General features: G+C 42.8%; 6 protein-coding genes, 2 long non-coding RNA genes and 3 other non-coding genes across 16 annotated transcripts in view; 7 read left to right on the plus strand and 4 right to left on the minus strand.

The window, feature by feature from the left end:
• ndufb10 (NADH:ubiquinone oxidoreductase subunit B10) overlaps positions 1-4,473 on the plus strand; it is an 11,980-nt gene extending 7,507 nt beyond the window's left edge. The window contains exon 4 of the mRNA XM_059979556.1: positions 4,211-4,473. Coding sequence (XP_059835539.1) covers positions 4,211-4,308 — 98 coding nt within the window. The 3' untranslated portion in view covers positions 4,309-4,473. The remainder of the gene's footprint in view (positions 1-4,210) is intronic.
• A 6,036-nt stretch (positions 4,474-10,509) lies between these two features.
• Positions 10,510-18,381, minus strand: LOC132399312 (small ribosomal subunit protein uS5). Its single transcript, XM_059979557.1, has 8 exons — positions 18,252-18,381; positions 17,242-17,379; positions 17,048-17,137; positions 16,845-16,952; positions 16,574-16,747; positions 11,305-11,464; positions 10,846-10,937; positions 10,510-10,634 (listed from the first exon to the last, which is right to left on the minus strand). Exons 2-8 carry the CDS (start codon positions 17,374-17,376, stop codon positions 10,554-10,556), a joined length of 840 nt encoding a protein of 279 aa, XP_059835540.1. The 5' UTR covers positions 17,377-17,379; positions 18,252-18,381; the 3' UTR covers positions 10,510-10,553.
• A 2,276-nt stretch (positions 18,382-20,657) lies between these two features.
• LOC132400153 (small nucleolar RNA ACA64) lies at positions 20,658-20,787 on the plus strand. Its single transcript, XR_009514187.1, has one exon. It is a non-coding gene; the product is annotated as a small nucleolar RNA ACA64 (small nucleolar RNA).
• Positions 20,788-25,714: 4,927 nt separating this feature from the next.
• Positions 25,715-45,097, minus strand: LOC132398989 (small ribosomal subunit protein uS5-like). The gene is made up of 8 exons (XM_059978826.1): positions 44,828-45,097; positions 40,474-40,545; positions 40,276-40,380; positions 40,005-40,178; positions 39,390-39,432; positions 37,814-37,817; positions 26,189-26,301; positions 25,715-25,803 (listed from the first exon to the last, which is right to left on the minus strand). The coding sequence occupies exons 1-8, from the start codon at positions 45,095-45,097 to the stop codon at positions 25,715-25,717; spliced, it is 870 nt and encodes a 289-aa protein (XP_059834809.1).
• Positions 45,098-48,416: 3,319 nt separating this feature from the next.
• Positions 48,417-51,889, plus strand: LOC132399313 (uncharacterized). 2 transcript variants are annotated; one of them, XR_009513956.1, is made up of 2 exons: positions 48,417-48,554; positions 50,872-51,889. It is a non-coding gene; the product is annotated as an uncharacterized LOC132399313 (long non-coding RNA). The 2 variants fall into 2 exon arrangements; XR_009513955.1 differs by having other exon boundaries at positions 50,915-51,889.
• LOC132400154 (small nucleolar RNA ACA64) lies at positions 49,085-49,214 on the plus strand. The gene has a single exon (XR_009514188.1). It is a non-coding gene; the product is annotated as a small nucleolar RNA ACA64 (small nucleolar RNA).
• Positions 51,890-59,610: 7,721 nt separating the features above from the next.
• LOC132398990 (palmitoyltransferase ZDHHC11-like) lies at positions 59,611-60,012 on the plus strand (the record flags this gene model as incomplete). The annotated part of the gene is made up of 1 exon (XM_059978828.1): positions 59,611-60,012. A coding segment is annotated over one exon (402 nt), but the record flags the coding sequence as incomplete, so codon positions are not given.
• Positions 60,013-61,535: 1,523 nt separating this feature from the next.
• LOC132399314 (small ribosomal subunit protein uS5-like) lies at positions 61,536-82,236 on the minus strand. Of its 5 annotated transcripts, none has more exons than XM_059979561.1 (8): positions 82,168-82,236; positions 72,869-72,956; positions 72,656-72,743; positions 72,453-72,560; positions 72,182-72,355; positions 67,907-67,996; positions 62,906-63,017; positions 61,536-61,672 (listed from the first exon to the last, which is right to left on the minus strand). In XM_059979561.1, exons 3-7 carry the CDS (start codon positions 72,704-72,706, stop codon positions 62,961-62,963), a joined length of 480 nt encoding a protein of 159 aa, XP_059835544.1. In that variant the 5' UTR covers positions 72,707-72,743; positions 72,869-72,956; positions 82,168-82,236; the 3' UTR covers positions 61,536-61,672; positions 62,906-62,960. The 5 variants fall into 5 exon arrangements, with proteins under 5 accessions (XP_059835544.1, XP_059835541.1, XP_059835543.1 ...); XM_059979558.1 differs by having other exon boundaries at positions 72,836-72,956; XM_059979560.1 differs by having other exon boundaries at positions 72,917-72,956; positions 82,168-82,219.
• A 38-nt stretch (positions 82,237-82,274) lies between these two features.
• On the plus strand, positions 82,275-88,417 carry LOC132399315 (uncharacterized). The gene is made up of 2 exons (XR_009513958.1): positions 82,275-82,423; positions 86,847-88,417. It is a non-coding gene; the product is annotated as an uncharacterized LOC132399315 (long non-coding RNA).
• LOC132400155 (small nucleolar RNA ACA64) lies at positions 83,255-83,384 on the plus strand. The gene has a single exon (XR_009514189.1). It is a non-coding gene; the product is annotated as a small nucleolar RNA ACA64 (small nucleolar RNA).
• Positions 88,418-118,239: 29,822 nt separating the features above from the next.
• Positions 118,240-121,425, minus strand: LOC132399316 (uncharacterized). The gene is made up of 2 exons (XM_059979563.1): positions 119,217-121,425; positions 118,240-118,938 (listed from the first exon to the last, which is right to left on the minus strand). Exon 1 carries the CDS (start codon positions 121,224-121,226, stop codon positions 119,541-119,543), a length of 1,686 nt encoding a protein of 561 aa, XP_059835546.1. The 5' UTR covers positions 121,227-121,425; the 3' UTR covers positions 118,240-118,938; positions 119,217-119,540.
• Positions 121,426-121,896: the final 471 nt, after the last annotated feature.

Consider the following 121,896-nt stretch of genomic DNA (forward strand, 5'->3'; position numbering starts at 1 on the left):
TTACCCAACATCAGGGTGTACAAAGGGCGCATGATACGGGCTGCTGAGGGGATAAAACGGTGGTAGAAGTTCACCATACCAACGAACTCCTATAGGCCTTTGACCGTGTTGGGCCGGGCAAAGTGGCGGATCGCATCTACCTTGCCGGGCAGAGGTGTTGGCCCGTCTTTGGTAATCCTGTGGCCCAGGAAGTTGATGGTATCGAGACCGAACTGGCATTTGGCCGGGTTGATCGTGAGGCCGAAATCACTTAGGCAGGAGTAGAGCTGGAGGAGGTGGGACAGATGCTCCTGACAACTACTGCTGGCTATAAGGATGTCGTCCAAGTAGATGAACGCAAAGTCCAGGTCACGTCCCACCGCGTCCATTAGCTGCTGGAACGTTTGTGCGGCATTCTTCAGGCCGAACGGCATTCGGAGGAACTCGAACAGGCCGAACGGGGTGATGAGTGCTGTTTTGGGGATGTCTTCAGGGTACACCGGAATTTGATGGTATCCCCGGACAAGGTCTACTTTGGAAAATATTCTTGCCCTGTGCAGGTTTGCTGCAAAGTCCTGTATGTGCGGCACGGGATAGCGTTCTGGAGTTGTAGCCTCGTTCAGTCTGCGGTAGTCATTGCATGGTCTCCACCCCCAGCTGCTTTGGGCACCATGTGCAGGGAGGAGGCCCATGGGCTGTCGGACCTCCGTACGATCCCCAATTCCTCCATCCTCTTGAACTCCTCCTTCGCCAGGCGGAGCTTTTCCGGGGGGAGATTTCATGCGCGGGCGTGGAGGGGTGGTCCCTCGGTCGGGGTGTGGTGCTGCACCCCGTGTCTGGGCATGGCTGCTGTGAACTGCGGTGCCAGAATCGATGGAAAGTCTGCCAGGATTCTGGTGAATTCATTGTCCAACAGCGTGATGGAGTCCAGGTGTGGGGCCGGCAACTTGGCTTCACCCAGGGAGAACGTCTGGAAAGTCTCGGCATGTACCAGTCTTTTCCCTTGCAAGTTGACCAGCAGGCTGTGAGCTCGCAAGAAGTCTGCCCCCAGGAGTGGTTGGGCCACCGTGGCCAGCGTCAAGTCCCACGTGAACTGGCTGGCGCCGAACTGCAGCTGCACTGTGCGGGTGCCATAGGTCAGTATTGTGCTGCCGTTTGTGGCCCTCAGGGTGGGTCCTGGCTTCTTGTTGTGGGTGTCGTACCCCATCAGGGGCAAGATGCTGATTTCCGCTCCGGTGTCGACCAGGAAGCAGCGTCCCAACTGTTTGTCCCAGATGTACATGAGGCTGTCCTGGTGGCCAGCCGCCATAGTCATTAGTGGCAGTTAGCCCTGGCCCTTGCAGGGCTTGTGACAACGGCGGGCTTCTGTGCCCCACCGCTGGTGGTAGAAACACTACTGTTTACTGTCCTCCTCACTCCTGCCTCTGTGTTGTGTGAGCCCCCCTGCCGGGCCTGGTCTGGTCTGCTGTTGGGCGCGTGGCCTGGTAATCTGACCGACGGATGCCACGCTCTCCCTCTTGGCTTGCCACTGCACGTCTGCCCGGGCCGCTACCTTCAGGGGGTCGGCCAGCAGCAGATGTATGTCCCAGGGCAGTTGCTCTAGGAACGCTTGCTCGAATATGAGGCAGGGCTTGTGTCTTTTGGCCAGGGCCAGCATCTCGTTCATCAATGCTGATGGCAGCCTGTCTCCCAAACCGAGAGGCCAAAGGTCTCAATGAGCAGCACCTTGAATGCTTCATATTTGCCTTCTTCCCGGGACGACTGTATGAAATCCGCAACCTGGGCAGCTGTCTCCTGGTCAACGGCACTCACTATGTGGTAGTAACGCGTGGAATTAGAAGATATCTGCCAAATCTGGAACTGGGTTTCTGCTTGGCTAAACCACACGCGTGGTCGCAGCGTCCAGAAAGTCGGCAGTTTTAGTGAAGCTGTGTGAACAGATGAAGAGTCAGTCATCTTTGGTCCAAATCCCGTCTGGACTGTCGGGGTCACCAATGTAGCGATGTGCTACACACAGCGCTGAAATAACAACACACAGTCAATAAGTCGTTTCGAGACTAGTTTATTCAAACTTCACGGCGCTGGCATTTAATCCCTAGCGCCACCCTCTCCGGGCGGAAATGACATCAGAGGTGCATTACCAAAGTCTCTCCCCGCATGCTGGCTAGTTGTGAGCCGGTTCGCCTGCACAGAAAGTGGGTCGCCACAGGGTCATGGTTTCAGACCAGTTTGAGCAGTGTAAATGGAGATGAGAAATACCTTCAACCAAAAGGTAATGAATCTGTGGAATTCCCTATGGTGGGGGTGGGGGGTGGTGTTGCAGAGACTTTATCATTGTGTTTATAGATTTCTGAAAATTATGGGAGTCGAGGTGTATAGCGATAGTGCAGGAGAGTGGTATTGAGGTAGAGGATTGGTCATTATGTCGATGGAGGTAAAGAAATTCGAAGGACCAAATTACTTATTTCTTCCCCTAACTCTGATATCCTTATTTGAAGTTTGATTTCTCACTTTCTTTCCATTGATGCTGCTCAACCTGCTTTGTAGTATTTTTATTTTTTTAACTGTTACTCTTGTCTGTACATGACTTCGCTTCACACTTTTCTAGCCTCCTTTGTCTGAATTAGTTTAGTCCTTGACACCTGATACATCGAACATCTCTGTAAAGTAATTGTTTGAGATTTGGCTTTGCTAATTCTGACCTCCTGCTTGCTCCTGATTTTCTTTAAAAATCCTTCCTTTGTTGATGACTATGACTTTAATTACATACTCCTGGTGTGTCACCATTGGCCTGTACAATTACAGTATGTTAATTCCCCTTCTCAAATTCTCTTAAAAGCTAGTGTACTATTTGCTATTCTAGCTGATGATCATTGCACCTGGATATTGGCTTGCAACACAAATTCTTTCCATTAGCTCTAGGTCATTTACCTTAATGCCCTTTTATAGATCTATATTAATATTTTTGAAAGCTCCATTTAAACATAATATCTTTTACTGGAACTGAGAGTGTTAGACCAGTTGTATAAAATAGTATTGAATCTTGTGTAGCAAAGTCTTTCTGAGCATCCAAATTGTATACCCTGCTGAAATATATACTTGAACTTGCTCACATGGAATAATTTCTTTCAATATATTATAACTAGGTTTGCAGTGGTATAGTGGACAGTACAGAAGGTTTCAATATTTCAAAAAGATTTAAGTGAACTAGAGAAATAGGATAAGGAATAACAGATGGAGTTTAACTTGGACAAATTGAAATGTTGCATTTTGGGAAGTCCCACTAGAGTGGGACTTGCACAGTAAATGCTAGTCCCCCAGAGAGTGTTGTAGAATAGGTAGACCTAGGGTATAGGTACATAGTTTCCTGACAGTGGTGCCACAAGAAGATTAGTGAAGAAGGCAAACACACAAAATGCTGGAGGAACTCAATAGGTCAGGGTCATCTATGAAAATGATTAAACAGTCAATGCTTCTGGCCAAGACCCATCATAAGGACTGGAAAGGAAGTGGAAAAAGGCCTTTATTGGTCATTATATTGAGCACAGGATTGCAATGGCTAGACATTTTTCCTTGGAGCAATAAAATCAGAGATAAATACCTTAGAGATAAGTAAAATTTTGAGAGGCACTGTAGGGGCATCTAAAACTAGAAGAGAGAAGGAAAACATTTAAAATGGATGTGAAGGACAACTTTTTGTGCACATTGGGTGATGGGTGTATGGAATGAGCTACCGGAGGAAGCTATAGACAATTATGATTAGTGCTATTTAGAGATTTGGACAGGTGCATGGATTTTAGAAATAAAGGTTTAGAGCAGGTGTTCCCAACCTGGGATCCATGGACCCCTCAGTCAATGGTAGGAATCCATGGCATAAAATTGGTTGGAGTGCCCTGGTCTAGAGGGATATACAGACTAAATTCAGGCAAATAGGACTAGCTTAGGTTGACATCCTGCATGGCATGGATGAGTTAGGCTGGAGGGTCTGTTTCCATGGTGTATGACACTATATAGCAGCCTTTTCTAGTTTGAAATCATACATACACTTTACTAAAAGATATCAAAGTTGAAAATGAAAAGTGTAATTTATTGGAAGAATTTCTTGCAGTAGATAACTAGATGTGCCATGTTTTTTTTCCACTTTTTCCCCTCAAGGTGCATATAAATAGTTGAGTAGATGGAATTTTTTAAGTTACATTTCTTTGCTGATGGCTTACCCTTCTTCTTTTAGATGGTGATCTTGGGGCTTATGCTAGTTCCAGAAAATGTCTAATGAAGCAGAAACATCGAATGATCGAGGAAAGCAAAAAGGCAAAAGCTGATGCATAAGAGCACTTGCCAAGCATGTCTGTAGTCATTTTTAAATGAAATTTGTGATAACCATCACTTATGTATAGTCTGAATGTGTTCAAATTGTGCAGAATGATTAAATTCCACATGAATGTGATTAAGATACATGGACCTTCTAGATAATAAATGACGTCTAATCTGTAACCTATGTTTGTCAATACTTTGGATGTTTTGGTCCTTATGACCCTCAGAAAATGCAGGTATTACAAGGGGTGATTCATAAGTTCATGGCCTAAGGTAGAAGGAGTCAATTTTAGAACACCAAGCACATTTATTTTTCAACATATTTTTCATCTTTTTTCATATTTTTCATACACACGGTCCAGCGGTCGTGGAGCATATGGATCTTGGACCTCCAGAAAGTGTCCACAGCAGGGGTGATTGATAAGTTTGTGGCCTAAGGTAGAAGGAGATGAGTTTTCCAGCTCTCGTTACATGCACATGCAGTTCAACTCTGAGCGATTATGCAGAAAGTTTGAAGTTAATAACTCATCAGGGGGTGAGTTCATGGCCTAAGGTGGATTGAGGTGTTATTAACTTCAATCTCTCTGATATCACTGTATATGTATATTGCACCTCAAGATTGGTTTAGAGTAACCTGATCAGCAAAGTAAATTATTACAATCTGTTAACTATTGGTAGAAAGCTGCTAAATTCTATATTTAGAGTTTGGGTGGCCATATGCTATTTTTCTTGAGGTTTTTATCTTTAATTATATAAAAACTCAAGTCAGTTGTTGAAACTTAAATTTACTGTCCACCTTGTATATTACTTTGTCCAGCTTCCTTCTAGATACCAATGAGCGTGATTTTAAATTTGGTTTTGGAGAGAAAGGTATGGCTCTGCAACTGGTATTTTCAACTTTAAATGAACAATTATTGGGCTGGAATCCATAATTAACTGAAGTAAACAAGAAGTTGGCATCCATCATAAAGGATCCACATGCCATCCTGAAAACAAACACATTGTTTTAGAAACTGTTTCTTCCCCTCTACCATTTCTGAAAAGTCCATGAATTGATGAACACTACCTCTCCTTTCTGCACTACTTTTTTAATATTTCTGTAATAGTATTTTAATGTATTGCACTGCTGCTGCAAAGCAACAGATTTTACAACGTATTCCAATGATAATAAATCTGATTCTGAGACGGATTAGCAAATTGTGAGAACGCAGCAAACAGCCAGCGAAGAAGTGTGAAGGAAAAGTGAGGTGATCGACATTGGTAGAAAAATTAAAAAGGAGCAAATTATTAAAACAAGGGAGATTATCCCTTGTTTATCCCTTTCTACAGCTTTCAGTTGTAGAAAGGGATGAAACAGCAAAGATTGGTATGAAGTTATTGAAGTAAATAGGATGTAAAGAGGGATGTTAGCATGTCTTGCAAAGGGAAGTTTTTATACAATTCTAAACAGTGCTGGTGAGACCACAGCTCAAGTCAGTTTTTATCTTTAAAGAAGGATAAATTTGCATTGGAGGTAATGGAGAGAAGGTTCATTTGACTAATTCCTGGGCTGAAGGGGTTGAGAATTGGGGGTTCAACATATTGGATTCACTAGAGTTCAGAAAAATTATGAGTGACTTTATTGAAACATACAAGATCTTGGTTATGGACAGAACAGAGGCCCTAGTCAAGCTATCTAGAATTTGTGGCCTAGCTTCAGAACGAGGCATCACACAATTCAGATGAAGGTGAGGCATTTCTCAAAAAATCATAACTATGGGTTTCTCTACCTCAGAGGCTGGTCTGCCATTCCATCATGGCTGCATCCAGATCCCACTGCAAGACTATAAAACATAGGAACAGAATTAGGCTAGGTAGACTAACATTCAAGGTAGACTGACGTTTATTCTGTGAGGAAATCAAGGGCCAAGGGGATAGAATAGAAAACTGATAGTAGTTGGATGCATCCTTTTCACATACCACCTTCCAAACGCTGCACTAACGTTTCCAGATGCCATTTTAAAAATTGTTAAAATCCTACCATTTCTTCTGGACTTGCATTCCAGTTGCCAGCATCCTACACATTCACAATATTCTTTGGCACCTGCCTCACAGCTACTTTCCAACCCTGCTCTGTACAGTTTCTCAGGTTTGATAAATTGCATCCCCCATACAAGTCACTATTTGACTGACCTGCCAGGCTTTACCTCAGTATACTAATATACTTATTGCCAACGCAAGATTCTGCAGATGCTAAAAATCCAGAGCAACGCTCCCACAAAATACTGGAGCAACTCAGCAGGTCAGGTAGCATCTATGGAAATGTTGACTGTTTATTCATTTCCATAGGTGCTGCCTGACCTAAGTTCCTCCAGCATTTTGTAGGTGATAGTTTTAATTATTTTGTAAATTAAAATTATCACATAAAGGGACCAATGGACTTATGAAAATCTGATTTTGTTAATGCATTTTATACCCAAATCGTGGTATCAAACATCATGCAGCAGAGATGAAAGAAGAAAATATTTTCTTTTAAAATTTCCCCAGTCTTAGAATAGATTTTCAAAGTTATGATACTCTCCTGGAGATGTCATCTCAACTTAAATGATCCAGATTTAATGTGGCCTGTATGGAGTGTGCAAATCATAAGCATTGGAGATTCTGCAGATGCTGAAAATTGTGTAGAATGTATTTCCACCTCTACAACTCAAATGTGAATGGATAGGGTAATTAGCCACCGTAAATCGCCTCAAATGTATAGTCCATTATGGAATTTGGGGAGAATTCCGAGCAATTAAAGAATGTAAGAGGAGGAAGTAATGTAGGACTAATGTAAACTAAATGGTCAACACAGTCTCAAAGAGCCCCTTTATATCCTGTATCCACTCCATGACATTTATGAAATCCATAAGAGCTGAGGATTAATAAGTCTACATCTCAAGTCATTTTTTTGGTAGTTGTAATTTTCCTCAGTCACACCCTCCCACTATCAATTCCAAATTTATGCAGCCATTCTTGGATTTTAATTGTATCCTCTATATTGAAAGGCTTAAATATCTGCTTAATTCATCTGCCTGCTCCTTTGTTTCCATCATTAATTCCCAGCCTCATTTTGTTTCGTATCAGTGCTTTATATAAACTTTTTCTGATACAACTGATTTATCTTTAGTTTTTCCTCCTTTATACCCTTATATCATTTGGTGCTTTTCTAAATTTCTGCCCAATCCTATGACCTGCTATCCATCATTGTATAATCACTTGAAATCATATTAGGTCACTCCCTCAGTCTTGTTCACTGCAAGGAAGAAGCCCAGCCTATCCGATTTCTTCTTTCTTAAAATTCTCTAATCCATACATCTAAATCAATATTCCCCTGCACCATCTCCAACACAATCACATCTGTCCCTAATTGATCCACTCATTAAATTTCTGCTACTCCATCACAACTGACTGTTTCTTTAACTGAATGCACTGGTTCACTTAATGATGTTTTCTGGCCTAATAATTGTTCATTTAGTTTAAAGTGCTGTTCGTAGACCCATACCTTTCTCCTCCGAACCAAATTTAAAATCATGCTCATTGGCTGTCTAGGAGGCTGGACAAATATGCAAGGTGGACAGTAGCTGGGGAAAGTTTCAACAACCAACTTCATGTTTATTCAATAAAGATAAACCCTCAAAAAATGGCATTTAGCCATCCAATCTACCTCTATACAATTTTCCAGCCTTCTACCATACCTATGCCATCTTCAACTTTAAGGGAGGTTAAATAAACAAAAGGAAACTTAAACAAAAGTAAATGTTGCAACAGAAATTAACACATAATGCACCATCTTCAATAAATGAGTAATGTAATAAGTGAGAGGCGACATGGTAGTTAGCACAACAGTTTATAGTGCAGGCAACCCAGGTTAAATTCCCCTTGACCATGTGGGTTTCTCCCATAGTCCAAAGAAGTTCTGGTTGGTGGGTTGATTGGTCATTGTAAGTTGTCCTGTGACTAGGTTATGATTGGGGGGGGGGGGGGGGGGGAGGAAGAAATAGTGAACAGTTTGGTTTGAAGGGCCTATTGCACATTGTATGTCAATAAATAAATGGAGCTTCAGTAGGTTTGTGGATCAATAGAATACATTGAATTCTACATTGCACAATAAAGATGAACATACATAAACCAAGGAACTTGTATGGATCATAAGGATGCTGATGCAGGGCACTTAGTCATAGATCTATTACAAAATACAATCTATAAAATAATTATTTTTTATTGAAGTGTTTGCAAATTCAATAACTGCCATTCAACTAAAATAATCAGATGAAAATTCAGAGCACAAAAACCATGGAGCAATGTAGATAGGCATTTTCTGGAGCAAACGAAGGCAGGCTCAAAGGGACAGCCAATAATTAGACTCAGGAAAGGGAGAACAGATTTGTGGACTGGAAATAGTTTATTTAGCAGGTCCTTAAAGCCATGCCACCCGATTAACCCTAGCCTATTAACAGGACAATTTACAATGACCAATTAACCTACCCAGTACATCTTTGGACTGAAGAAGGAAACTGGAGCACCCAGAATAAACCCATACATTCCACAAGGTGGACCCGAACTCCATACAGAGGATGCCAGGATTGAATGCTGAGCTGTAATAGTGCTGCCCAAAAAGGAGTAAAGAAACATAACGAGAGTAGACCCCTATGCTATGTATATATACATACATACACACACACACACACACACACTAGTATGTTCATAATTATTCTGCAGATGGGTTGTGATGAAAATCCAAGAAAATCCCCGTTTTACACTTCAATTAACTAGTTTTGATGAAACATTTTGAATATACTCAAAATTAATACAATTACATATGCAAATAAAACATGGTAGATGGTAGCACATCCCAGCTAGCAGAACCCCATCAAAAGACAGACACTCAAAGTACACCCTTTTGTTAGTGTTGAAGGAGGCTCCATGAATATATGACCAGGTTAAGTAACTAGGACTCTTTATGGGTCATTTCATATTGACTCAAGGCAGTATATAGTGATATATACATGGATAATAAATTTAACTATGCCTTGGGTAACAAACAGCTTTAACAATGTGCTAGTAGTGGAAACATTCATCTTAGCAACACATACATAATGCTGAAGGAACTCAGAAGGCCAGGTAGCATGTACGGAAAAGGCTTTTTGGGCTGAGACCCTTCATTAGGACTGGAGAGAAAAAAGATGACAAGTCAGAGTAAGGTGAGGGGAGGAGAGCAAGTAGTGAAAGGTACTGTAGTAGGTGATGGGTAAAACCGTAAGGGAAGGGATGAAGAGCTGGGAAGTCAGAGGAATCCGATGGAGTTCAGAAGACCATTGGAAAAAAGTGGAGGAGCATGGACTGTTAATCCATGGCTTCTTCTACTGCTGAGGCCACACTCAGATTGGAGGAGCAACACATTCCATCTAGGTAGACTCCAACCTGATGACATGAACATTAATTTCTCAAACTTGGTAATTCCACCCCCACCATTCCCCTCTCTCATCTGCCCATCACCTCCCAATGGTGCTCCCCCCTCCACTTCCCTTTCTTCCATGGCCTTCTGTTTATCAAGATTCACCCTTCTTCAGCCCTTTTATCTCCTTTGCCAATCGCCTTCACTCCTCCCCTTCCTCCAATCACCTATTTGGCTTTCCAACATCTGCAGATTTTCTCTTCTGATTGGAACGTCATCTGTCTTTCCCTATGAGCTTTCAATAGGACAGAGAATGTCCCACACCCAATTGATTTCACAAACCACAAAGTATCAGTTGGAAGTTAAATTGTGTACAAGTCTTATTTCCTGAAGATTGGTTATCATTTTTAATTCATTACTATTTTTTATTTTAGTGATACTGTGCAATGTAGGCCCTCGGAGCTACATCACCCCAGCAACCCTCAAGAAACCAAAATAACCCTAACTCAATCATGGGACAATTTACACAGACCAATTACCCCGTCCAGAGACATCTTTGGGCTGTGGGAGGAAACCAGAGAAAACCCATGCATTCCACAGAGACTCATTTCATAACTCCTGATTGATACCCAACAGGGCCAACGGGTATTTTATATCAAATTTGATATAAAATGCAACTACATTTGATATTACCTATACACCCATGCCATATAAAAATAATTTGACAAGTAATTTATAACTTCCCACATGACTTTATTCATAATCTATTTCTCATCATAACAGAACACACTAACACAAGATCATGAAAAAATGATTTGATTTTATTTCATTCTTTCATAAATGCTTATGTTGCTGGAGCAACAGCAGACTGGGACCTCTGAACAGACACACGGGTGTGAGTTTTGGCCAGGTGATCAGTGAATTCCTAAAAAGGAAAAACAAACAAATGAAAATTGGCAATGCTGACTAATGAAACAGATACAGCACTAAATACAAACTAAAGTCTATCACCTAAAAGTTAATTTATTATACATTTCAATTTAGTACTGGCATTGAAAAGATAAAATGACTGAAATTAAAATAATTTGCAAATCATTTTATTTTTACAATCATGATCCACTAAATTGACTAGTTACCTGGTAAGGAGCCTTGGTAAATACAGTCTCTTTCCAAAGATCTGGGGTCAGATAGCTGTAAGTCTTAGAGATGGCATCAAAGGTTGCTTTAGCTGTAAATAAGCAAAACAAATTATGACAGTTCAGTTAGTTTCAAAAATGAAACTTAATTCAGTGTACACCTTAAAAAAACACCCATTTTGTCCCATTTACCTATTACATACCAGCATGTTAAAATTATGCTGAACTGTGAGAACAAAAAATATTTTATACTGAACACAACCAAGATATGAAGTCACAACATTTATAATGGCCTCCAACTATTAATTAACATTGGTGTCAGTAAACAAACAATTTCATATTGTTCTACCTTCAAAGAATTACACAACTCCAACACCAAGTGATTCACAACTTTTCGCACAAAAGTTACATATAAAAATAAGGAGAAAGGCTTCTGCCAAGATCAGGACTCTGACTTACCAAAGTTGCCCAGTGTAGCTGTGCAGCCTCTGGCTGAAGTGTAGCAATCATCAATACCAGCCATCTGGAGTAGTTTCTTGGGTACCGGTGCTGAGACTATACCAGTTCCACGTGGGGCAGGGATCAGGCGGACTAAAACTGAACCACATCTGCCTGTCACCTGTATAGAATACATTTTCAAAATGTAAATGGAACACTTCTTTTAAAAAATTTAATACTTAATATTACAAGATACTCAATGAAAAATGGAGTTGAATTCTCAATAAAAAAAACATCATTATAATGCAAAATGCTTGTTCAAGTTAGTGGGCTCCAGAAAATTTATGCAACATTGTGTAGAACTAAGTTTAATATCACAAACAAAAATGGGTAATTTGGCTGAACTGCACTGAGCAAGATTGCTCCAACTGACCCTGCTCAGTACTAGCATCTTTGGCTTTGACATCAGTGACACTGAAGAAATTGAGTCCTGACACACCTTACAAATAAATGCAAGTTCAGAATAGGGTTCATCAAACAATCTGAAGAACTCAGCAGCATTGGTGGGCAAAAAGAAATGTCAATATTTCAGGTCAAACTTCTACATGAGCAGAGTCAAGTTTATAATGCAAAACATTAAAAATTCCTTCCCAATCCCCATAGATGCTGCTCAACCCACTAAGTTCTTCCAGCAGATACTTTATTGCCACAGATTCAGAATCTGCAATTCCATGTGTCCTTCAGAAATAGTTTCGTCTGATTAATGATCTAGAGCAGTGGTTCCCAAAACAGGTAATGACACACCTCTGGGGGATGTGGGAGCTTCTAAGGTGGCAATAAAAATAAAGGGGATGGTTTAGTGTGTGCTTGGTAGGCAAGGGCACAGTTAAAGGATTACAGACCTAATTTAAGTGAATGACTGTACCATATTTGATCTTCAGTGCCTCAATTGATTACAATGATCATGCAATTATCCAATCTCCTGCTAATCCACCATTCTCTTTAAGACCTTGGTCAAAGCACTTTACAGTTTGAAAAAAGATGTATATGATGAATAAACTCTTATTCAGGGATAAAGATAGCAGAGCTGGTCATCGAAACATTAGTTTCTCCAGCTGGAAGCCCAAGAAAAGTTTGTTCACATTATAGTTGATAAGCAATGTGACTCTTCCGTAATTGGCATATCATGAGAAATCTGGACTGAATATATCTTTTTTTCCAGGCCTGGCCCATGCTTTTTTTGCTGTTCACTGCTGTAGTACAGTACAATATTTGAGGTTCCTTAAGGCTGTCATAGCAGCAGGGGAGATAAAGTATTAAATGTTTCCAGTGGCGTCTTAAGTAGCCTCTGATAACCAGAAACAGTTCCCGGCCTTCATGTGAGGCTTAGCTACTAAACTTGGCAGAATCATTTCTACTGTAAGGGCAAAGGCAGGCTAGTAGTGCTTTAAAACAGTCGCTCCAGGCAGATAGAGCTCAACAGGCATGGCTGGTAGCTCATCTAGAAGGAAAACACTGATCTCAAAACACTGCGGCCTTGTATTCATATCCACTCAGTGAAGGTTTTAGGAATACATTCCAAAGAAAATCTGAGGCAGTCCTGCGTTGAGTTCAACGCCAACTGGCAACTCCTACATTGCTGCTGGTGCCAAACTCTATGGATCTCGGCACTGCATTGGATTTATCAGCTTTCTCTCCATATCGTGCTGCCCTGGCTTGGGTTATCCAATATAGATAGCTGGGATTTCCACGGTTGACCTTGACGAGCAGAGGTGCCAGAACAAATTGATTTGAATTAATGCAATTATTTGTCACTGCTTTGAATTTTCTTTCAGTGTATCATAAGTAAAAATATTTTGTAGTATTTATATAATGTCCAGTGCAAACACCGGGGATGTGGTCTGGGAGCAAGGAGCCGTCAACACAAAAAGATTTGGGAACCACTGATCCAGAAAATGAGGAAGAATCTTGGCTGAACTGTTTTAAATTGCTGGTTTATGAAATATATAGAGGCTCTCAAGAGTGAGGAAAAGGAAGCATGATATGGCAATTTGAGCTTTCATAATTACACTATCTTTTGTCAACAGAACTGCAAGTCCCGTTCATTATACTTTTTAATAAGTAGACCAAAGACAGAGGAGCAGAATGAAGCCATTCAGCCCATCAATTCTACTTCACCATTCCATAAATAAGTCTGATTTATTATCCCTTGCAACACCAATCTCTGCCTAATCCCATAACCTTTGATACCCTGACTAACCAAGAACCTATCAATCACTACTTTAAATAACTCAGTGACTTGGCCTCCACAGCTGTCCATGGCATAGCATTCCAGATTCACCACCCTCTGGCTATAGAAATCCTCTTCTGCATCCTTCTATTCTGATGCTCTGCCCACTAGTCCTAAACTCACCCACAATAGGAAGCATGCTGTCCACATCCACTATCTAGGCCTTTCAATATTCACCAGGGTTTAACAATATCCAGTCTTTCTAAACTCAAGTACAGGTCCAGAGCCAAACATTCCTCATTAACCCTTTCATTCGCAGAATCATTGTGAACCTCTTCTGCACCCTCTCCAATGCCAATACACCTACAGAGCACAAAACTGCCCACAGTACTCCAAGTGCTGTCTGATGAATGCCTTATAAAACCTCAGCATCACCTCCCTGCTCTTATATTCTAGTCCTCTGAAAAGTGGATGTTAACATTGCATTTGCCTTCCTTACCACTGACTCAACCTGCAAGTGAATCCTGTATGAGAACTCTCAAGTCCTTTTGAATCTGATTTTTGAATGCTCTCCCCACTTTATGCCTTTATTCCTTCTGCCAAAGTGCATGACTATACACTCCCCTGCACTATATTCCATCTGCCACTTCTTTGCCCAAACTCCCAATCTGTTCAAGTCTTCCTGCAGACTTCCCACTTCATCAACAATCTATGCAAACTTGGCCATAAAGCCATCAATTCCATCTAAATCATTGAAATACAATGTAAAGTGCTCCCAATATTGACCGCTGTGGAACACTAATCTCATGCAGCAAACCAGAATAGCCCCGTTGTTCTAACTCTTTGGCTCCTGCCAGCCAATCTTCTATCCATGCTCGTATCTTTCCTATAACACCATGTCAAAGGCCTTCTGAAGTAAGCAATGCCACCAACTTTGACCTTGCCTGTTATTTCCTCAAAGAATTCCAACAGATTTGTCACACAAGAATTACCCTCAAGGAAGACATGCTGACTTTGGCATGGCATGTCATCATGCCTCAGAATACCTAAAATCTCATCCTTAACAATGAACTCCCAACATTTTCCCAACCACTGAAGTCAGGCTAACTGGCCTCTAATTTCCTTTCTCCTGCCCATCTCCCTTCTTAGAGTGGAGTGACATTTACAACTTTCCAGTCCTTTGGAAGCATTCCAGAATCTAGTGCTTCTTGAAAGATCATTAATAATACCTCCAAAATCTCTTCAGTTACCTCTTTAAGAACCCTGAGGTGTAGTCCTGACAGACCTTTCAAGTTTCCAAATACCTTTTCAGTAATAGCAACTACGCTCTGTACTGCTCTGACTCAAAATTTCTCATGTACTGCTCGCATTCCATAGTGAAGACTGACACAAAATACTTAAGTTCATCTGCCGCTTCTTTGTCCCATTACTACCTCTCCAGCATCATTTTCCAGCAATCCAATATGCACTCTTGCCTCTATGCCCTTTATATTTCTGAAAAAACTTTTGGAATCCTCTTTTAATATTATTGACTAGTTTACCTTTTTCTCTCCTTGTTTGTATTTGGTTGCCTTCTGGTGGTTTTTTTTTAAAGCTTCCCAATATTCTAAATTCCCACTTATTTTTGCCATATTACATGCTCTCATTTACTTTTATGCTGTCTTTGACTTGTCAGCCATGTTGCTCATCCTCCTTTTAGGATATTTTTTCATCTTTGGGATGTATCCTCTGGCTTCCAAATTGCCTCCAGAAACTCCACCCATCATCCCTTAGTGTCCCCTTCCAAACAAATATAGCAAACTCCCCTTCTCATGCCTCTGCAATTCTCTGTACTCCATCGAAACATTAACTTTACGGTGAACTGCAAACTGCAAGGTGAATTCCATCAAATAATCACTGATTCCTAAAGGTTCCTTTACTTTCTAATCAAATCTAACTCATTATACAACACCCAATCTAAAATCACTTTTTCTCTAGTGGACTTGACCATAAACTGCTCTGGTGTTAGCAAATAGAATATTTTAATCCATATAAAAAGTACATTTGATTGGAAAGACGCAGTTATTACTCTGGACGTGAGGACCTACATTTTACAGCAGGCTTGAGATTTTGCCTGTTTTTTGTTTACCACTGCCACCTGGGATAAGCAGATGAATACATTGCTAAGAAACATTGTGACATTGGCATTTATCCTGGAACAGGCAGGAAGTGCACTACAAAAACAGGTTCCGCACAAATTGGACTCAATTTGATGCAATTTGCACCAGGGCCACAGCAAGACGGATACTGTATGAAAAGATGCAACTTCTACAGACTAAAAATCCTTATCAGAAGTCAGCGCTTTTTATGTTTAGGACCAATGCAGTGAACAACCAGAAAGTGACACACCAGAAATAAAACCACAAAATACTCCTGTCAGGCTGCATACACGGCAAGAGCAAAAAGGTTAATATTTTAGAGAAAAGTTCCTTCATCAGACAGACTGCAGAAGGCAACCACTAAGGAACTGAAAAGGGCAGAAAAAGTCCATTATAAAATGGACTTTTAAAATGCATACACATTAAAATATTGGCAGGGACTGAATCAAAAAAAAGCTAGACAACCTAAAGAACTAGCATTAAACAGTTATGTAAAGTTCTGTTCAGACTACAATGAAAATGGTGAGCAATATGCCTATTATGGTACAAGAAATCCAATGGCTTTGGGCACAGTGCTGCATAAAAATAACATGCACGGCTTATCGTTACATTAAGAGACGTGCAAAACCTATCAGCATCATCTTTTCATACTAGAATATCATTCCTTTTCTCTGTCATAGAGGGATAAAGTACATGCAACTCTCTTAATGGCAGACCAGTGACTTGGACCCATACACACCCCTTAATTTACCCCTATACATACACTTATTCATCTTAATAGAGCAAAAACACTAAAGAATTGTCTGAATTAATTATTTATGTTGTGCCAGGTATTTGCTAAATCACTGCCTTCACAGAACCACAAATATAACTGAAATCTTAATACGTTAAATGAAGAATGCTTATCAGTATGTGAACTTGCCTTGCAAGGTACAGTATGTGGTTTTCCAATTTTGTTACCCCAATAACCACGTCGTACAGGAATGATTGACAGTTTTGCCAGAATGATAGCCCCTCGAATGGCAGTGGCTACTTCTTTTGAACATTTGACACCCAATCCAACATGGCCATTATAGTCTCCAATAGCAACAAAAGCCTGAAAATTTCAAAAAGGAAATTTAAAATTTACTTTTCAAACAAGTAACATAATTCACTTTGTACAATAGTAGTGATCTTGAAACATAAACCCTTACCTTGAACCTTGTGCGCTGGCCAGCACGGGTTTGCTTCTGCACAGGCATGATCTTGAGAACTTCATCCTTCAAGGCTGAACCCAGGAAGAAGTCAATGATTTCAGACTCCTATACAAAAAAAAGCTTTAAACTCAGGACAATGTTTCACATGAGGAATTATAAAAACATGTCATAGTAAGAATATTAAATTGTCAGTACTTTACCTTAATAGGAAGGGAGAAAAGGTAAATTTCTTCCAGAGTCTTTATCTTCATATCTTTCACCAAGCGCCCAAGCTTTGTTACTGGCACCCACTGCGGAGATTGAACACATTTCAGAACTAACGCCACAACAAGAGTTTGTGCATACACACAAAAAAAGTCAAAAGCTATTTCATTTACTCATTTGTGAATCTTACTTCTTTATCTTCAGCTTTACCACCTCGTGCACCCCGGCCTCGACCACGACCCCTACCACGGCCTCGACCACGCCCACGGCCGCCAGAACCGAACCCACCACGAAATCCCCCTCTACCACCGGCGTCGTCCGCCATTTGCTGTAAAGCAAAAAAATAAATCACAGGATGTAGTAGAAACACATTCAGGTTTCAAAGTAGAGTAATATCTACATTCTAGACAGGTCTGCATCAACAATTGTTCACAGTAATGAACCATTTAATCTGCATCATTACAGAAATAAAACTGTTCTAGTATAGCATTCCTTGATCTTATCACACCCTGATATTCCACTATCAAATCATCATCCACTATTACAAAACTCTGGTTGCTATTTCTTCTTTTTTGTTTCGCACTAAAGAAAGAGATTCAAAACTCTGACTCTAAGGGAGTGTCTCTATGGTTGATGTGTACAGTTAAAAGAAAAGGTTAGAATTTTCAGCCACCAATGGATAAGTACTGGCCTATTAATGGACCTTAATGAAATCACTTTAAAATTATTTGCCTGTGTCACTATTCAATCATAGACAATAGCAAATTTATTTACAGAAAATTCCCACTGATTACGATTATGCAGCTGAATTTCCTTTGATGTATCTTTCTACTGAAGCCCAGCCACACGTGAATAGCTCAGACTCTCTTCATAAATCTTAAGTGAAATATAATTCCCTTTAAGGTTAGGGCTGGGAACTGTTTTTCACGAAAGAAAACAGATATAATCCACTACTGTACAGAAATAAAGGCAGCTGCTAATTCAGTCCGGCTCTTGGCCTAATTGGGGCATGGAAGCCTCAGTACTCGGCCAGTATTAAACTCCTTGCCTTCGATTAGATTCGCATCGGGCACAAAAAAGGCCGACAAAATAAGCTTTAATAATTAGAGAAGGGTGCTTCCGGGCCGTGGGTGGGAGGCCTGGAGGGCAGATGACCGGGATATACCACCGATTACCGATCGACCACAACCGACTACTTACGTGATAATTTTCCACAGAAGGCCGAACTCTGGCGCGCTCGTCTATTAAAGCTGCTGAGATCTCGCGGGATTAACCAACCCGAGATTATCTACGGAGACTTGAAGGCCCGGACCGAGCATGGCTCAATTCATCGGCCTTAATCAAGCTCGTATTTTTGTGTTATTCATTGTCGGGGCGGGTGAAGCGGTGTGGTAACGACGTTCAGGGGGGTATAAATAAGGGGGTCGGTAATGCTGCGGCCTTTTGTGTCCCAGAGTGAGGAAGGTGAGGTGATTGTAAATGTCTGACAATTCATTGTATAAAACTACAAATTGCGGTCGTTATTCAACACAGCACTTCGTTATCGAAAACGATTGCTTGCAGTATCAGGTGCTGACATACAAACATATTTAACACGTTATACTACAAAATGATATTCACGAGCGGTTCAAAATTTGATGGTGGGGAAGAATGCTTTCTAATTTTTTTTAAAGGTTACAATGTAAGTGTTTGCACCTGTTGAGCGTTAATTTGTTATGTCTCGCATGTCGTGAAAGGTTCATTTTACGGCAATAGCGTTGTTTAAAGGTACGGAGTATTGTTATCAATAGTGCTGCACAAAACGAAGTCACGTCCATGAACTTTGGAAATCTGATAGTGTGGGGGGGGGATTGTTTCTAATTGTTGAGTGTGGGCCTCTCCCCAATGAGAGAGAAGAGGTCAGATGATGAGGGTCCTTAATAATACATACCATCACTTTGAGCAACAATCTGTTGGGAGAGTGATAAAGGATCTTGACCTGAAAGGTTGTTGACTTTTTTTTCCTCCCAGACATTCTGCATGAACTACTGAGTTCTTCCAGCAAATTGCTGCTCCAGATTTCAGCATTTTGATTTAATATGGAGTTCTATCATCTGGTACCTCCTACCTGGTGTTGATATGTTTTCACAAGCTAGTGCAGGGGTCAGCAACCTTTACCACTGAAAGAGCCACTTGGACCCGTTTCCCACAGAAAAGAAAGCAAAACCCGTTTGACATTTAAAATGAAATAACACTGCATACAACGTTTTGTTTTGCCTTTATGCTATGTATAAACAAACTATAATGTGTTGCATTTATGAAATTGATGAACTCCTGCAGAGAAAACGAAATTACATTTCTGCATGCAACAAAAACATTTTGAACTCCAAAAAAAAGACGTTGGGTTGAAGGTTACTTTTAAGTAAAATACTCAACGTCTATTTGAGTCCTTCTTGTATTTATGAAAAACGCCAAACTTAAATTTGCCGCCGGCAGCAAACCAAAAATAACGTCAGCCAGCTGTCAACCTGGAAAATAAAACAATGAAAACATATGAATATACGTAAAATAATAGGCTATTAAAATATTTATCATACTTGTTCAGGTTGACTCCCACCTGACAATGCAGTCGTATTCAGTAGGGATGGATCGATGCTTAGGGGAGTGACCGGGAAGGATAATGTGTTTTTTTCCTCTCTGAACTCACAGAAGCGTTTCCCAAACGATGTTTGCATTGCGATGATTGCAGAATGTAAATACTCCGAATTTATCATGTAGTGACCTTGTTTGAACTCTCTCAAATTGGGGAAGTGAGACAATGTGCCTTTCTGTAAATCTCTGGCAAGCACTGTCAACTTGCGCTCGAATGCCAAAACATCCTCCAACATGTGCAGGGCTGTACGTCCTTACCCCATTGAAGAGCTGTGTTCAGCGTGTTCAGGTGCGCTGTCATGTCTACCATGAAGTGTAGCTTTTCCAGCCACTCTGGCTGTTCCAGCTCAGGAAAGGTGAGCCCTTTGCTGCCCAGGAAAGTTTTCACTTCTTCCAGACACGCGACAAAGCGTTTCAGCACCTCCCCTCTGGACAGCCAGCGATAAAAACACGTTGCAGCGGTGTGCTACACGCAGTCAGTAAACCGCAGTCAAAGATAGCTTTATTCGAACTAAACAGCCTTGCTTTTAAGCCTCCCTCAACCCACCCCCCATGGGCGCGGATACTGCAAAAGACACATACTCACAAATCCCCGTAGGCTATCTCCCTTAGCCTGAACGCTGGCTAATTGTGAGCCGGTTTGGATGTGTCAGGAAATGGGTCGCCACAACGTCTTATTTAGATTGTACAAGATCACCATAATCTTCAAATTTAGAATTACATTTCAAAAACTAACAAACTAACATAAAATACTTTTTAATTAAATACTGACCAATTATTTCCCAAAGCAACAGGGAGCCACAGCACAGACGTAAAAGAACCACATGTGGCTCCGGAGCCACGGGTTGCTGACCCCCGAGCTAGTGGATACTTCAAATTTTGGATTGATAGCAACAGTTACTAGAAGGACAACAAGCAGTGTTTCATGCTGCTGTCATTGTTTATAGTCGGGTGGCTTGCCAGTTTGAGTGTGGCATACTCTGAAAGTTAACAACAGCATTATCTATTGTTGTTGGTAAGATATGTGTGCCAAAATTAACTGGTATGCTAAGCTTATTGCCCACTGTTCTTATTTGTGGCTGATAAAACCCGCATACCAATAAATGGACATCAAGGAACGGATGTTGAAAACTCAAAAATTGTAAACCCAAGTGATGTACAGAGGATAATGGCTTTTGACAAAAAAAGTTTTGCATAATTGGCAGTACAGAAGCAGTCTTTTTGATCTATTGCTGATCAAATATCCTTCATTCCATTTAAATTTCTGAGCTTGCTGGACACTGGCCTGGTTGTGGGCCTAATTTTCTCTTGGACATTCAGCCCTATTCTTGCCCCACAGTACTGTTCTTTTGCGTTCAGCCACTTGGTTCTGAGCTTTTAACAGCTGACAACTGGCTGTAAGTCATACAATCTTAGTGTCACCTTCTGAACTGGAGTGTGATATCTAAACCCTATATGTTTGAATCCAGTTCTATATTTTAAAAAACCTGTATTTGAAAACTGCATTTAAAGCAATAATCCTGAGATCTTGTCATCGTTTATTAGAAACAATGTACTATTTAACCCGACACAAAATACTGGATGAACTCAGCAGGTCTGACAGCATCCATGGACTATAATTGACTATTTATTTCCATAGATGCTGCCTGACCGGAGCTTCTCCAGTGTTTTTGTGTGTTGCTTTGGATTTCCAGCAAATGCAGACTTTCTTGTGTTTCTTTATGCACCAAACCTCAAACTCAATATTAACCCCCCCCCCCCTTGTATTTCTCAACCATCCCACTTCTGGATATTATAAAGATATCTTCCGGTTCTCTCGATTCCTTTGTTTTATCCACACTTTATTTCACTTTTAATGATTTTCATTTCTACTTTACTGTAATTTAAATACAGTCAGCTCTCCTTATCTGTGGGGGATTCGTTCCGGGACCCCATGCGGTGGACTTTAGGACCCGGCGGAGCTCAGGACCCGCTGCATGCAGTTTTTCTGTTCCGGAAAATGATCACAATTGAAAATAAAGTGATCTGAAAGTGGCGAAATGCCTTCAGTCATTGAAAAAGCATTAGGCTACAGTCAGTCAACAATAGGAACGATTTTAAAGGATAAAGTGAGAATAATGAAGCATGTGAAGGCCCTGCCTCGATGAAAGCTACAATTATTACTAAGGAAAGCAGTGGTTTAGTTATTGAAATACATACGTTTCTTAAGTGTTTTACATGCATAGAAAGGTAAAATATATAGGATATACTAAGACAAACATTTGACTAACTGACACTAAGTAATACCGGATATACCTGTTCTGACTTGGAGAACTTCCAGTGTTTTTTTTCAATTCCCCATCTGCGGTAACCTATGCACATCTTCCCATATGCTTTAAATCATCTCTAGATTACTTATAGTACCTAATACAATGTAAATGGTTGTTATACTGTGGTGTTTAGGGACAAGAAGAAAAGTCTGTACATGCTCAAGCACCAAGGGCTGGAGAGAGAACTTCCGGGATTTCCAAATCCGCGGTTGGTTGAACCCGTGGATAAGGAGTGCTGACTGTATACACTTCTCATCTAGTACCACACTTGAAAAATAATTTACAATCTTGCAACTTGTGCTTTGTTCTTGCTGCCCTTGTTCATAGCTTCTGTGCTTTTTCTCACTGCACCCATTAATTTGACTGGGTGGTCTCTTGGAATTTCAAAGACCTGAACCTTGCATTGTTTGAAACAAGTGTCCTTTGTCCTTCCATCCTCTGTAACTTTATTTTCTCTTCCCAGAGTCATGTTACCTTTGTTCTGATTTTCCTTGAGCTGTTGAGCACTTATATTACACTTTTTATTCAGTAGTTTAAATTGGTTTATTGTCACGTTTGCTGTTGGATGCTATCTATACAAGTAAGTCCATGGCATAATTACATTAAATTAGTACAAGGGAAAAACAATAACGGTGCTGATTAGTGTTGTGATTACAAGTGCAGTGCAGGTAAATAAGGTGCAAAGTTATAAGGTCATTTGAACTCTGGATTCCATTGTACACAAGGTCTGATTAATTGTTAAATTGTAATTTGAAGAGAAGTACTTATTTTTTTCATTCTTGTTACAGGTCTGAAGTTTAGTGGATTGACGTGTGCTCATTGTTTTCACAGGAGCATCACCACAATCTGGCTAATTTGTTAGGTACATCTTCTAACGGTCAAGTGGTACAGTTCTGCCCAAACGGCAGCATGGAGAAGAAATGTGATCTAAGTGACTTTGAACGTGGAATGATTATTGGTGCCAGGCTGAGTGGTCTGAGCATCTCAAAAACTGCTGATCTCCTGGGCTTTTCACGCACAACAGTCTCTAAAGTTTATAAAGAATGGTGTGAAAAACAGAAAACCTCCTTTGAGCGGCAGTTCTGTGGGTGAAAATGCCTTGTTCATGAGGTCTGGAGATTGGCCAGACTAGTTCAAGCAGATGGAAAGGCAACAGTAACTCAAATAGCTGTTACCACAGTGATGTGCAGAAGGGCATCTCTGAACATGCAACATGAATCTTGAAGTGGATGGGTTACGGCAGCAGAAGACTGCACTGGGTTCCACACCTGAGTGGATAATGAAACAATATATTTACCATTCCTGAAATGTATAATGCTCTTAAAACTAAATTAGAGACTTGTACTGAGATTAGATGAAATATGTTAGCTGTTAGAAGTGAAATAAAACAGTAGTGGAAATGTTGAATAGCTTGATGTTTTCGTCATTATTCTTTCAATTGAGCTGTATCTTTTGACCACATTGGAAAACAACCTTGAATTAATACTTTCATTGCTGCTGATTTTCTGACTAATGTGGAAAGGAACGATTACACTTTGTCTTGATGATCCATTTGTCCCTCTGTTCTGAAAAACTTTAATATATAAAGAACTTCATAGTATGAGGAAAGGTGTTTCAGATCATTTTCTGCTTAATTTCAAATATTAGGCACTTGAAGGTTTTATTGCTATAGCTTGGGAATGAAATAAAACCTTGGTTCTTGACAGTTGAAAGCCAGGTGCCTAAATCTGTTATTAGATCACGTAGAGCTGGGGTGATGGAATAAATGGACATCAACCTCTGAAGTACCTGTTGGATCCCTTTCCAAGCATTCTAAACTTGCCAAGCCACATTTTATTGGCAATATCTTAAGTATCTGCGCTCAAGCAAAAATGTAGGGATACAGATGTTCAGAAGTAGTGCTAGAACACTAGAGTTTTTTTAGAGCTAATCATTATGGTACATGAAACCAGCTTTAAAATGGTAGTTGGCATCTACATGCTTTTCAGAAGTAATTCAATCACAATTGACATGAGAAAATCTGTAGATCCTGAAAATCCAAGCAACACACACAAAGCGGGAGCAACTCAGCAGGTCAGGCAGCATCTATGCAAAAGTGTACTGATGACATTTTGGGCTGAGACCCTTTAGTAGGACTGGAGGACAAAGCTGAGGAGTTGATAAAGGGTTGGGGGTGGTGAAGTAAAAAGCTGGGAAGTTGATTGGTGACCATGCCTGCCTGTTCATTGGCAGCAGGGCTGTCCCACAATTTTCCTTTGCTACATCGATGACTGCATTGGTGCTACTTTCAACATCTAAGTGGAACTCGTTGACTTCATCCACTTCGCTTCCAATTTCCACCCTGCCCTCAAATTTACCTGGTCCATTTCTAACACCTCCCTCCCCTTTCTCAATCTCACTAAATCTGGAGACAGCTTATCTAATGATGTCTATTGTAAACCCATGGACTCGCAGCTACCTGGACTATGTCGCCTCTTAGGCTTTTACTTGTTTAAAAACACAATCCCCTTCTCTCAATTCCTGTCCCCACAACTGCCCTCAGGATGAGGCTTTTCATTCCAGAATGAAGATGTCCTTCAAAGAAAGGGTTTTCCCTTCCTCCACTATCCATATGGCCCTCAACCATGTCTCTTCTATTTCAAGGACATCTGCTCTCTCCCTATTCTCCCACCACCCTACAAGGGATAGGGTTCTTATTGTCCTCCCCTACTGCCCCACCATCCTCCACGTCCAGCAGATAAAAGTCCACAACTGCCATCTCCATTGGGATTCCACCATCTTTCCCTCTCCCACCCCTACACTTTCTGATTTCCACAACTCTCTGGTCCATTCGCCCCTCCGCATTGATCTCTGCTCCTGTCTAGAACAAGAGTTACACCACCTCCCTCACTACCAATCAGGGCCCCAAACGGTCCTTCCTGGTGAGCTGACCTGTGAGTGCTGGGGTTATATACTGTGTCTGGTGCTAACAGTATGGCTGGTATGTCAGTGAAAGGCAATGCAGATTGGGAAACTGCTTCGCCAAGCAATAATGCTCCATTCGCCAGGAAGAGTGGGATCTCCAAGTGGTCACCCATTTTACTTCCACTTCCCATTTCTCCAGCCCTTTTATCACCTTCACCATCAACTTAATTCCTCCCCTTCTCCCATGAGAAGTTATCAAGCTAAACCATAGATGGTCTTCAGACAATCTTGCATTTCCAGCATCTGTATTATTTTGCTTTTGGGTTTTCCCCTTAACCATGTTGGCATTAGTTTGAACTGTTTATCCCAGATGATCACCCAAACTGCCAAACCTTTATATTCAATGAATTCTTCCCAACTTACTGTTATCCATTGGTGGTACTTTTGCCTTTTCCAAATCCGATACAGAATACCAAGAATACTGACTTTCATTTTCAGCAACAGCAGACTGGGACCAACATACTTATTCATAATCTATTTCTCATCACAACAGAACACACTAACACAAGATCATGAGAAAATGATTTTATTTTATTTCATTCTTTCATAAATGCTTATGTTGCTGGAGCAACAGCAGACTGGGACCTCTGAACAGGCACACGGATGTGAGTTTTGGCCAGGTGATCAGTGAACTCCTAAAAAGGAAAAACACATTTGAAAGCTGGCAATGCTGACCGACAAAACAGATACCACCACTAAATACAAACTAAAGTGTGTTACCTAGAAGTTAATTAAAAAATGTAATTTATTATGCATGGTTCATCCATACATGGTAAATACAGTCTCTTTCCAAAGGTCTGGGGTCAGATTGCTGTAAACCTTAGAGAAGGCATTAAAGGTAGCTTTATCTGTTAATAAGCAAAAGAAATCATGCCAGTTCAGTTAGTTTAAAAATGAATCTTGAAATTCAGTGTTCAGCTTAAAAAAAACACCCATATCTGTTTTTTTTTCCATTTCCCTCTCTCACTATTACAGACCAGCAGGTTAAATTATGCAGAACTGAAACACACAAAAAAAATATTTTCTACTAAGCACAACTAAGTTATAAAGTCACAAAATTTATAATGGTCTCCAACCATTAACTAACATTGGTGTCAGTAAACAAATAATTCTATATTGTTCTACCTTCAAACAATTACAACTCCAACACCAACTGATTCACAACTTTTTCCACAAAAGTTACACGTAAAAATAAATATAAGTGCTTCTGCCAAGATCAGGACTCTGACTTACCAAAGTTGCCCAGTGTAGCTGTGCAGCCTCTGGCTGAGGTGCAGCAAGCATCAATACCAGCCATCTGGAGTAGTTTCGTTGGCACCGGTGCTGAGACTACAGGCAGTCCCCGGGTTACGAACGCCCAACTTACGGACAACTCTTTCTTATGAACAGATTGCCATAAAGCCTTTTATATTGAAAATTTGAGTTAAATGCAATGGTTCATAATAACGAACGCACGCACTACTTTATGACACTCATGAAAACAATGCGTGGCTTCAGCGGTTTGTCGGCTCAAGGAAGGAGAATGCCGTCCGTCATTTTAAGTCGGATCACATTGACGTTAACACTGTGTTGAGTGTGTAACTTTGTATTTGGCTTAAATTTTTCTCTTATTTACCCTTGTAACCATGCCTCCAAAGCGTAAATCCGATGCAAGTGCTGGTGATGCATCAAAGAAAAGGAAAACGATCGCTACTAGCTGTCGATGGAGTAGCAGCGTTTTTATAGTTGCTGTTACTCTACTTAATTTACTGTTTCCAACTTGTTTTGAAAACTTACTTTTAAATGCAATATTATTCTACGATGAGGGGTTCCAAAGCTTACTAAAAAGGAAGAGGACCCTCCTATAACTTTGGAATCTATTTTGCAGACACTTTGGAAGCATAAGAATGAACTTTCGGAGGAGTTCCAGCAGAAATTCCGGCAACTCAGCGCTGAATTTAAATGAATGGATGTAAAATTGGGTTCTATTCAATAAACTTTAAGTGAATACGATAAACAGATAAAAGAGAATGAAGACACTTTGACGATGTTGTATGCAGATTGATGACCTGGAAAAGATCTGTGATAAACAGTCAAAGGTTAATGAAAAATTCAGACAGAAGATTATTGACTTAGAAAATAGAAGCAGAAGAAATAATTTACGAATTCTGGGTTTTAAAGAGTTAATGGAAGGCAATCAGCCTTCGGAAGTTTTTGCAAATCTTTCAGCTAACTTATTTCTGAATATTTTAAAATCTCCACCTAAAATAGACCAAGCTCATAGATTGCCAATGCCAAGGCCTCCTCCAGGAGAAAAACCGGTTCAGTGATAATTTATCTTCACGACTTTAAAACAAAGGAACTTTTAATTTGTGAATCTGATCAGAAAGGTATGATCGATTTTGGAGGGCAGGAGATCAGAATTGTAGAGTATTTTTCACCCGAGGTGTTGAATGAACGCTTCAAGTTTAAAAAGGTTATGTCGGAATTGTATAATAAAGGTTTTAAAACCTTTTATCGTTACCCCGCTTGTCTTAGAATCAGTTTGAAAAATGTCTCTCAGTTGCATCTGCCTGGTGGATCCTTTTTTTTTTAGAATCAGCAGTCTAACTGTTCATTACTTTCTTTTACGAAAATTGTTTTTTTTTCTTTTGGTTTACCTTCATATCTAATTTTTTTGTACGTTTATTTCTTTGGTTAGAAAATTAAGGATTTAACATCAGTACATTTTCATTGAGTTCATACTTTCCAAGTTAATACCTTCTGAATTTTCTTAGTTCTGTTTAATATTTTATACAATATTTTTCATGAGGTTTTTTTTAATGTTTAATTTTGCTCTGTTTTATGTTGGGTCTTGTTGGAATGCAGTTAGCCTTGACAATTGTTTGGCGCTCAGCTGGTAGATTGTTTTAGGAGGGTAATGTTGGTAGGTTTATCTGTTGACTGCCCTTTGCTTAACTTACTTTCTTTGGGTGGGTTTCTTCTTTTCTATCAGCTGTTTGGTACACTTAGCTTCATTTGTTGCTTGGTTACTTTATCTTAAAGCTCATTGTTTGGACTTAATATATACTCCAGTGGTTTTTATTCTAACTTCTCTTTTAAGTAATGTTTAAAATGGACCATACTATTAATTTACTTAGTTTTAATGTGAAAGGATTAAACCATCCTGTGAAACATAATAAGATATTTAATTATATTAAGAAATTGCATGTCTCAATTTTTTTTTACAAGAAACAAATGTTCGTAAATGTGATAATTTACGTCTTTTCAGCCATTGGAAGGGCTTATTGTTTCATTCCTCCTTTCAGGCTAAGGCCAGAGGAGTTTTGATTCTTATAGACAATTCAGTTTCTTTCGTTCAACATAATGTAGTGTCTGATACCAATGGGCGTTTTGTTATAGTCTCAGGGAAATAAGATAATAAATTAATGGTTTTTGTTAATTTGTATGCCCCAAATATTAATGATCCAAGTTTTTTTGAATGCTTTTTCTCGCTTTTACCAGATTTAAGTCTGTATTCTCTGGTTTTAGGAGGAGACTTCAACTGTTGTCTAGACCCTGTTTTAGATCGCTTATCTTTTAAATGATTAACTCTTAGTAGATCTGCCTCCTTTATCGAATCTTTTCTGATGAGATGTGATATTGTTGATATTTGGCACTTTTATCACCCAACAGATAAACATTTTTTTCTCATGTCCATCATACGTATTCCAGGATTGATATTTTTTTTGTTGATAGTCAATTGATTCCATTGGTATGATCCTGTGAATATAAAGAAATTGCTGTTTCAGATCATGCTCCTGTGTTTTTATCTTTAAATCTTCCAGTTGTCTCCCAAATAAACAGATCCTGGCATTTTAATCCAACTCTGTTATCTGATAAGGATTTTTAAAAATCTTTGGAGAGGCAAATTACTCTTTTTTTTAAAGAGAATACGCTAGAAAAGACTTCTAGTCTTACTTTATGGATTGCTTTTAAGGCTTACATTAGAGGACAAATTATTTCTTTTACCACAAGTGTTAAGAAAAAAGCTAATAAGGAGAGAATTGAATTAGCCAATCAGTTGAAACAATTAGACCAAAAATATGCTTTGGCTCCAGATCCTGTTTTATATAAAAGACATATTGAAATTAAAACTAAATATGATCTGCTTTTAATTTATCCAATTGAAACTCAACTTTTAAAAGATATAAGTCAGTTTTATGCTCATGGAGATAAAACGGGCAAACTATTGGCTAACCAATTAAAGACCTTTATAGATAAACAACAAATTAAAGAAATTTGTAAAACTAACGGTGATAAAACATCTGATCATTTACAAATAAACACTTTTAGAGAATTCTAAACTTTATAGTTCTGATCCTCCTAAAGATAATACTGTAATGAATAATTTCTTAGATTGACTAAACATTCCTACACTATCTGATGATAATCAAAAATTGCTGGATCAACCCATTACTTATGAGGAAATTGCCAAGGTTGTTCACTCTTTGCACTCAGGGAATGCTCCGGGTCCTGATGGATTTTCTGGAGAGTTTTATAAGGCATTTTCCTCTTTACTTATACCCCACTTATATTCAGTCCTTTCGGGCTCTTTTAAATTAGGTAGGTTGCCACAATCTTTTTATGAAGCCTCTATTTTGCTTATCCTTAAAAAGAATAAGGATCCAACTGAATGTTCTTCTTATAGATCAATTTCATTACTTAATGTTGATACTAAAATTTTATCTAAAATTTTGGCTCGTAAGACTGAAAATATTTTGCCATCTATTATTTCTGATGAAAGACCAGATTTACCAAAAATCGATACTCCCATTTTAATATTCATCGTTTATTGAATGCTATTAATTCTCCTTCTAAAGAGATATCGGAATGTGTGATATCCTTAGATGCTGAGAAAGCCTTTGATCGGGTTGAATGGAATTATTTATTTAAAACTTAAGGAAAAATTTAACTTTGGGCCCGATTTTATTCAATGGATTAAATTACTTTATCTATCTCCCTCACTCAGATACTTACTAACTCTCAGAATTCTAAACCATTTAAACTTCAATGTGGAACTAGATAGACAAGGTTGTCCTTTGCTTTTTGATGTGGTCTTAGACCTTTAGCTATTACTTTCCAGGAATCACTGGTATTTTAAGGAGGAGTATTACCCATAAAGTTTTGCTTTATGCTGATGACCTTTTGCTCTACATTTCTAGTATGGAGTCTTCTTTACGTTCCGTACTTTCTTTTACTTTTACTCTCCTGCTTTAGTCAGTTTTCAGGATATAAACTTAACTTTCATAAGAGTGAACTTTTTCCTTTGAATAATTTGGTATTTGTTAATACTAACCTTCCTTTTAAAATTGTAAGAAATTAATTTACTTATTGGGCATAACAATTATTAGGAGTTATAAATTCCTTTTTAAAGTAAATTTTCTTTTACACTTCCGAATTATGTTAAGAAGGCACTATCAAATTGGTCACCCCTCTCTGTCACAGGGTGGGGACAAGGGTGCTGGGAGAGGACCCACAAGCAGGACACAAACACGTCTTTCTTATGTACAATAAAATAGTGTTTATTACTCGCTACACAGAAGATCGGGAAATCAAGGACAAAGAGGAACACGAACCTCGGACTAGGGGACTAGGGACTTGGATTGCCGCAGACCTGGGACTTAGAACACAGGGAACTGGGATCACTGCAGCCATGACTTGGACAGCGGGAACATGGACAGCCACGGACCTTGGACTTGGACGGGGGAACATGGACAGCTGCAGACCTTGGACTCGGACGGGGGAACATGGACAGCTGCAGACCTTGGACTCAGACGGGGGAACATGGACAGCTGCAGACCTTGGACTCAGACGGGGGAACATGGACAGCTGCAGACCTTGGACTCAGACGGGGGAACATGGACAGCTGCAGACCTTGGACTAGGAAAATAGGACCTTGATTTACCGCAGCCAGAAACATGGACACCAAAGCACAGGACAAGGAATCTTGAACCAGGACTCCTCCTTCAGATCAGGCATCGAGCCGGGACTCTTCTTAGGGGGATAAACACAGACACTGGGCAATACATCAAGCCGGAACTCCGCCTTCAACTCAGGCACTGAGCCAGGACTCTTTGAGGGGTAAACATGGACAAGGGGCATGAACGTCGAGTCAGGACTCCGCCTTCAGCTCAGACACCGAGCCGGGACTCTTCTAGGGGTAGTGTTACGTATTCAGGCAACAATAAATATGAGTTAGGCAAGGGTTTATATAACAAACACGTTTATTAAACACTGGAAACAACCCCCCCCCCCAAAAGTAAACAAACACTAACGTAACCGGAAATCAGCTGCTGTGCGGCAGCTTAAACAGTTCTTAAAGCGATGCAGCTCAAACAGTTCTTTAAAGTAGTATTGCCAAAAGTTCAAAATGCTCACAGTCCACTTAAGGGAGAGACTTTTTAAGACGATTTAAATTCTCTTTCACATCGCTTTGCTTCAGTCCCCAAAGTCGAACTTTTTCCCACGAAGAATTTACAAAATGTAACGGCTTAAAAGCACTGACCTTTCCTTTATCACTGTCCTCAATCTTTTCTGCTATCCCACAGAGATTAACACAAGAACAGTCAACGAATTCCTTCCGAATAAGGATTAAACAAGGTTGAACCTGTTTCACCGTCGAAAATCGATTCTCCTTGATCTTTAACTCCCAAACTCCGATCCTCACTCTCCACTGATTCTCAACTAACAGTACTGTAAAGAAACTGCTGGCAATGACCTTTTAAACTTTAGGCATTAGATAAAACTTCATCTTTCAACTAAACTGTGTCATCACATTAAATCACACAGTGGCATGAAGTCAGCTTGGCAAATCCAGCCACGAACTGCCCCTCCTCACAGGGTGGGGTCTTCCTTTTATAACCTGTAAAAAAAAACCTGTCACATGATCTCTACTGGTGGGAAAATGACATCACTCCACCATCACAAGACCATTACCTCAAGTCCAGTATAGCTACAACCCCAGTCACGTGACAAGGGTACCACTGTCATGTGTCACGAGTACGTAACAGTAGACATGGACAAGGGGCAGGAACGTTGAGTCAGGACTCCTCCTGTTTTGTATGAAACCACACCTGATGTGGTAACCGCAGGAAGGTTAAATATCTCAGTCCCAGGTTGAGCATTTGCAATGTCAGACTCCCCGCCGCCAGAGGAGTTTTCCTGTTTCTTTGACTTCACCATTGGGGAAGTATTTTCCAGTTTAGTGAAGAACGCTGGTGAATAGCTTATGTTTCCTGGTGATCTCGAGTCACTCCTTGCAGCAGAATCTGGGGCACGACCTCTTATCGCAAGCAGCGGCATCGGAAGCCATTCATTACTTGGGGGCAGCCTCTGCTTCCCTTTCCCTTCGCTGAGGAACCTGGACTACACTCTGGCACAGGAAGGTGAATTGCTGGTACTCCGATGCGGGCTGGATGAGTCTGGCTTGTCGTAGCGGCAGCAAATTGCGAAGGCTTCTCAACACTCTCGCCCCGAATGGCTAAAGCCAGGGGCTTATAAACTGCCGGTTCGGGTCGAGGGTAGATTACCTTGATTGCCAAGCTCAAGGGATGCGTGAAACGGAATTAGAAGGGAACAAGGAATCAATGGTCCGGATCGCAACCTAACTAAATTTAAAGGGGAACTGATCCAGACCATGACACTCTCTTTATCGTTCATTGGCCAAATTAATTCTATTAAAATAAATATTTTGCCTAAATGTTTGTATTTATTTCAGGCTGTACCTATTTTTATTCCTAATTCCTTTTTTGATTCTCTGGAATCTATTATATCTTCTTATATATGGAAAAAATAAAATTTCTCGATTAAATAAATTTCAAAAAGCTAAAAAGAATAGAGGTTTAGCCTTACCCAATTTTAGGTTTTATTACTGGGCAGTCAATATACCGAATCTTATGTTTTGGTTATATATTAATCAAGAGGACTGTCCGGTCTGGGTTTCTTTAGAAGCTAATTCTGTTAATCAATTTTCTATCATTTCTCTTCTCGGATCCTCAATTCCTGTATCTTTAAGTAATTTAACTGATAATTTTGTAGTTAAACTCACTTTGAGGATTTGGGAACAATTTAGAAAATATTTTGGTTTATTGAGTTTTTCACATTCAAGTCCCGTTTTTTCTAACTTTTTTTAAAATCTTCTGTGATGTAGTTTTTAAAGAGCGGAATAGATTGTGTATTAAATGTTTTCAGGATTTATTTGTTGGAGATAGTCTCTCTTCATTTGAACAACTGTCAGTTAAATATAGCCTACCCAAAACCCACTTTTTTTTCCGATATTTACAAATTAGAGACTTTTTGTGTTCTCAAGTACATACATTCCCTGAAAGTCCAGATAAGAATTTACTTGATACAATTCTTAATTTGAAACCCTTCCATAATGGATCTATATCTTATATTTATGGTATGTTGTTGGGAATGAGAAATATTCCTTTAGACAAAACTAAAAATCTCTGGGAACAAGATTTACAAAAGAACATCTGCAGGCATCCTGGCCTCTGCAAGAGACTGGCAGCTGTTGGTGGACTTCGAATGGCAGCTGAAGTTCCCTGACCATATCACAGCCATCACCCTGCAAACCAGACATTGTCCTTGTTTCTGAGTCTACCAAGCAAGTGGTGCTGCTGGAGCTGACAGTCCCATGGGAAAATTGCTTGGAAGAGGCCCTTAAAAGGAAGCTCTCCAAGTATACAGGACTGGTCAGCGACTGCCAGCATGCTGGGTGGAGAGTGTGGTGTCTCCCAGAGGAGGCTGGATGTACGGGATTCACAGCCTGTACCTTAGACAGAGCCTTCAGCAATTTGGGCATCGAGGAAGAGAGGAAGAGGAGGCCACCGGCAGTACCACCGATGTAACAGAGAGGGCCTCAAGACGGCTGTGGCTCAAGAGACGGGAGCCATGGAGTCATGTGTAGCTAGCCATCTGGACACAAGCTGGGGTCTGATCAGCCCCGGCTGGGTCACCTGGAGGAGGGTGTATGATGTTGAAAGACCTGAAACACCCGATGATTCCAGGAACATCACTGAAGATGTGTCCAGAGGCATCAGTAGATGTATGTACACAGCAACAGATTCCAATTTCTGAGGATACTTGGAATGAAATTTTTAAATTGGTTAATACCTCATTGTTAAGTGCCTGTCATTCCCTTTTACAATTTAAAGTGGTTCACAGGGCCCACATAACTAAGGATAAGCTATCTTGTTTTTATTCTGATATATCTCCCTATTGTGATAGATGTAACAATGGAGAAGCTTCACTAATTCATATGTTTTGGACGTGTCAGAGTCTTGAAAAATATTGGAAGGAAGTACTTCAAACTTTCTTGGTGCTTTTTTAAGGTAAATTTTAAACCTAATACTTTAACTGCCTTATTTGGTATTGTTGGAGGAAATAATATTATTTTGGAGACACATGATTTGTACAGTTTGGCTTTTATTTCTCTTATAGCCAGGAGGGCATTGTTGCTTAAGTGGAAGGATGCCACTCTGCCTACTCATTGGTTACATGATGTTATGTCATGTTTAAATTAAGAGAAGATTCGCTGTTCAATTTCTGAACCTAGACAAGAATTTTTAACATTGTGGGGACTCTTTTTGAATTAATTCAAAATATTTGATTTGCTATTAAGCACAGGTGTTGGCTAATAATATGTTTTACTATATGATAAGGATTTTTTCCTTTTTTTTAACCAAACAGCTGTTTTTTTCTGGTAGTGGGTTTAGATGTTTTGTATAATTAAATTATCTCTTTTCAATATTATGTTTAAGTTTAATTTTTTTGGATATGGGGTAATGAGACTATAATTGTAATTCCAATATATTGTAATCAATATATATTATATATCCCACTGTACTCTATATTCTTTTATGTAAGAAATCAATAAAATATTGAAAAAGAAAAGCTCTGCATATAAAGGTAAAATATATACTATATACTAAGACAAACATTTGACTAACTGATGCTAACTAAGAACTGTATGTACCTGTTCCAACTTACCTACAAATTCGACTTAAAGACAGACTTAGAAAAAGATCTCATTCATAACCCAGGGACTGTCTGTATACCAGCACCACATTGGGACAGGGATCATGATGCACCATCAATAACTCTCGGAGACAGGAGGTGAATGACAGGCTTTTATTAGCAGCAAGAGACTACGACACAACATCCTGGAGACTGAGGGAGGAGCAGTGCCTCCAATCGCCTTTATACAGGGGTCTGTGGGAGGAGCCACAGGAGCAGTCAGCAGGGGGCGTGTCCAGACAGGTATATGTAGTTTACCACATTCACCCCCCCCCCCTTTGTTTTAACAGAGAGTCCCCATGGGGCAAAGTTTCTTACAAGTATATTTACAGGTTAAGTCTATCAGGCGGTCTAATCTGTCGCTGCGATCTACGTAGCACCGGTGGTGTTTGCACCAGTGCCAGTGGTGATTGCACTGGAGACGGTGGTTGTGCTGGCTCTGGCCTGACTTGAGGTGCCAGCCCATTAGGCGTCAGTAATCCCTCATGAGTGTGCGAGGCGCCTGGTATGGGAGTGTCGTGAGGAGTCTGTGTAGGGCTTGTGTGCGGTGTCTGGTGGGTATACACCTCGGTGGGTACGGGGTTCATAGTCACCGTGGAATGTTCAGGGTAGGGGTCTGGTACTCCTGCAGGTGCCAGGTCGCGGATGGAGACCATGTCCTCCCGCCCATCAGGTAAGACCACGTAGGCATACTGGGGGTTCGCATGAAGTAGGTGAACCCTCTCGACCAGCGAGGAGTATTTATTGCTCCTTGCATGTTTCCGGAGCAGCACTGGCCCTGGGGACGTCAGCCAAGCCAGTAGGGTGGTCCCAGTGGCAGACTTCCTGGGAAAAGAAAAGAGTTGCTCATGAGGGGTGGCATTGGTGGACGTGCATAACAGGGAGTGGATGGAGTGGAGTGCCTCGGGGAGGATCTCCTGCCAGCGAGAGACTGGAAGTCCCTTTGACCTAAGGGCTAAGAGTGTGGCCTTCCACACCGTGGCATTCTCCCTCTCCACCTGTCCATTCCCCCGGGGATTATAGCTCGTGGTCCTACTAGTAGCAATGCCCCTAGCCAGCAGGTACTGGTGCAGCTTGTCACTCATAAAGGAGGACCCTCTATCACTGTGGATATAGCAGGGATATCCGAACAGAGTGAAGAACTGGTGCAGGGCTTTTATGACGGACGTGGCAGTGGTGTCGAAGCAGGGGATGGCAAAGGGGAACCGCGAGTACTCGTCAATAATGTTGAGGAAATAGACATTGCGGTCGGTGGAGGGAAGGGGGCCCTTAAAGTCAACACTCAGTTGCTCAAAGGGGTGGGTGGCCTTGATAAGTTGTGCCTTTTCAGGGCAGTAGAAGTGTGGTTTGCACTCAGCGCAGACTTGGCAGTCCCTGGTCATCGTCCTGATGTCCTCAAGGGAGTAAGGCAGGTTCCGGGCTTTCATGAAATGGTAAAGTCGGGTGACCCCTGGGTGGCAAAGTTCTGCATGGAGGGCGTATAGCCGGTCGAGCTGCATGCTGGTACATGCTCCCCAGGATAGGGCATCAGGGGGCTCATTCAGCATTCCAGGCCGGTACAGGATATCATAGTTGTAGGTGGAGAGTTCCGTTCTCCACCGCAAAATTTTGTAATTTTTGATTTTGCCCCGCTGTTCGTTGCTAAACATGAACGCAACAGAGCGCTGGTCAGTCAGCAAGGTGAACCTTTTGCCGGCGAGATAGTGCCTCCAGTGCCTAATAACTTCCACTATGGCCTGGGCTTCTTTCTCCACCGCGGAGTGTCGAATTTAAGGGCCTTGAAGGGTACGAGAGAAGAAAGTTACTGGTCTTCCTGCCTGATTGAGGGTAGCAGCCAGCGCGAAGTTGGAGGTGTCACTCTCTACTGGGAAGGGAATGGTCTCGTCCACCGCATGCATCGTTGCTTTGGCAATGTCCCCTTTAATGCGGCTGAAGGCCGCGCGGGCCTCGGCTAAGAGGGGAAATGTGTTGGACTTGACCAGGGGGTGGGCCTTGTCTGCATAATGAGGGACCCATTGGGCGTAAAGGGAAAAGGAGCCCAGGCACCGTCTGAGGGCTCTGAGGGTGGTGGGAAGAGGGAGTTCCAACAGGGGGCGCATGTGGTCAGAGTCAGGGCCAATGACCCCGTTCTCCACGACATACCCAAGGATAGCAAGTCGGGTGGTTCCAAACACACACTTGTCCCTGTTATAGGTGAGGTTAAGGGCTTTGGCTGCTTGGAAAAATCGTTGGAGGTTGGTGTCGTGATCCTGCCAGTCGTGACCGCAGATGGTGATGTTATCCAGATATGAGAACGGGGCCTTCAGTTGGCACTGGTCCACCATCCAGTCCATTTCCCTCTGGAAGACAGAGAAACCATTCGTGACACCAAAGGGGATGCGCAGGAAGTGATAGAGCCTGCTGCCCGCCTCGAAGGCAGTGTAGGGGCGGTCCTCTGGGCTGATGGTAAGCGGATTCCAGGTCTATGGTTGAGTACACCTTGTACTGAGCTATCTGATTGACCATATCCGCGATGTGGGCTAGGGGGTACGTGTCAAGCTGCATGAACCTATTGATGATCTGGATATAGTCCACGATCATCCTATTTTTCTGCCCGGTCTGAACAATGACCACCTGGCCCTCCAAGGACTTGTGCTTGACTCAATGGTCCCCTCCCTGAGCAGCTGCTGCAACTCCGACTTAATGAAGACCCTGTCCCCTGCGCTGTACCTCCTGCTTTTAGTTACCAGTCGGGGGTCAGGTTGGCGAACAGCGGTGGGGGAGGGATCTTGAGGGTGGAGAGGCTGCAAGTGATGTCAGTAGCATGGCTGTTGGCATGGTGCTGGGTGGGATGTGCGGGCCGGTGTGTGTGTGTGTGGTCAGTAGCGAGGTATATGACGAAGCCCCACAAAACTGAGGATTTCTGACAGTGATTGGTGGGAGGGGCCCATCATACTCCACTGTCACACTTTCAAGGTGGCTCTGGAAGTCCAGCCCCAATAGCACAGGGGCGCACAGTTGAGGCATGACCAGTAGCGCAAAGTCCCAATATTCTGTGCCCTGCACCACCAATGTCGTTACACAACCCACCCAGATGTCTGTGGAATGCGACCCAGAAGCCATGGTGACCCTCTGGCTTCCCAGCCGTGTCACGAGTCGCAGCGTTGCACCGTGTCCGGGTTAATAAAACTCTCAGTGCTGCCCGTGTCAAACAGGCATCTAGTCTGTGCCCCTCCACCAGGATGTCCATCATTGACCTTGCAAGCTGGTGTGGACCGCTTTGGTCGAGGGTCACGGAGGCCACAGTTGAATCGCCGTCTTGTTGCCCGGTAAGCACCCGTGGGTCGGAGGTGGGGCGAGGTGGCACTGACAAAGATGGCAGTCCCCATGCCTCGCACGAGGCGGGCAGGCAAGATAGCGGCGACCAAGATGGCCACCCCCATGCCTCGCACACGGTACTGCTCGACCCCGCTTGTGGTTTAGACTTACAGGCCTTGGCGAAGTGGCCCTTCTTTCTGCAGCTGGAGTAGGTAGCTTCTCGGGCTGGACAGCATTTTCAGGGGTGCTTTTCGAGTCCACAGAAGTAACACTGTGCGGACTTGCAACTGGCAGCAGCCGAGGTCGATTCGCCGGCGGGTTGCGGGGTCCGGTGGGAGATCGCGCAGCTGGACAGCGTCAGCGTTGTGCAGAGCAGCCTCCAGTGTGTCGGCCAGCTCGATCGCCGACTGTAAGGTAAGATCGGCGTTTTCCAGCAGCAGCTGACGCACGTACACTGACCTGATCCCCGTAATGAAGGCGTCTCTCACTATGAGTTCCGCATGCTGTTCCGCCGTCAGTCCCCTGCAGTCGCAGGCCCGCACGAGTGTCTGTAGGGCCCGGACAAACTCAGCGCTCGACTCTCCGGCCCGCTGCCGCCGCGTCGCTAAGCGATGTCTTGCATAGATTGTGTTCACCGGCCGCAGGTACTGTCTTTTGAGAGTGTTCAGTGCCCCTTGGTAGGTCGGCAAGTTTCTGATCAGGAAGTATACCCACGGACCGACTCTGGAGAGGAGAACTCTGTGCATGATAGCAAGCTCAATCACACGAATCTCTCCCAGGTACAACTGGAAGCATGCAAGCCAGAGTTCAAAGGCAATGGCTGCTTCTGGAAATTGAGGGTCAATGTCCAATTTGTCTGGTCAGAAAATGCTCTCCATATTTTAAAATTGCTGCTAATAAAATTGATGCACCATCAATAACTCTCGGAGATGGGAGGCGAATGGTAGGCTTTTATTACAAGCAAGAGACCAGGACACAACATCCTGGAGACTGAGGGAGGAGCAGTGCCTCCAATCACCTTTATACAGGGGTCTATGGGAGGAGCCACAGGAGCAGTCAGCAGAGGGGCACGTCCAGACAGGTATACGTAGTTTACCACAGATCAGGCGAACCAAAACTGAACCACATTGGTCTGTCATCTGTAGAGAATATATTTAACAAGTAACATTTTAAAATGGACTTTTAAAATGCATACACATTAAAATATTGGCAGGGATTGAATAAAAAAAAACTAGAAATGGTGGCCTTTCTACCCAAAGAACTGGCATTAAACCAAGTTACGCAAAGTTTTGTTCAGACTACAATGAAAATGATGAGCAATATGCCTGTAATATAGCAAACACAAAATGCAATGGCTTTTGACAGAGGGCTGCATAAACATAATATGCAGGTAACGCTGCTTAACATCACACTATGAGACATGTCAGGTCGATTATTATCTTTCCATAATAGAGTATCATTCCTTGGCTCTGTTTTAAAGGGAGAAAGTATATGCAACTCTCTTAATGGTAGAACAGCCACTTGGATCCATACGTACCCCTTGATTTACCCCTATACATACATTCAATGCAGCCAAAATACCAAACAATTGTCTGAATTAATTATTTATGTTGTGCCAGATATTTGCTAAATCACTGTCTTCACAGAACCACAAATATAACTGAAATCTTACTACGTTAAATGAAGAATGCTTATCAGTACGTGAACTTGCCTTGCAAGGTACAGTATGTGGTTTTCCAATTTTGTTACCCCAATAACCACGTCGTACAGGAATGATTGACAGTTTTGCCAGAATGATAGCCCCTCGAATGGCAGTGGCTACTTCTTTTGAACACTTGACATCCAATCCAATATGGCCATTATAGTCTCCAATAGCAACAAAAGCCTGAAAATTTCAAAAAGGAAATTTAAAATTTACTTTTCAAAGAAGTAACATAATTCACTTTGTACATTAGTAGTGATCTTGAAACATAAACCCTTACCTTGAACCTTGTGTGCTGGCCAGCACAGGTTTGCTTCTGCACAGGCATGATCTTGAGAACTTCATCCTTCAAGGCTGAACCCAGGAAGAAGTCAATGATTTCAGACTCTTATACAAAAAAAAGCTTTAAACTCAGAACAATGTTTCACATGAGGAATTATAAAATCATGTCAAAGTAAGAATATTAAATCATCAGGACTTTAATAGGAAGGGAGCAAAGGTAAATTTCTTCCAGAGTCTTGATATTCATATCTTTTACCAAGCGTCCAAGTTGTTACTGGTACCCACTGCGGAGATTTAAGGAACACATTTCAAAACTAATGCCACAAGAGTTTGTGCATATACACACAAAAAAAAGCCAAGAACTATTTCATTTACTCAATTGTGAATCTTATTTATCTTCAGTTTTACCACCACGTGCACCCCGGCCCCGACCACGGTCGCCAAAACCAAACCCACCACGAAATCCTCCTCTACCAGCGGCATCGTCTGCCTTTTGCTGTAAAGCAAAAAATAAATCACAGGATGTAGTAGCAACACATTCAGATTTCAAAAGCAGAGTAAAATCTACATTCTAGACAGGTCTACATCAATAATTGCCAGCCAGGTAAGGTCTTGGTGTGTCATGGTCCGGTCCGTGAAATCCACATTCCAGTTCATGGTCCAGTCCACGTTCCTTATTCCAGGTTTTCTGGTTTTCCCCAGTTTCTGCTGAGGCAGCTGATTCTCGTTTGGGCTGGCCTCATAAATAGCTTCAGGAGTCAGCCTCTGGCTGTTGGATTGTTCCTGTCCAAACCCCTTGTCTGTATCCCTTCCCTTCACCCTCCTCCTCCTGCTGGAGCCTTGACTCGCCTTCACTGCTGTCAAGTTCTACCACCAGAGCAAGATAAGGAACTGTCTTTTCTTGTTTTGAACTGCCTCTGTGTCCATGCCTTTGCTAGGTAGGTCTGGCTGTCTGCTGCTACCTTGTGTTGGGAACTGTCTGGTCATATTCTGCATTATGAGTCCCAGCCCTACATCCTGTACCCAAGGAGGGGTCCTGGCTCTGTGTTCTGTGCATGAGTCCCAGCCCTACATCCTGTACCCAAGGAGGGGTCCTGGCTCTGTGTTCTGTGTATGAGTCCCAGCTCTATGTCCTGTTTCCAAGGAGGGGTCCTGGCTCTGTGTTCCATGTTCCTGTCTGTCCCTCGACCAAGGCTCTGCGTTCCTGTCTGTCCCTCGACCAAGGCTCTGCGTTCCTGTCTGTCCCTCGACCAAGGCTCTGCGTTCCTGTCTGTCCCTCGACCAAGGCTCTGCGTTCCTGTCTGTCCCTCGACCAAGGCTCTGCGTTCCTGTCTGTCCCTCGACCAAGGCTCTGCGTTCCTGTCTGTCCCTCGACCAAGGCTCTGCGTTCCTGTCTGTCCCTCGACCAAGGCTCTGCGTTCCTGTCTCTCCCTCGACCAAGGCTCTGCGTTCCTGTCTCTCCCTCGACCAAGGCTCTGCGTTCCTGTCTGTCCCTCGACCAAGGCTCTGCGTTCCTGTCTGTCCCTCGACCAAGGCTCTGCGTTCCTGTCTGTCCCTCGACCAAGGCTCTGCGTTCCTGTCTGTCCCTCGACCAAGGCTCTGCGTTCCTGTCTGTCCCTCGACCAAGGCTCTGCGTTCCTGTCTGTCCCTCGACCAAGGCTCTGCGTTCCTGTCTGTCCCTCGACCAAGGCTCTGCGTTCCTGTCTGTCCCTCGACCAAGGCTCTGCGTTCCTGTCTGTCCCTCGACCAAGGCTCTGCGTTCCTGTCTGTCCCTCGACCAAGGCTCTGCGTTCCTGTCTGTCCCTCGACCAAGGCTCTGCGTTCCTGTCTGTCCCTCGACCAAGGCTCTGCGTTCCTGTCTGTCCCTCGACCAAGGCTCTGCGTTCCTGTCTGTCCCTCGACCAAGGCTCTGCGTTCCTGTCTGTCCCTCGACCAAGGCTCTGCGTTCCTGTCTGTCCCTCGACCAAGGCTCTGCGTTCCTGTCTGTCCCTCGACCAAGGCTCTGCGTTCCTGTCTGTCCCTCGACCAAGGCTCTGCGTTCCTGTCTGTCCCTCGACCAAGGCTCTGCGTTCCTGTCTGTCCCTCGACCAAGGCTCTGCGTTCCTGTCTGTCCCTCGACCAAGGCTCTGCGTTCCTGTCTGTCCCTCGACCAAGGCTCTGCGTTCCTGTCTGTCCCTCGACCAAGGCTCTGCGTTCCTGTCTCTCCCTCGACCAAGGCTCTGCGTTCCTGTCTCTCCCTCGACCAAGTCAAGGCTTCAGGGTCTCATCCAGTCCTAGCCACGTCCAAGAACCTTGTCCTGTCCTAGCCTCGGCTTTGTGTTCTCATCTTGTCCGAGCCTGGTTCTGGAGTCCGAGCCCGAGTCAAGATCCAGGTTCTGGGTCCTTGTCCAGTCTCTGGCTCGGTCAGACTCCTAGGCCCAGGCTCCTAGTTCCCAGTTCCATGTCCCGGTTCTGCTATCCTCATCAATTCCTAGCCCAGGCCCGGAATCCTTGTCTCATCCAGGGCCTATGTCATGTCCAGTCTCCTTTCTTCCCCACTTTCCTTGCTTCCTTCTCACACCTAGTCCTGTTCCTGGTAGTTCAGTGTCTGTGTCTTGCATTTGGGTCTGCTCCCAACACCCCCCCTTGACACAGTGCCTGTTGGTGAGGTCTGGTGATGAGGCATTTTGCTAGATGAACTGGACAGTCTGCTCAGAGAACCACCCCACTGTGTCCATCACGTCCTTCTCCTGCAGTGTCTGCAGGACATTACGTGCCAACCACTGCCTGACGGTCCTGTAGTCAAAGACGTTTTTCTTGAAGAACTTCTCCATGAACGACAGGTAGTGCGGCAAGGACCAGCCGACTGGGGCGTTGCATGGGAAAGGAGCCAGACCCATCCTTTGTAGCCAGTGTGACATGTAGAATCTGGGCACATATTTGGGTTCCACACACAACCTAATGCAGCCACACACGAAGCTGGTAATCAGGATGTGGGCGACATTAGGAATGTTTTTGCCCCCAACATCCAGGGACTTGTGCACAGTGGCCCATCTGACCCACTCCATCTTGGATCCCCAGACGAATCTGAAGATGGCTCGGTGATTTCTGAGCTGGAAGAGTGGGGGACTGGCCACACCTGTGCCAAGTACAGCAGCCCTGAGAGCACTTCACACCTGATGACCAGGTTCTTGCCCGTTATCGATAGGGAGCGCCCTCCCCACAGTCCCAATTTCTGCTTTACTTTGCCACCCGCTCCAACCAAATCTTATTGCACGCTATGCTACCCCCCCTTCCCCGAACCAGATCCCCAACACCTTCACGTGTTCAAACCTGATGGTGAAAGGGACACTGGATCGGTAGGGCCAGTTGCCAAAGAGCAAGGCTTCACTCTTCGTGCGGTTGACCCTGACCCCCCCGATGCCTGCTCAAACTGTTCACAGATGCTGATCAGCCTGCGAACTGACCTCGGATCAGAGCAGAAGACGGTGACATCGTCCATGTACAGGGAGGTTTTGACTTGGGTCCCTCCACTACCTGGCAGCATCACCCCTCTTATGCCCCCATCCCTCCTGATGGCTTCAGCAAAGGGTTCTATGCAGCACACGAACAAGACGGGAGAGAGGGCAGCCCTGCCTGACTTCAGACCTGATGGGGAAGCTGTCTGTTTCCCACCCATTGACCCGGACTGCGCTACAGATGTCTGTGTAGAGCAGTTTGATCCAATTCCTGATTCCCTCCCCAAATCCCATTTTGGAGAGTACATCTGCCATGTACGTGTGCGATATCCCGTCGAAGGCTTTCTCCTGGTCCAAGCTGACCAGGCAGGCGTCCACCCCCCTGTCCTGCACGTAGGCGATGGTGTCCCTCAGCAGCGCGAGGCCGTCCGACATCTTCCTGCCCAGTACAGCACAGGTTTGGTCCAGGTGGATCACCTGTCCCAGAGAAGACTTAACCTGTTTGGCGATAGCCTTGGACAGGACCTTGTAGTCCACATTCAGGAGTGATATGGGCCTCCAATTCCTAAAGTCCTCCCTTTCCCCCTTCTGCTTGTAGATGAGGGTGATGATGCCCTTCCTCATGGATTCTGACATGCTGCCTGCCAGGAGCATAGTGTTGTACACTTCCAGCAGGTCGGGGCCCGTCCGGTTCCACAGAGCCGAATACAACTCGACCGGTAAGCCGTCGCTTCCGGGAGTCTTACCCGACTCAAAGGAACGGGTGGAGCCAGTCAGCTCGTCCAGGGTCAGTGGCTGCTCCAGACTCTTCCACTTGCCGTCGTCTAAGACCTGCGTGATGGACGACAGGAAGTTGCGGGAGGCTGTGGGGTCTGTGGCCTTTTCTCCGTACAGACCGGCACAGAAGGACCTGCAGATCCTCAGTATGTCTGTCTGTGAGGACGCGACTGAGCCGTCCTCTTCCTTAAGGTTGTGGATCACAGAGCTCCCCCCGTGTACCTTCTGGAGGAAGAAGCATGAGCACGTCTCGTCCTGTTCAATGGTTTGGACCCTCGATCGGAAGATGATCTTGGAGGATTCGACAGTGAAGTGCTAAGCTTGCCAGCTCTTTACCTCCTGTAGTTCCTCCCTGACATCCACCCCCCTCAACTGCAGAAGGAGGAGTTGCTGCAACTCTGTCTGGAGTTTACGCAGTTCCCCCTGCCCCTGTCTTGCTTTCTGGATACCCTTGCGGATGAAGAACCTCTTGATGTTCTCCTTGGTGGCTTCCCACCAGTGAACTGGGGAATCAAAGAAGGATTTCAAGTTTCTCCAACCTGTGTACTCCTTCTCTAGTTCCTCGATGTTCTCCGGGGTCAGCAGTTTGACATTCAGCTTCCACATCCCCCTGCCTGCCTTTTGGTCCTCTCGTAGGTGACAGGTGACTCACAGAAAGCAGTGGTCAGAGAAGAACATCGGCGTGATGTCGGTGGATCCGACCGTGAGGGACGCAGAGAGGAAGTCGATCGGGAAGCAGACTGAGCCGTCCAGTCATGTCCAGGTGGCTTGCGGCTGAGCTCCACCTGTGGGGGTGCCAAAGGCATCGCACAGCTTGGCTGTCTTCACCGTTTCCGTCAGGAGTCTGGAGGTACCGTCCAGCCTGCCGTCAGACCGTCCAGCCGGTGAATGGTGCAGTTGAAGTTTCCGGCCAGAACGACCGGCCGGGACGTCACCAGCAGCGGTGGGAGCTGCTCGAGGACGGCCAGCCGCTCGCTCCGCACAGGGGAGGCGTACATGTTGATCAGCCGGAGCGGAGTGCCCTGGTATTTGACGTCAGCTACCAGGAGGCACCCGGCAACCACCTCTTTGACTTTGGTGATTGAGAAGTTGCCTCCCCGCAGCAGAATCCCCAGGCCAGGAGCGTGACAGTCGTTGCCCCCCGACCACACCGACAAACCCTGGGTCCACCAACACGACCACCTCCGGTAGTTGCGGAGTTGTGGCAGTCCGCACTCCTGGAGGAAGGTCACGTCGGCCTTTACAGCGTCCAAGTACTGGAGCATGCTGACGCATCGCCCAGTGCTCTTCAAACTGCGCACAGTCAAGCATGCCAGTTCAAGGTCCACCATCATTTAAAGTTCTTTATTTCGGCTGCTCGCCATCCTTACCTTTGCAGTCCTGAGCCTTCATGCCCACCACCCTTGTGACGACTTTAACCTTCTGTGGGCTCAGGTACTGTGGGTAATCCTCCCCCAGATGTGGCAGTTCTGGTTCTGAGCCTGGGAGCTTGTTGTCTCCTGGGGCTGCTTCCCCTTCTGGCTGCGGGACGCCAGACAAGGCTCTGCTCCTGGATTCCCGGAGCTGGGGGTCTCTGCTGCTCTTCGCCTCCTGTGCTTGTACTTGGGGGGGATGGCCAGCAGACTTTCTCTGTTACCGGAGGCTGTGTGGTCCCCTGCCCTTTTCTTTGGGTTCTCCTGTTGCCCCCCCCCCTCTGTCGTTTGGCCAGAGCCTTTGGGGGCTTTTTGCATTTGCCCACGACGCTCCAGCCTTCTTACCCCTCCTCCTTGTCCTGTGGTGGGTTCTGGAGGGTCTGCGAGGGTGTGGGGGCTCTTGGGGTGGATGCGCCTTCTTCCCTGGTGGTGTCTTCCATTGTGTCAGGTGCCGCCTCTGCAGGGGTGGCGGGTACATCCGAACCTGCCGGAGCTCTTTCAGTGCCAGCACCTCCCCTGGTCGCCTGTGCGTAGGTGCCAACACGTCCCGGACAGGCCCTGTACAGGTGGCCAGCCTGTCTGGAGAGATTGAAGGACTTGGCCTGCGTACAGTCCTTAGTAAGGTGACCCTCTGTTTTACAACCCTGCACTGGGTTGCGATATGCCCCGTTGCAGCACACCCTGGGTTCCTCAGTTCCCTCCGATGGCGAAGACCGAGGGGGGTGGATGACGCAGCTGTGAGAGTTCACCCTCCGCTTCACCTTGACCTGCCACTTGCTGGTCCAGATCCTCAGACTGTCCATCACATCCAGACTACTTCCTACGCTCTCCACATATTGAGCGAGGGGTGTAAGGACGTCCACCACTAGCACGTATGGATTAAACACCTGAATCCGTTCCCGCTGGGTGGTGGCGGCAAAGAGGGACTGTGCTCTCAGCAGTGACAGCGGCGCTTTGCTCCTCTTCTCCCGAAAATGCCGGTACAACTCCTGCCACCCTGCGGCATGCCGGAAGGTGACATCCAAGAAGCCGGTGAAGTCCTGCACTCAGTCTATGTCCTCGGCCGAAAATCTGCAGCAGTCTATTAAGACCTCCTCTCTGGTGAAGCCAGTGCCCTTGTTGTGGTCCCACACTGTCAGCCTGACAGTGTTTCCGATTCCCAGACCTCGAACCGATGTGCTGATCTCTGCTGCCATCCTCTTCACCGCTGTCTTCGCTGGACGGGGGTGTTAGACTGGGAACCGCTCAGCATTAGGATCGACCCCTGCATCAGCACGAAATCTTCCCCTCCACCTTCCGATCGCCGTGAGTTCCCGAACAGATACTACACTTTTGATCTTGGCTAAAAGGTCAATTATCCCCCAACAACCTACTTACCTGATAATTTTCCACAGCAGCCAAACTTCTTCTTGTGCTGTTTTATGGCGGTTGGCAAACCAGCTTTAAGGTGCATTACCGCCACCTACTAGACTGGAGTGTGGACCATTTGCTAAGCAGGAGGAATGAAAAGGATTGCATTCCCTAAATTCTAAATAATAAACCAGTGTCTTTCAGATACTTCATGATATAGGTATGTATTTCTCTTGAAATCCCACTTAAAATGTCTTCTATACCCACAGCAGTTTTTTTTTTGTTCATCTTAAGCACTCCTATCATCTTCACTCTTTCTCTTTAGTACCTCTTACATTTTATCAATACATGTTCAACTGCTTCTGGTTGATTACAGTATTCACACAACCCAGTTGGATGTTACCCTATTTTGTGTAACCAATTCTTAAACTACTGATGATCGCTTCTATCTTTCTATGCCCGCCTGATACTCTTTGGTATCTGACTTGCCTTTGTATTTCGTACAGTTGTCTCCCTGTTTCACTCTCATCCTAGCGCTTCTGCCATGTCCCCTCAATGTGTCTTTTTATAATGATTTTGACCTCTGCTTTGATTAGAGGTTATCTGGACCTCTGTTATAGATGATTTGAGTGATTGTTTAGCTATGATATCCACTTTTTAATTACCCTCCACATCACAATGAGCAGGAACCCAAAGGAAGGTTACTTCTACCCCATTTTCGGTCAGTGTATACAACTTGCATAGAATCTCCAGTAAAGTATCCTGTCTACTTTCTGATTTTCTTGATTTGATAGAGGTTGATGCAGACAAACTGTCTGAACAGATCACAGCCTTTTTGACGTTATTTTCTTCTATCCAAGATAATGCACTCAATATTGACATTAATTCTGTTGCATACACTGATAAAATGGTTTGATGTTATTTTCCTGATACTAGTTTTGCAATGAGGAACGTAGACTGCAATACCGGTGTGGCCAGAACTAGGGCCTTTTGATCCATCCGTAAATATTACAAGTTCGTTTCTAAAATACAGGTCTATATATTCAGCTACCAGTTCAATTCCACAATCAAACCCAACAGCCTATGGAAATTTACGCGACCTCGCGAGATTAACAAACCGAGATTAACTGGCCCAGATGGTACTTGAAGGCCCGGACCGAGCATGGAGCAATTGATCGGCCTTAAACAAGCTGGCATTTGTGGGTTATTCAGTGTCAGGGGCGGGGGAAGAGACGCCATTGAGGCGGTATAAATCGGTAGCGCGGCGGTACTGCGGCCTTTTGTGTCCCAGAGTGAGGAAGGTGAGGTGATTGTGAATGTCTGATAGTGCACAGTATAAAGCTACACATTGTAGTGGTTATTTAGCAATGCACTCTGTTATCGAAAACGCTTGTTTGCAGTATCAGGTGCTGCGCAAAAAAACATTAAACAACAAAATAGATCATGCAGAATGATAATCATCGGCGGTTCAAAATTTGATCGTGGGGGAGATTTTTTTTAACTAAATCGTTTTTTAAGGCCACAATTTGCACCTGTTGAGCTTTAATTAAAGAAATCTATTCTGTTTGTTATCTATCATCTATGTCGTGAAAGGTTCATTTTATGGCAATAGCGTAGTTTAAAGGTACAGAGTATTGTTATCAATAGTGCAACACAAAACAAAGTAGTGACCATGAACTTTGGAAATCATAGTGTGGGGGGGGGGGATTGTTTCTAATTGTTGAGTGTGGGCCTCTCCCCAATGAGAGAGAAGAGGGCACATCCCTGATGATGAGGGTCAATGCTGCTGTCATTGTTTATAGTCGGGTGGCTTGCCAGTTTTGAGTGTGGCATACTCTGAAAGTTAACAACAGCATTATCTATTGTTGTTGGTAAGATAAGTGTGCCAAAATTAACTGGTATGCTAAGCTTATTGCCCACTGTTCTTATTTGTGGCTGATAAAACCCGCATACCAATAAATGGACATCAAGGAACGGATGTTGAAAAATCAAAATGTTAAAACCTAAGTGATGTCTTGATAGGGAAATGGCTTTAAAGTATCAGATTGACGATTTCTATTAGAACTGACAAAAAATGTTTTGCATAATTGTAGGCACAGAAGCAGTCCTTTTGATTTATTGCTGATCAAATATTTTTCATTCCATCTGAATTGCTGAACACTGTCCTGGTTGTGGGCCTAATTTTCTCTTGGACATCCAGCCCTGTTCATGCCCCACAGTACTGTTCTTTTGGGTACAGCTGCTTGGTTCCTGGCGTTGACAGCTGACAACTGGCTTTAAGTCATACAATCTTAGTCTGGACTGGAGTGTGGGTCAGGATATCTGAATCTTATATGTATGTTTGTTTGAATCAAATTCTATATTTTAAAAAACCTGTATTCTTTAAAAACTGTACTATATATTTAAAGCAATAATCTTGAGATCCTTTCTGCAAAATACTGTTAGTGTTCTATTCCATAATAACTTTAAAATCAAGCATCCTCTTGATTATATTGGAAACTATCAGTACATACTCAACTATTGATTACAGTACCTGCACTTGTCATTGATGTTTATTAGAAACAACATACTAATTAACCCAACACAAAATACTGGAGGAACTCAGCAGGTCAGGCAGCATCCATCGAAATGAACAGATAATCGACATTTGACTATTCATTTCCATAGATGCTGCCTGACCGGAGTTCCTCCAGTATTTTGTGTGTTGCTTTGGATTCCCAGCAAATGCAGACTTTCTTGTGTTTCTTTATGCACCCAAACCTCAAACTCAATATTAATCCCCTCCCATATTTCTCAACCATCACACTTCTTTCTGGATATTATAAATATGTCTTCCTGTTCTCTCTTAATTCCTTTGTTTTATCAACACTTTTTTTATTCAACTTTTAATGATTTTCAATTCTCCTTTGCTAATTTATCTGCTTGTTTCGTTTTCTCCATGCCCCGTAGGTTTACCCAGTATGTTAATGCAAGCTGTGTTCTCTGTTCCAGAGGTGTGACTCTTCACTCCACCTGCATTACTGCCACTAGTGTTGACCTTGTTGCACTGTCCCACACCAGGTTAGATTATCTGTTCAAAGTGCAATTGTTAATTCCACACTTGAAAAAAGTTCACCGTTTTGCAGCTTGTGCTTTGTTCTTGCTGCCCTTATTCATAGCTTCTGTGCTCTTTCCAACTGCACCCATGAATTTGACTGGGTGATCTCTTGGAATTTCAAAGACCTGAGCCTTGCACTATTATAAACAAGGGTCCTTTGCCCTTCCACCCTCTAACTTAATTTTCTCTTCCCAGAGTCATGTTACCTTTGTTCTGATTTTCCTTGAGCTGTTGAGCACTTCTATTACACTTCTTGTTCAGTAGTTTAAATTGGTTTATTGTCACGTTTGCTGTTGGATGCTATCTGTACAGGTAAATCCATGGCATAATTACATTAAATTAGTACAAGGGAAAACCAATAATGGTGCTGATTAGTGTTGTGATTACAAAGTGCAGTGCAGGTAAATAAGGTGCAAGGTTATAAGGTCATTTGAACTCATGATTCCAATGTACGCAAGGTCTGATTTATTGTTAAATTGTAATTTGAAGAGAAGTACTTATTTTTTTTATTCTTGTTACAGGTCTGAAGTTTAGTGGATTGACGTGTGCTCATTGTTTTCACAGGAGCATCACCACACTCTGGCTAATTTGTTAGGTACATCTTCTAACGGTCAAGAGGTCCAGTTCTGACCAAACGGCAGCATGGAGAAGAAATGTGATCTAAGTGACTTTGAACGTGGAATGATTATTGGTGCCAGGCTGAGCGGTCTGAGCATCTCAAAAACTGCTGATCTCCTGGGCTTTTCACGCACAACAGTCTCTAAAGTTTATAAAGAATGGTGTGAAAAACAGAAAACCTCCTTTGAGCGGCAGTTCTGTGGGTGAAAATGCCTTGTTCATGAGGTCTGGAGATTGGCCAGACTAGTTCAAGCAGATGGAAAGGCAACAGTAACTCAAATAGCTGTTACCACAGTGATGTGCAGAAGGGCATTTCTGAACATGCAACTCATTGAATCTTGAAGTGGATGGGTTACAGCAGCAGAAGACTGCACTGGGTTCCACACCTGAGTGGATATTGAAACAATATATTTACCATTCCTGAAATGTATAATGCTCTTAAAACTAAATTAGAGACTTGTACTGAGATTAGATGAAATATGTTAGCTGTTAGAAGTAAAATAAAACAATAGTGGAAATGTTGAATAGCTTGATGTTTTAGCCATTATTCTTTCAATTGAGCTGTATCTTTTGACCACATTGGAAAACAATCTTGAATTAATATGTTAATTGCTGCTGATTTTCTGAGTAATGTGGGAAGGAATGATTACTTTGTCTTGATGATCCATTTTTCCCTCTGTTCTGAAAAACTCTTTTAATACATCAAGAACTGTTCATAGTCTGGAATGGTGTTTGTAGATATGTCAGGTGTTTAAGATCTAAATTGAGTGTTGCTTGACCAGTGTTTCTGATCATTTTCTGCTTAATTTCAAATATTAGGCACTTGAAGGTTTTTTTTGCTTTGTACTAATGCAATGGAATACTTGACAATCGCAATGATTTTGCTATAGCTTGGGAATAAAATAAAACCTTGGTTCTTGACAGTTGAAAGCCAGGTGCCCAAATCTGTTATTAGATCACGTAGAGCTGGGGTGATGGAATAAATGGACATCAACCTCTGAAGTGCCTGTTGGATCCCTTTCCAAGCATTCTAAGCTTGCCAAGCCACACTTTATATCAGCAATATCTTAAGTATCGATTCTCAAGCAAAAATGTAGGGATAGGGATGTCAGAAGTACTGCTAGAACACTATAAGAGTTTTTTTTAGAGCTAATAGTACATGAAACCTGGTTTAAACATGTAGTTGGCATCTACATGCTGTTCAGAAGTAATTCAATCACAGTAGACAAGAAAATCTGTAGATGCTGAAAATCCAAGCAACAGACACAAATCTGGGGCAACTCAGCAAGTCAGGTAGCATCTATGGAAGAGTACTGTTGACATTTTGGGCTGAGACCCTTTAGTAGGACTGGAGGACAAAGCTGAGGAGGAGTTAAAGGGTTGGGGGTGGTGAAGTAAAAAGCTGGGAAGTTGATTGGTGACCATGCCTGCCTGTTCATTGGCAGCAGGGCTGTCCCACAATTTTCCTTTGCTACATCGATGACTGCATTGGTGCTACTTTCAACGTCTATGTGGAACTCATTGACTTCATCCACTTAGCCTCCAATTTCCATCCTGTTCTCAAATTTACCTGGTCCATTTCTAACACCTCTCCCCCTTTCTCAATCTGACTATCTGGAGACAGCTTATCTATTGACATCTATTGTAAACCCATGGACTCACAGCTACCTGGACTGTACCGCTGCCCACCTTTCAGTTGTTTAAAAACACTATCCGCTTCTCTCAATTCCTCTTCCCCCACAACTGCTCTCAGGATGAGGCTTTTCATTCCAAAATGAGATGTCCTTCAAAGAAAGGGTCTTCCTTCCTCCACTATCAACACTGCTCTCAACCATGTCTCTCCCATTTCACGCACATCTGCTCTCTCCCCATCCTCCCACCGCCCCACAAGGGATAGGGTTCTTGACCTCCCCTACCATCCCAGCATCTTCCACATTCAGCAGATAAATGTCCACAACTGCCATCTCCAATGGGATTCCACCATCTTTCCCTCTCCCACCCCTACACTTTCTGATTTCCACAACTCCCTGGTCCATTCGTACCTCTGCATTGATCTCTGCTCCCAGCAAGAACAAGAGCTACACCACCTCCCTCACTACTATTCAGTACTCCAAATGGGTGCTGGTAAGCTGACCTGTGAGTGTTGGGGTTATGTACTGTGGCTGGTACATCAGTGAGAGGCAATGCAGATTGGGAGACTACTTTGCCAAGCACCAATGCTCCATCCACCAGAAAAAGTGGGATCTCCAAGTGCCCACCCATTTTACTTCCACTTCCCATTTCGATATGTCCATCCATTGTAGTAATAAGGACACACTCCAGTAGTAGGAGCAACTCCTTGTATTCTGTCTGGGTAGCTTCCAACCTGATGGCATGAGCATTGATTTCAGCTTCTGGTAATGCCCTGCCCTTACCACTGCCCATCCCCTTTTTCCTTTATCTTCTTGCCTGCCCAATTGCTTCCCTCTGGTGCTCCTCCCCTTTTCTTTCTTTAATGGCCTCCTGTCCTTTGATTCCCCCTTCTCCAACCCTGTATCTCTTTCATCAATCAACTTCCCAGCTGTTTACTTCACCCCTCCCCCTCCCAGTTTCCCCTATCACCTTGTTTCTCACTTTTTAACTTTTCATTTTTTCTCCAATTCTGAAGGGTCTTGGTCTGAAATGTGAATTGTACTCTCTCCCACAAATGTTGCCTGGCCTGCTGAGTCTCATATTTACATCTTCTGCATATGAAGATTTTCTAAGTAACTTTCATCAAACCCTTTCAGTCAGCAGTGCTGCTACTTGTGGCATTCACTGTCCTGGTCTTCACTCCTTCACTAAACTTCTGTTCTCTCTACCCTTCCTCATATGAACTGGAAACTTTAGAAGTTCTGAAATTGCAGAAGATCAGCGTTATCAAGCTAAAACTTTCATCATCTTCAGACAATCTGTTGCATTTCCAGCATCTGTAGTATTTTGCTTTTGGATTTTCCCCTTAACCATTTAAATTGTTGATACCAGATGATAGCTCGAACTGCCAAATCTTTATATTCAATTAATCGATGAATCCTTCCCAACTCTCCGTCATCCATTGGTGATATTTTTGCCTTTTCCAAAGCTGATACAGAGCTCCAAGAATACTGACTTACATTTTCATGGTATTCCAAAACATTAAGTATGTTCCTGTTGCCTTGTTCTTGGCCTTCTGTGGGGTTGCCTGATATATTTGGAAGAAATTAATCTGGTGAGCTTGTCAGTACTATAAAGGATTCCTGAAGTATGTTTCAACTTCTGACAGGGATATCTAAAGATCATACTTCTTGTTGTGCATTTAATACTTAAGTAAAACTTGAGTAATTTTGTAAATATATTTGATTAACCATTTTGTTGTCTTGCATAATTCATTCCAGGTTACATTTAAAATGTCATGTCATTACACCACCACATAACAGCGCACCTCACTAAAGTAAAAACTAAATGTAGATGAGTTATCCCTGGCTCATGTTTTTCTTTCAATTAGTTTTATATTTTGGAATTACAAAATATAACATACCTGTGCTCAAAGACAGTGCATTCTGTAGAGTGAATAGTAACTTCACTAAAGTTGATCTCTTTGCATTAAAACAAACTTCAATCACATTACTAATTTTGATCTTTGGTCTGCTTCCATCTCAGTGTCTAACTTGTCTGCCTATCCATCTAAATTGTCCTGTGATTAGGCTATGATTAAGCGGGGGGTCGGGGGGAGAATTAGTGGGCGGTGTGGCTCGAAGGGCCTGTTCCACATTGTATGTCAATAAATAATCAAATGGAGCTTCAGCAGGTTTGCAGATTAATAGAATACATTGAATTCTACTTTGCACAATAAAGATGAACATACATAAACCAAGGAACTTGTATGGATCGTAAGGATGCTGATTCAGGTCACCTAGTCATTGATCTATTACAAAATACAGTCCATAAAATAATAATTCCTTGGTTTATTAATTTGCAAATTTAATAACTGCCATTCAACTAAAGTGAATATAATCACATGAAAATTCAGAGCACAAAAACCGTGGAGCAATGTAGATAATAGGCATTTTCTGGAGCAAACAAAGGCAGGGTCTGAGGGGTAGCCAATAGTTAGACTACTCAGGAAAGGGAGAACAGACTTGAGGACTGGAAATAGTTTATTTAGCAGGTCCTTAAAGCCATGCCACCCGATTAACCCTAGCCCATTTACAGGACTATTCACAATGGCCAATTAACCTACCCAGTACGTCTTTGGACTGTGGGAGGAAACTGGAGCGCCTGGGATAAACCCATGCATTCCACACGGTAGACATACAAACTCCTTACAGAGGATGCCAGGGTTGAACGTTGAGCTGTAATAGTGCTGCCCAAAAAGTAGTAAAGAAACATAATACAAGAATGAATAGACCCCTATGCCACTGCACTTTACAGTATGTTAAACTTCTTGTCACAAAGTATCCACTATATATATATAGTATGTTCATAATTATTCTGCAGACAGGTTGTTGTGACTGACTACAACTGAGCCACAAAGAAGCTGTAACTGGGAAATGAAAGTCTTTATATCATGCAGCAAACCTTCCATTTCCAAGATAGTGGTGTGATGCAGCTTGCAGTGGCCAGTCTGGAGCTGATTATCTGTTATTTGTGAAGTGGGGTGCCGTGCGTAATCATAATCGATTGAAAACGGACGTGGGAGCACGGAGGAACATTAGGAAATCTCTAGGAAGACCTTCTTCGTTGCTGCTGCTGTGAGGTCCGGGACTCTGCTGGGAAGAACAGGCCCCCAGTCCTCAGGGTCGCATTGCCGATGGCTGTTGGCGGGGCCGTCTTAATACACTCGGCAGAGGATGGTGTTTGGAGAAGCTGTGCCAGAGGGGATGGTCAGAGGTTCGATGGACTCGGAAACCGCTGCGGTCAGGTCGCTTTCGGTGTCTGCTGCGTCTGCGAGGCTGAGTTGGGCAGCGCCTTGGAAGTCCCTTCTGCCGCCAGCGTGGAATGGCGAGTCTGTCGGGACCCTCGAGACTTGTGGAAACTGTGTGGTGATTTCTTTTGAACTTATAGTCCTTTAACATCTTTGGACTATTTTTACTGTGCCCATGGTCTGTTTTTTTTTTTATCAATTATGCTATTGTTTGCACTGTTGTAACTATGTGGTTTTGTGCAGGTCTTGTAGCTTTAGTTTTTGGTCTTGTTTGTCTGGTGGATTTGGAGCTCCTTTCCAGGGAGCACGCTAAGACGGTAGCGTGATATTAATATGCAGCAGCCTCTCTGGACTCTGGATTGGGGATTGCCAAACGTTATGTGGATTTCTGGTGTAGTCTGTTTTGTCATATGTTTTTGTGATATCATTCTGGAGGAATGTTGCCTCATTTTTTAACTGCATTGCATTTGTGGTTTCTAAATGGCAATAAACTGAATCTGAAACCTCAAGAAGAGCAAAACATCAGAAGAATCCAAGAAAACCCCTGCCTCAATGTTTTACACTTCAATTAACTAGTTTGAATTGTTACAATCACCTAAATATTTCAAATGTACTCAAATAAATTTACATAAATACATACTTACAATGGTAGTACATCACATCTGGCAGAACCCCTTCAAAGGACAAACACCCAAAATACACCCTTTTGTTAGTGTTGCAGGAGGCTCCATGAATATACAACTAGGTTAAGTAACTTAAGAGCATTTATGTGTAGTTTCACATTGATTCCATTGTATCTGTTCTACTGTGAATACCTGCTAGAAAATAAAACTCAAGCTAGTATACAGTGACATATCCGTACTTGGATAACAAATTTAACTATGCCTTGGCTAACAAACAGCTTTAACAATGTGCTAGTAGTGGAAACATACATCTTAGCAACACATACATAATGCTGAAGGAACTCAGCAGGCCAGATAACATCTATGGAAAAGGCATTTTGGGCTGAGACCCTTCATTAGGACAGGGGAGAAAGATGACAAGTGAGAGTAAGGAGAGGGTCAAGTAGTACAAGGTAGTAGGTGATTGGTGAAACCAAAAGGGGAGGGATGAAGAGCTAGGAAGTCAATTGGTGAAAGGAGGCCGGAGGAGGAATCTGATGGAGTTCAGAAGGCCATTGAAGTAAGTGGAGGAACATGGACTGTTAGCCCATGGCTTCCTCTATTGCTATGATGAGGCCACACTCAGGTTGGAGGAGCAACACATTCCATCTAGACATCAGCATCAATTTCTCAAGCTTCTGGTGATTGCACCCCCCACCACCATTCCCCTCTCTCATCTCATCATCTGCCTCTGGTTCTCTCCCCCCCCCCCCACTTCCCTTTCTTCCAAGGCCTTCTATTTATCAATGGATTTCCCCCTTCTCCAGCCCTTTAATCTCCTTCACCAATCAACTTCACTCTTCCCTTTCTCCCAGTTTCACCAATCGCCTACTTGGCTTTCCAACATCTGCAGATTTTTTTGTGATTGGAAACAGTCATCTGTTGTTATTTGCCATGTGTTTTCAATAGGACAGAGAACATCCCACACCCAATTGATTTCACAAGCCACAAAGTATCAGTTGGAAGTTAAATTGTGTACAAGTCTTATTTCCTAAAGATTGGTTATCATTTTTAATCCATAATTAGTATTTTTTATTTTATTGATACAGTGTAAAGTAGGCCCTTGGAGCCACAGCATCCCAATGACCCCCGAGAAACCCAAATAACCCTAACCCAATCATGGGACAATTTACACAGACCAATTACCCTGTCCAAAGGCACGTCTTTGGGCTGTGGGAGGAAACCAGAGAAAACCCATGCATTCCACAGGGAGGACAGAGACTCATTTCATAACTCCTGATCTATACCCAACAGGGCCAAAGGGTATTTTATATCAAATTTGATATAAAATGCAACTACATTTGATATTACCTATACACCCATGCCATATAAAAATAATTTGACAAATAATTTATAACTTCCCACATGACTTTATTCATAATCTATTTATCATAACAGAACACACTAACACAAGATCATGAGAAAATGATTTTATTTTATTTCATTCTTTCATAAATGCTTATGTTGCTGGAGCAACAGCAGACTGGGACCTCTGAACAGACACACGGGTGTGAGTTTTGGCCAGGTGATCAGTGAACTCCTAAAAAGGAAAAACATATTTGAAAGCTGGCAATGCTGACCAACGAAACAGATACCACCACTAAATACAAACTAAAGTGTGTTACCTAGAAGTTAATTTAAAGATGTATTTTATTCTGCACGGTTCAATTTAGTACTGGCATTGAAAGGTTAAGAGTCTGAATTTTTAAAAATTTGCAAATCATTTTACTTTTATAATCATGTTCCACTAAATTCAGTTTAAGTCAATAATACTAAAACAGACTTATGACTCTATACACATAGCAGAACCTCTCTAGTGTCTTTATAGATGACTTTGGTTACCTGGTAAGGAGCCTTGGTAAATACAGTCTCTTTCCAAAGATCTGGGATTAGATAGCTGTAAGTCTTAGAGATGGCATCAAAGGTTGCTTTAGCTGGTGTTATGAACCCCAGTTTCAACACCTGGGATGGTACATGACAGACTGGGAATCTGTGTGTTATGTAGCTCAGTATCAATTCTTGGAACAATATGCGATGTACTGGAAATCTGTGACTTTGTTTCTTGTAGTGTCACACGATGACGTACCCCAACAGTATAAAAGTAGTCGCGTAGATTGCTCCAGAGACACACTTTGGGAGAGACCCACTTTGGTGGAGAGTCATTAGTGAGAGTGAAGAGGGCAAGCTTCGATCGAGCCCAAAAGGGAGTGGGTAGTTGATAATGCTGTGCATTTCAGAGGTGACTGACATTTCGTAATCCAAAAGTGAATTTTTGGCAGCCACTTTGCTGCCCCCTGTAAAGTCTTGGGTGAGTGGTGACCAGTCCTACAAAAGGGACTTCTCATGTCAGTTACATAGTAGAATTCTCACTTTTTCTGGATTCTTTGTAGACTCTTTAAAAACAGACCACATTGTGAACTCGCTTCCACTGTAAAGGTACGGTGGCAGCTTTGTGAGATCAGCATTCGAGAGGTACTGTGTGTTTGCTGAATCGCCTTCGGAAAGGTACAGTGGCCATTTTGGCGTATCTCTGCGAGACTCACTTCTTCGCTGTATTTTGAATCTGTCTTCAAGATCGTCACTTCACTACACTTCGAAACTAAAAGTCTCTCAATTCCCCCATGAATTTCTTGAAACTTTCTGAACTGACATTCTGAGACTGTACTCCAGCAAGACTCTGGACACTGTTAAAAGATGAATTGCTTCTGTAAGGATAGTAAAACTGGACCAGAGGTAAATCGTCATACTCAAAGGCGCCCAAAGGTCAATGGTTGGAGCTGGCCACCACATCCCTATCAGTTATTATTTGGATAGCCTACTTGTTCTTCCTATCGTTGTAGTTGGTATACTTATCCCTGTTCTTCCATTGAATTGGGTACCTGCTGGTTTGGAGTTGCTTTTGCTTGGCACTTAGGTTTTCACGTGATTGCAGCCACCATCAACCCAGTTGATGATGGCATTTAGGCTAAGGGATAAAATCACCTCCGGCATTCAACTGCAAAACACAAAACTTTTACCCGGAATCATTACTGCCTGCTTTGTGAAGTTGACGTGGGTAAAAATGCAACAAGTGTGTATTTAATTTTGATCAACATTGTAAGTGGCTCAAAAATCGTGTACGAAGCAGAAATTACCAGTACTTCCTGGGCTGTGTTATCTCTGCTCTCCTTGATAGTGTGATAATCATCACCATTTCATGCACTGTGTTTGTTAGATTCTTTATAAATCCAAAACTGCTTCGAAGCAACCTAAAATTTGGATCGGTAAATGATGCAAATACCTGGCTTGTATTTCAGCCATATTTTTCCATTCATACAAACATAGCTACTATTCTTCTTCTCACTGTGGTCACTACTGGACTAAGCCTGACTGCACTGATACTTCTGTGTCAGCTTCTGTTCTTCCACTTCTACCTCATGTGGAAACGACTAAGCACCCCTGAAGCACTTTTCTGCCCGTGAATGGCAAGTGTTGAAAGTCTCACCGCAAAATGATAATGATATAAAAGCTTTACGATTGAAATCTAATCAGAATACAGAAAACGTGGCATCTCATCAAAACGGTAATCCTCACGTTCACTTTGAAAGCACCTCAACAAATGTGGTCAATATCAGAGTATCATCAGGATGGTTTCAGGATAGAGGATGAAATTTTGCCAACAGTTCCTTCTAATCGTAATCAAGCCAGGAAAAAGAAGATTTCACAGTTGAAGAAAAAAAAAACGAAGACTTAAAATGTCTGCAGGTAGAATTAAACACGAGGCTGCAATCAGCACCACTGAAGGACCAGTTCCACCTTCTCAACCACCACCAGCTCTTGCTACTGCTTTTCAGAGTTCAGTGCTTTCTCTCCAAGCCTTTCCAGCGTTGGATTATCTGTCTCCTTTATCAATGGGCACTGTCCACTCCGTGCGGGCTGCAGGACCTCCAGCTGAGTATCATTCAGATTCTGCAGAGTCCATGAATGAAATCCCGGTGGTCCAGACAAGAATAGGCAGTGCAGCAGTGGCCATGCAGACCAGCACAACCTACTACAGCACAGAGGATTCCTTTAGAAATTCTCTTCAGACTGTGATTTCCAAAGAGCGCCATAACAAAAGACCAGATCAGACAACTACAAGCAAAAAAATCGAAAGGCTTGGATCCAAGCATTGAACAGTTTTACAGAGATCTGCCTGTGAATGAGACACAAGAGTGATGAAATGCCTCTTCCTGAATAAAGATAGGGCCTAATCCTGGATCTGTGAACTGGAGACCATCCAGATTCTTTCCCCATGTCAAGGAGAACTTGGCTGAAAAAGCAAATACAGCAGCTGAATGAGTTTCATGTTCAATGGATTTCAAGGTACGCATGTTAAAGCTGGGTCCCAGTGTTGGTTAATGATGGTGCAACTACAGGAAGTGGTTTGTAATACTACATATCCATTGTGGAATAAAGTTGGTCATGACTTTGGAATTTAAATAATTAGCATATTTTTTATATTCATATATAAATGAGTTGATATTTTCTATGAAAATATCACTCCTAAAGAGATTCTAATATGTTTCATTCTGGTATTTTTGTATGAATGCTATTTATCACTTAGCATGTATCTATAGACATAAGGCCATTTCTTAAATGGAACTGCTTCTCGGGGACAGGTTCAGTGTGATGATTTTTAAGTATCACATCAGTGGTCGACAGTGCTTCTCCTTATAGATGCTGCCTGGCCTGCTGTTTTCCACCAGCATTTTGTGAGAGTTGTATTTTAACATTTAACAAACTGTTCATTGTGACAATCTGACGGGGAAAAAACCCATCATTTAACAGCTTCTTTTCAACACTTCCCTAAAACCATAGCATTTACTTTGTGTGGCCTTGGCAATCTTTTAATTGCAATGTGACATTACTCTTGTTTTATTGAAATTTTATTTGTATGATCTTTTTTTAAAAAGACTCTGTTGAGAATTGTTCCTAAGTTTAACCGTTTAGGAGCTATAGATGCGTAGTGCTGTTAACATCATATTAAGTTAGTCGCTTGTTTAATTTTCCATGTTTCTGCTTGAGTGTCAATAAACTTCGTTGATTTGCAATAATTCCTTGACTCCGTTCCACATCCATTACTGCTGGTTCCACACAATACTGTAAATAAGCAAAACAAATTATGCCAGTTCAGTTAGTTTCAAAAATGAAAATTGAAATTCAGTGTTCACCTTAAAAAAAAACACCCACATCTGTTATCTCCCCCATTTCCCTCTCTCATTATTACAGACCAGCAGGTTAATTATGCAGAACTGAGACACACAAAAAATATTTTATACTGAGCACAACTGTTATAAAGTCACATAATTTATAATGGTCTCCAAACATTAACTAACATTGGTGTCAGTAAACAAATAATTTCATATTGTTCTACCTTCAAACAATTACAACTCCAACACCAAGTGATTCACAACTTTTTCCACAAAAGTTACACATAAAAATAAGCAGAAATGCTTTTGCCAGGATCAGGATTCTGACTTACCAAAGTTGCCCAGTGTAGCTGTGCAGCCTCTGGCTGAGGTGCAGCAAGCATCACTACCAGCCATCTGGAGTAGTTTCTTCGGTACCGGAGCTGAGACTACAGGCAGTCCCCGGGTTACGAACGTCCGACTTATGGACAACTCGTATTTACAAATGGATTACCATAAAGCCTTTTCTATTGAAAATTTACAATGGTTCATAATAATGAACACATGCACTACGTTGTGACACTCATGAAAACATTGTGTGGTTTCAGCAGTTCGTCGGCTTGAGGAAGGAGAACGCCATCCGCCATTTTAAGTCAAATCACATTGCCGTTAACACTGTGCTGAGTGTGTAACTTCATACTTGGCTTAAATTTTTCTCTTATTTACCCTTGTAACCATGCCTCCAAAGTGTAAATCCGATGCAAGTGCTGGTGATGCATCAAAGAAAAGGAAAAAGATCTCGATTGAAAATAAAATGGAAATAATAAACCAATTGGAAAGAGGTAAAACACCATCAGTCATTGGAAAAGCATTAGTCTACAGTTGGTCAACAAAAAAGGATAAAGTGCTGATAGCATTTAAAGGAAGAAGAGTGGGACCTAAAAACTCCAGAACCAAAAAAGTTTTTGACCAAAGAGTTAGCTGAAGCCTTTTGTCTCATTGAAGCAGGGATGGTAAAGTTAGAGGAGCAAGATCCTAATACAGAGAGGTTCACCAAAGTTTACTGTACAGTTACTAAGGGTCTCAGCTGCTACAAGGCCACTTATGACAAGAAAAAGAAAAGCTCTGCATTGAAAGATAAAATATATACTATATACTAAGACAAACATTTAACTAACTGACGCTAAATAAGAAGCGTACGTACCTGTTCCGACTTCCCTACAAATTCAACTTAAAGACAGACTTAGGAACGATCTTGTTCATAACCCGGGGTCTGTCTGTAAACCAGCACCACATGGGGCAGGGATCAGGCGAACCTAAATTGAATCACATCAGCCTGTCACCTGTATAGAATCCATTTAACAAGTAACATTTTATTTTCAACGTATAAATGAAACACTAAGTTTTTGTTTTTAAAAAATCTAACACTTCATTTTACAAGATACTCAATGAAAAATTGACAGTTCACATTTTAGTCAATTCTCAATGACAAAAACAGAAAGCATTTTTATAGTGCAAAAAGCTTGCTCAGGTTAGTGGGCTCCAGAAAATTTATGCAGCATTGTGTAAAACTAAGTTTAATATCACAACAAAAATGGGTAATTTGACTGAACGGCACTGAGCAAGATTGCTCCAACTGACCCTGCTCAGTACTAGCATCTTTGGCTTTGACATCAGTGATGCTGAAGAGTTTCACAGTTTAGTTGAAAGATGAAGTTTTATTTAATGCCTAAAGTTTAAAAGGTCATTGCCAGCAGTTTCTTTATATTACTGCTAGTTGAGAGTCAGTGGAAAGTGAAGATCAGAGTTCGGGAGTTAAAGGATCGAGGAGAATTGATTTCAACAGTGAAACAGGTTTGACTTTGTTTGATCCTCATTTGGAAGGAATTCGTTGACTGTTCTTGTGTTAATCCCTGTGAAATAGCAGAAAGGATTGGGAACAGTTCTGTAAAGGAAAGGTCAGTGCCTTTAAGCCGTTTCATTTGTCCATCTACGTAAATTCTTCGTGGGAAAAGTTCAATTTTGGGAACTGAAGCAACACGGCATGAAAGAGAATTTAAATCGTCTTAAAAAGTCTCTCCCTTAAATGGACTGTGAGCATTTTGAACTTTTGCAATACTACTTTGAAGAACTGTTTTTGCATCATCGCTTTAAGAACTGTTTAAGCTGCCGCACAGCAGCTGATTTCCGGTTATGTTAGTGATTTGTTTACTATTGGGGGGCTTGTTTTCAGTGTTTAATAAATGTGTTAATTGTTATAAAAACCCCTGCCTAACTCATATATTTATTGTTGCTTGAATCCGTAACATAAATATGAGCCCTGACTCACCTTACAAATAAATGCAAGATCAGAATAGGGTTCATCAAACAATCTGAAGAACTCAGCAGCATTGGTGGGCAAAAAGAATTGTCAATATTTCAGGTCAAACTTCTACATGAGCAGAGTCAAGTTTATAACCCAAAACATTAAAAATTCCTTCCCAACCCCCATAGATGCTGCTCAACCCACTAAGTTCTTCCAGCAGATAGCTTATTGCCACAGATTCAGCATCTGCAGTCCCTTGTGTTCTTCAGAAACAGTTTCGATTGATTAATGATCTGGAGCAGTGGTTCCCAAAACAGGTGTGGACACATCCTTGGGGAAGGTGGGAGCTTTCAAGAAGGCAATAAAAGTAAAGGGGGTGGTGAGTGTGCAATTGGTAGCAAGGGCACAGCTAGAGGATTACAGACTTAATTTAAGAAGTGAATGACTTATAATGTATTTTATTTTGATTACAATGATCATGCAATCACCCAATCTCCTGCTAACCCACCATTCTCTTAAGACTTTGGTCAAAGCACTTTACAGTTTAAAAAGGCGTATATGACAAATAAACTTTTATTCAGGGATGATGATGGCAGAGCTTGACATCGAAACATTGGTTATAATCAATACCTGTCTCTGGCTGGAAGCATAAGAGTTTATTCACATTATAGTTGAAAAGCAATGCAACTCTTCAGTATTTGGCATATCACGAGAAATCCGGACTGAAGAGATCTGTCCTTTTCCAGGCCTGGCCCATGCTTTCTGGCTGTTCACTACTGTAGTACAGAACAATACTTGAGGCTCCTTAGGGCTGTCATAGCAGTGGGGGAGGTAAACTATTAACTGTTTCCAATGACATGTCTTAAATAGCCTCTGATAACCAAGTCCAGTTCCCGGCCTTCACATGAGGCTTAGCTACTAAGCTTGGCGGAACCGTTCCTACTGAAGGGGCAAAGGCAGGCTACTAGTGCCTTAAAAACAGTCGCTCTGGGCAGATAGAGCTCATCAGCCATGGTTGGTAGCTCATCATCCAGAAGGAAAACACTGATCTCAAAGCACTGCTGTCTTGCGATTATATCCACTCACGGTGAAGGTTTTGGGAATATATTCCAAAGAAAACCTGAGGCAGTCCTGTGTTGAGTTCAACGCCAGTTGGCAACTCCTACATCACTGCTGGTGCCAAACTGTATGGATCTCTGCATTCCATTGGATTCAATAGCTTGCTTGCCATATCGTACTGCCTTGGCTTGGGTTATCCAATATAGATAGCTAAGATTTCCATGGTTGACCTCAACTAGCAGAGGTGCAAAACAAATTGATCTGATTATTTGTCACTACTTTGAATTTTCTTTCAGTGCATCATAAATAAAAATATTTTATAGTATTTACGTACTGTCAAGTCAAGTCACTTTTTATTGTCATTTCAACAATAACAACCGGTACAGTACACAGTAAAAACGAGACATTTCAGTACCATGGTGCTACATGAAACAATACAAAAACGACACTGAACTACGTAAAACTACCCTAGACTACAGACCTACCCGGGACTGCATAAAGTGCACAAAACAGTGCAGGCATTACAATAAATAATAAACAAAACAATTGGCACAGTAGAGGGCAGTAATTTGGTGTCAGTCCAGGCTTTGGGTATTGAGGAGTCTGATGGCTTGGGGGAAGAAACTGTTACATAGTCTGGTCATAAGAGCCTGAATACTTCTGTGCCTTTTGCCAGATGACAGGAGGGAGAAGAGTTTGTATGAGCGGTGTGGGGGGTCTTTACGGATGCAGCGTTTAGTATAAATGTCTGTAATGGCAGGAAGAGAGACCCTGATGATCTTCTCAGCTGACCTCACTATCCACTGCAGGGTCTTGCAATCTGAGATGGTGCAATTTCCAAACCAGGCAGTGATGCAGCTGCTCAGGATGCTCTCAATACAACCTCTGTAGAATGTGATGAGGATGGTGGGGTGGGAGATGGTCTTTCCTCAGCTTTCGCAGTAGAGATGCTGCTGGGCTTTCTTTGCTGTGGAGCTGGCATTGAGGGACCAGGTGAGATTCTCCGCCAGGTGAACACCAGGAAATTTGGTGCTTTTAACGATCTGTACCGAGGAGCCGTCGATGTTCAGTGGAGAGTGGTGGCTCCGTGCCCTCTTGAAGTCAACAGCCATCTCATTTGTTTTGTTCAGATTCAGAGACAAGTTGTTGGCTCTGCACCAGTCTGTTAGCCGCTGCATCTCCTCTCTGTTTGCTGACTCATCGGTCTTGCTGATGAGACCCACCACGGTCACGTCATTGGCGAACTTGATGTGGTTCAAACTGTGTGTTGCAGCACAGTCGTGGGTCAGCAGAGTGAACAACAGTGGACTGAGCACACAGGCGGTGAGGGGGCCCATGCTCCTTGTGATGGTGTTGGAGATGCTGCTTCCGATCTGGACTGACTGAGGTCTGAGGTCTCCCAGTCAGGAAGTCATCCAGTTGCAGAGGGATGTGTTCAGACCCAGTAGGCTCAGCTTTCCAATCAGTTTCTGAGAAGTGATTGTGTTGAATGCTGAAGTCTATGAACAGCATTTGAACATACGCATCTTTTTTGTCCAGGTTGGTTAGGACCAGGTGATGACAATGGTGTTGTCTATTGAGTGGTTGGGATGGTACATGAACTGCAGAGGGGGCCAGTGGGGGGGGGGGCAGCAGGGTCTTGATGTGCCTCATAATGAGCCTCTCAAAGCACTTTATGATGGATTGAGTCAACGGGACGGTAGTCATTGAGGCAGGACACTGAAGACTTCTTCGGCACGGGGACGATGGTGGCGGCCTTGAAGCATGTTGGAACGACGGTGCTGCTCAGGAGATGTTGAAGATTTCAGTGAGAACATCTGTTAGCTGGTCTGCACATCCTCTAAGCACTTTGCCAGGAATATTGTCTGGTCCAGATCCTTCTGTGGGTTGACCCTGCACAGGGTTCTCTTCACATTGGCCACGGTGAGACATAGCACCTGGTCATTTGGAGGAGGGGTGGACTTCTTCACCACCACGTCATTTTCCGCCTCAAAATGAGCACAGAAGTTGTTCAGCACATCTGGGAGGGAGGCATCACCCACACAGTCAGGTGATGTGGTCCTGTAGTTGATGATGTTCTGAATGCCCTTCCACATGCATCGCGTGTCGCCGCTGTCCTGCAAGCGGCTGTGGATTTGCTGGGTGTGTGCACGCTTTGCCTCTGATGGCCTGGGACAGTTTGGCCTTCATGGTTGTTAGGGTTGCCTTGTCACCTGCCCTGAAGGCAGAGTCACGAGTCATGAGCAGCGCACGCACCTCTGCTGTCATCCATGGTTTCTGGCTAGCACGTATAGTAATGGTCTTGGACACAGTGACGTCATCTTTGCACTTGATGTAGCCAGTCACTGATGCCGTGTACTCCTCTAAGTTGGTGGAGTAGCCACCGGTTGCAGCCTCCCTGAACATATGCCAGTCAGTGAGCTCAAAGCAGTCCTGAAGAGCAGAGCTGGCTCCTGCTGGCCAGGTTTTCACCTGCTTCAAAACTGGTCCGGAGCATCTGACAAGCAGTCTGTCTGCTGTGATTAGCATAACAGAGATGTGGTCTGAGTAACTGAGATGGGGGCGGGGCTCCGCCAAGTATACGTCAGGAATGTTTGTGTAAACAAGGTCCAATGCGTTCGCCCCCTCGTTGCAAAGTCCACATGCTGATGGAATTTGGGGAACACTGACTTGAGGTTTGCGTGGTTGAAATCTCCGGCGAGAAAAAACAGTTCATCAGGTGTGTGTTCTGCAGTTCGCTAATAGCCCCATACAGTTCATAAAGAGCGCCCCCTTAGCAGCACAGAGTTTTGCACCATTCCATATTGATATAAACACACAAGCCACCACCGCGAGTCTTACCGGAAAGAGCTGCACCCCTGTCCGCTTGAAACAAGGCGAGCCCATCCAGCTGAACAGCGGCGTCCAAGATTCCATCAGTGAGCCATGTCTCTGTGAAAACATACGCACAGCAGACCTTATACTCCCGCCGAGTGTTTTGTTGGAGTCGGATGTAGTCCAAGTTATTGTCCAGGGAATGGACATTGGAGAGCAGAATGGATGGGAGAGCCAGCCGGCTAGGGTTTGCTTTTTGCCTGGCACAGACCCCTGTCCGCTTGCCTTGCTTCCTCGCACACCGCTTACGATGTACGTACCTACAGCACCAGCATCAGGTTACTCCGAGGACAGTAGGCCCGATCCCCTCAGCAAGCTGAGGTCACATAATTTAACCAAATCTTCATGAAGGTTTGTTTTTGGGTGATCTTTGTATTGTAGCAAGTATCTGGTGATGGTAGAATGTCCAGAAAGGGAGAAGAAAGTGCTGAGGACATGTTCTGGGAGCAAGGAGCCGGCAACCCAAAAAGATTTGGGAGCCACTGATATTTGGAATTTGGGAATTTTATATTTGGGAATCTTAGCTGAATTGTTTTAAATTGCCTGTTTATTAAATATATTAAGGCTCTCAAGAGTGAGGAAAAGGAAACATGGTATGCCAATTTGAGAAGCTTTCATAATTACACTATCTTTTGTCAACAAAACTAAAAGTCCCATTCACTGTACCTTTTTACAATTAGACCAAAGACAGAGGAGCAGAATGAAGCCATTCAGCCCATCAATTCTACTTCACCATTCCATCATGGCCAATTTACTATTCCTCTCAAAGCCATTCTCTGCTTATCCCCGTAACCTTTGACACTGACCAACCAAGAACCTATCAATCACTACTTTAAATATACTCAGTGACTTGGCCTCCACAGCTGTCCATGGCATAGCATTCCAGATTCACAACCCTCTGGCTATAGAAATCCTCTTCTGCATCCTTCTATTCTGATGCTCTGCCCACTAGTCCTAAACTCACCCACAATAGGAAGCATGCTGTCCACATCCACTCTATCTAGGCCTTTCAATATTCACCAGGGTTTAACAATATCCAGTCTTTCTAAACTCAAGCAAGTACAGGTCCTGAGCCAAACATTCCTCATATATTAACCCTTTCATTCACAGAATCATTCTTGTGAACCCTTTCTGCACCCTCTCCAATGCCAATACACCTACGGAGCCCAAAACTACCCACAGTACTCCAAGTGCTGTCTGATGAATGCCTTATAAAACCTCAGCATCATCTCCCTGCTCTTATATTCTAGTCCTCTGAAAGTGGATGTTAACATTGCATTTGCCTTCCTTACCACTGACTCAAACTGCAAGTGAATCCTCTATGAGAACTCTCAAGTCCTTCTGAACCTGATTTTTGAATTCTCTCCCCATTTTATGCCTTTATTCCTTCTGCCAAGTGCATGACTATACACTCCCCTGCACTATATTCCAACTGCCACTTCTTTGCCCAAACTCCCAATCTGTTTAAGTCCTTCTGCAGGCTTCCTGTTTCCTCAACAATCTATGTATCATCTGCAAGCTTGGCCACAAAGCCATCAATTCCAACTAAATCATTGAAATACAAGGTAAAGTGCTCCCAATGTTGAACGCTGTGGAACACTAATCTTTTGCAGCAAACCAGAATAGGTCCTGTTGTTTTAACTCTTTGGCTCCTGCCAGTCAGCCATTCTTCTATCCATGCTCATATCTTTCCTATAACACCATATCAAAGGCCTTCTGAAAATCTAAGCAAGCAACACCACCAACTCTCCTTTGTCGACCTTGCCTGTAATTTCCTCAAAGAATTCCAACAGATTTGTCCGACAAGATTTCCCCTCAAGGAAACTATGCTGACTTTGGCATGTTATATGTCTCTGAGTACCCCAAAATCTCATCCTTAACAATGAACTCCAACATTTTCCCAAGCACTGAAGTCAGGCTAACTGGCCTCTAATTTCCTTTCTCCTGCCTATCTCCCTTCTTAGAGTGGAGTGACATTTACAACTTTTCAGTCCTTTGGAAACATTCCAGAATCTAGTGCATTTTGAAAGATCACTCCAAAACCTTTTCAAGAACCCTGTGATGTAGTCCATATGGTCCAGGTAACTTACCCACTTACAGACCTTGCAAGCTTTCCAAATACCTTCTCCCTTAGTAACAGCAACTACACTGCTGTGCCCTGACACTCTAATTTCTCATATACTGCTTTTGTCTTCCCTAGTGTAGACCAGGGGAAGGCAACCTACGGCCAGCAAAGGTATTTTGACTGGCCTGCGAGCAAAAATTGGGATGCTATGCTTATCTGGCACACGAGCGATTTTTCCTTATTTTGAGTGTTTCACGCGACCACACTGATGGACATGCATAGCGTCTTGTTACACTGGCCCCAGGTTCTGTTTTGTTCCAAACTAAACACAGGTATATATGAATGACGGGAAGGCAGATTACCTTATTAATATGTATTAAATACTCTCCATGCACGCGCAGGTTTTCAGATGGGATCGTTCAAATTTGTAAACAAAAACAGCGTCACTGTGTTTTAACAAGAAATCCATGCTAAATATCCAGATATTTCCATGTGCTAAGATACTTGTCGAATAACTCATGTTTCCAAATAAAATCAAAGAAAATAATTCCAATGGCAATGAATGCAAAATGCAGGAAGGTAGACACTGAGTGCCAAAATTTCCAAGACACTTGGACACTAGATTACTTCTTCATTGAGCAAGCTGAGAAACCAGTTTGTCTCATTTGCCTAGAAAATGTTGCTGTGAAGGTGGTGGCAAATATCAGGCGACATTAGGAGACCCACCATAGTTGAAATTTTAACAAGTTTACTGGGCAAGCAAGGAAAGATGAAGTTGAGCTAATGAATATTGTTTGTCCTGAAAATAAATTATTTATTTGCATCTATCAGCCTGTCAGCAAGAATGATCACACGGCAAGTTCCAAACAAATTTGACGAACTCCGCTCTCATGCCTCCGCAATTCTCTTTATTCCATTGAAACATTAACTGTAGCTTCTCTCTTTCAAACTGCAGGGTGAATTATATCATATTATAATCACTGATTCCTAAAGGTTCCTTTACTTTAAGCTTCCTAATCAAATCTAACTCATTACACAACACCCAATCTAGAATCACTTTTTCCCCTAGTGGACTTGACCATAAACTGCTCTGGTGTCAGCAAATAAAATATTTCAAGCCATATAGAAAGTACACTTGATTAGAAAGATGCAGTTATTACTTTGGACGCAGGGACCTACATTTTACAGCAGGCTTGAGATTTTGCCTGCATTTTGTTTACCACTGCCACATGGTAACTAGTATTTGGCATAAGCAGATGAATAAATGGCTAAGAAACATTGTGACACTGACATTCATCCTGGCACAGGCAGAAAGTGGACTACAAAAACAGGGTTCACACAAATTAGACTCAATTTGATGCAATTTGCACCAGGGCCACAGCAAGACGGATACTGTATGAAAAGATGCAACTTCTACAGACTAAAAATCCTTATCAGAAGTCAGCGCTTTTTATGTTTAGGACCAGTGCAGTGAACAACCAGAAAGTGACACACCAGAAATAAAACCACAAAATACTCCTGTCAGGCTGCATACACGGCAAGAGCAAAAAAGGTTAACATTTCAGAGAAAAGTTCCTTCATCAGACAGACTGCAGAAGGCAACCACTAAGGAACTGAAAAGGGCAGAAAAGACCATTTAAAAATGGACTTTTAAAATGCATTCACATTAAAATATTGGCAGGGACTGAATCAAAAAAAAAGCTAGAATGGTGGCCTTTCTACACAAAGAACGGGCATTAAACCAAGATATGCAAAGTTTTGTTCAGACTACAATGAAAATGATGAGTAATATGCCTGTAATATAGCGTACAAAAGATACATTGGCTTTGGACAGAGGGCTGCATAAAAATAATATGCAGGTAATGCTGCTTAACATTACATTATGAGACATGTCAGGTCGATTATTATCTTTCCATAATAGAGTATCATTCCTTTGCTCTGTTTTAAAGGGAGAAAGTATATGCAACTCTCTTAATGGTAGAACAGCCACTTGGATCCATACATACCCCTTGATTTACCCCTATACATACATTCAATGCAGCCAAAATACTAAACAATTGTCTGAATTAATTATTTATGTTGTGCCAGGTATTTGCTATATCACTGCCTTCACAGAACCACAAATATAACTGAAATCTTACGTTAAATGAAGAATGCTTATCAGTACGTGAACTTGCCTTGCAATGTACAGTATGTAGTTTTCCAATTTTGTTACCCCAATAACCATATTGTACAGGAATGATTGACAGTTTTGCCAGAATGATAGCCCCTCGAATGGCAGTGGCTACTTCTTTTGAACATTTCACATCCAATCCAATATGGCCATTATAGTCTCCAATAGCAACAAAAACCTGAAAATTTCAAAAAGGAAATTTAAAATTTACTTTTCAAAGAAGTAACATAATTCACTTTGTACAATAGTAGTGATCTAGAAACAAAAACCCTTACCATGAACCTGGTGTGCTGGCCAGCACAGGTTTGCTTCTGCACAGGCATGATCTTGAGAACTTCATCCTTCAAGGCTGAACCCAGGAAGAAGTCAATGATTTCAGACTCCTATACAAAAAAAAGCTTTAAACTCAGAACAATGTTTCACATGAGGAATTATAAAATCATGTCAAAGTAAGAATATTAAATCATCAGGACTTTACTTTAATAGGAAGGGAGCAAAGGTAAATTTCTTCCAGAGTCTTGATATTCATATCTTTTACCAAGCGTCCAAGTTGTTACTGGTACCCACTGCGGAGATTTAAGGAACACATTTCAAAACTAATGCCACAAGAGTTTGTGCATATACACACAAAAAAAAAGCCAAGAACTATTTCATTTACTCAATTGTGAATCTTATTTATCTTCAGTTTTACCACCACGTGCACCCCGGCCCCGACCACGGTCGCCAAAACCAAACCCACCACGAAATCCTCCTCTACCAGCGGCATCGTCTGCCTTTTGCTGTAAAGCAAAAAATAAATCACAGGATGTAGTAGCAACACATTCAGATTTCAAAAGCAGAGTAAAATCTACATTCTAGACAGGTCTACATCAATAATTGCCCACAGTAATAAAACGATGAATATGCATCATTACATAAATAAAATTGTTCTAGTATAGCAGTCCCTGATCTTAAAATCACATCCTGGTTCCGCACTATGAAAATCATCATCCATTTTTACAAAACTCTGAGTACTATTCCTTTTATTTTACGCTTCTCACCAAAGAAACAGATTCAAAACTCCCTGACTCTAAGGGAGTGTCTCTATGGTTGATGTGTACAGTAAAAAAAAATACAAGGGGCTAGAATTTTCAGTCACCAATGGATGAAATACTGGCCTACGACCTGAAAGATTTTAATGAAATCGCTATAAGTTATTTGCCTGTGTCACTATTCTATCATAGACAACAGCAGTAAATTCACTTACTGAAAATTCCCACTTATTACAATATTACAATCAAGCTGGTTGTTCCATCAATTATCATCGATCATGACACCAATACCAATTCCACCTGCAATCACTATGTACTCATATGCGCTGTTGTATTTTTAAACAAAATGCTAACAACTGCAAAAACATAAAGCTTCATCTCATATTCCTGAATATGTTAATAAAGGCGTGGATGTGAAGTTGTTTCAAGTGAAAGCAAAGATTATACAGCTGAATTTCCTTTGATGTATCTTTCTACTGAAGCCCAGCCACACGTGAATAGCTCAGACTCTCTTCATAAATCTTAAGTGAAATATAATTCCCTTTAAGGTTAAGGCTGGGAACTGCTTTTCACGCAAGAAAACAGATATAATCCACTACTGTACAGAAATAAAGGCAGTTGCTAGTTCAGTCCGGCTCTTGGCCTAATTGGGGTATGGAAGCCTCAGTAGTCGGCCAGTATTAAACTCCTTGCCTTCGATTAGATTCGCATCGGGCACAAAAAAGGCCAGCAAAATAAGCTTTAATAATTAGAGAAGGGTGCTTCCCAGCCATGGATGGGAGGCCTGGAGGGCAGATGGCCCAATTACCAAGGATCCCCAACAAACTACTTGCATGATAACTTTCCACAGAAGGCCGAACTCTGGTGCACACTCTATTAAAGCTTCTTCTATTTCCGGCAGTTTAGATGCACTTGGGCGTATTACTGCCCTCCGCAGGATGTATAGTTAATTATAGAATTTCAAGAAACTCAAATTCTCGAATATAAACTAATCGCACATAGAAACTGAATAATAAACTCTTCAATCAGATGGTGGTTCTTTTGGTCGCCAAAGATTTAATAGAAAAACAAAATACATTTAAGTCAGACAGCCTCTTGAACAATATGCTTCTTTCAATTTTATATCGATTACAACTCAGTAAAACTTGCTGAACTGTCTCTGGTCTACCAATCACATAATCCAGTAGGATGTTTTCCTATTATTTTTAAATAATAGTTTAGCCCACAATGCCCCAACCCAAGTCTTGTTAATTTCACCATACCTCTATAATTTAGAGACCTTTTTAACTAGTGGGTGACCAGAAAAGAAATGCCTTCCCTTTAATTCATTTTTCCAAATCTCCTGCCACTTCTTCTCTATACCTTTTTTTTAAAATCCTACTTCTCAATTCTGCTCTGCCTAGGGGTATTCTAATTCCTACTTGCCCACTCTGTAAGGAAGACTTAGCAATGCCATCCACAATTTCATTTCCCTCCACCCCAGCATGCCCAGGTATCCATGTAAATCTGACTTCACAACCCATCTTCCCTACTCTAAACAAAACTAAGAGAATCTCAATAACTATGTCAGGACAAGCTTTTGATTTATTCCCTTTTAGCCTCTAAGGCAGCAGCAGAATCCAAACAGATGATAACCCTGCATGGTCGAGAGTCTTCTATCCACTATAAGGACTGGAGGATTGCTAATAATGCTGTTGCAAAGCCAGAAACACCATCTGAAACCCAGTGACCAATCTCAACTTGTTGAGACACGTACATCCCAAATCCTGCCTTACTGTTCTCTGGGTCCACTGAGTCATCGGTAAAAATCTTCAGATAAGATCCCCATTTATTATTTAAATATTCATTTATGGTCGATGCTGTTGAAATTACTCTGCTTCCATGAAGTTGAAAAAGGATGAATAGGTCTACTTCTGGTTCTGGCAAAAGCCAAAAAGGAATGGGTGGCAAGCAAATTTGGTCAGCTATGTCTTCCTCAATCAGTTTCAATTTCACAGCCCAGATATTAACCAACTCTAAAAAAGGATATCTTTTAACTTTACTTTGACGCTCCGACATCTCCTGCAAAAGACACTTTAATGGACGGCTGTGATTGAAGCCATTTTGCCCAATACGCAGGCCTAACTTAACCTGTCTTAAATATGGAGGCACTTCTCCCATTTCCACACATAATACAGGGACTGATGTTGCTCTAACTGCTCCACAACTGAGTCTAAGTGCTTTAGACTGCACAGTGTCTAATTTTTCAAGCACTGCTGTAGCAGCAGAACCATAAGCAATAAATGATCTAATTATAGCTACATATATTAAGTACATAGTTTCCCGCCCTGCTCCCCAGTCAGATCCAGCAATACTTCTCATAACATTTAAAACTTTCTCACACTTTCCAGTTGTTTTATCTATTATGAACCCTCCAAGTAAATCTTTATCAAACCAGACACCTAAAAACATGAATACCTTGACTTTTTCTAATGGAGAATCATATAGACACAATTCACAAGCAGGAATCTTTCTTCTAAAGTCAAAACTCATATATTTGGATATAGAAGCAGAAATCCTGAAACCCCATTTATTTGCCCAGTTTTCAACTGACCTTAAAGCCTTTTGTACCTGCTTTAATATATATTTGACATTTCCTCTTTTCCAGATTGCACCATTGTCTGCAAACAACTACTTGCCAAATCCTGTCCCAACGGGCCAATGAAAAATTATCCCTAGCAGCCCTCTCCTCAACTTCTACAATCAAATTTCTACTAAATCTACATATTATAGGAAAGTGATCACTTCCTCGTGTGTATCTGTCCATAACATCCCATTCTCCATCCCTGGTTAAATTTGAGGAAGTGATTGATAAGTCTAAATGACTACAAGTATTCTTTACAATATTAAATCTTGTAGACCTTCTGTCATTTAGAAGTACTATGTTATATTTATCTAGAAACTCCTCTAATACCACTCCATTACTATCTTTACTTTCACTACCCCATATAGGATTATGGGCATTGAAATCTCCAACCCAAATTACTGGAGATCTTACCTTATTCATAATTTCATCAAAATCTGATATCATATTACATGGATTATAAAAGTTAATTAAAGTTGTTTGACCATGAGAGCTCCAAACCTCCACACCCACAATTTCAAGGTTAGATTTAAAATCAAGTCTTCTAAACTGAAGTCCTGTTTTTACGAAAGTTGCACATCCTCCACCAGATTTACCCGTTCTGTCAGCTCTCTAGCTATCATACCCAGGCACGAGGAAATCTGCAAATGCTGGAAATTCAAGCAACACACACAAAATACTGGTGGAACGCAGCAGACCAGGCAGCATCTATAGGCTGCCTACAGGAAGAAGTACAGTCAACGTTTTGGGCCAAGACCCTTCGTCAACCTGAAACGTCGACTGTACTTCTTCCTATAGATGCTGCCTGGCCTGCTGCATTCCACCAGCATTTTGTGTGTGTTGCTATCATATCCAGGGATCACAAAATCTAAATGAGGCTTTAACCATGTCTCCTGTATACAGATCAAATCAGGCTTATCTTTAAAAATTCCAACAAATCTTTTTAATTCTTGACCATTTCCAATTAAACTTGTTGCATTCCATTGTAATATTAAAAACATACAAATATTAATTATTGGCATCTTTATCCACATAAAGCTCCTCCATTCTCTCTGACCCTAACAACTGGGAAGCCGTTCCAGTGATTATTTGTCTGTCATATACTCATGTAATTTTTCCTGTAAAACCCGTTTCATAGTAAGGAATCTCTCTGCAGCTCCAACAACAACTTTTATCATATCCAACTTCTTGATTGTAGTTTTAGCTTCGACCAGTACATCAACAACAAAATGCCAAAAAAGACTTTAGTCTTCAACAACATATCTGATGGAACTATAGTTGGAAAACACAGAATGTGCTGACTCCCCATCGTTCCAATCTTTTCCTTACTTCTCTTTTGTTCTCTATCAACTTCCTTTACTGCCTCAGCATGATATTTTTTGTTGGTTACTAACAACCTGAATCTGCTTTGCCTTGATAAAATACTCACATCCTTTGAATGCCACTATATGGTCCACTCCACAGTTACTGCATTTAGGTGCCACTGCCTTACACACTTTAATATCATGATCCTCTCCACATTTCACACATCTTCTTTTACCTCAACACGAACCAGCAACTTGTCCAAATCTCTGGTAATTATAACAGCGCAAGAGAGGTCGAATATATTATAACCATATAACAATTACAGTAGGGGAACAGGCCATCTCGGCCCTTCTAGTCCATGCCGAACACTTACTCTCACCTAGTCCCACTGACCCGCACTCAGCCCATAACCCTCCATTCCTTTCCTGTCCATATACCTGTCCAATTTTACTTTAAATGACAATACCGCACCTGCCTCTACCACTTCTACTGGAAGCTCATTCCACACAGTTACCTCTCTAAAGAAATTCCCCATTGTGTTACCCCTAAACTTTTGCCCCCTAACTCTCAACTCATGTCCTCTTGTTTGAATCTCCCTTACTCTCAATGGAAAAAGACTATCCACGTCAACTCTATCTATCCCCCTCATAATTTTAAATACCTCTATCAAGTCCCCCCTCAACTTTCTATGCTCCAAAGAATAAAGACCCAACTTGTTCAACTTTTCCCTGTAACTTAGGTGCTGAAACCCAGGTAACATTCTAGTAAATCTTCTCTGTACTCTATTTTGTTGACATCTTTCCTATAATTTGGTGACCAGAACTGCACACAATACTCCAAATTCGGCGTTACCAATGCCTTGTACAATTTTAACATTACATCCCAACTCCTATACTCAATGCTCTGATTTATAAAGGCCAACATACCAAAAGCTTTCTTCACTACCCTATCCACATGAGATTCCACCTTCAGGGAGCTATGTACCATTATTCCTAGATCACTCCATTCTACTGCATTCTTCAATGCCCTACCATTTACCATGTATGTCCTATTTGGATTATTCCTACCAAAATGTAGCACCTCACACTTATTAGCATTAAACTCCATCTGCCATCTTTCAGCCCACTCTCCTAAATGGCCTAAATCTCTCTGCGCTTTGAAAACCTACTTCATTATCCACAACGCCACCCACCTTAGTATCATCTGCATATTTACTAATCCAATTTACCACCCCATCATCCAGATCATTAATGTATATGACAAACAACACTGAACTCAGTACAGATCCCTGAGGCACACCACTAGACATCGGCCTCCAACCTGACAAACAGTTATCCACCACTACTCTCTGGCATCTCCCATCCAGCCACTGTTGAATCCATTTTACTACTTCAATCTTAATACCTAATGATTGAACCTTCCTAACTAACCTTCGTGTGGAAACTTGTCAAAGGCCTTACTGAAGTCCATATAGACAACATTCACTGCTTTACCCTCGTCAACTTTCCTCGTAACCCGCTTCAAAAAATTCAATAAGATTTGTCAAGCATGACCTTCTGCGCACAAATCCATGTTGACTGTACCTAATCAGACCCTGTCTATTCAGATAATTATATATACCATCTCGAAGAATACTTTCTATTAATTTACCCATCACTGACTTCAAACTGACAGGCCTATAATTGCTAGGTTTACTCTTAGAACCCTTTTTAAACAATGGAACCACATGAGCAATATGCCAATCCTCCGGCACCATCCCCGTTTCTAATGACATTTGAAATATTTCTGTCAAGAGCCCCTGCTATTTCTACACTAATTTCTCTCAAGGTCTAGGGAAATCCTGTCAGGATGCAGAGATTTATCCACTCTTATGTACCTTAAAAGCTCCAGTACTTCCTCCTCTTTAATTGTCATAGTTTCCATAACTTCCTTACCTTACACAATTCAATATCCTTCTCCTTAGTGAATACTGAAGAAAAGAAATTGTTCAAAATCTCCCCCATCTCTTTCAGCTCCACACATAGCTGTCCACTCTGATTCTCTAAGGGACCAATTTTATCCCTCACTATCCTTTTGCTATTAATATAACTGTAGAAACCCTTCGGATTTATTTTCACCTTACTTGCCAAAGCAACCTCGTATCTTCTTTTAGCTTTTCTAATTTCTTTAAGATTCTTCTTACATTCTTTATATTCCTTGAGCACCTCATTTACTCCATGCTGCCTTTACTTATCGTAGATATCTCTCTTTTTCCTAACCAAGTTTCCAACATCCCTTGAAAACCATGGCTCTCTCAAACTTTTAACCTCCCCTTTCAACCTAACAGGAACATAAAGATTCTGTACCCTCAAAATTTCACCTTTAAATGACCTCCATTTCTTTGTTACATCCTTCCCATAAAACAAACTGTCCCAATCCACTCCTTCTATAACCTTTCGCATCTCCTCAAAGTTAGCCTTTCTCCAATCAAAAATGTCAACCCTGGGTCCAATCCTATCCTTCTCCATAATAATATTGAAATTAATGGCATTGTGATCCCTGGACCTTAAGTGCTTCCCAACACATACCTCTGTCACCTGACCTATTTCATTCCCCAACAGAAGATCCAACACTGCCACTCCTCTAGTTGGTACCTCTATGTATTGCTGCAAAAAACTATCCTGCACACATTTTACAAACTCCAACCCATCCATCCCTTTCACAGTATGGGCTTCCCAGTCTATGTGTGGAAAGTTAAAATCCCCCAAAATCACAACACTGAGCTTATTACAAATACTTGCTAGCTCCTTGTAAATTTGCTCCTCCAATTCTCGCTCCCAATTAGGTGGTCTATAATACACCCCTATAAGTGTTACTACACCTTTCCATTCCTCAATTCCACTCAAATAGCCTCCCTAGATGAGCCCTCTAATCTATCCTGCCACAGCACTGCTGTAATATTTTCTCTGACAAGCAACGCAACACCTCCTCTTGTCCCTCCGATTCTGTCACACCTGAAGCAAAGAAATCCAGGAATATTTAATTGCCAATCACACCCCTCCTGCATCCATGTTCCACTAATAGCTACATCATCATATTTCCAGGTATCAATCCATGCTCTAAGCTCGTCCACCTTTCTTTCAATGCTCCTAGCATTAAAATAAATGCATTCAAGAAATTCTCCACCTCTTCCTCTGTTTATCTCTAACAGTACAAAGAACTTTACTGTCTTCTTTTACTTCCTTCTCCCATACATCTGTTCCTACAGTCTGGTTTCCCTCTCCTATCTAGTTTAAATCCACTGGAGCCTCTTTAGCAAACCTATCCGCAAGAATATTTGTCCCCCTCCAGTTCAGATGTAAACCGTCCCGCTGGAACAGGTATCACCTTCCCTGGAAAACTGCCCAATTATCTATAAATCTGAAGCCCTCCCTCCTGCACCATGTCTTCAGCCATGTGTTGATCTGCACTATTTTAGTTTTTCTAAACCCACCTGCACGTGGCACTGGTAGCAATCCAGAGATTGCTATCCTGGAGGTCCTGTCCTTTAACTTGGCACCTAGCTCCCTAAACTCACCTTTCAGGACCTCCTCATTCTTCCTACCCACGTCATTGGTCCCTACATGGACTACAACATCAGGCTGCTCACCCTCCTTCTTGAGAATACTGAGAACTCGATCCGAGATATCACGGACCCTGGCACCAGGGAGGCAACAGACTCTTCCACAGAACCTAACTCAGGAGTCACCAACCTTTTTTGCACTGCGGACCAGTTTAATATTGACAATATTCTTGCAGACCGGCCGACAGAAGGTGGGGAGGGGGTGTTAAACACGGCTGGAATACAGCGATACTCAAACGGGGTTCCTTATGTCCAATCTATTCCATAATTTAGTTTTTGTGGCTCTCAGCACTTAGCTTCTGTCTCGCTTGCTCATGTTTTTTCCACTCCAAAAACTCAATGGGTTTGGGTGCTTGGACTCAAAGTACTGAAGCAGCTTTGAGGGCCTCATTACCTCATTAGCCAGCCTCCAGGCCCAAACTCCAGCTTCCTGCCTGCCAGATGCCTTGGCCAGTCACGGCTGATCATGGGTGGGTGGAGAGGACAAGGTAAGGGCTGAAGGTCCCTGTGCCGGGGTCACGGCGGTCGCAGTCCGGAGAAAGCAACCGATCGAGTGAGGAGTGAGGCGTGTAGGTAGGTAGGATCTATCGGCCAACAAAAGTTTGTCTCTAGGGATGACTTTCAGTAGATCGCAGCAAGGTAGCTGCTCTGCTACTTACGAAACCCTGAGCCCGAATGAGGTCGTCTGCAAATATTTTAGCACCGGGTTCCCCAAGAATATTCGGTGTGCTAAACAGGTTTGGAGGCGGTGCCCATCTATCTGAGCTCCAGGCCGGTACTTCCCGCCGGCTGCGCAAAGCCAACCAGTGACCCCTGGTTGGGATCACCAATCACCCTCCTTCTCTCGATCTTAATCGCTTAGCTTCAATCACTCAACCGCTTTTAACATTGTCCAAAATTTCCTTTTCAGTCATGCCAGACCAAATACCATACACTACCCCCCAACTCCCTTCCTATCTTTCAGAGTAATACACTTCACTGTCACAACCAATTTTTCCCACTGTTTTAGCATCGCTATATTGGTCAACATCTTTGCAACAAATCTTCAGCAATCCATTATACAAAATCTTGGCCTAGAGTACTCTACCCATTTGGTTCTCTAATGCTGCTACGGCTTTTGAAGGATTAAGGGCTCTAAATCCTCCTTCCCCTTCCTTCAGACCTTCAATTTTATACAGAACTATGAATTTCTCCAAGTCACCCATTTTCCTCAATTTGTTGTCCCCTATTACATCGGATCTTTCACTTGATGCACCTCTACCCTTACTTGTGAAGTATTCCAGTCTCCCTACACTCCCCCCCCCCCCCCCCCCAGAGGCTACTAACCCTTTCAAACTACTAGGCTGAATAAAGGGAAAGAAAATAAATTAATAAAAGACGTAAAACTAAACAAACTGGCCAACCAAAAGTTAAGGGAAACCACCACTGACCTAACTTCAAAACAATACTTCCACCCAGCCGGCCCAACCCGCCCGGCTCGCATCCTAGTAACGTCTCCGAGGTCTCGCGAGATTACCGGGGCCAGATGGGACGGGATCGGACCGAGCATGGAGCAATTCAACGGCCTTAAACAAGCTGGTATATATGTGGTATTCAGTGTCGGGGGCGGGGGACGGGACGACGTAGTGGCGGTTTAAATCGGTAGCTCGGCGGCGCTGCGGCCCTTTGTGTTCCAGAGTGAGGAAGGTGAGTTGATTATGCAAGCCTGGCAATTCACGGTATGAAACTACAAGTTGCAGTCGTTATTCAGCACAGCATTCTATTATCAAAAATGCTTATTTGCAGTATCAGGTGCTGCGCATACAGACATATTTAACACGTTAAACGACACAATGGTATAGAATGATGTTCACCAGCGGTTCAAAATTTGATGATGAGCAGAATTTTTTTACAATTTTTTTAAGGTTGCAATGTAAGTGTTTGCACCTGTTGAGTAATTAAATAATCTATTCTGTTTGTTATCAATCACCTATGACGTGAAAGGTTCATTTTATGGCAATAGCGTAGTTTAAAGGTACAGAGTATTGTTATCAATAGTGCAACACAAAACCAAGTAGTGACCATGAATTTTGGAAATCTGATAGTGTGGTGATGGGAATGACTGTTTATAATTGTTGAGTCTGGGCCTGAACCAATGGTAGAGAGAAGAGGGCACATCCCTGATGGTGAGGGTCCTTAATGATTCTTAGCACCGCCTTGAGCAGCAATCTGTTGGAAGAATGATAAAGGATCTTGACCTGAAAGGTTGTTGATTTTTTTCCTGCCAGCCATTCTGCATGAACCGCTGAGTTCTTCCAGCAAATTGCTGCTCCAGGATTCAGGATTTTGATTTAATAGGAAGTACGATAAATGCATTTCTATCATCTGGTACCTCCCACCTGGTGTTGATAGGTTTTCACGAGCTAGTGGATACTTCAAATTTTGGATTGATATCAGCAGTAACTGAAAGGACAACAAGCAGTGTTTCATGCTGCTGTAATTGTTTATATTCAGGTGGCTTGCCAGTTTGAGTGTGGCATACTCTGAAAGTTAACAACAGCATTATCTATTGTTGTTGGTAAGATAAGTGTGCCAAAATTAACTGGTATGCTAAGCTTATTGCCCACTGTTCTTATTTGTGGCTGATAAAACCCGCATACCAATAAATGGACATCAAGGAATGGATGTTGAAAAAACAAAATGTTAAAACCCAGGTGATGTCTTGATAATTGCTTTAATATATTGGATTAACAACTTCTATTAGAACTGACAAAAAATGTTTTGCATAATTGACAGCACAGAAACAGTCCTTTTGATCTATTGCTGATCAAATATCCTTCACTCCATCTGAATTGCTGAACACTGTCCTGGTTGTGGGCCTAATTTTCTCTTGGACATCCAGCCCTGTTCATGCCCCACAGTACTGTTCTTTTGGGTACAGCTGCTTGGTTCCTGGCTTTGACAGCTGACAACTGGCTGTAAGTCATACAATCTTAGTACCACCTTCTGAACTGGAGTGTGGGTCAGAATATCTAAACCCTATACAGGTTTCCCCCGCTATCCGAAGTTAGAGCGTTCCTATGAAATGGTTCATAAGCCAGAATGTCTTAAAGTGAATTAGCAATTACCATTTACTTATATGGGGAAAAATTTGTGAGCATTCCCAGACCCAAAAAATAACCTACAAAATCATGCCAAATAACAAATAAAACCTAAAATAACAGTAACATTTAGTAAAAGCAGGAATGATATGATAAATACACAGCCTATATAAAGTAGAAATACTTTTCTGCAATCATTGCAGCACTGTCTAGTGTAGCAAAAATTTCACTATGTAGTACCACTAGTGTAGTGGAAGCACTCTCTCCAGTAACCTTTAAGTTATGAAGCTGCCAAATCATACCAAATAACACATAAAAATACACAGCCTATATAAAGTAGAAATAATGTATGTACAGTAGTTTCAGTTACTGGAATCAGGAAGACAGCGAGCACACTGATGATGGTGTGTTGGGCTGAGTCATCGGAGGTTGGGGTGGTGGGAGGTACAGGAGACTGGGGGTATCTCATTGTCGTCTGTTGCCGTCAGGGTAGGCAGGTCACTAACATCTTCTATGTCTGCCCGCCTCGATGTCAAAGGTTGAGGTTCATCGGCTGATGTGGAAGGCTTGAAAAACGACAGTATGCTTGACTGCTTAGCCTCGTGCATTTTTCTACCATACCGTTCTTTGTAAGCACTCAAACCATCCTGCAAATATGCCCTAAACCTATGTACCCTTTCAAAATTAAAGTCATACTTTTCTGCAATCATTACAGCATTGGCAATTGCAGCAAAAATCTCACACAATCGCTTCATGTTCAATTCCTGGATGACTTCACTTTCGGGCCATTCACTACTGGGTTTGGTTTCGATTGTTATCCTTTCCTCTTGCAATTGCATCAGCTCTTCATCTGTCAGTTTCTTCTATCGAAATAAATGTCTTGCTTGGCAGTTTTTTCCAATAAATTGCAGTTTCGTCACAGTTAAACACTTGCTTATACGAATAACCACTTTCTGTAATTATTTTCTTCTGTTCTGCTGCGAACTTCTCAGCAGCTTCAGTATCAGCTGAAGCGCTCTCTCCAGTAAATGTTAAACTATGATGCTGCCCTCACCTCAGAAACTGATCAAACCACCCATGACTACCTTTAAATTCCACTTGCGCAACACTTTCATCACCATCGTCCAGTGATTTGTTTCAGCTTATTAAAAAGGCTGACTGATTTCTCCTTAAGTATATGATAACTTAACGGAACACCATGCTTTGTACACCAATCAATCCACTCGAGCAAAAGACTCTCCATTTTATCCATTACTGGATGCTGACTAAAAGAGACCACTTTGCTACGAGCAGAACCAACCATTGGCAGCTTTCAAGATTCATACTCTTTGCATGTAAATGATGGACACAGGCAAGTTCAACACGTGGACAATGTTCTTACTTCGTTCACCATGATCGAAATACTTAATTATTTCTTGTTTTACGCTAAGTGTAAAACCCTTATGAGCTCTTTTAGGCTTTTCAGATACCATAGAGCTTATCTTGCTAACGAATGCACAAAGTAAATTGAGATAAATCACAGATGCTCACAGGCACGTGTTTAAGCTATGACGGCTAGAATGCAGTTCCGGGGAGGAGCTTGGCTGCTCGAGGTGCGCACTGCCTTTTGTCACGCGCTGTCTTTTTTAGTAAAAGTGAAACACTCTTCTGTTAGCAAACACAGGTAACTAATGTAGGTCTTTCGTAACAGCAAGATGTCATAAAGCAAACATTCAAAAAAACAGGGGCCACGTATATGTTTATTTGAATCAAATTCTATATTTAAAAAAGCCTGTATATTTTAAAAACTGCACTATATATTTAAAGGAATAATCCTGAGATCCTTTTTGCAAAATACTGTTAGTGTTCTATTCCATAATAACTTTAAAATCAAGCATCCTCTTGATTATATTGGATACTATCAGTACATACTCAACTGTTGATTACAGTACTTACACTTGACATTGTTTGTTTATTGGAAATAATGTACTATTTAACCCAACACAAAATGTTGGAGGAACTCAGCAGGTCAGGCAGCATCCATCGAAATGAACAGATAATCAACATTTGACTATTCATTTCCATAGATGCTGCCTGACCGGAGTTCCTCCAGTATTTTGTGTGTTGCTTTGGATTTCCAGCAAATGCAGACTTTCTTGTGTTTCTTTATGCATCCAAACTTCCAACTCAATATTAACCCCCTCCCATATTTCTCAACCATCACACTTCTTTCTGGATATTATAAATATGTCTTCCTGTTCTCTCTTAATTCCTTTGTTTTATCCACACCTTTTTATTTCACTTTTAATGATTTTCATTTCTCCTTTGCTAATTTATCTGCTTGCTTCATTTTCTCCATGCCCTGTAGGTTTACCCAGTATGCTAATGCAAGCTGTGTTCTCTGTTCCAGAGGTGTGACTCTTCACTCCACCTGCATTACCGCCACTAGTGTTGACCTTATTGCACTGTCCCACACCAGGTTAGATTATCTGTTCACTTTTAAAGTGCAATTGTTAATTCCACACTTGAAAAAATTCACGATTTTGCAACTTGTGCTTTGATCTCGCTGCCCTTATTCATAGCTTCTGTGCTCTTTCTAACTGCACCCATTAATTTGACTGGGTGATCTCTTGGAATTTCAAAGACCTGAGCCTTGCACTATTAGAAACAAGGGTCCTTTGTCCTTCCATCCTCTGTAACTTTATTTTCTCTTCCCAGAGTCATGTTACCTTTGTTCTGATTTTCCTTGACCTGTTGAGCACTTCTATTACACTTTTTATTCAGTAGTTTAAATTGGTTTATTGTCACATTTGCTGTTGGATGCTATTTATACAGGTAAGTCCATGGCATAATTACATTAAATTAGTGCAAGGGAAAAGCAATAACGGTGCTGATTAGTGTTGTGATTACAAAGTGCAGTGCAGGTAAATAAGGTGCAAGGTTATAAGGTCATCTGAACTCTGGATTCCATTTTACACAAGGTCTGATTAATTGTTAAATTGTAATTTGAAAAGAAGTACTTAACTAATATTTTTTCATTTTTGTTACAGGTCTGATGTTTAATGGATTGAAGTGTGCTCATTGTTTTCACAGGAGCAATATCACACTCACAGACCACTTTGTTAGGTACAGTGGCATGCAAAGATTTGGGCACCCCAAGAGATTTGAGCTTTCAGATAACTTTTACCAAGGTCTCAGACCTTTATTAGCTTGTTAGGGCTATGGCAAGTTCACAGCCATCATTAGGAAAGGCCAGGTGATGCAAATTTCAAAGCTTTATAAATACCCTGACTCCTTAAACCTTGTCCCAAGAATCAGCAGCCATGGGCTCCTCTGAACAGCTGCCTAGCACTCTGAAAATTAAAATAATTGATGCCCACAAAGCAGGAGAAGGCTATAAGAAGATAGCAAAGCGTTTTCGGGTAGCCGTTTCCTCAGTTCGTAATGTAATTAAGAAATGGCAGTTAACAGGAACGGTGGAGGTCAAGTTGAGGTCTGGAAGACCAAGAAAACTTTCCGAGAGAACTGTTCGTATAATTGCTAGAAAGGCAACTGAAAACCCCCGTTTGACTGCAAAGGACCTTCAGGAAGATTTAGCAGACTCTGGAGTGGTGGTGCACTGTTCTACTGTGCAGCGACACCTGCACAAATATGGCTCATGGAAGAGTCATCAGAAGAAAATCTTTCCTGCATCCACGCCACAAAATTCAGCGTCAGAAGTTTGCAAAGAAACATCTAAACAAGACTGATGCATTTTGGAAAACAAGCTCTGATTTGACTTGGGGTGCCCAAACATTCGCATGCCACTGTACGTCTTTTAATGCTCAAGAGGTCCAGTTCTGACCAAATGGCAGCACGGAGAAGAAATGTGATCTAAGTGACTTTGAACGTGGAATGATTATTGGTGCCATGCTGAGCGGTCTGAGCATCTCAAAAACTGCTGATCTCCTGGGCTTTTCACGCACACCAGTCTCTAAAGTTTATAAAGAATGGTGTGAAAAACAGAAAACCTCCTTTGAGCGGCAGTTCTGTGGGTGAAAATGCCTTGTTCATGAGGTCTGGAGATTGGCCAGACTAGTTCAAGCGGATGGAAAGGAAACAGTAACTCAAATAGCTGTTACCACAGTGATGTGCAGAAGGGCATTTCTGAACATGCAACTCATTGAATCTTGAAGTGGATGGGTTACGGCAGCAGAAGACTGCACTGGGTTCCACACCTGAGTGGATATTGAAACAATATATTTACCATTCCTGAAATGTATAATGCTCTTAAAACTAAATTAGAGACGTACTGAGGTTAGATGAAATACGTTAGCTGTTAGAAGTGAAATAAAACAATAGTGGAAATGTTGAATAGCTTCATGTTTTAGTCATTGTACTTTCAATTGAGCTCTGTCTTTTGACCACATTGGAAAACAACCTTGAATTAATACTTCCATTGTTGCTTCTTTTGCTGGTTTTCTGACTAATGTGGGAAGAAATGATTACACTTTGTCCTGATGATCCCTTTGTCCCTCTGTTCTGGAAAAACTTTTTTAATATATAAAGAACTGTTTATAGTCTGAGGAAAGGTGTTTGTAGATATGTCAGATGTTTCAGATTTAAATTGAGTGTTGCTTGACCAGTGTTTCTGATCATTTTCTGCTTAATTTCAAATACTGGGCACTTGAAGGTTTTTCTGCTTTACACTAATGCAATGGAATGCTTGACAACCACAATGATTTTGCTATAGCTTGGGAATGAAATAAAACTTTGGTTCTTGATAGTTGAAAGCCAGGTGCCTAAATCTATTAGATCATGTAGAGCTGGGGTGATGGAATAAGTGGACTTCAACCTCTGAAGTGCCTGTTGGATCCCTTTCCAAGCATTGCGAGCTTGCCAAGCCATGTTTTATCGGCAATATCTTAAGTATCGACTCTCAAGCAAAATTGTAGGGATACAGATGTTTAGAAGTAGTGCTATAACACTTTAGAACACCAGAGTCTTTTAGAGCTAATCATTATGGTACATGAAACCAGCTTTAAAAATGTAGTTGGCATCTACACGCTATTCAGAAGTAATTCAATCACAATGGACACGAGAGAATCCTTGGATGCTGAAAATACAAGCAACACACACAAAGCTGAGGAACTCAGCAGGTCAGACAGCACGGAAGAGTACTGTTGAAATTTCAGGCTGAGACCCTTTAGTAGGATTGGAGGAGTTGTTAAAGGGTGGGGGTGGGGGTAGGGTTGCAGAGAAAAACAAAATGATAGTTGAAAGCTAAGGGGGGGGGGGGGTGAAGTTAAAAAGCTGGGAAGGTGATTGGTGACCATGCCTGCCTGTTTGTTGGCAACATGGCTGTCCCACATTGATGACTGCATTGGTGCTCTATATGGAGCTCGTTGACTTCATCCACTTCGCTTCCAATTTCCACCCTGCCCTCAAATTTACCTGGTCCATTTCTAACACCTCCTTCCCCTTTCTCAATCTGTTGACAGCTTATCTACTGATGTCTATTGTAAACCCATGGATTCACAGCTACCTGGACTATACCTCCTCCCACCTTTCACTTGTTTAGAAACACTATCCCCTTCTCTCAATTTCTCTGTCCCCACAACTGCTCTCAGGATGAGGCTTTTCATTCTAGAATGAAGATGTCTTTCAAAGAAAGGGTCTTCCCTTCCTCCACTACCACGCTGCCCTCAACCATGCCTCTTAAATTTCACACACGTCTGCTCTCCCCCCATCTTCCCACCACCCTACAAGAGATAGGGTTCCTCTTGTCCTCCCCTTCCACCCCACCATCCAAGCACATAATTGCTTACAACTGCTATCTCCAATGGGATCCCACCATCAAGCACATCTTTCCCTCTCCCCCACACCTCCACTTTATAATTTCCACAACTCTGGTCCATTCATCCCTCCACATTGATCTCTGCTCCTGGCAAGAACAAGAGCTACACAACCTCACTACCATTCAGGGCCCCAAACAGTCCTTCCTGCTGAGCTGACCTGTGAGTGCTGGGGTTATATACTGTGCCTGGTGCTAGTGGTGTGGCTTGAACATCAGTGGAAGCCAATGTAGATTGAGAGACTGCTTCACCAAGCACCAATGCTCCATCCGCCAGAAAAAGTGGGATCTCCAAATGGTCACCCATTTTACTTCCACTTCCCATTTGATATGTCTATCCATGGCCTCCTCCACTGTCGTGATAAGGACACACTCTGGTTGTAGGAACAACACCTTGTATTCTGTCTGGGTAGCTTCCAACCTGATGCAATTAGCTTCAATTTCCAGTTTCTGGTAATGCCCCGCCCTCCCCCTTACCGCTCCCCATCCCCTTTTTCCTTCCTTTATCTCCTTGCCTGCCCAATTGCTTCCCTCTGGTGTTCCTATTTTCTTTCTTCCATGGCCTTCTGTCCTATCAGATTTCACCTTCTCCAACCCTGTATCTCTCTCAACAATCAACTTCCCAGCTGGTTACTTCGCCCCCCCCCCCTCCCAGTTTTGCCTATCACCTTGTTTCTCACCACCTTTTAACTCTACTCATCTTTTTCTCCAGTTCAAAAGGGTCTTGGCCTGAAATGTCAACTGCATTCTCTTCCATAGATGTTGCACGGCCTGCTGAGTTACTCCAGTATCTGGTGTGTTCCTGTGAAGTAACTCCTTGGTAGCTGAAAAAGTAAATTGACTTGATTATTGAATATTTTAATAGCTAATTCCATTTGCAAAGACCAAAGTAGAAATTTAATCTTATTGCATCTACTCGCATCTTCTGATTGGTGTTTATTTGGGTTGAAATATGATTGAAAAAATGTTCAGTACACCAGTGAAATATTTCATTGCAGAAAAGAATTATGAATTTAGTATAATAACATGCCTGTACCAACAGTGAAGGCTCCTAATTGAAAAGGATGGCAGAAGCAGGACGAGATCAGAGCAGCTCTAGGACCATGTAGACTGTTGCTAGACCACAAAGGTTACTTTTGTTGAATAATGAAACTAATCAAATTCAAACAAGCAGGGAAAAATTGCCTGGTCACAAGACTAACCTATTTGCTTTACTTTTAGGTTTAGCTTGCTTTAATAAAAATGAATTAGTTTGCAAATTATAGCCAGATTTGGAAAGATTGATTCTGACAGAATAAAAATGCATCAGATTAAAGTTCTTCTACATGTCCTATGCTGTATCTAATGTGTCATTTAGTCTCTTGGGAAAAGTTTAAACACAACCAATTACATTCAAAATAAACTTGGGTAATAGCATATACTGAAAAGTTTCAAATCATGCAGTCTGAATAACAGAATTCAAAGTAATTAACTCATTGAAGCTGTTTTCAAGTGGTAGTTATCCTTTCTGATGACCATTAGCATAGCTGGATTTGGTGTTGTCTTTGGAAAATTACTAAGTTTGATTTGCTTCGTCTTCTAAAAAGATAGAGTGGAATTTTAAGCTCTTGCTTCATGACAATATCTAGGTGGATAGGAAAAACGGACAAATGTGCATTCAATTTGCGAAGCATTTAGGTATTCACTTTAGTACAAACAAAAACTGAGAAAGACAGAAGATCATCTCTAAATATCAGTTGCAAATTTAATTTTTTTAATTGGTCCAGTCTATCAAAAATAGATTTGGTTTTTTCTTTCACCAACATTTCAGCATTGTAAAGTCCAGTTTATAATGATAAATAAGATTGAAAGATCTGCTTTCCACAAACTGGAATATCATCTGCCACTCTACAAGCTTCCCCATCCAGCACTTAATTCTCTAACTTCTGACATCTCCAACAAAATCCCACCATCAAGCACATCTTTCCCCTCCTCCTTCTCCCTACTTTTTGCTTTCCAAAGGGATTGTTCCCTACATGACTCCCTTGTCCATTCAACCCTCAGTACTGCTTTCCTACCTGGGCCTTGTCCTTACAAGTGGAACAAGTGCTAGACCTCCCTTACCACCATTCAGGACCCCAAACAGTCCTTCCAAGACAGGTAACACTTAACCTGAAGTCTGTTGGGGGTCACCTGTATCGGGTTCTCCTAGTGTGATCTGTATATCGGTGAGACTCAATGTAGATTGGGAAACCACTTCACTGAGCACCACCAGAAAAAGTGAGATCTCCAACGTTCACCCATTTTAATTCCATTTCCCATTCCAACATGTCCATCCACAGCCTCCTCTGTTACAGTGATGAGGCCACACTCAGGTTGGAGGAGCAGTACCTTATATGCTGTCTGGGTAGCCTCCAACCTGATGGCATGAACATCGATTTCTCAAACTTCTGGTTATACCTAGCCCCCCCCCCCCCCCACCTTTCACCATTACCATTTCACTCGCTTATCTCATCTCACCTGCCCATCACCTCCCTCTTGTGGATCCTCCCACAGAACCATAGAACATTACAGCACAGAAACAGGCCTTTTGGCCCTTCTTGGCTGTGCTGAACCATTTTCTGCCTAGTCCCACTGACCTGGTTTGTGAGTTTTGTTTCTTTTTTTTGTGTGTGTGTGTGTGGGAGGGGATGTTGATGTAAGGCCTTTCTGTATTTCATGGCCGTCTGGATAAGACAAATATCAGAGTTGTCTTGTACGTGCATACTTAGGCAATAAAATAAACCTTTAAATCTTGACCCTCTCACCATGAAGATTCAATGAGAACTGGAAGGGCAACATATTAATCTTATTGATTAGAGTTTACACACCTCCCCCTTTTCTTTCTTCCTTTCTGTCCTCTTATCAGATTCCCTCTTCTCCAGCCCTTTTATGTCTTTCTCCAATCAACTTCCCAGTTCTTTTACTTCACCCTTCCTGGTTTTACCTACCGCCTTGTGCTTCTTCCTCCCCACCCCCCCCCCCACACCTTCATACTGATTTGTCTTTATTTCTGCAGTCCTGATGAAGGGTCTCGGCCCAAAACGGCAACTGTACTCTTTTCTATAGATGCCTGGCCTGCTGAGTTCCTCCAGCATTTTGTGTGTGTTGCTTAGATTTCCAGCATTTGCAGATTTTGTCTTGTTCATTAATGTGTTTGCATCTTAAATACTGGTTAAGTGGTCATTATAGATCACAAGCTCTGAGATTCTGCTAATAATCTTCCCTGAGGACTGTGATGATGGGCAAGTTCCTCGCCTGAGACAATATTCCCAGTTTTTAACAGTACTTTTCAAAGGTCACAGGCACATAGGTGGCTAACACTTGCACAGAACAGTATCTGTGAATGTGAAGCAGAGAGCAAGTTTGTAAATCTGGCAGGAGCAAAAGATGTTGGGAATGGTGCAGGTGGAGCACCACGGGAGGGTTGTGGGACAAGTGATACAGAAGTCACTTGTTTATTCTATATATTAGAATATACCAAATTGTCCTTGGAAGAGTTTGAATAATTTATAATTTCTCATGCTATTAATTGACTTCAATTAACAAAATTTTAATGGACAACTACCGTAAATTCCAGACTATAAGCTGCCACTTTTTTCCCACGCTTTGAACACTGCGGCCTATACTACGGTGCAGCTAATGCATGTTTTTTTTCATGCCGCCAAAAACATTTTGCCTCGTAACAGTAGACCAATAAAATTGATGAGTAGCTCAGAGGTCCAATGAAATTGTACGATAAAACAAGCGCACTTTCACAATTAAATTATTGTAAATCAGTCATTTGTACTCACCCTCATCAACATGGAAAACACTCGAAGAAAAGCATATGATGCAGCTTTTAAGTTAAAGGCGATCAATCTGGCGGTTGAAGAAGGAAATCGAGCTGCTGCACATAATCTTGGCATAAATGAATCGATGGTGAGACGGTGGAGACGCCAGCGTGAAGAACTGAGTCAATGCAAAAAGACAATAAAAGCTTTCAGAGGTAATCATAGCAGATGGCCCGAACTTGAAAACTTTCTTGAAGACTGGGTTAACACATAGAGAGCAGGCAGCCGCGGTGTTTCCACCGTGCAGATCAGACTGAAGGCTAAAGCAATCGCCACCAAAATGAAAATCGAAGATTTTAGAGGTGGGCCATCGTGGTGTTTCAGATTTATGAGACGAAAAGGCCTGTCCGTCAGGGTACGCACGACTCTGTGTCAGCAGCTCCCTCCCGACCACGAGGAAAAACTTGCTAACTTCCGCACATTCACTCAAACAAAGATAGCGGAGAATTCCATCGGGCCAGATGATATCATAAATATGGATGAAGTACCTTTGACGTTTGACCTGTCTCTCACTCAGACTGTTAATAAAAAAGGTGACTCGTCCATCACACTGAAAACAAGTGGCCATGAGAGAACGCATTTTACTTGTGTTCTGAGCTGCACAGCATCCGGACTAAAGCTTCCACCGATGGTGATTTTTAAGCGGCTGACAATGCCAAAGGAAAAATTCCCAAAAGAAATCATGGTGAAAGTCAATAAGAAAGGTTGGATGATGGAGAGTCTAATGAAGGATTGGCTGAGAGAGTGCTACGCCAAGCGACCAGGGGGATTTTTTCACAGAAAAAAACGGGGCTGTGAGTGGGAGGCTTGGATGACGAGCGGCGAGAAATCCTTTACCAAAACAGGACGCATGCGAAGAGCATCTTTAACTCAAGTCTGCCAGTGGATCCTAAATGCGTGGAGCCGTGTCACAACATCCACCATCACCAGCGGGTTTCGAAAGGTTGGACTGCTGCGTGATGAAGAGGACCGCGTGGCTCAAGAGCGACAATGAGGAGACTGAAGTGAATGACGAGATCCTGAGGTTGTTCAATTCGGACACTGAAGAAGAGGACTTTGATGGTTTTTGTGCGCAGGAGGAAGATGAAGAAGGCGATCAATAACTTTTCCTGGTAGGCTGCAGTATATATATATTTTTTTACCAGTCATTAGGAGATATTGGAATGTTGTTCGTGCACTGTTCAGTAAAAAAGTATACGCAATGTAATTTGTGTGTTACCGATACGTATGTATATTTAAAAGTAGCTGTGTTACAGGCACTGTTCGAAAAAAAGCATTTGCAATATGTATTTGTTTATGTTACCATACGGATTTAATTAAAAGTTAAAAAATCCTCACGTGTAATATCTTTCTGTGTAAATATCTCATATTACAAGGTGGGACACCTGCGGCTTAAAATCCGGTGCGGCCTGTACAAGTACAAAATTGATTTTCTTTCTAAAATTAGAGCGTGCGGCTTTTAATCAGGTGCGCTCTGTAGTCCGGAATCTACGGTAAATCTTTAAAAATGTATTTAAGTAGTATAATAATTTGGAATTGTAGCTTTGCCTCCCAAATGATCCCTTAATAAAATTCACAATATATCAAAAAAAACTATCACCCCTTCTTTAAATTGAATTGGGATTCAAAACTGCATCTTGGTCATCAAATTGATAGAAGCAGATGTGAACATTAAATTCATATTTAAATCTGGGACAAAAATAGAACACATAGGGTAACTTCACGTATCCAATCAGAAGGCTATGCATGTCTTTGACAGAATATAGCCTTTGGCACAATTGACTCACAATTTACATTTGAATATAAATGTGGCATTATACAATTTAGTAATCATCTTATCCGTTTGAAGGTTCCCTAGTAGATTTTCCATTGCACAAGAGGAACTTTTAAACATTCGAGCAATCTGAAATCTCAAAGCTTATAGGCCTGCTGATAGAGAAATTCAGTTTCAGAAAAAAATACCTTTACTTAAAATTCATTAAACTTAACAAAAATTATATTCAAAAGAGCAATGGTGATCAATTACCAGATCCCATTTGTTTTGATTCTGATAATCAATCTGCTCAATCTTTCATGTGTTGAAAAGACGAACAATACTTGAATAGATCTCTTCTGCTATTTGTAATGAATCTACTTTTACTATCTTCTTCATATGTAGTTTTTCTTACTAACTTTTATCAAACCCTTTCAGCCAGCAGAGCTGCTACTTGTGGCATTCATTCGCTTTACTCCTTCACAGAACTTTTGTTCTCTCTACCCTTCCTCATATGAACCGGAAATGCTAGATGTTTTGAAATTGCAGAAGATGAGAAGTTATCAAGCTAAACCATAGATTATCTTAAGACAATCTGTTGCATTTCCAACATCTGTAATATTTTGCTTTTGGGTTTTCCCCTTAACAATGTTGGCATTAGTTTGAATTGTTGATCCCAGATGATAGCCTGAACTGACAATCTTTTATATTCAATGACTTCTTTTTCCCAACTCACTGTCATCCATTGGTGGTATTTTTGCCTTCTCCAAAGCTGATACAGAACTCCTTGAATACTGACTTTCATTTTCACAGTATTCCAAAGCATTAAGTATGTTCCTGTTGCCTTGTTCTTGGCCTTCTGTGGGGTTGCCTGATATATTTGGAAGAAATTAATCTGGTGAGCTTGTCAGTACTATAAAGGATTCCCAAAGTATGTTCCAACATCTGATAGGGATACCTAGAGATCATAGTTCTTGTTGTGTATTTAATACTTGAGTATAATTTGAGTACAGTAATTTTGTAAATATATTTAAGCATTGTTGTCTTGCATAATTCATTACAGAGAATGGCACATGTCATTACACCATATCAAAACAGTGCATCTCACTAATGTAAAAACTAAATGTACATGAGTTACCCATGGCTGTTTTTCTTTCAAATAGTTTTATATTTTGGAGTTACAAAACATAACATACCTGTGCTCAAAGACAATGCATTCCCTAGAAGTGAATAGTAACCTCACTAAACTTGATCTCTTCTACTATTTTATTCAGGTACAATTTGCATTAAAACAAACTTCAATCACATTACTAATTTTGATCTTCGGTCTGCTTCCATCTCAGTGTCTAACTTGTCTGTCTATCCATCTAAATTGTCCTGTGATTAGGCTATGATTAAGTGGGGGAGAGGGGAGGAATTAGTGGGCGGTGTGGCTCGAAGGGCCTGTTCCACATTGTATGTCAACTTAGCAGTATTTCGTCATCAGTGATCCCTCAACATTGAAATTTATCACAATGACAGCTGAGTTCAAGCACTTTTCATCAAACGTTGTTATAAAATTCTACATTGAAAACTATGTCATTGGTGGCACTCGCAGTACAGTGCCCAGTTTCAGTAGAGTGAATCATCTTATTTTTATAAGAATATTTGTTGTTTATTTTGGAAAAGTCAATAAAAACCCTAGGAAATACATAATCATGGATTTGTAGAGAATATATTCAGAAATTCGAATAAGTAATCACTTTTTGTATATATTCCATATTGACATCAGTATAGCAGAAAATGTTACCCCCCCCTCCAAAAAAGGTAAAAAACCTCATTCAGAGAGATTTCTGGAGTTTTATCAATATTATGCTATTTTCCATATTGTTGTATCAAATCAAAACAATCTTAAGCTTTTATCATAGCATATACAATTACAGTACAATAATTCAAATGTGGGGTTCCACATGGTCATAACCTAGGCCCCATTTGGTTGTAAAATGAATATATTTAATCAAAGACTGATTTCCATACTTTCATAACCTATTAATAATCATAATAATTTTCCAAGTCTTCCACATCTTCATCTGAACTTTCCACACTCTCTGAGGTGGATGCCTGTTTCTCACAGTCTGCCAGTCTACACATCAGTACTCCTGAGGCCATATGCAACATACATACATCTTGTTAGTGAACATTTTTTTTTAGACAGTTACAGGCCAGTAGATCCAGGACAGCATCAGGTGCTGGCTGGCCTTCCATCCAGTGCACCACCATCTTCATCTTCCATCCAGTTCATCTTCCTCTGCTCTTTCCACCCTCTGCCAACAGGGCTTGGCACTTATGGGTCCTTATCCATATATCAGCCTGGTAGTTGGCTCACTGTGCATTTTTTGTTAAGCAGTCCTTGGATGGTGGGAGTTGATGACTTTCGATTTCACGTTTGTTTTGGCACAGAAAGACACCCCATGCCCAAGCCTGTTCAGTGTTTGGATGAGCTCAGTGCTTTTACTGCATAAGGAAGTAGAAGGTGCGTTGGTGGTTTATGTTGACTGTGTCAAAGCATAGATGTCCCGACTAAATGGGAGCAGTGATCCTCTGTTTGAGTCTTGGTATCAGGATTTCCAGTAAGCAGTCCAATAAGAAACCACTCTAGGTGATCCAGTATGAAGGTATGAGCACTATCTTTCATATCAGATGGATGGAATGGCCAGGGAGTCACAGTCATTTCCTGTCTAATGATTGATCTGATGTGTGATGAAGTCTGATCTATGATCTTGTTGACTTAGCCCTCCAAGCTTTGAGTTCCCTCTGTCGAGTTTGATTTTCCAAGGCAACGCCATTAATGATACACTTTCAGGAACCATTAACAATTTTCCTTTGCGATCTGGAAATATATCTACTGAATTGCCCAGCTCAGACTCCAGATTTCTACAAATGTGCTTCCTTGTAGAATCTTGCAGGAGTGTAACTCCACCAGGTAGCATGAAAGATTCAAGTTTTGTGACCAATGAAGTGACTTGTCCAGTCATCTTGACGGGAATGATATCAGTTCTGATATAGTTGAAAAGGTCTTTACAGGCTCCCCTTTCAATCCTTTTATACAATTCATCACCATCTGTCTCATCATCATTCTCTTTGTACTCAGGTTCCTTTTTCTTGATTCTGGTATAATCCTTATAGCATGAAACATGATAGTGGGCCTCTGCAGCAACTATGTCTCTGCTTGTTACTGCTACAATCTTTTTATCTTCCTTTTGGGTTGCACATTCACGTAGTGAGTTGTACCGCTTGAGTAAGCTTTTCACGTGACTTGGAGCCCTTCAGCAATTTCACCTTATTACAAAAAATGCAGATTTGATCACACATCCTTGCTTCTGATGAAGATCTCCTACCTGGCCTTTTTGATGTACAGGTATTCTCACCAGCTTCATCAGTAATGTTTTCCTTGGCTTTCCTTTTCAGAGTCTCTAAGTCTCTCTTCATGGTGAAGAGACTTCAGCAATTTTGGTGATAGTAGGTTCTTGGGATTTCTTCTTCTCCAAGTTCTTTACCTACATCTGGTTTTACAACCATTTTTTTTAATAAATTGCTTGAATTCCTGGCTATTGGCCAGTAAGCTCCTTGCATTCCATTGTAAAAGAATCACCATAATTAGTATGAACCAACCCATGACACTTCCTGGTTTGACTGATTAGTGAGGTTCTCCCTCACTTCTTCCTATGTCACTCCTACTAACCCTAAATGGTTCATTGCTGCTTTGACAACCAGCTGAATTTTTTCACTTTTTGACTTTACCTCAGCTGTACTATTAATCACTCCTGCAATGAATATTACTAGAGCCTTTTTGTGTACATAAATTCTGTCATTTGTTCTTCGTTGCATCTCTCGCATCCCTCTAGCTCCCTGTTCATTGGAAATATTATTCTGTTCTCTTGACATTCTTACAGCTTCTGCATAAGTGATTTTTTTTCACTCTTATTTCTTGAATTTTATTCTCCCATCTCATAACCTCACACCCACTATTTGCCACATTATGCGCTCCTCCACAATTACAGCATTTTGGTTGTACTCCTGTTCCACACTTTCCATACTCATGATCACCCCTACATCTAGCACATCTCCTCCACCTATTACAGTTTTTAGCTATGTGTCCAAACCTTTGACAATGGCACCTCAATGGCTTTGGCACATACACTGTAACTCATGAAACCCAGTAACACTTTCCTTGGCACTCTTTCTTCTTCAATCAATACCGTCTCACTTTCCCTTTTCACTCCATCCTTTGTTGTTTTCAGTCTTTGAACATTCATTATTTTTCCTCTTTAGCTCCTCCATATTTATACTCACGGTACCCCCGTGATCACTCCTTTACATCCACCACCATTTCGTGCTCCCACCCTCCCTGTGTATTCCACCTTACATTTCCCTATCTCTCTTAATTTGAGTGCCTTATCAAGCGGTTCCCCATTCGCACATTTTACGAAGGGGTAATGAAGGGTCTCGGCACGACACACAGTGCTTCCTCCTATAGTTCCACCAGCAATTTGTGTGTGTTGTGCGCACATTTTACCAATAGGTTGCCATCATTAAGGACATTTGCAAATATTATTTTTTACCCCATCTTATTTGCCAGTGTTGTTGTAGGCACAAACGGGATAATTTTCTTCATGTTACCTTGAGCCTTCTCATTAAACGTTTTTCTAGTAACACTGTGGTGACCCATTTCCTGGCATATCCGAACCGGCTCACAATTAGATAGCCTACAGGGGTTTGCGAGCACAGAGCTTTGGAGCCTCTGCGCCACGGGGGGGGGGGGGGGCAGGTTGAGGGAGGCTTAAAAGTGAGGCTGAGGATTTCGAATAGAGTTTTTTCCTTCGACTGCAGTTACCGACTCCGTGTCGTAATTTTAGCGCTGCGTGTAGCACACCGCTACAATTGGTGACCCCGACGGTCCAAACGATTTTTGGACCAGAAATGACCGATGCCGCCTCTGTTCATGCAGTTTCGTTGAAACTGCCGGGTTTCTGGACACAGCGACCGAACCTATGGTTTCCAGCAGGTTCGTTTGGCACGGACTCCGCAAACAGGTCAGTGAATGGGCCAAAACGTGCATGCACTGCCAGACGGCCAAGGTGCAGCGGCACACCAAAGCCCCACCGCAGCAATTCCATCCGGCCCACCAGCGTTTCGACCACATTCATGTGGATATTGTGGGCCCCCTGCCCGTGTCGAGAGGAGCGCGGCACCTCCTGACTATCGTGGACTGGTTCACAAGATGGCCAGAGGCGGTCCCGCTCACCGACACCACCTCCGAATCTTGCACCCTAGCCCTGATCACCATCTGAATATCTCGCTTTGGTGTACCGGCCCACATTACCTCCGACAGAGGCGCCCAGTTCACCTCCAGCCTGTGGTCAGCTATGGCCAGCCTTTTGGGGACAGCTGCACCACACAACTGCCTACCACCCACAGTCGAACGGGCTAGTGGAGCGTTTCCACCGTCACCTGAAGTCGGCCCTCATGGCCCGCCTGCGAGGAGCCAACTGGGCGGACGAGCTTCCCTGGGTCCTACTCGGCATCCGCACAGCGCCCAAGGACGACCTGCACGCCTTGTCAGCCGAGTTGGTAGATGGCGCACCCCTGGTCGTCCCCAGGGAGTTCCTACCAGCCCCACAGGGGCAAGAGGAAGATCCAGCAGCAGTCCTGGGCAGACTACGCGAGAAGCTCGGTAACCTGGCCCCCATACCCACTTCACAGCACGGGTGGAACCCAACCTGCGTACCCAAAGACCTGCAGAACTGTAAGTTTGTGTTTGTACGAAGGGGCGGGCATCGGCCACCGCTGCAGCGGCCATACGAGGGGCCGTTTATGGTGCTCAGGAACAACGGGTCCATGTTCGTGCTGGACGTTGGGGGGAAAGAGGAGGTTTTCACGGTGGACCGCCTCAAACCGGCCCATGTGGACCTGGCGCAACCGGCCGAGTTTCCGGCACCTCGGCGCAGAGGCCGACCTCCCAAACAGGGTCCGGCCCAGACTGTGGATATTGGGGGGTGTATCGCCGGTTCTGGGGGGGGGGGTTATGTGGCGACCCATTTCCTGGCACATCTGAACTGGCTCACAATTAGATGGCCTACGGGGGTTTGCAAGCACAGAGCTTTGGAGCCTCTGTGCCACGGGGGGCAGGTTGAGGGAGGCTTAAAAGTGAGGCTCAGGATTTCGAATAAAGTTTTTTCCTTCGACTGCAGTTACCGACTCCGTGTCGTAATTTTAGCGCTGCATGTAGCACACCGCTACAACACCTTCTCCGTGAACTTGATCATCTTCTTTACTTCTCCACTACCATTTCACAGGCGATCTCCGGCGCGCACGTCTATTAAAGCTTCTGAGATCTCGCGAGATTAACCAACCGGGATTACCTGGCCCAGATGGGAGGTGAGGGCCCGGACCGAGCATGGAGTAATTCATCGGCTTTGAACAAATTCATATTTATATGTTATTCGGTGTCGGGGCGGGGGAAGAGGTGCGGCGGCTAGGGTATAAACCGGTAGTACTGCAGACTTTGGTGTCGCAGTGTAAGGAAGGTGAGGTGATTATGAATGCCTGATAGATCACTGTATAAAACTGCAAATTGCAGTGGTTATTTAGCAATGCACCTCGTTATCGAAAACGCTTGTTTGTATTATCAGGTTCTGCACATACAAACATATTTAACACATTAAACTACAAAATAGTATCGAGTGATATTCACCAGCGGTTCAAAATTTAATGGTAGAGAGAATTTTTTTTACTAAATCGTTGTTTTAAAGTTACAATGTAAATGTTTGCACCTGTTGAGCTTTAATTAAAGAATCTATTCTGTTTGTTATTTATCACGTATGTCGTGAAAGATTCATTTTACGGCCATAGCGCAGTTTAAAGCAGAGATGACCAACCTATGGCACAGAATTTGGTGTATTGGATGATTAGAAGTGGCACATTGCACCACAGTGATAATAAAAAAAGTAAGCCTACTCATGCAAAAAGTATTCACGAAAAACTGATTTGTAGAAAAAATCAATAACAGAATTCAAGTAGCTTAGAGCTAGAAATGGGTTGTACTAAGAATAAATCTAAAACTTAGCAATTATTTTGAGTGATTTTATCATTTAATGCACAGCTTTTTGACAAATGTTATCATCTTTCACGTTAATCTGTTTTCAATTTAAAAAGCATCAAACTAGGAAAGAAGGACTTCTGTTCTGCAGTCATTCCATAACTGTTCAATATACATTTGATACTTGTTTGATCCTGAGGCGCCAGGTGTCTGCACCAGTGGTGCATCGCAGGTTTTTGCCAGTCAGTTTACAACTGACAGTCGTGTGCTACGGAGTTGTGCTTTGTTCTTCCTTTGTGAAACATTTGCAGTTTTGTACTTTTTTGAAAATTAAGCCGTATTTTTCAATTCAGTTACCCATCACCGTGCAAAAGAAAATGAGCAAAAGAAAAGCAGAAAATTATAATAAGTGTATATTCAATGAGCAGTGTGAAAATGAGTTTTTATTTATCGCGGGTCCGTCAGGAAAACCGTTGTGCATTGTTTGTGAAAACACTTTCTCACATAATAGAAGTCATGATCTTAATACACACACAATATCAGACTGGAATAGAAGGAAAACTGAAGCTAGTGCTTGGGTCTGAGTTACGGAAAGAATATGTGATTAAGAAAAAGGAAGAAATGAAAAGAAGACAAAATATCTTTGTTAAAAGTCTCATTAAGGTAAGTAATGTTTATCTTGTTTTATTTTAAATCAATGTATCATGTAAAAATGCTAAATATGTCTATATTAACATATTTTTACAAGAATTGAATGGGGGTGCAGAGTTCTGTGGCGCATCTGAACGTGCGTGAAAAAATTGATGCATGGAATGTAAAAGGTTGGCCACCCCTGGTTTAAAGGTACAGAGTATTGTTATGAACTACAAAGTAAGTAGTGCAACACAAAACGAAGCCATGTCCATGAACTGTGGAAATCTGATAGTGCGGGGGGGGGGGGGGTGCGAGAAGAGATTGTTTTTAATTGTTGCATGTGGGCCTCTCCCCAGTGGTAGAGAGAAGAGGGCACATCCCTGATAATGAGGGTCCTTAATGATCCTTACCACTGCCCTGAGTTGCAATCTGTTGGAAGAGTGATAAAGGATCTTGACCTGAAAGACAATAGACAGTAGGTGCAGGAGTAGGCCATTCGGCCCTTCTAGCCAGCACCGCCATTCACTGTGATCATGGCTGATCATACACAATCAGTACCCCGTTCCTGCCCACTCCCCATATCCCTTGACCCCACTATCTATAAGAGCTCTATCTAACTCTCTCTTGAATGCATCCAGAGACTTGGCCTCCACTGCCTTCTGGGGCAGAGCATTCCACATATCCACCACTCTCTGGGTGAAAAAGTTTTTCTGCATCTCTGTTCTAAATGGCCTACCCCTTATTCTTAAACTGTGCCTCTAGTTCTGGACTTACCCATCCATGGGAACATGCTTCCTGCCTCCAGCGTGTCCAGTCCCTTAATAATCTTATATGTTTCAATCAGATCCCCTCTCATCCTTCTAAATTCCAGTGTATACAAGCCCAATTGTTCCAATCTTTTAACACATGAAAGTCCCGCCATTCCAGGAATTAATCTTGTGAACCTACGCTGCACTCCCTCAATAGCAAGAATGTCCTTCCTCAAATTTGGAGACCAAAACTGCACACAATACTCCAGGTGGGGTCTCATCAGGGCCCTGTACAGCTGCAGAAGGACCTCTTTACTCCTATACTCAATTCCTCTTGTTATAAAGGCCAGCATGCCATTAGCTTTCTTCACTGCCTGCTGAACCTGCATGCTTGCTTTCATTGACTGATGTACAAGAACACCTAGATCTCATAGTATTTTCCCTTTTCCTAACTTGATTCCATTTAGATAATAATCTGCCTTCCTGTTCTTGCCACCAAAATGGATAACCTTGTGGCGACCCATTTCCTGGCGTAACCGAACCGACTCACAATTAGATAGCCTACGGGGGTTTGCGAGCACAGAGCTTTGGAGCCTCTGCGCCATGGGGGGGCCGGTTGAGGGAGGCTTAAAAGTGAGGCTGAAGTTTTCGAATAAAGTTTTTTCCTTCGACTGCAGTTACCGACTCCGTGTCGTAATTTTAGCGCTGCGTGTAGCACACCGCTACAATTGGTGACCCCGACGGTCCAAACGATTTTTGGACCAGAAATGACCGACGCCGCCTCTGTTCATGCGGTTTCGTTGAAACTGCCAGGTTTCTGGACACAGCGACCGAACTTATGGTTCCAGCAAGCCGAAGCCCAATTCCACGTTCGCCAGATCACCTCAGAAGACACCCGCTACTACTACGTGGTGAGCTCCCTCGACCAGGACACAGCGGCCCAGGTCGTGGAGTTCGTACAGTCGCCCCCGGTAGACAGCAAGTACACGGAATTCAAAGCCCTGCTCCTCAGGACTTTCGGACTCTCACGGCGCGAGCGGGCTGCCCGTTTACTGCACCTGGACGGCTTGGGCGACAGACCTCCATCGGCTTTAATGAATGAGATGTTGTCTCTGGCCGACGGACACACATGCCTCATGTTTGAGCAGGCATTCCTGGAGCAGCTGCCCGAGGACATACTCCTGCTGCGGTCCGACGCGGATTTCAGCAACCCCCGGAAGGTGGCAGCCCGGGCGGACTTGCTGTGGAAAGCCAAGAAGGTGAGTGGGGCATCCATCTCACAGATCACCAGGCCAAGCTCCCAGCAGCAAACCAGTCCAGGCCCGGCCGCAGAGCCCGCCAACCCCCGGCCCAATGAACACTGGTGCTTCTACCACCAGCGGTGGGGTGCAGAAGCCCGCCGTTGTCGCCTGCCCTGCAAGTTCCCGGGAAATGCCAGGGCCAGCCGCTGCTGATGGCTACGGCGGCTGGGCATCGGGATAGCCTCCTGTATGTGTGGGATAGAAAGTCGGGACGCTGGTTTTTGGTCGACACTGGTGCCGAGATCAGCGTTTTACCTCCGACGAGTTACGACACCCGCAGCAGGGCACCGGGTCCCCCCCTGAGGGCCGTGAATGGCAGCACCGTAAGGACCTATGGCACCCGTCAGGTGCAGCTACTGTTCGGCTCCAGCAGGTTCACGTGGGACTTCACACTGGCCGCCGTAGCCCAACCGCTTCTGGGTGTGGATTTTTTGCGGGCTCACAGCCTACTGGTCGACCTGCCCAGGAAGAGACTGGTACACGCCGAGACCTTTCAGACGTTCTCCCTGGGTGCAGCCCAGTTGCCAGCCCCTCACCTCGGCTCCATCACGCTGTCCGACAACGACTTCACCAGGGTCCTGGCGGAGTTCCCATCGGTTCTGGCACCGCAGTTCACAGCGGCCATGCCCAGGCACAGCGTACAGCACCACATCCCGACCCAGGGACCACCCCTCCACGCCCGTGCTCGGCGGCTTCCCCCGGACAAGCTCCGACTGGCGAAGGAGGAGTTCCAGAGGATGGAGGAATTGGGGATCATCTGGCGGTCCGACAGCCCATGGGCCTCCCCCCTGCACATGGTGCCCAAAGCGACGGGGGGCTGGAGACCGTGCGGCGACTACCGCAGGCTGAACGAGGCTACCACACCGGACCGCTACCCTGTGCCGCACATTCAGGACTTTGCAGCAAACCTGCACGGCGCACGGATCTTCTCCAAGGTAGATCTCGTCCGAGGATACCATCAAATCCCGATGCATCTGGACGACGTCCCCAAAACGGCACTCATCACCCCTTTCGGCCTTTTCGAGTTCCTCCGCATGCCGTTCGGCCTGAAGAATGCCGCACAGACGTTCCAGCGGTTAATGGACGCGGTGGGACGGGACCTGGACTTCGCGTTCATCTATTTGGATGACATCCTCATAGCCAGCAGCAGTCGTCAGGAGCATCTGTCCCACCTCCGTCAACTCTGCGCCCGACTGAGTGAGTACGGTCTTACAATCAACCCCGCCAAATGCCAGTTCGGGCTCGATACCATTGACTTCCTGGGCCACAGGATTACTAAAGACGGGGCAACCCCTCTGCCCGCTAAGGTAGATGCGGTCCGCCACTTCCCCCGACCCACCACGATCAAAGGCCTTCAGGAATTCGTAGGTATGGTCAATTTCTACCACCGCTTCCTCCCTTCAGCTGCCCGGATCATGCGCCCCCTGTTCGCCCTGATGTCGGGTCCGAGCAAGGACATTACCTGGGACGAGGAGTCCGCCGCCGCTTTCGTTCAAACGAAGGAAGCTTTGGCGGACGCCGCAATGCTAGTACATCCCAGAATGGACGCCCCTACCGCCCTCACAGTGGACGCATCAAACACGGCAGTCGGTGGGGTGCTGGAGCAGCTCATCGCAGGTCGCTGGCAACCCCTGGCGTTTTTCAGCAAACACCTGCGACCACCCGAGCTTAAGTACAGTGCTTTCGACCGGGAACTGTTGGCGCTCTACCTGGCAATCCGGCATTTCAGGTACTTCCTAGAAGGTCGGCCCTTCACCGCGTTCACGGACCACAAACCGCTTACCTTTGCGTTTACGAAAGCGTCCGACCCCTGGTCGTCCCGCCAGCAACGCCACCTGTCCTACATCTCTGAATACACGACGGATGTCCGGCACGTCTCGGGTAAGGACAATGTCGTGGCGGATGCGCTCTCTCGCCCTACCGTTCATGCCCTTTCACAAGGGGTAGACTTTGAGGCACTGGCAGAGGCGCAGCAGGCGGATGAGGACATTCCGAGTTACAGAACCGCAGTCTCCGGTTTGCAGCTCCAGGACCTCCCTGTAGGCCCGGGTGAGAGGACCCTACTCTGTGATGTCGCCACCGGCCAGCCCCGTCCAGTCGTCCCGACAGCATGGTGGCGCCGCGTTTTCGACTCCATTCATAACTTGGCGCATCCCTCCATCCGGACAACTGTCCGGATGGTTTCCAGCAGGTTCGTTTGGCACAGACTCCGCAAACAGGTCAGTGAATGGGCCAAAACGTGCATGCACTGCCAGACGGCCAAGGTGCAGCGGCACACCAAAGCCCCACCGCAGCAGTTCCATCCCGCCCACCGGCGTTTCGACCACATTCATGTGGATATCGTGGGCCCCCTGCCCGTGTCGCGCGGAGCGCGTTACCTCCTGACTATCGTGGACCGGTTCACAAGATGGCCAGAGGCGGTCCCGCTCACCGACACCACCTCCGAATCTTGCGCCCGAGCCCTGATCGCCACCTGGATATCTCGCTTTGGTGTACCAGCCCACATTACCTCCGACAGAGGCGCCCAGTTCACCTCCAGCCTGTGGTCAGCTATGGCCAGCCTTTTGGGGACTCAGCTGCACCACACAACTGCCTACCACCCACAGTCAAACGGGCTAGTGGAGCGTTTCCACCGTCACCTGAAGTCGGCCCTCATGGCCCGCCTGCGAGGAGCTAACTGGGTGGACGAGCTTCCCTGGGTCCTACTCGGCATTCACACAGCGCTCAAGGACGACCTGTACGCCTCGTCGGCCGAGTTGGTATACGGCGCGCCCCTGGTCGTCCCCTGGGAGTTCCTACCAGCCCCAAGGGGGCAAGAGGAAGAACCCGCAGCAGTCCTGGGCAGACTACGCGAGAAGCTCGGTAACCTGGCCCCCATACCCACTTCACAGCACGGGCGGCACCCGACCTGCGTACCCAAAGACCTACGGAACTGTAAGTTTGTGTTTGTACGAAGGGGCGGGCATCGGCCGCCGCTGCAGCGGCCATACGAGGGGCCGTTTATGGTGCTCCGGAACAATGGGTCCACGTTCGTGCTGGACGTTGGGGGGAAAGAGGAGGTTTTCACGGTGGACCGCCTCAAACCGGCCCATGTGGACCTGGCGCAACCGGCCGAGTTTCCGGCGCCTCGGCGCAGAGGCCAACCTCCCAAGCAGGTTCTGGCCCAGACTGTGGACATTGGGGGGTGTATCGCCGGTTCTGGGGGGGGGGGGGTTATGTGGCGACCCATTTCCTGGCGTATCCGAACCGACTCACAATTAGATAGCCTACGGGGGTTTGCGAGCACAGAGCTTTGGAGCCTCTGCGCCATGGGGGGGGCCGGTTGACAGAGGCTTAAAAGTGAGGCTGAAGTTTTCGAATAAAGTTTTTTCCTTCGACTGCAGTTACCGACTCCGTGTCGTAATCTTAGCGCTGTGTGTAGCACACCTCACATTTATCCACATTAAACTGCATCTCACATACATTTACCCTCTCACCCAACCTGTACAAGTCACCCTGCATTCTCGTAACATCCTCCTGACATTTCACACTGCCACCCAGCTTTGTGTCATCAGCAAATTTGCTAATGTTACTTTTAATCCCTTCATCTAAATCATTAATGTATATTGTAAACAGCTGCTGTCCCAGCACAGAACCTTGCGGTACCCCACTGGTCACAGCCTGCCATTCCAAAAGGGACCCGTTAATTGCTTCTCTGTTTCCTGTCTGTCAGCCAGCCAATTTTCAATCCATGTCAGTACTCTGCCCCAATACCATGTGCCCTAATTTTGCCCTCTAATCTCCTATGTGGGACTTTATCAAAAGCTTTCTGGAAGTCCAGGTACACTACATCTACTGGCTCTCCCTTGTCCATTTTCATAGTTACATCCTCAAAAAACTCCAGAAGATTAGTCAAGCATGATTTTCCCTTCATAAATCCATGCTGACTCAGACTGATCCTTCTACTGCTATCCAAATGTGTCGTAATTTCCTCTTTTATAATTGACTCCAGCATCTTTCCCACCACTGACGTCAGGCTAACCGGTCTATAATTCCCTGTTTTCTCTCTTCCTCCTTTCATTTAAAGTGGGACAACATTAGCCACCCTCCAATCAACAGGAACTGTTCCTGAATCTATAGAACATTGGAAAATGATTACCAATGTGTCCATGATTTCTAGAGCCACCTCTTTAAGTACCCTGGGATGCAGACCATCAGGTCCCGGGGACTTATCAGCCTTCAGACTGAACAGTCTATCCAACACCGTTTCTTGCCTAATATAAATTTCCTTCAGTTCATCCTTTACCCTAGTTCCTTTGGCCACTATTACATCTGGGAGATTGTTTGTGTCTTCCCTAGTGAAGACAGATCCAAAGTACCTGTTCAACTCATCTGCCATTTCCTTGTTCCCCACAATAAATTCACCCATTTCTGTCTTCAATGGCCCAATTTTGGTCTTAACTATTTTTTTTGCTATTCACATACCTAAAGAAGCTTTTACTATCCTCCTTTATATTCTTGGCTAGTTTATCCTCGTACCTCATTTTTTCTTGGCGTATTGCCTTTTTTGTTATCTTCTGTTGCTCTTTAAAAGCTTCCCAGTCCTCCGGTTTCCCGCTCATCTTTGCTATGTTATACTTCTCTTTTATTTTCATACTGCCCTTTACTTCCCTCGTCAGCCACGGCTGCCCCTTACTCCCCTTAGGATCTTTCTTCCTCTTTGAAATGAACCAATCCTGCACTTTCTGCATTATTCCCAGAAATACCTGCCATTGTTGTTCCACTGTCTTCCCTGATAGGGTATTGTTCCATTGAACTTTGGCCAGCTCCTCCCTCACAGCTCCATAGTTCCCTTTGTTCAACTGTAATACTGACACATCTGATTTTCCCTTCTCCTTCTCAAATTGTAGGTTAAAACATATCATATTATGGTCACTATCTCCTAATGTTTCCTTTACCTCGAGGTCCCTGATCAAATCCGGTTCATTGCACAACTCTAAATCTAGAATTGCCTTCTCCCTGTTAGGCTCCAGTACAAGCTGTTTTAAGAATCCATCTTGGAGGCACTCCACAAACTCCCTTTCTTGGGGTCCAGTACCATTCTGATTCTCCCAGTCTACCTGCCTGTTGAAATCCCCCATGACAACTGTATCATTACCTTTGCCACATGCCAATTTTAACTCTTCATTCAACTTACACCCTACATCCAGACTGCTGTTTGGGGGCCTGTAGATAACTCCCATTAGGGTCTTTCTACCCTTAGAATTTCTCAGTTCTATCCATACTGACTCTACATCCCCCCTCTCAAGGGACTGAATATCATTCCTCACCAACAGAGCCACCCCACCCCCTTTGCCAGTCAGTCTGTCCTTTCGATAAGATGTATATCCTTGAATATTCATTTCCCAGGCCCTGTCCGCTTGAAGCCATGTCTCAGTTATTCCCACAACATCGTACTTGCCAATTTCCAACTGAGCCTCATGCTCATCTACTTTATTCCTTATACTTCGTGTATAAGGAAGGTTGTTGATTCTTTTTTTTACCCCAGAACCACTCAGTTCTTCCAGCAATTGTTGCTCCAGGTTTCAGCATTTTGATTTAATATGGAAGTCTATCATCTGGTACCTCACACCTGGTGTTGATATGTTTTCACAAGCTAGTGGATACTTCAAATTTTGGATTGATATCAGCAGTGATTGATAAGTCACGGGGTGATTGATAAGTTTGTGGCCTATGAAGGAGAAGAGTTATTAACTTCAAAATTTCTGCATAATTATGCAAAGAGTTGACCTGCACCTGCATGTAACGAGAGCTGGAAAACTCATCTCCTTCGAACTTAGGCCACAAGCTTACCAATCACCCATCTGTGGACACATTCTGGAGGTCCAAGATATGTATGCTCCACGACTGCTGGACTGTGTGTAAATGTAGGAGGAGACTATGTTGAAAAATAAACGTGCTAGGTTTTCTAAAATTGACTCCCTTTTCCTTAGGCCATGAACTTATCAATCATCCTCGTAAGTCCTACAATTTTAGCGCCACCTTCTGAACTGGAGTGTGGGTCAAGATAGCTAAATCCTATGTTTATTTTTAAAAAACATGTATTCTTTAAAAAATGCACTGTATATTTAAATCAATAATCCTGAGATCCTTTCTGAGAAATACTGTTAGTGTTCTATTCCATAACTTTAAAATCAATCATCCTCTTGATTATATTATAAAGATGTCTTCCTGTTCTGTCTTCATTCCTTTGTTTTACCCACACTTTATTTCATTTTTAATGATTTTCAATTCTCCTTTGCTAATTTATCTGCTTGCTTCGTTTTTTCCATGCCCTGTAGGTTTACAAGCTGCAAGCTGTGTTCTCTGTACCAGAGGTGTGATTCTTCACTCCACCTGCATTACTGCTAGTAGTGTTGACTTTATTGCACTGTCCCACACCAGGTTAGATTATCTGTTCACCTTTAAAATGCAATTGTTAATTCCACACTTGAAAAAAAATTCACAATTTTGCAACTTATACTTTGTTCTTGCTGCCCTTGTTCATAGCTTCTGTGCTTTTTCCAACTGCACCCATTAATTTGACTGGGTGATCGCTTGGAATTTCAAAGACCTGAGCCTTGCACTATTAGAAACAAGTGTCCTTTGTCCTTCCACCCTTCGTAACTTTATTTTCTCTTCCCAGAGTCATGTTACCTTTGTTCTGATTTTCCTTGACCTGTTGAGCACTTCTATTACACTTTTTATTCAGTAGTTTAAATTGGTTTATTGTCACGTTTGTTGTTGGATGCTATCTATACAGGTAAGTCCATGGCATAATTACACTAAATTAGTGCAAGGGAAAAGCAATAATGGTGCTGATTAGTGTTGTGATTACAAAGTGCAGTGCAGGTAAATAAGGTGCAAGGTTATAAGATCATTTGAACTATGGATTCCATTGTACACAAGGTCTGATTAATTGTTAAATTGTAATTTGAAGAGAAGTACTTACCTTATAATTTTTCATTCTTGTTACAGGTCTGATGTTTAGTGGATTGAAGTGTGCTCATTGTTTTCACAGGAGCAATATCACACTCACAGACCACTTTGTTAGGTACAATGGCATGCAAAAGTTTGGGCACCCCAAGAGATTTGAGCTCTCAGATAACTTTTACCAAGGTCTCAGACCTTTATTAGCTTGTGAGGGGTATGGCTTGTTCACAGTCGTCATTACGAAAGGCCAGTTGATACAAATTTCAAAGCTTTATAAATACCCTGACTCCTCAAACCTTGCCCTAACAATTAGCAGCCATGGGCTCCTCTAAGCAGCTGCCTAGCACTCTGAAAATTAAAATAATTGATGCCCACAAAGCAGGAGAAGGCTATAAGAAGATAGCAAAGTGTTTTCAGGTAGCCGTTTCCTCAGTTTGTAATGTAATTAAGAAATGGCAGTTAACAGGAATGGTGGAAGTCAAGTTGAGGTCTGGAAGACCAAGAAAACTTTCCGAGAGAACTATTCGTATAATGGCTAGAAAGGCAACTGAAAACCCCCATTTGACTGCAAAAGACCTTCAGGAAGATTTAGCAGACTCTGGAGTGGTGGTGCACTGTTCTACTGTGCAGTGACACCTGCACAAATATGCCTCATGGAAGAGTCATCAGAAGAAAACCTTTCCTGCGTCCTCACCACAAAATTCAGCATCAGAAGTTTGCAAAGGAACATCTAAACAAGCCTGATGCATTTTGGAAACCTGTCCTGTGGACTGATGAAGTTAAAGTAGAACTTTTTGGCCACAATGAGCAAAGGTATGTTTGGAGAAAAGAGGGTGCAGAATTTCATGAAAAGAACACCTCTCCAACCGTTATGCACGGCGGTGGATTGATCATGCTTTGGGCTTGTGTTGCAGCCAGAGCATGGGGAGCATTTCACTGGTAGAGGGAAGAATGAATTCAATTAAATAAGCAGCAAATTCTGGAAGCAAGCATCTCACTGTTTTTTTTTAAAAAAGCTGAAAATGAAGAGGATGGCTTCTACAACAGGATAATGATCCTAAACACACCTCAAAATCCACAATGGACTACCTCAAGAGGCACAGCCCCGACCTAAACATCATCGGAAATCTGTGGAGAGACCTTTAAAGGGTAGTGCATGCAAGATGGCCCAAGGATCTCACAGAACTAGAAGCCTTTTACAAGGAAGGATGGGTGAAATCTCTCAAACAAGAATTGAAAAGCTCTTAGCTGGCTACAATAAGTGTTTACAAGCTGTGATACTTGTCAAAGGGGGTGTTACTAAGTACTGATCATGCAAGGTGCCCAAGCTTTTGCTTTGGGCCCTTTTCATTTTGTTATTTTGAAACTGTAAAAGATGGAAATAAAAAGGCAATCTTGCTTAAAATATTAAGGGAATGTGTCATCTTTAACATTATGCCTTTTGGAAATCAGGTCATCTTTTACTTAGCTATTCACAGTAACCGAAATTTTGACTTGGGGTGCCCAAACTTTTGCATGCCGCTGTGCATCTTTTAATGGTCAAGGTGTACAGTTCTGACCAAATGGTAGCATGAAGAAGAAATGTGATTTAGGTGACTTAGAACATGGAATGATTATTGGTGCCAGTCTGAGCATCTCAAAAACTGATCTCCTGGGCTTTTCACTCACAACAGTCTCTAGAGTTTATAAAGAATGGTGTGAAAAACAGAAAACCTCCTTTGAGCGGCAGTTCTGTGGGTGAAAATGCCTTGTTCATGAGGTCTGGCGATTGGCCAGACTAGTTCAAGCAGATGGAAAGGCAACAGTAACTCAAATAGCTGTTACCACAGTGATGTGCAGAAGGGCATCTCTGAACATGCAACATGAATCTTGAAGTGGATGGGTTACGGCAGCAGAAGACTGCACTGGGTTCCACACCTGAGTGGATATTGAAACAATATATTTACCATTCCTGAATTGTATAATGCTCTTAAAACTAAATTAGAGACTTGTACTGAGATTAGATGAAATATATTAGCTGTTAGAAGTGAAATAAATAGTGGAAATGTTGAATAGCTTGATGTTTTAGTCATTATTCTTTCAATTAAGCTCTATGTTTTGACCACATTGGGAAACAGCTTTGAATTAATACTTTAATTGCTGCTGATTTTCTGATTAATGGGGGAAGGAATGATTACACTTTGTCTTGATGATCCCTTTATCCTTCTGTTCTGAAAAACTTTTTTTATATAAAGAACTGTTCATAGTCTGAGGAAAGGTGTTCGTACAGATGTCAGGTGTTTCAGGTCTAAAAATTGAGTGTTGCTTGACCAGTGTTTCTGATAATTTTCTGCTTAATTTCAAATACTGGGCACTTGAAGGTTTTTTTACTTTACACTAATACAATGGAATGCTTGAAAATCACAATAATTTTTTGCTATAGCTTGGGAATGAAATAAAACTTTGGTTCTTGACAGTTGAAAGCCAGGTGCCTAAATCTGTTATTAGATCACGTAGAGCTGAGGTGAATGAATAAATGGACGTCAACCTCTGAAGTGCCTGTTGGATCCCTTTCCAAGCATTCCAAACTTGCCAAACCACAAGTTTTATTGGCAGTTCTTTAAGTATCGACTCTCAAGCAAAAAAGTAGAGATACAGATGTTCAGAAGTAGTGCTATAACACTTTAGAACACCAGAGTCTTTTCGAGCTAATCATTATGGTACATGAAACCAGCTTTAAAAATGTAGTTGGCAGCCTCATGCTGTTCAGAAAAAATTCAATCATAATGGACAAGAGAAAATCCTTAGATGCTGAAAATCCAAGCAACACACAAAGCTGGAGGGACTCAGTGGGTCAGGCAGCATCTATGGAAAAGTACTGTCGACATTTTGGGTTGAGGCCCTTGAGTAGGACTGGAGGAGAAAGTTGAGAAGCTGTTAAAGGGTGAGAGGGGTTGCAAAGAAAAACAAGATGATAGGTGAAAGCTGGGGGGGGGGGGAGGAGTAAAAAGCTGTGAAGTTGATTGGTGACCATGCCTGCCTGTTTATTGGCAATATGGCTGTTCCACATTGATGACTGCATTGGTGATACTAACAGCATCTATGTGGAACTTGACTTCATCCACTTTGCCTCTAATTTCCACCCTGCCCTCAAATTTACCTGGTCCATTTCTAACAACTTCCTCCCCTTTCTCAATCTATCTCTAGAGACAGCTTATCTACTGATGTCTATTGTAAACCCATGGACTCACAGCTACCTGGACTATACCTCCTCCCACCCTTTTACTTTTTTTAAAAACACCATCCCCTTCTCTCAATTCCTCCAACCCCACAACTGCTATCAGAAGGAGGCTTTTCATTCCAGAATCAGATGTCCTTCAAAGAAATAGTCTTCCCTTCCTCCACTATCAAGCTACCCTCAACCATGTCTCTTCCATTTTATGCACATCTGCTCTCTCCCCATCCTCCCATCACCCTACAAGGGGTAGGGTTCCTCTTGTCCTCCCCTACCACCCCACCATCCACAATGTTCAGCACATAATTGTCCACAACTGCCATCTCCAATGGGATTCCACCCTCTTTCCCTCTCCCACCCCTCCACTTTCTGATTTCCACAACTCCCTGGTCCATTCATCCCTCCACATTGATCTGTGCTCCTGGCAAGAACAAGAGCTACACCACCAAATGCCCCAAATGGGTCCTGGTCAGTTGACCTGTGAGTGTTGGCGTTATGTACTGTCTAGTGCCAGCTGTGTGGCTTGAACATCAGTGAGAGCCAGTATAGATTGAGAGACTGCTTCACTAAGCACCAATGCTCCATCCACCAGAAAAAGTGGGATCTCCAAGAGGTCACCCATTTTACTTTGCTTTCACTTCCCATTTCGATATGTCCATCCATGGCCTCCAACACTGTTGTGATAATAAGGCCAGACTCTGGTTGTAGGAACAACACCTTGTATTCTATCTGGGTTGCTTCCAACTTGATGGCATGAGTATCGATTTTGAGCTTTTGGTAATGCCCCACCCTCCTTACCACTCCCCATCCCCTTTTTCCTTCCTTTATCTGCTTGCCTGCCCAATTGCTTCCCTCTGGTGTTCCTATTTTCTTTCTTCCATGGCCTTCTGTCCTATCAGATTTCACCTTCTCCAACCCTGTATCTCTCTCAACAATCAACTTCCCTGCTGGTTACTTCACCCCCACCTCCCATTTTTGCCTCTCACCTTGTTTCTCACCACCTTTCAACTCTACTCATCTTTTTCTCCAGTTCAAAAGGGTCTTGGCCTGAAATGTCAACTGCATTCTCTTCCATTAACATTGCCTGGCCTGCTGAGTTACTCCAGCATCTTGTGTGTGTTCCTGTGAAGTAACTCCTTGGTAGCTGAAAAAGTAAATTGACTTGATTATTGAATATTTTAATAGCTAATTCAATTCTCAAAGACCAAAGTACAAATTTTCACCTTATTGCATCCACTCATGATTAGTGTTTCTTTGGGTTGAAATATGATTGTAAAAGTGTTCAGTACACTAGTGAAATATTTCATTGCATGATAGAATTATAAATTTAGTATAATAACATGCCTGTACCAACAGTGAAGGCTTCTAATTGAAAAGGATGGCAAAAGCAGGACGAGATCAGAGCAGCTCTAGGACCATGTAGACTGTAGCTAGACTACAAAGGTTACTTTTGCTGAATAATGAAACTAATCAAATTCAAACAAGCCTGGAAAAATTGCCTGGTCACAAGACTAACCTATTTGCTTTACTTTTAGGTTTAGCTTGCTTTAATAAAAATGAATTAGTTTGCAAATTATAGCCAGATTTGGAAAGATTGATCCTGACACAATAAAAATGCATCAGATTAAAGTTTTTCTACACATCCTATGCTGTATCTAATGTGTCATTTAGTCTATTGGAAAAATTTAAATGCAACCAATTACATTCAAAATAAACTTGATTAATAGCATATACTGAAAAGTTTCAAATCATGCAGACTGAGTAACAGAATTCCTAGTAATTAACTCATTGAAGCTGTTTTCAACTGGTAGTTCTTTTCTTTCTTTCTGATGACCATCAGCATAGCTGGATTTGGTGTTGTCTTCAGAAAATTACAAAGTTTGATTTGCTTCGTCTTCTAAAAAGATAGAGTGGAATTTTAAGCACTTGCTTCATGACAAAATCTAGGTGGATAGGAAAAACAGGGACGAAAGTGCATTCAATTTGCGAAGCATTTAGATATTCACTTTGGTACAAACAAAAACTGAGAAAGACAGAAGATCATCTCTAAATATCAGTTGCAAATTTGTTTAATTGATCCAGTCTATCAAAAATAGATTTGGCTTTTTCTTTCACCAACATTTCAGCATTGTAAAGTTCAGTTTATAATGAAAAATAAGATTGAAAGATCTGCTTTCCACAAACTACAGTATCACCTGCCACTCTACAAGCTTCCCCATCCAGCACTTAATTCTCTAACTTCTGACATCTCCAACAAAATCCTACCATCAAGCACATCTTTCCCCTCCTCCTTCTCCCTACTTTTTGCTTTCAAAAGGGATTGTTCCCTACATGACTCCCTTGTCCATTCAACCCTCAGTACTGCTCTCCTACCTGGGCCTTGTCCTTTTTCAAGTGGAAAAAGTGCTAGACCTCCCTTACCACCATTCAGGACCCCAAACAGTCCTTCCAAGACAGGTAACACTTAACCTGAAGTCTGTTGGGGGTCACCTGTATCAGGTTCTCCTAGTGTGATCTGTAGATCGGTGAGACTCAATGTAGATTGGGAAACCATTTCACTGAGCACCACCAGAAAAAGTGAGATCTCCAACGTCCACCCATTTTAATTCCATTTCCCATTCCAACATGTCCATCCACAGCCTCCTCTGTTACAGTGATGAGGCCACACTCAGGTTGGAGGAGCAGTACCTTATATGCTGTCTGGGTAGCCTCCAACCTGATGGCATGAACATTGATTTCTCAAACTTCTGGTTATACCTAACCCCACCCCCTCCAACTTTCACCATTACCATTTCACTCTCTCATCTCATCACCTCCCTCGTGACTCCACCGCCTTCTATGACTTTCTGTCCTCCAATCAGATTCTCCCTTCTCCAGCCGTTATGTCTTTTTCCAATCAACTTCCCAGCTCCTTTACTTCACCCTTCCTGGTTTTACCTACCGCCTTGTGTTTCTTCCTCCCCTCCCCCCCCCACACTTTCATACTGATTTTTCTTTATTTCTGCAGTCCTGATGAAGGGTCTTGACCCAAAACGTCGACTGTACTCTTTTCTATGGATGCCTGGCCTGCGAGTTCCTCTAGCGTTTTGTGTGTGTTGCTTAGATTTCCAGCATCTGCAGATTTTGTCTTGTTCATTAATGTGTTTGCGTTTTAAATGCTGGTCATTATAGATCACAAGTACTGAGATTCTGCTAATAACTGTTTCCACAAAATCTTCCCTGAGGACTGGGATAATGAGCAACTTCCTCACCTAAGACAATATTCCCAGTATTTAACAGTACTGTTCAAAGGTCAAAGGCACTTATGTATAGCTAGTTGGCTAACACTTGCACAGAACATTATTTGTGAATGTGAAGCAGAGAGCAAGTTTGTAAATCTGGCAGGAGCAAAGGATGTTGCGAATGGTGAGGGTGGAGCACCACAGGAGGGCTGTAGGACAAGTGGCAGAGAAGTGCCAGGGTACAGGGTGGTGTGAGTGCAGACACAGCAAGGTCATTGGATTTCAAACAATTTGTTTATTGATCATTACAGAATCCCTCTCTGGTGCTTCCCACTCTCCCCCTTTTCCCAACCATGATCCCCCTCTCCTTGCCTCCTTTCCATTCTCAGTAGGAAAAACCCATATCTGAATCAGGTTTATCATCACTCGTGTAACGTTCTCCTTCGGGTGTAACGAAACGCCGAATTTAACGTCCGGATAAACCACAGCCAATGCAAACCAGATCGCAGTAAGATTAACCATTTACTGTTCACTCTTCACATTAACATATGGTGAAAACTGTTGATAAAACAATACAAGATTGATACAGTATTTGTTCCTTCCTTAATATCACATTTCAAGTGTAAATACTTGCAAAGGTGACTATAACTACATTACACTAAGGTGCAGTATACAGGGAGAGTTTACCTGCTCCATTGACTACTTTAAATACACTTCCATGCAAACTATCCGCGACTCTTTAACTAACGAAAGCATAAACATTATCTACCGTCGTTACCTCTAACAGGATCAGCATTAACATCTTAGTTCAATATATCGATTATCTATTAACTTACAGCGTTGCTCTCACTGTGATTTCTCATGCCTGCAAAACTACTTCTGCTCAGGTGAGCCTCGTGGAAAGCCCCCACCCTCGCGCTAATTTCAAACCGGTGTTTTCCCACAAGACGCGGCGAAACCGGATGTGACGTCATCGCATGCCGATATATTTTACATGCAATGAATATACTTTAAACACTCCTAATTCTAACTAGAAAATACTATTGAATGAATTACTAAGCGAAAATATTATAAACTAAATAACTGTCGTAAAGACAGCACACTCCCCGCTTGACCTTCGTAAGGTCACAATGAGCAGAGTACAAAACTTAGTCTCTTAATCAGTCATTGGGTAGAAGTAGAATAACTTCTGTAACTGGCCTTTGGTAAATTTTCACATCGCCTTGGTCGGTAGTCTTCAATTCGATCTTCCTGACATGTCCATCCTCGCTAGGGAATGTAGCAGTGATTCTGGCCATTGGCCAGCTGTTGCGAGCGACTTGCTTGTCCCTGAGCAGGACTAAGTTTCCAACTTGAAGATTCCTGCGGGGTTCTGTCCACTTTTGTCTCTGTTGCAACAAAGGTAGATATTTTTGTCTCCAGCGAGGCCAGAACTGATTTGCCAGAGCCTGGACTTGTCTCCATTGCTTTGTGTACAGATCCCTGTCTGAAAAGTCTCCTGGTGGAGGAGGTGCCCCTGCCTTCTGTGTAAGGAGCATTGATGGCGAAAGTATAAAGGGGTTTTCTGGGTCAGAAGACACAGGTAGGAATGATTGTGCGTTTATAATGGCTGTGACCTCTGCCATTAGGGTGCACAGTACCTCGTGGGCCAATCGGGTGCGTTGCTGTATCTCAGGTTTCCTTTTCCAGGTTTTCCGTAAGGACGTGAACCGTTTGACTGCCTGCTCTTTGTTATCTGGTGAGCGCTGGCGTGGTTCTCTGATTGGCAATGGGGCAACCCCATTATTTGCTTCATCTCTGAAGACCTTGGTGTCTTTGGTTTTTAAAGAAATGGTATCTTGAGCTGATTGTGCAAGTTTGTTGTCATCCTCGGTTTGAATGAAAACTGACTGACCTAGCGTCTCGTCGGTTACTTTACGCTTGGTAATGTCTTGTTGTGCTTCTTTAGGGTACACCTCAGTGAGGCAGATCTCGGAACAAGAACGGCTTGACTGAGTTTGACCGCAAACTTCTGTACAGTTCGAGCTGACAACTGTTGTCCTGGAGTGAACCTCTCCCTCCCCGCCGTCCTGTTGTGGGGGTGAAGGAGCGTTGTCGGTTCTTTCATTCTTGACTTCATCACGGAGCCGTGAGGGTAAATTTCCTTCCTCGTATGGATGTGATGCAACCGTGACTCTCTGAGGTTCCTCGTAGCTGGGGAAGTTATCGAATACGTATGGAGAGGGGAGACGAGCCTGCCTGTCTATTTGATATTGTACATAGTCGCTTGTGCGTTCCAGTCTGGTCCTTTCTAAAGTAGATCTTACTTCGGTCAGATCACGCGACCCTTCAGCTTGTTCTATGTACTTTGCTTCCGCCATGGCAGCTTCTTCTTCTCTTTCTAGCTGCAGCACTTGCAACTCTGTCAATATTTTTGCCATTTCCAACTGGGTTTCGGCTTCTCTGGCGGCCTCTTCTCTTTGTCTGGCAGCCTCTTCTCTTTGTCTGGCAGCCTCTTCGGCTTCTCTGGCGGCCCTTTCTTTCTGGATTTCGGCTTCTCTGGCAGCCTCTTCTCTTTGTCTGGCGGCCCTTTCGGCTTCTTTGGTGGCCAGTTTCATTTTCAAAACTGCTTCTTGTTTGGCGTAATGCAGTCGCACCTTGGCGGCTTCTGCCTTGGCTCTTGCCTGTGTGGACTTACTTGATGTCGTTCTACTGCCCTTGTCGCTGGGCGCCATCGACTTGATCCCGGATCGAGCTGACATTGCAGCACTTGGAACACCTGATAACGCCTGGGTGGGCTTACTTGATGTCGGTTTACTGCCCTTGTCGCTGGGCGGCGTCGACTTGATGCTGGATTGAGCTGACATTGCAGCACTTGAAACACCTGATAATGCCGCTTTTTCACTGTAACGTTCTCCTTTGGGTGTAACGAAACGCCGAATTTAACGTCCGGATAAACCACAGCCAATGCAAACCAGATCGCAGTAAGATTAACCATTTACTGTTCACTCTTCACATTAACATATGGTGAAAACTGTTGATAAAACAATACAAGATTAACGTTCTCCTTCGGGTGTAACGAAACGCCGAATTTAACGTCCGGATAAACCACAGCCAATGCAAACCAGATCGCAGTAAGATTAACCATTTACTGTTCACTCTTCACATTAACATATGGTGAAAACTGTTGATAAAACAATACAAGATTGATACAGTATTTGTTCCTTCCTTAATATCACATTTCAAGTGTAAATACTTGCAAAGGTGACTATAACTACATTACACTAAGGTGCAGTATACAGGGAGAGTTTACCTGCTCCATTGACTACTTTAAATACACTTCCATGCAAACTATCCGCGACTCTTTAACTAACGAAAGCATAAACATTATCTACCGTCGTTACTTCTAACAGGATCAGCATTAACATCTTAGTTCAATATATCGATTATCTATTAACTTACAGCGTTGCTCTCACTGTGATTTCTCATGCCTGCAAAACTGCTTGTGCTCAGGTGAGCCTCGTGGAAAGCCCCCAC

This window comes from Hypanus sabinus, chromosome 9, assembly GCF_030144855.1.
Source record: "Hypanus sabinus isolate sHypSab1 chromosome 9, sHypSab1.hap1, whole genome shotgun sequence".
In the NCBI taxonomy this organism is placed as follows: Eukaryota; Metazoa; Chordata; class Chondrichthyes; order Myliobatiformes; family Dasyatidae; genus Hypanus; species Hypanus sabinus.

Bases quoted from the DNA above. Each gene is read 5' to 3' on its own strand.
- LOC132399312 (XM_059979557.1), bottom strand. From the start codon at position 17,376: ATGGCGGACGACGCCGGTGGTAGAGGGGGATTTCGTGGTGGGTTCGGT. The intron at 17,138-17,241 runs GTAAGATTCACA...CAATCTCCGCAG, and splicing joins GTAAAGCTGAAGATAAAGAA to TGGGTGCCAGTAACAAAGCT. The intron at 11,465-16,573 runs GCAAGTTCACAT...TATTCTATACAG, and splicing joins CACATACTGTACCTTGCAAG to GTGACAGGCAGATGTGGTTC.
- LOC132398989 (XM_059978826.1), bottom strand. From the start codon at position 45,097: ATGTGGAAGCTGAATGTCAAACTGCTGACCCCGGAGAACATCGAGGAA. The intron at 40,546-44,827 runs GTAAAGAGCTGG...TACCAGTAACAA, and splicing joins TCAGGGAGGAACTACAGGAG to CTTGGACGCTTGGTAAAAGA. The intron at 40,179-40,275 runs GTAAGGGTTTAT...TGAAATTTTCAG, and splicing joins GCCAGCACACAAGGTTCAAG to GCTTTTGTTGCTATTGGAGA.
- LOC132399314 (XM_059979559.1), bottom strand. From the start codon at position 72,706: ATGAATATCAAGACTCTGGAAGAAATTTACCTTTGCTCCCTTCCTATT. The intron at 72,356-72,452 runs GTAAGGGTTTTT...TGAAATTTTCAG, and splicing joins GCCAGCACACCAGGTTCATG to GTTTTTGTTGCTATTGGAGA. The intron at 63,018-67,906 runs GTAAGACTCGCG...GATTCAATTTAG, and splicing joins CAGGGGTGCAGCTCTTTCCG to GTTCGCCTGATCCCTGCCCC.
- LOC132399316 (XM_059979563.1), bottom strand. From the start codon at position 121,226: ATGTCAGCTCAATCCAGCATCAAGTCGACGCCGCCCAGCGACAAGGGC.